Raw genomic sequence first — 136,375 nt, 5'->3', positions numbered from 1 at the left:
TGAGAGGACCAGGATGCAACGTGCATCCTCCTCGGGACTATTGGGTCTTTATCCTGAGGGCAGTAGGGAGCCACTGAAGGCTCAGGAGGACTGGCATGCTCGGACTTCCACCGACTTATGGACAGAGAGTGGATCGGGTGATTACCAGAGGGTGGGGAGGGAGTGGGGGACTCGCGTTTAACGGGGACAGAGTTTCAGTTTGGGAAGATGAAAAGGTGCTGGGGATGGATGGTGGGGACGGCTGCGTGACAAGGCGAATATACGCAAAGCCACTGAACTTTCACTTAAGAATGGTTCAAATGGTAAATCTTACGTGTCTTTTATGACAATTTTAAAAAGTAGGGGCGCCTGGGTGGCTGAGTCGGTGAAGCGTCCGACTTCGGCTCAGGTCACAATCTCGCAGTTCGTGGGTTCGAGCCCCGCGTCGGGCCCTGGGCTGACAGCGCGGAGCCTGGAGCCTGCTTCGGATTCCGTGTCTCCCTCTCGCTCTGCCCCTCCCCTGCTCGCGCTCTGTCTCTCTGTCTCTCAAAAATAAATAAACATTAAAAATAAATAAACTTTTAAAAAAAGAACAAAGTTTTTTTTTTCCCTCTGAATTTATTATCCAATTTGTCTTTTTTTTTTTTTTTAAACAGACAAAAAGGTTTAGTTTTATTTTAGTTTAGCTTTTTTAGGCACAAAGTTTTGCTACATCATACAACGTGGATGAATCTCAAAACCACGCTAACTGAAGGAAGCCAGGCACAAAGCGTGGTGGTGAACGTACTAAATGCCAGGCAATCATCCACTTTAAAATGGCTAATTTAGGGGCGCCTGGCTAACTCAGGCTGTGACAGCGTGAGACTCTTGATTGCAGGGTCGCGAGTTCAAGCCTCATGTTGGGCGTTGAGCTCACATACATACATACAGACACACAGGTTGATTTAATGTTACATGTGTTTTGCCAAAAGAAAGAAAAAGAAAGGAAAGAAGGAAGGAAAGGAAAGAAATGGAAGGGAAGGGAGGGAGTGGGGAGGGCAGGCAAACCCACTGGCCGCGGTCGTGTCTCTAGACCCAAGGCAGTGACAGCACCCAGCGAGGGAGGTGACAGCAGGTGAGGGCAGGGAAAGGCTGAGGAAAAGGGAAAACACTGGGACAGTAGAGGGGACGTGGCGGCTGGTTAGATGGGCCGTGGCTCTTGGGGTGGTTCTGTTGGGGCTGGAACCCTCACCGCGTGTCCCAGCTGTGCCCGCCCCCCTCCTGCCCCGTCCCGTTGTTCAATCCCACTCCACTTTGAAGGTCCAGATGTCCCCCCACCCCCTGAGGACCGTCCTAGCCTCCCCTTCCCGGCATGATTATCGGTCCCTGTGTGTCCCCGAGCCACTCCACGCAAACGCCACCCACCTGTGCACTGAGGAAACATCCCCGGAAGCCCTGAGTCAGAGGCGGGTTGACGCTCGGTTCTCAGGCCCTGTAGAGCAGGGGTCTGCAAACTTCTTGGGGGGGGGCGGGGGAAGGCCAGACAGGAAGTATTTTTTCTTTTCGGCTTCGAGGGGCCAGGCAGTCAGTCTCCGTTGCAATGATTCAACTCTGCCACTTCGAATAAAGGCCGCCACAGCCGACAGGGAAATGAACGGGCGCAGCTGTGTGTCGATAAAACTTTATCTGCGGACCCGGAGTTAGTCCACGGAAATACATTTGCCAGGGAACACCGTGTGAATTCGAGGAGTCCGAGATGTGAATCTGACGCATTTAGCTGTTGGAATACGATTGCCATCGGAGCGATAACTAGCACCCGTATCGCATCGTGGAATTATCACTTCCTGGTCGGAGTTGCAACGATCAAGGGTTCTGGTCTCTTAGCAAATCTGATGGTTATGATATTGTTGTATATATCCACTCTACCCTGCGTTAGCTCTTCAGGACTTATTTTCTACTCGTTGCCAGGTTGTACCCTTAAACAACATCTGTCCTATCCCTCCAACCCCCTTGGATACTGAAATCTGAACTGCATATAATTTTCACATCGTGGTGGGTTGGTTTTTTTTTTTTTCTTTCCCCAACCATTTAAAAACGAAAAGGCCATTCTCGACTCGCAGGCAGCAGGCTGCATTTAGCAAATGAGGGCTGCGGATGGTTCCAACACCACCTCTTGCCCCACATCTGCTCCTTCTAATACCATAGCAGGGAGTCTGGAAGGATGATCCAGGGTTTTAAAAAGATAGCATCATGAAGATAATAGAGGGGCGCCTGGGGTGGCTCAGTCGGCGAAGCATCCGACTTCGGCTCAGGTCATGATCTCGCGGTTCTGAGTTCGAGCCCCGCGACGGGCTCTGTGCTGACAGCTCGGAGCCTGGAGCCTGCTTCAGATACTGTGTCTCCCTCTCTCTCTGTTCCTCCCCCACTCGCACTCTGGCGCGCGCTCTCTCTCTGTCTCTCTCAAAAATAAATGAAGATTAAAATTTTTTTAAAAGATAACATAGACCCACATTGCTATAAGCAAAAGGTCCCGTGGTACAGAGTCCTTCTGTCTCCCATCCTGCACCCATAGCTTCATGGGGGTTCCTTAGGATCAGAGAACATTCAGGCTCCGGCTACAGATGGTTCGGCACGAGGCGCGGGCAGCCGCTGGAAGCAGGGAGCGGCAGTACCTCTGTCCCTTCCCAGGACACCCTGGAAGGACAGTTGCGAAGGGCAATCCTCCCAGCCTCCCGGCGGGCAGAGCTTCAAACAGCGCATTTGGCTGTTCATTTCCGTTGGAGGGAGAAATAGCCGATGTGCAATCATATGCTGGTTCGTGGGCTGTAGCCGGAAGGTCAATGACTTGAAAGGAAAATGATTGGAAAACTGGTGACGGGGTCGCCTGGGAAGGTGTGTGGACCGACCTCTCTGAGTGAACAAGGAGAGTGAAGGTACTTGCGCCCCCTGATGGTCTAAATAAGTATGTCCCCGCCCCCAGACTCACACCTGGAAATCCTAACCCCCAAAGTAATGACATTAGAATGGGGGTTGGGGGGCCCATGGGTGGCATGCTAAGCATCTGGCTTCAGCTCAGGTTGTGATTTCATGGTTGTTTTTTTTGTTGTTTTTTTTTTTACATTTATTTATTTTTGAGAGACAGAGACAGAGCATGAGCGGAGGAGGGGCAGAGAGAGAGGGAGACACAGAATCCGAGGCAGGCTCCAGGCTCTGAGCCATCAGTACAGAGCCCGACGCAGGGCTTGAACTCATTAAGTGCAACAGCATGACCTGAGCCAAAGTCCAGGTCATGCTCCACGGGCTGAACCAGCCAGCTGCCCCAACACTACTTTTTAAAAATTAATTAATTAATTAATTTTTTTTTTTTACATTTTTTAAATGTTTATTTTTGAGAGACAGAGAGAGCAAGCAGGGGAGGGGCAGAGAGAGACACAGAATCCGAAGCAGGCTCCAGGCTCTGAGCCATCAGCACAGAGCCCGATGCGGGACTCAAACTCACAAGCCGTGAGATCATGACCTGAGCCGAAGTCAGACGCTTCACCGACTGAGCCACCCGGGCACCCCATCCGCAGGGGAGGATTTTAATAAGCAAGTGAATAGGAGGACCCATTCTGTGGACACCAACAGGCCTCTTTCTCCAGACACCCCTGTCATCATTCCAGGCCCCCCCCCCCCGCCCTGCCCCATCTCCCCTCCCACCTGGGTGACCCCTGTTAGCCACCTGCTCTATGCTGTGGCTCCGCTCTCCCCACCATCCACCTACCTCGGTTTCTGAGGAGCTCCAAGGGGGCCGGCACCCGCGATGCACCCCCCCACACACACACACAGGCCGAAGGCCAGGCCACCTCCACTTGTGCAGACAGGTCTGGGAGGAGGGAAGCCCCAGGCTCCTGCAGGAGCAGGGCCTAGCACGGGGCAGGCTCCTTCCCCTCACTCCTGCGCAGCACTGCCTCCCACCACACACCCCTGTAGATCCTTTCATTTGAAGCCAGAGCAGAAGCGTGAAACACTTCCAGCTTCTGTTTTTTTAATTGTGATAAAATTCAGAGACCATAAAATTAACCCTTAGCCACTGTAAAGCGTATGACTCAGCGGCACGTGGGACTCTCACAATGTTGTGCAACCATTGCCACTATCTAGTTCTAGAATATGCCCACCGCCCCGCCTCTGAGCCCCCTGCCTCGCCAAGGAATAATCTGGAGCCGTTAAGCAGTCACTCCCCGGGGTGCCTGGGTGAGTCAGCCCATTGAGCACTGACTCTTGGTTTCTGCTCAGGTCCTGATCTCAGGGTTCTTGAGTTCGAGCCCCGCGTCCAGTTCTGCGCTGACAGCTCGGGGCCTACTTGGGATTCTCCCTCTCCCTCCCTCTCTCTCTGCCCTCCCCCACTGGCGCGGGTGCTCTCTCTCTCAAAATAAACAAAAAACTTAAAAAAAAAAAAAAAAAAGGCAGTCACTCCCCATTTCCCCCTCCCGGGCCCCTGGCAACCACTAATCCACTTTCTGTCTCTATTTGCCTGTATTGAATATTTCATGTAAATGACGTCACAATAGTGGCCTCTTGTGGTTGGCTTTGAACATAATGTGTTTGAACATAATGTGTTTGAACATAAAGGTTCATCCACGTGGGAGCATGTGTCAGAACTTCATTCCTTATGGCCAAATAATAGTCCATAGTATGGAGGGACCACATTTGTTTATCTATTCATTCTTTCTTTCTTTCTTTTTTTTTTTTTTAAAGATTTTATTTTAGGGCCACCTGGGCGGTTCAGTAGGTTAAGTGTCCGACTCGTGATTCCGGCTCAGGTCATGATCTCAAGGTTTGTTAGTTGGAGCCCCACATCCCACTCGCTGCTGTCACCGCAGAGCCCTCTTCAGATCCTCTGTCCCCCTCCCTCTGCCCCTCCCCTGCTTGTGCGCTCAAAAATAAATAAACATTAAAAACACAACAGTACAGCAAGGACATGACAACGGAGAGCTCAGCAAATGTGGGTGGAATAAATGAATGAATCAAGGTTTTGAGGAACCTTTCCTCCGCAGCACTGCCGTTTTGGGTGACTGAGAAGGTGTCTGGCTAAGGTGAGAGCCTCAAATGCCCCAGCTGGGGGGGTAGGGGGATGCAAAGGCAGAGGAGCCCCGCGAAACAGAGGGAGGGGTATGGACTCCTTCCTGAACTCCTAGTGGTTTTCTGGAAAGGTCCCAGAGGTAAAGCCCAGCTCTAAGGGACAGAGGAAGAGGCTGCCAGGGTTCTCCCAAGACAACCCAGGAGGTGAGGTCAGCCTGTAGAGCGGAGGCAGCACCCCCAGCAAGGATGGGCCCGCTGTCCCACGGGGCTCACCGCCCCCCTGGCCACCTGCTCCCAGCCCGCCGACAAGTGCCAGGGAGGGGAGGGCGGAGGAAGGAGAGGCACAGGAAACAGACAGGATCGGACAAGCCCCTCGACAAGACAAGCTCTTGGAAAGGATCAAGGAACCACGTATAGGCGCCCAGCCTGGCCCCGCATCTGCCAGCTCAGTGTGGCGGTAGGTCACCTCAGTCTCTGTCACCGGCCGGGGACGGCCTCCCTCTTGTCTTCCTCCCCTGTCCCGGCCCCCCACATCTGTCACCTTCCAAATCCCCAGGGCAAACTGCCCAGAGACGCCGTCCCGAACCCTCAGACACGTCACTCGGTCACGGCCACAGTCGGAAGCCACACACGCCACCACCCTCCTGAGCAGCAGCCACTGAGGGCCGGGCCTCCACCAGTGGAGACACACGGGAGTCCCTGAAGGCCCCTGTGGACTCCCAGGAACCCCCGCTGCCCGGGAGAAACAGGCTGCAAGAGACCAGATGAGGGCTGTTGACTGCAACAAACAGAGACCTCTCCCTTCCTGGCGGGGGGTGGGGAGCAGAACATTCTAATGTGCCCCTGCCACGGGCTCTCCCTGACCACCTTCCCAAATCAGCCACCAGTCTCCCCAGTCCCCTACAACTCTCTCCCTCTCTCACAACCCTATTGTATTTCTTCGGAGTGTTTATCTCTATCTGACTTCACAGTGTCTGTGGCCACTCAATCCCGCCTGGCCCCCACCCCGATAGGAAACAAGGTCTCCACAAACCATAAGAGACTCTCTAAATTAAAAAATAATTTAGTGTTTATTATTTATTTTTGAGAAAAAGAGAGAGAGAGAGACAAGGCATGAGTGGGAGAGGGGCAGAGAGAGAGAGGGAGAATCCAAAGCAGGGCCAGGCTCCGAGCTGTCAGCACAGAGCCCGACGTGGGGCTTGAACTCACAGGCTATGACATCATGACCTGAGCCGAAGCCAGACGCTCAATCGAATGAGCCACCCAGGGCCCCCCCCTCATAAGACACTCTTAGAACAACCTGAGGGGTGCTGGCAGGCTGTTGGGTAGGGGGATGGGTTAAATGGGCGATGGGCATTAAGGAAGGCACTTGCTGGGACGGGCACTGGGTGTTACATGTAAGTGATGAATCACTAAATCTTGAAATCATTATTACGCTATATGTCAACTGATTGGGACTTCAATAGAAATACATACGTGCATACAAGGTCTCCAAAGACGGGGACCCTCTGGACCCCCAGTCCAGGGATTTGCAAAGTTCTTTTTTTTTTTAAACATTTTTTTAAATTTTCTTTTTCTTTTTTTTTATTTATTTTTGAGACAGAGAGAGAACATTAGCAGGGAAGGGGCAGAGAGAGAGGGAGACATAGAATCTGAAGCAGGTTCCAGACTCTGGGCTGTCAGCACAGAGCCCGACGCGGGGCTCGAACTCACAGACTCTGAGATCGTGACCTGAGCCAAAGTCGGATGCTCAACCGACTGAGCCACCCAGGCGCCCCGGGATTGGCAAACTTCTGCAAAGAGCCAGATAGGAAACGTGCTCGGCTTTGCGGGTCTCTGTGGCAACAACCGTGCTCTTCCCTCCCACCCATGGGGGTGGCCACCATCAAAAAACCCCAAATGGGCGTCAGTGGGGAATGTGGAGAAATCGGAGCCCCTGCACACTGTTGCCACCAACATAAAACGGTGCGGGTACCCTGGAAAACAGCATGCTGGTTCCCCCCAAAATTAGAGTCACCATATGACCTGGCAATGGCGCTTCTGGGTCGGCGTCCCCAAAGAATTGAAAGCAGGGTCTTCAAGAGATATGTGTAGGGGCGCCTGGTGGCTCAGTCAGTTAAGCATCCGACTACGGCTCGGGTTCCTGAGTTCGAGCCCCACGTCGCGCTCTGTGCTGACAGCTCGGAGCCCGGAGCCTGCTTCGGATTCTGCGTCTCTCTGTGTCTCCCTCCGTCTCTCCCCGTCCCCGGCTCATGCTCTCTCTCTCTCTCAAAAATAAAAAGATTTTAAAAAAAGAAGAAGAAAAACAACCGCAGACAATATGGACGTGAATGGGCATGACTGCATCCACATAATTTACGCCTGCCGAAACTGTAATTTCCTATGATTCTGTGTCTCATGGAATACTCTTTTTCTCTTGCTTTCATCTGCTTAATAATGTAAAAACCATTCTGAACCAGAAGGCCGCGAGGAGGACGGGCGGATGTGGCCCGCGGGCTGTGGTTTCGAGACCCCGGCCCAGTCTGCCGGCCCTGCGTGTTGTGCCTCTGGACTGGCAGGGGCTGGGGTCGTGCACTTGCACGAACGAATGCGTGCATGCACGAATAATGGCACAGCTGGCCAGCAAGCAAACCCCAGAACCTTCGCTTCTGTCCTGAGCACCTTCGGGAAAGCCAATTAACCTCTCTGGGCCTTGGGTTTTCAGCTGTAAACGATCTAGGCTGGCACCCGTGCTGGGTGTGCCTCCACTTACCGGGCCTCCTCTGGTTCCTCCCACTCCTTCTCCGGCTCCGGGGCAGGGGTGGGGGAGGGCGGTTGGGAAACCAGGAAGCTCTAAGAGAGAAGATAGGAGCCTCCCGCGCGCTGGCTCAGAGCCGGGACCTCACTCCTCGTGTGCACCCCTCCCCAGCCCAGGCCGACGCCGAGGTCTGCTGGGTACCACACACACAGTCTCTCGTCCAGGCCTAAATATATTCCAACCTCAGGGACATTCCACACCCCACGCTCATTTCCGCCTTTCTGCCCAGCATAGTCTCAAGAACAAAAATCCAAGTGGAAGGTTGGGGGCCGTGGAGGAAGAGGAGGAGGGAGGGAGCCAGTGTGACCAGTCTGAGATGTGGCTTCAAGGGTCCTGGTCGTGATGGGGATGCTGGGAAAGCTGAGAATGAGGGGGCCTCCCCCCCTCCCTTCCAGCCTGCACAGTGCTTCCCTCCTCTGCTCGCAGCTTCGTGAGTCACCATCCCGGCATTCGCTGGCACAGAGCCAGGGCTGGGTGGGATGTCAGGGCGGCAGGCGGGCGGGCGGGGAGACCTACTTTAGCCTTGGTTTCTCCCCCACGCCCACAAGGGCCTTGGGTCTCAGAGCACACGCCCCAGCACCTACTCAGTACATCCAGAGGCCAGGTTGGGGCTTCCCACGTCTGCTGCCCTGGGAACCGGGAAGGAAGGGCTGCCTGTCGCCACCCACCTGGGGCACTGCCCAAGTCCAGCCACCAGGGGCTGGGGAGGCCAGCACCTCTGTCTCCAGGTAGAGCGGATGTGGCCTAGAAAGGTCGCCCTGCTGGCCCCTCCCCAAGATGCCAGAACCTGCCAATCACCTCCGTGCCCAGGACTCCAGCCAAGGCCCCAAGTTTGACTCCACATCTGTATTTGGGAAGACACACACACACACACACACACAGTGGGGAGAGGCAGGGCAGTGGAAGGCGGGCGGCGAGCCTACGCCTCACCCACTCCACCCCAACATTCAGCCACGCTGGGGGACGTTTCTCGGCTGCCGCAACTACACGAAGATGCACTGGTGGCACCTAGTGGGTGGAGGCCACCGCTGATGCTCGACACCCTCCGATGCACGAGGCAGCCCCACCACAGAGAGCCATCCGGCCACAAAAAGTCCAGAAACGCTAGCCATGTGCCCAGGTTCGAATCCAGGCGACAGCACTTTTCAGCTGTAAAGACTATATGCAGGAGGAAGGCTATCTAACCCCATGGTGCCTCAGTTTCCTCCACGGGAAACAAGGAGAATGCCATAATAAGTCAAGCAGTGAGGACTCTGGGAGTGGAGCACTTTAAGTAGTAAGCACTAGCTTCTATGGTTGTTGTCATTCTCCTTTTTTTCTTTTTCTCCTTTAAGTAATCTCTATCCCCCGCGCGGCGCTCGAACTCATGGCCCCGAGATCAAGAATCCTATGACGTACTGACTGAGCCAGCCAGGCAATCCCGCTGTCATTCTGAAGACCTCAGGCTTCAAGTCCCACAGACTTGAATTCGAATTTGACATTTGTCGTGGGGCACCTGGCTGGCTCAGTGGGGAGAGCATGAGCCTCTTGATCTCGGGGTCGTGAGTTCAAGTCCCATGTTGGGCATAGAGCTTACTAAAAAACAAACAAACCACACACACACACACACACAACCCCAAAAACCAAAAAATAACACACACACACACACACACACAAATAAAACAAAAAACCCCTGACACTTCTCAGCTGGATTTGGATAAGTGCTGTCACTGCCTGTCTCCGGAGTCACCAGGGGCAACAGATGAGCTACTGGGCACACAGCCTTAATGTGCGTTGGGGACACAGGGGTGCTGAGTAAACTCTTGCTGAGCTCAGGAGGGCCTGAGCCTGGAAGGGGCAGGAGGGGACATAAGACCATCTGGCTTCTGGGTTCCACGGATGCCATGGCAACGGGACAGGATGGGCTCAGGTGCAAGAGAGTTGGAGGCGAAGGTTTCAGGGAGGATTCACGCTGGCCACAAGCACCAAGCGGGAAGCATATGGCCCCGTGCGTGCGTGAGGCCAGGCCAACCTGGAGTGTGGCTGGCAGGAGCCTTCTAGCTGAGGAACTTTCCCCAGCTTTCTAGAACATACAGGCCAGCTGCAAGGAGGGGAAGTCACTGAGAGCAGGGAACAGGCACACTAGGGTAATCTAGGACAATCAGGGACAGAGAATTTCTCCGGAGCCGCGTGTGTGTGCGTGAGCGAGCGTGTGGGTAACCCACTGGGCCTAGACTCAGCTCACGGTGTTGAGGGGACTGAGCCCGCTCTCCCCAGCCGACCAGAAACCCGGGTCCAAGCTCTCGGGACATGGCCCTGGGGGAGGCTCCTCGCTCTGGCCTTCCCGGCCTTCAGGGATAGGGCTGGCTTGAGTCACAGCGGAACTGCTGGGAGACGGTGCATGTGTGTGCCCACACCCCTCCCATGATGAACAGACAGTCATGAGAGAGAGGGGCAAGCCTAAGGAGAGAGGAGGGAGGCACAGGGAAATACGAAGATGCCCGGAAGCAGCCATTGATGCACAGCGTCCCCAAGGGCCCTGCAAATGGCAGCCGGGGCTCCACAGAGGACAGGGACGCAAAGCAAAGCGGGAGAGGGGAAGACACCCCCCCCACCCCGCACCCCCCCATCCCGGCTGAAAGGAAAGCTTCGGTGGTCCCAGTGCGGGCCCCGTTCCCACGGCCCGCTTCTGTTTTCTTCAGAACCGGCCTCACACCCACCCCTCTCAGAAGAGAATGCCTTGTCCCAAACCACATGTGGCCCCTTTGAAAATTCCGGTGACTGTTTATAAGGCAGTGTCCGTGGGGATTTGGAGGGTAGCTGGGGAATACATGGAACTCAGTGTGGCAGACTCCAGCCGCTGCTCGGATTCAGAGCCTGAGCGGGAAAGGGTCTCTAGACTCCCCCCCCCTCCCCCCCCCCCCCGCCTCGCCTCTACCCACCCCTACCCCGAGGAGTCTGAAAGTTGCCGCCTGTGGGGACTCGGCAGTGGGTTAACTGCAGGCCTGCTTTGCCTTCCCCGGTGGGGTGGCGGTGGCTAGAAGCCAGGACAAGGTTCATTCCGGAAGGGCGGGCCACAGAAGGGAGGGGAGGAGAGGGGAAGGGGGCCTCAGGTGGATGCTGGTTGGCGGTAGGCTGGCCTGGGCCCGAACCCCAGCTGCTGGGCCTCTAACAGGCCCCCCCACCCCCCCCCCCCGCCTGCCCTCCGGTCTGAAAGGCAAAGCAGTGAGCCACTTCCTGTCCCAGACACCAGCAAGGGGGCCTGGCAGCAGCCTTTGCAGTCTAGAAGTTTGGTTTTGCTCAGTAAATAATGATTACCAAAAAAAAAAAAAAAAAAAAAAAGAACAAAACACCCCAACCCCCAAACCAACTTTATCCTCCTCAAGCCCTTGGGTTGAATGTGCACACATTGGCCCTTGGGGAGGTTTTTGCTGTCAGAAAGGGGAGGAAAAAATGGTATAGTCACCCAGCAAGTGGGTGTGAAAAAGCTGAAGAGGGCATTTGGTGGGCCAACCTGATGGGTGGTGGGCCAAGGATGCAAGGAGAGAGAGAAAAGGCCGCCCAGTGGTGGCAGGGAGACCTGGGGCCCCGTGGCCCTCGCCCCACCCCACCCCACCCCACCCCACCCCACCCCAGCTCTCTTTCCTTATCAGTGAATGGAAGATAAGCCACTGGGTATATACAAGCAAAAGTCCACTGGTGTGGACAAGGGCCTCTACGTGACCCCTGCCCCCCACCCCATCCCCCCCCAATCCAGGAGAGAAAGAAAAACAATGCACTTTGTTTTACTAGACACACTGTTTGCTCTAGGCCTTAATTCCCTCATCTGTAAAACGAGGCCAGTGAAAGTGTCTACTTTAATTTTTTTGTTTCTTTTGAGAGACAGCGAGCGAGACAGCAGAGAGCCCTGCGAGCACACAAGTGGGGGAGGGGCAGGGAGCAGGAGAGAGAGGATCCCAAGCAGGCTCCACACCATCAGGGCAGAGACTGACATGAGGCTCGAACCCACGAACTGCGAGATCGTGACCTGAGCGGAGATCAAGCGTCGGATGCTTCGCGGACCGCGCCGCCCGGGTGCCCCAGGCCTGCTTTAGTTCTGATTTAGGCTTGCAGTGATGGGTAACTGAGAATGTGGGAGGGCCAGGCACAGCACCTGACTGGGTGGGAGGCATCCCTGTGTGCAGTCTCTTCTTAGAACAGGGCATGTTATCTGGCCTGTAACTACCCAAAAGCCTCCGGGGCGGATGCTGGGGCTCCAGGGACCCTCAGAAGCTCCTGGAGCCCCACAGACTCTCCTGAGGGTGAACCTCTCTGGCTAGCTCTGTAAACAGAAGAGACTTCGCATGAATTCTCAAGGAACACAACAGCCAATTCCCCAGCGTATCTTCCCGGAGCTCCAAGAGACAGCAAAAGGTTTCCCAGACCCCCAGCTTGGGTCGCTCTGGCCCATTAGGATCGCGCTGTGCTCCTCTCAGGCCCTTGGAAGAACTTCCCAAGCAGGGAAACTGAGGCCCGGACCAGGGAGCCGACTGACTGGCTGGGGGGTCGTGACCTCCGGCTCATCTGGCAGGGCGGCAAGACCTTGGATTCACCTGGGTCCCTCGGCCGGGCCAAGCCCACCCCCCAGAGATCCTGGGATGTCTCAGCCCTCAGCACAGCGGATTCTCCCAGGCTAGCTATGCCCCGTCCCCCACCCCCGAGGGGGGGGTGGACACAACCCTCAGCTCACCAGAGAGCAGAGAACCAGGCTCTATCACTCCACTGAGGACCGCAAGGGGTGCATTCGCCTTGCCCTTTCTGATCATTTGTGAAAACAAGACCTGGGTCGGGAGAGAAAGAGCGGCCTGTTCGCTAGCTCGGTGGACAAATCCCCTCCGGGCCCCTTTCCACAGGCCAGGCCCCTGAGATGCTCCCCCAAGCTGCACCCCCGAGGGAAGGGTTAACAGGAAGCGCCTGGCCGTCCAGCAGCTACAGAAGCCCATTGTTCTGTCAATCCCCTCCCCCTCGTCCAGGATGACCCTCTGGGGAGCCCCTTCAAAAGGGCCGGACTGGTGTCTCCAGGCTGCTGGCCAGCCAGTCGGGAGAGTGAGCGCAGGAAAAGGAAACCCGCCGGGCGCGGGCTGGGGCACAGCTGTCACCGCCACATCCCCCGGGGGCTTTCCGAGGAAGGGGCGGGGGGTGCTCAGCCTTGCCTGCCCCCGAGTGGGCAGCCCTCCCCGCGGTCCCCATCTGGAAGCCAGAAAGCTTTGATCTCGAGCCTTTAGGTACAACTGAAGCTCCTGCCTCCCTCCACCCCGCTCCCCCCCCCCCCCCCCGCCTCCGCTCCTCCCCCCCCCATCTCTGGTTCAGAAAGTTTCACACCCCGCCCCTCCTCCATCGCATTTCAGATCTTCTCTTCTCCAGGTCCCGTCAGCTTTTTCTGATTAGCAGCCTCGGGTGGGGGGTGGAGGAAGCGGGTGCTTTGGTAGGGCGTCCTGGGTTTGAGGGGCGCTAGGAGGAGGAGGGCTGTTAGCAATTCCCTGGGAGACCCTGGGGGCGGGCAGGGCGAGGACGAGCAGCTGGCCACCAGATGTGGGTGGACAGACGGAGGAGGAAATTAATTGGTGCCAGTCGGTGGCGGGCGAGGAAAGGCAGGTCCCCAGGGGGCCAGGGGAGCCGCCCAGGTGCGGGAGGGAGCTGAAGGAGTGAGGGGGGCAGTGAATGTTTAGGTTATTATTATTTTTAATGTTTATTTAATTTTGAGAGCGAGAGAAACAGAGCACAAGCGGGAAGGGGCAGAGAGAGGGAGACACAGAATCGAAGCGGGCTCCAGGCTCCGAGTTGTCAGCTCAGAGCCCGACGCGGGGCTCGACCCCACGAACCGTGAGATCATGACCTGAGCCGAAGTGGGACGCTTGACCGACCGAGCCACCCTGGCGCCCCTGTTGAGGTTATTTCTTCACTGAGAGCCAAAAACGTGCTGGGGGAGAGGGGGTCGATCTAGGGACGGATTGGGTATGTAGGTGGAGGGCCTTAGGCCTTGGGCTCAGCTCTCCTGGACACAAATTTCGAGGTGGGCGGAATAAACCTCCAGGCTGAGCCTGGGGGAACAGAACAGGTTCCCTAGTGAGACCCTAGTGCCCTAGTGAGACCCATTGTGGACACAGGTGGGAAGGTGTGGACCCCCCTGAGCACACGTGTGTGGATCCGAGCGCCACGAGACACTGCTGCGGGGGCTCTGGTTCCCCGTGGACACCGGTGTGGGGTTCTGGGCTCCTCTGGACACGTGGGGAGCTTCAGCAGTCTTCACGACAGCGGTGGGTAGCATGAACCCCAAGCTCTCGCAGCCCCATTTCCCTCCCGCTCCTTCCGCGATTTACCTGATTCGGATCAGGCCCCCAGCCCCACACGCCCCGGCGCGGCCTCCGCCTTCCGGCCCGGCCCCTAAGTCCCACTCCCGCATCCGCGGGGCGTGCTTTGGGGGTGGGGGGGGCGCCCCGCGCGGAGAGCCTGGGCGGAATCCGTTCCGGAAGAGACCGGTTTGGGGGGCGAGGGGCGTGGCCCAAGTCACTGACTGCGCTGGGAGTTCTTGGAAGTCGCTCGGTGCGGCGCGCAGGGGCGGGACCCGGGGGGAAGAGCGCGAGACGAGGTGAACTCGTCTATCCCGCCCCCGTCTGTGATTGACACCCCGATCGCTCCGCCCCGCGTTGTGGTAGTTACTGACCTCGACCTCCCCGCCTAGGGCTCACATTTCCTGGCGGAGATCGAGGCCCCGCCCCGCCTGGCCTAGGCCTGCGCCTTCCCGGCTCGGACGCGCGGACCTCGCCCCAGGTTCCTGGAACCGGGCAAACCGGTCCGGGTGCTGCTTCTGTGGCTCAGCCCTTTCACAGGTTTGCGGAGGCTTTAGCGGGGCGCCTGTCCCTTAGGTCCTGCCGAGAGGAGAGTGGAGGGGATCTTGGGTGGCCGACACGACTAGAGCCGTCCCTTACTTGCTCTCCTGCAGGGCGATCCTCTCTGGCCTCAGTTTCCCATCCGTAAAAGGTGGAGTTAAAAGGACCAGTCTCAAAGGAGAGGTTGCAAATGAATCATTCATTCACAAAAACCACTTAGTAAGCACCTGCTAGACTCGTCTCTGGCCTCGAAAGGAGGCCCCAGGCCAGAAGAGGAGACAAACCCAGAAACGAGTATAAAATTGCTTTGTGATGTTACAGGGGAAAAAAAAAAAAGCTCCTAATCTGAGCGTCCGTAAACAAAGGTCTTGGACCAAAATGGGGGGCACTTGTAGCTTTGTCTCTCTTCCAGAGGCAGAATTTTTCTAACTCTAAAACGGTGGCCAAACTGATTCAATGCTATTTAAATAAGAGGACGAATCCCTTTGTTTCTCTCTTTTCAGCTTTTAGACTTTCCCTAGTCTTCTGACTGAAGATAGGCCCTTTCCTGTCTCCTGTGGTAATAATGTGTCGTAAACCGTGGCGAATCTCTGTGCCTAACTAAGAAAGCTGTCTGGACCCTCATACTGGCTACTGTTTCAGCAGAATCTTAAGACATTGTTTTGTTTTCACTGTAGCTTGTATTAAAGGTTACCTTCTAAGTATGGTCCGTGATTAACAAGTGGCTTACGTTCAGAAAAATTTTTAGGTAAATAATAGTAGAGTTGTTTTGCAGATATGACAAAAATCCTGGCCATCAACGGTCTGAAATTTGGTAAATTCTATGCTAAGAGTCATGGGCAGCCACTGATTAAATGCGACAATAACTACTAAGCACTTAGCACTTGCCTCCCCCAGACAACCTCATCGACTCTTCCAGGCCTGGGTTGGGCATTCCTGGGACGGACATTTGAACACAGATGCGAACTAGAACATTAATTTACCCTTCCAGACGGTGAGTAGTGTTTGAAGGAAGCCTGAGAAGAGGGGTAAAGGGGCTGGGAGGCAGAGTGGGGAGCGTCTTTAGATCAGATGGCCAAAGAAGGCCTCTCCCAGGAGGTGACATTCCGGCAGAGATCTGAACAAAGTGAGAATGGATGTCTGGGAGAGGAGCATTGCAAACAGAAGCAACACCAAGTGCAAAGGCCCTGGACTGGGACATGCCTGGCCTGTTCTCCAAGCAGAAAAGAGGCCACGGTGGATGAAGCAGAGGGGAGCTGGAGAGTGACATTATCCAACTTGCATTTTTAGAAGATCTGTGTGGCTGCGGGGTAGGATAGATTGTGGGGGCGAGAGCAGGGGGGAAGCCACTGCCCTGATCCATGTGAGAGGTAACAGCAGCCCACACCAACATCAGAGCCAGGAGGTGGAGAAAGTGGAGTGGGATGAGAGGTCAAGTTGACAGCACCTGTGACTGGGTGCCATGGGCAGGAAGGAGAAAAAGGGATCCAAGGAGGATTCCTCAGTTGGGAGGCCAGGGAGACATGGGAAGGGGCCTTGGACAGAAAGCCTGGGGGTGGGGGAGGGGGTCCAGGCTGGAGAGCAAAATTTGGGAGCCGGCATAGAGTGGCATTTAAGGCCCTGCGACTGAATGAGACTACCTACAAAGGGGTGAGTGTAGACAGCCAGAGAGAGGCCCAGGGCCTGAGGTGGGAGGAAACCAGAAGTGTGGAGGCCTGGGAGGAGGCAAGAGTCAACCCGGTCAAATCCCGAGGATGAAACCAAACTCTGGAGCTGAGCGGGGACGCTGACCCTCATGCACACGGAGCTGTTGGAGGCAGGAACTATTTCTCCAGCTCTCTGGGATGAGCACAGCATCTGTACCCACATTGCCACACCAAATGCCTGTATTGCTGTATGCGCCTTTAAATGGACGGCACTGTTATTCTGAGTTCTACCAATAATAAAATAACACCGCTTCCGGTGTGCCAGGCATCCCACCAGGCCCTTTATATGTATTATCTCACTTAATCTTCGCAACGGACCCCAAGAGGTAGGGGCTATGGTTGCCCACAGTGTACAGCCAGGGAAACGGAGGCCCAGAGACATGAAGTGACTCGCTCAAAGCTGCACAGCAAGCAAGTAGACCTGGTGGGCGGGCTCCAGAATCTGTGTTCCCACCCACGCAAGGTCTGCCGCCGGCCCTTGTCCCTCAGCGTCATGGTTCTGAGCCGTTGGTGTCACCAGAGAGTGTAGATCTGTCCCCGCTCAGGCCATTTATTCTCCGGGGAGGCATGGATAGTCCGAATTCTACCAGACCGGTTAGATGGGATGGGCGTGTAGGTTGTTTCCAATTTGTACTGTGGACAACACTGTAATGAACAGCCTTCTGTAGCCTCCTGCTGCAGGCCTGAGGTTCCCCCCGGGGACTCTACTGGTCAAGGGACTTGTGACACTTTTAGTTTTCACAACTATTGTCCCATGAATTACTCCCCCAGAGGGCCTAGCCCAGTGATCCGATGCCATGTAACGGTGTGAAAACCCAGGTTATTGTGACGAATATTCAATGTTGCCTATTCGGAAGGGTGGAATGGGGTCTTGGGAAGGGGGATATATTAAAGGGATGGGGGGGGGGGCTTCTCCTGTCTCCCACTTCATCATCTCCAGCCCCCAGCCCGGAAACCCCCAGGAGGTGGGGCGGAGATCAGCCCGACCGCTTCCCGGGGAGGAAGGAAGGGCCAGGAGGTTCCTGCGACAGGATGCGCACTGAGGGCCCCCTCCCCAGCCGCCGGGGACTTCCCGGGGCAGGCCAGGTTCTCAGGGGAGCTGCTCCCACGCGAACGCACTGAACTGCCGCTGGGGTGTGGGGCTCCAGTCTCCCCCCCCCCCCCCACGTCCCACTGGGGAGTTACGGGTCAGGACCCCGAGTGGGTGGCGCTTAAGTCTCCCGTGTTTCTCCAGGAAAGAACCAGGTGGCCGCGGAGGCGAGCTGGGCTAGATTCCCCTGGGGGAACCCAGAGGGAGGCGGGGAGCGGGGTGGGTGGACGAGGCTGGAGGGGAGCCGGAGGCGGGAGTTCTGGGGCGGATCCACCCTCCATCTCACCCTCCTCCTTCCACCCTACGGCCTCGGGGTCAGGTCCCCCGGGGTCGCGGGAAGCTGGCAGGGCCGGAGCCAGCCGTCTGGAGGCGGGGCGGCTGCTTTCCCGGCGCCTCCCGCCGCCCTCACTGCCCGCACCTGCGGCTCCTTTGTCCTCCTAACTGCCACCCCGCCACCCGCCCTGGGGCGACGCCTCGCAGCCCCTCTCCTAAATCAGCACTGGATACATTATGAGCGTTTTCTGCTCTGGGGTGACTAAAATGGAGCTGGGATAGAGCCAAAGCAAATAACTAGGGCTCTCAGGGGGGTGTTTCTAAATCTACAGCCGCCTTTCGGGGAAGCTGTTTAGAGGCCCACTTCACAGATGGGGAGACTGAGGCTGGGAAACTCCCCTCCCAGCCTGAGTCACAAAATGGTACCGCCAGAGATAAGAACAAGGGTATACAGGGCGCCCCAAAGCGCACTTCAGCTCCCCCGCAAGCTGAGGGACCCCCGCCAAAGCTGATTCAGTTGGTCAAGTGGGGTGGGGGGAGGTGAGATCTGACATCCTCCGAAAGCCTCCAAAGGAGGCGTGGCCTTCCCAATTCTGTTTGGGGCACTGGACCCATCGGTAATCCCCCTCGAAGGTCTGAACTCGTCAAGCCCTCTCCGCTCCCCCCCCCCCGCCCCCGCCTGCCCCGAGTTGCAGGATTTCGACGGAACCACCGAATGTGGGGGAGCTGAAGGAGTCAGAGGACCAGAGCACCCAGCACGGAAACGCTCTGGCAAAGAAAAGGGGGCCCAGCCCCATCCCGCCCACTCTACCCACGTGATAGCCGGTCAGACCGGTTTCTGGGGCCCCAGCAAGCCGCCGCCAGCTCCTGACCCCTTAACCCTGCCCCTCCCCCATCAGGGAAGAAAACCAGACGGGCAGCACAGACTTTATTCAAATGGTCTTTATTTTCCTATCTGGCGTTTCTAGCAAAAAGCCAGATAGATGAAATTAAACAGAATCCACCACAGTAAAGGTAAACAGACCTCAGCACGCCCTGGCAAGAATCTTCCCCTTCCCAAACTGGCCCAGTCTCACCAGCAACTGGTCCCAGCGCAGCCTTACAAGCGCTCTAAACACCCCCACCCAATTTTGTGATTCAGACCAGGATCGTCTGGGTTGTGTCTGTGTGTCTGAGGGACGGTCACGCCGGAGACTGGGAACGTATAACCACCTCTCACGCACCAGATGAGGAAAATTGTAACCTGAAATTAAATCGGGCCCCCACCTTGCCCCCGCTATACAGCCGAAGGCGCAGGGGCGCGGGGCACAAACCCGCAGCGCGCGGGGCGAGGTGACTCAGGACGCCCTCCTCCCATTCCCCAGGGCGGTCCACACCCCAGACCCTCCTCCCAGGCCCCACACCCACGCAAGGCAACAGGAAGCTCCCCACGTCTGCCCCATGACGCAACGATGACCGCTTGCACAAGTATGTCACTGGTGGGGGAAGGGAGCGCCTGCCTGGAATTCTGAGGTTGGAAATGCAAACACCAACTATTGAAAACCTTGAAAGGGCAGTACAGCTCCCAATAAAAAATAAAGTCCGACCCTGAGGAGTTTTAAAGAACCTAGCCTCCCTGCTCCCAGTCCCAGAAGGAGAGGGAAAGGTCCACGTCCCAGTCCGTTAAGACAGCACCTGTGGGCGCAGCAGGTCTCGGCGGAAGGCGCTCGCGCTCCCCGCTCAGGCTCCTCGGCGCCGCCGCTGCGCACAGGCGGCGACGGCTCCCCGGGGGCAGAGTCCCTCTTCAGGCCTCTCAGCAGCCCGGGCGGCAGCTCCTCTCCACGGTTTCAGCGGGCGCTCCCCCGGGGGCGGGCCTCGCCTCGGGTGTGCGCACTCCGGCCGACGGTTCGGCCCGCGCTCTGGGCTCCCGTAGCGCCGCTCGGGGACCCTCAGAAGGCCACCACGGCCCGCACGAGCACGTTCAGCATGCTGTCCGCAGGGCGGCAGGCAGGCTTTGCCTCGCATGCCGGCGGCGCCGTCGGGGGGGCGGCGGGGCTGCAGTTCAGGAGGCCAGAGAAGCGCCTCTGTAGGACGCGCGCCAGGTTGGGGAAGGCGCCCTCCGCTTGAGCGGGAGGTGGCTGCAGGCGATCAGGGACCTCCGAAGAGGCCCCTGCCTCCTCCTCCTCTTCTTCTAGACGGGCTTTCTTGCTTGGGACCAGTCCGACGTCCCCGCCGTCACTCAGGCTGCTGCTCCGCCGCTTGCGGCTGACTTTGGTGGGGCGCGGGGCACAGGGAGCTGGGGTCTCCGCGGCTCCCGGCGCCTCCCGCGTGTCCATGGGCTCCGGGGAAGGCTGCTCACCGTCGGGGGGCGCTGCCTCGGCTACAGCTTCCGCTTCCCGCAACTGGTGCAGGCGAGGATCAGGGGAGCGGACGGGCGGCAAGGGCACCTCGGGCTCGTGGGCTTCCACCTTGGCCGAGAGGTAGAGCTCTCGCGCGCTGCGCATGACCAGCGACAGTTGCAGACTCCGGTGCAGCCGCAGGCCACCGCGCTGCATGCGCGAATGGTACATCTTCCACACCGACAGGGTCATGATGCGTTGAGCCTCCTTCTGCACCTCCATGGCGGCTAGACGGCGGGGGCGAGGACGGCGGGGGCTCCCTGACTGGGCAGGACAGGTAGCAGGTGCACTCCGGGCTACGCGCTCGTTCACGCTTCTCCCCTCGCGCCAACCCACGCCGTGACACTGCTAGGACGCTCTGCCCCGGCGCCCGCCACCCGGGCCCTTTTGTACCCGGGGTGAAGTCACGGAGACGCCCCGCCCAATCCGAGAGCCGCATCCGGGCTTCCCAACGCACCACGGCGAGAGACTCCTTAAAGCGACAGGGTAGAATTTACCGAGGCGGGAGAAGGGAGGGAGTCGGGGCGTGGGGGAGCATTCCCCAGTCCACGCAGAGCTCTCGGGGTGGTCTCCTTTCCCAGGGCCCTCAATGAGCAGGCGCGCGGGCCCAGAAGAGCAGGGCGGCGGATGGGGGATCAGAGTCCACCCACGTGCTTGCGTTTGAAGCCCCAGTGGCTTGTAGGCAGCGAGTTTCCCTTCGCACCGGGGAAGACCGGGGTTCGAACCGGTATATCCCCCGTGGGCACAGTTCCTAGCAGCTACTAGGTGTCTAGTTAATATTTTTTGAATCAGTAACCGATACGTATTTTTTGAATCAGTAACCGTGCTAACACTTACGAAAGCACTTACTACCCGTCAGGCGCTGTTAAGGGTTTTCCTTTACTAAATGCCTCACCTCCACTCCGCGGAGGGTACTGCTGTACCTGATTTCTTCCGCTGGGGAAATCGAGACAGAGTGACCCGTCCAATGTTTGCTAAACGAATAAACGGCCACTGCAGTGAAAGGGGACACTGGGGCCTCCAGCTCTTGCGTCTTTCTAGCGTAAGCCAGCCCTCCTCACTCCTTCTCTGTAGGCAGTAAGCAGGCGGGCAGCGGGGGCTGGCTCCTAGGCGTAGCTGCCCACTCCACGGGCATTGGATGTCTGCAGACACGAACGCAGCCCTGGGTGTCATTCCTGCGCTCCACACCGAACACCCCCCGCCCCTTTCCTCTACTCGAGCTCCACGGGTGGGCTGGGTGCTCGCAGGACGCAGGACCCGGGCTACAGGACAGTCCGGGTGAACACGTGGCTGCGCCCCTTAGACAACACGGCCCTGCTCCGCCCCTGCGCCCCAGGAAGCGTGCTTGGGGTAGGAGCTGTAAACTGAGCAAGGCAGAGATAGAGCGGATAGATAGAAAACATCGGCCCCACCCTCCGCTACGCCCTATTGCTCCAGTTCCTCCAAAACAAGATGCAAAATTGTTCCTATAGCTCCATTCATTCGTGGCAAGGGCCCTTTAAGGGAAGGCTCGTCTCCCTCCCCCGCTTGCCGCGCCGAAGGGAGAGCGGAGTCTTCCGGCCACTGGAAGCGCCAGACTTCCACGACTAAATTTGGGTATAATGACGTAGGGCAGGCGCGCGAGCCGCTTCCGGCTGCCCATATAAGGACAGGGGCCGGGATCTCCGCTCTGAGCCGAGGCAGCCTCCTTCCGGGCGGGCGGGGGCGGTGCCTGGCCTCCGAACACGCCCCCTCCCCTTCCCTCCCCCGCTCCCAGCCGCTAAGGAAGGCTGTAGTCCCGGGCTTCCGGACCAGAGTTTAGCGGGGCGGGCGGGAAAGGAGGGGAAGGCTTCGCTTCCTTCCCTCCGGCGGCCGAGAAGGCGTGACGCCTCTCCGGGAAGCCCCCCGCCAGCAGGTAGGGGCGATCTCTGGGCTTCCACTGACGCCATCTCCCAGAGACCCTCCCCAAAGACCTTGCTAACACGAGGGGCGATTCGCTGAGGACCCATTCGTCCCTGTTCCCCCATAGAGACCCACACAATTATTTCTCCCTACAAGGTTCTCTCCCAGGTGTTTCTTCTCCACCCCCCCCCAAATCATGCACCCTTGGAGAACCCCACGCCCCGCCTTCCCACCCCCTGCACCTAAGGACTCAACAATTTTATCTTCTTGACCCCTCCAAAAACTGTCCCTAGTCATCGATCCTGCCACACACTACGGCGACCCGCTGAGGACGCCCCCATCTCCCCCAGGACCCCCACGGCGAATCCACAATGATATTCCCAGCCCAGGCTCTGTCTCTGAGAGACTCCGAAACACAGGCTCTCCAAGAACTTCAGACATCCTGCCCAGACTTCCCCAGAGACAGACTAGGACCCCACTCAAGTGATGGCTCCCCCCGCCCCTCCAAAAAAGAGTGCTTTTCCGGAGACCTTGTCACACAGATCGCCTCTGTCACACAGGGATCCACTCTATGAGTCTCCAGACATTCCTGGTCCCTCCCCAGACGGAGACCCCACACACCGAGAACTTTCTTGTATACAGAAGCCACCACCACGCCCCCTTTTTTCGACTCCTGCCTCGCACGCAGAAAGATCCCACACCCCAGAAGCATCTCTGGGGCTCCCACTCACAACCACCCCACCCCAGGGCGATCTTGGGGCGCCCTCCTCCGTAGAACAAAAGAGGAGGGGCAGTCCAGCAAGACTCTCCACCGGAGAATGCCCGCACCTCACTCCACCTCCTGCGGTAAAGTGGGGAGGACTACCTCTCCCCCCACCCCTTCCCAACTCTGGGCTGGGACGATCTCCGAGTACAGGATCAAGGTGCAGGCTCAGGAAGTCTGTTAAGAGCGTCTTCAAATTGGGGGCGCCCCAAATTGGGGGTCGTGCTGGGGTCACGACCTGGGGTTCGTGGGCTCGAGACCCGCATTGGGCTGTCTGCTGTCAGCGTGGAGCCCGCTTGGGATCCTCTGTCCCCGCCATCTCTCTCTGCTCCTCCCCGGCGCTTGCTCTCTGTCTCAAGAATAAACAAACATTAAAAAAAAAGAGAGGTTCTACCAATCGAATGATCCCCTTCCCTAGTCATAATCTCTGATTTGAAGAAGGTTATTATTATTCACATTGCCCAAAAGGGAAACTGAGGTTGCTGCGGCAACAATGCCAAGGGCTAGCCCTCCAACCGAGAGATTTGGAGCTCCGACCCCCAACCCAGCCAGACTTAACTGGGACTCTGCTGGGGGCGGGCGCGACGAGCTACGGGGACGCGAAGCTGTTTCTGCCCATAATAAAGATGGCCGCGAGGAGGGCGGAAGCGCGGGCCTCCGAGGCCTCGGCCTCTCTGTCTACCCTGGCGTCCAGGTTCTCGATGGTGATGCGGGTCACGTGACGGGGGCGGGGGAGGCGGCGCTTTCCCTTCTTGCTGGGAGGGAACCCGCTACCAAAGCCGAGAGGGGAGGGGGGCTTGGCCTCGGGCGGGGTTTGTGTGACATGTCTCTTGAGGACCCGTTTTTTGTTGTCCGAGGGTGAGTGACAGCAACGGGGGAGAGAAGAGGGTGCTCGGTCCCCCCGCCAACCAATGCCCGCGTGTCCGGCAGAGCGTGCTAGGCAGTTTGGGCACGGCCGTCGGGGTGCGCGGGTCAGGGAAGACCCGTGGCCGAGTGGGCTGGGTGCGCAGGGGGTTATCAGGATATCCTGAGCCCTGACTCGTTTGGGGGCGCAGTGGCCGGCGGGAGGACCGCCTGCCCCCAGCCGTGACCGCTGTGTGTGCCCCTGCCCGGCAGCGAGGTGCAGAAGGCGGTGAACACGGCCCGCGGGCTGTACCAGCGCTGGTGCGAGCTCCTGCAAGAGGACGCGGCGGTCGGACGCGAGGAGCTGGACTGGACGACCAATGAACTGCGGAATGGCCTGCGCAGCATCGAGTGGGACCTCGAGGACCTGGAGGAGACCATCGATATCCTGGGGGGTTGCAAGGCGTCCTGGGAGAGCCCACTGTTGTGGCAGGGGGCAACCGGACACCTGGGTGGAGTTGAGGGCTTGAGGCAGAGGAGGGGGTCATGTCTGGCTTTGGCCTTGACCCTTGACTCGCGACTTACGCATAGTGGAAGCCAACCCGGGAAAGTTCAAGCTCCCAGCCGGAGACCTGCAGGAGAGAAAGGTGTTCGTGGAGCGGATGCGGGAGGCAGTCCAGGTGAGGAGAGTTTTCGGTGGCGCGAGTGTGGGGAGGTTGGAGTATCTTTACTCTCTGATGGCGTCCTCACCCCCCAGGATATGAAGGACCATATGGTCAGCCCGGCAGCCATAGCCTTTATGGAGAGGAATAAGAGAGAGGTAAGGCATCCGGACCCAGCATCCTCACCCACCCGAGCCCAAGCCTGAGCCCTCTGTGTGTGTTCACTCGTCTCCCTTGCACGTACAACAGTCGGTCTCTTCTGTGTCAGTGCCCATCTTCTCTGAGCAGTTGGTTCCTGGGTGTCTACCTGCCCGCTGTTTCTGGGTGTAGAATCCTTTCTGCCTCCTAGTGCGGGTCTGTATCCCACCCCCTCTCTCTTTTTTCTTTTCTTTTTGCTTGTTGCGTCACTGTTTCCAGGATGTATGCCTACCTTTTTTTTCTGTGTCTGTACCTGGCACTTCTGAGCCTGTGAACTTGGCCTCTGAGTAGATCCCCATCTGCAGTCGCTTGCGTACCATTTCCCTCCGTGGGTGTGCCTGCCCTGTATGTGCCTGCGTATGCCTTTTGTGCGCACTCCCCCAGCTGCCTCTGTTGGTACTTTTTTCTTCTGTGTGTCCATCCAGCCTGTCTCCAACCCGTCATGGGATGCCCATGTGGGATCTGGGAGGGTGTAGGGCCGAGACCTGCACGGGCTTGGGGTCCTATAGCAGTGCCCACGGGCTTTCCAGGTGTGCTGCCTTGAGGGTCAAAGTCCAAATTCTTAAATACATCTGTTTATATGATGAGTCCACCATGGATTGGGGCAATCCGCATTCCAGCCCCAGGAACTTCCCCGTTTTACAGAGGAGGAAACTGAGGCATAGGGAGGTCAATTGATAGGACCTTGGGGTCACCTTGATAGCAAGCGGTGGGCTTGGGGAACCCAGGCTATCCCATTCCTAAGACCACCTTCCTGAGCAACAGCCATCTAGATTTGCCACCAGTCTGTGTCTGGCTTTGCTGTGAGTGGCCCTCTCTCCCTGAACCTGTGGTCTGTGCCCCCATAGATGCTGACAGGCAAGCCAGCCGCCCCAAAGTCATCCAGCGACCTGCTGGACGCCAGCATGGCCGCAGCCACCTCTCGTTACATTGAGGAGCAGCAGGCCACACAGCAGGTTCGTGCGGGTAGTCGGGGATCCTGGGCCGGAGGGGCCTCCGGACAGCTCAGGGCCCCCCGCTGACGGCAGTTCCCACTCCTCCAATCTGCAGCTGATCATGGACCAACAGAATCAACAGCTGGAAATGGTGTCCGGGAGCATCCGGGTTCTGAAGCACATGTCTGGCCGTGTTGGGGAGGAGCTGGATGAGCAGGGCGTGTGAGGCCAGGATCCTGGGGGTGGGCTGGGTGCCCTCAGCTGGCCGCGCTGGTGTGCCAGAACTTTTGGAGGCTAACGCCATCTCGGTATCAACAGCATGCTGGATGCCTTTGCTCACGAGATGGACCACACCCAGTCCCGGATGGATGGGGTCCTCCGGAAGATGGCCAAAGTATCCCACATGACGAACGGTAAGCCCCGTTGGGGAGGCAGCTCAGGGGTGGTGGGTGGGGGGCGAAGGTGGTACCTCGTCCCCCCACCCCCCCGTGACCTCTGACCCTTTTCCCCCAGATCGCCGACAGTGGTGTGCCATCGTCGTGCTGCTGGGGGTGCTTCTTCTGGTTCTCATCCTGCTCTTCTCCCTCTGACGCCGGCCCTCCCCAGGGCGCCGGTCCCTCTAGCTGTGGGAGCTGGCAGGGTCCTGCCCCCTGGGAGAAGGGGCTTCTTCCTGGTCTCGAGGTTCTCATCCGGAGCCAGTGGGACCCTCGGGGCCCTGGGCCAGAGCCCCTGCCACTGGTCCTGTCTCAAGTGTGCTTAGGAGGTGGCAGAGGTAGGGGAACCTCAGACCCGCCCCTCCCCGTTTCTACTCTGGTGCCCCAAAGCCGTTTGCTCCTGTGCCTTCCGCGCGTGCCAACTTGGAAATAAAAATCCCAGCCTTTTTTTTTTTTTTTTTTTTTTAAATACACGTCTATACCTTACTGTGTGTTGTGGCTCGTTAACTCGTGCCTGTCCCCTAAATGGGACTCCTGTTGCGAGCCCCTTGCTTGCACATGCTGGGTCCCGGGTGTGTACCTACGTGCACAGGCACGCGCCTAGTAAGGGTATCAGTGGTCAGGATTTGGTGCAGAAAAGACTAGTCCAGTTTATTTCTTGGTTTCACGGCGGATGAGGCTGAAAAACCCCAAGCCTGATTCTTCCTTGAGCGTTTGAAGTTTAGTCTAAACGTCTTCTGCTCGTTCTCGGCCCACTGGAGGCAACCGCCTCAGCAGTGGAGCTGAGCAAGTCACTTCTGAGGCGCCCGAGTACCGCCGGGCTCTAATGTACACCTGGTCACTGACAAGGCAGTGTTTGTAAATTCCAGGGCTTTGCCAGAGCTTGCCCGAGTGATTCCTACGAGCCAGGAAAACTCGTAAGTGCCGCGAACCTTAGATTGCCATCTCAGATGTTTCCGTTCCGCACGTGACGCAGTCCCGCATCAGAACCACGCGTCTTAGTGGCTCATTTACACATCGCAAAGTGCTGCCTGTTACAAGGGTGTTGTTCCGTTAGGCTGACTTGTCAAACCTTAAAAAGAACCCGTGTTCAATGTGCCGATTCCCTTTTTCATGCAAACCCACTAGAGGTTTGGGTTCTCTTGATCTCTCTGTACTCTGTTCCAAGTCTTCCTGAGGTTAAAGGGCGCACTTCTGGGAGGGGATGGTGTTCGCACGTACCTGGGTTTGCCCGCATGTTAAGGCAGACAAGACTTCCTGCTACCCAAGGTGACTGGATCAGTCACCTCTGGATTTTTGGTGGTGGTGTTGCTGGCTGTCAGAACCCTTTGTGGCAGCCGAGGCTGGGGCTGGTGTTCCTCAAGTACAACCGAGCCTCCCTGGGGACCGAGATCCCACCTGATCACCTCCCCAGGACGTCTGTCTGGATGCTCTTGCTAGTGACTAGAGCGGCCAGACCTGCCCCGGGCAGGGATGAAACTTCCTTTTCCACCCCAAGGCAAACGCTTTCTGATTCGATGGGCTCCCTAACCTCAGTGAATAACCTTCCTACACTACTAGAGACATTTCTGAATCGGGGAGACCTTAGCACACATCTGCATCTTTCCCATCTGGCTCGAGAGAACATCTTGGCTTCGTAGCCTCAGAACCTGTGGCTCTTCAAGGGATCTTAAAGGATGCCCACCGAACGGGACTTACCGTCTCAACTTCTGATGCGTGCGTGGGCCCAACGGCTCAGATGCCGTGAAGGGTGTGGGTGTGTTCAGGATGTGTATCTGGGGCTGGGGGTGGCAAACAGACCACAGAAGGGAGGGAGCCAGCGGCTCTGTCATGCAGCCAACTCAACAGAGGCCCTTCTTGGAGGCGATCCTGTAGGACACTGAGGTAGGACCTAGGGCTCATGCGTGTGTAGGAACAGCCCTGGGGGGATGTACATATATCCCAGTGTCTACACTAGGGTAGCCAGAAGGGGGTTTTAAGCGGAAGCTACTTCTTAAGAATGCTCCATACCCACTGTGGGGCTCGAACTCAGGACCTTGAGGTCCAGAGTCCCACGCTCTACCGACTGAGCCAGGCCAGGCACCCCGCCGTAAGCGGAAGCTGTTGGCCGCTTGGCTTGGAGCCTGTTTCCCAGTGGCAGGGGCTGTGGCCCAGGGCCCCCCCCTCACAGTGGCGTTCTGAGGTGTGATGTTTGCACTGGCTGTCCCGAGCACACGGTGCCCTAGTGTGCAGCGACCGTCCCTTCCTGGGCCCGGCGCCCCCAGAGAGCAGCATGCGGCAGGGCTGTTACAAAGGCGTTTAGTTTATTTTCCTCAGTGTCACTGATATTCTCATGGTTCACATTTCCCAGTGCGGCTCCTCTCCTTACAGTAGTTAATGTGCAATCTCACTTACGGGCCCGGGGAGTGGGGGGTCGGCCCAGGGCGGGGAGGGCGTTGGCACTTCACACGGACAGGGCGGGCGGTCTGTCCTGCGTGAAAGAGGCGGGTGAGTGGGCGGCCGGGGGAGGCGGAGGGGGGGGCCCACAGTCTTTTTTTTTTTTTTTTTTTTTTTGCGTTGGTTGGTGATTCTCCATTCGTGCTCCTCCCTGGGCTGCCCGGGGTGGGGGGGACCATGCAGCTCAGAGCAGGGCGGGGGCAGGGGAGGGAGAGAAGGGAAAGCAGCAGGCCGCCCAGGAGGTGGGGAGGGCAGGGCGGGAGGGGCGCAGGGGTGGCTCCTGGGGTAAGGCACAACCCTGTCTTTGGCTCTCCTGGTGAGGAGTTTCCTCCCCGGCACCCCTGCCCAGCCCCTCCCCCCCCCCCCAACACAGTCCCGGGAGCCAGGGGCACCTCCTGGGGTCCCTGAAACGAGGGGCTCTGCCACCCAACCCAGTGCTGCAGGGGCTTGGAGGAGGGACAGGGGCAAGCCCCACCCGAGGACAAGGCAGGGAGGGGCTGGGCAGGGGCCTGTCCAGGACAAAGGGGTGGGGAGGGAGAAGACCCCAGTCCCAGAGAGCTGGCCCCTGCTAAGGCCTGGAAGGAGGGGAGCGCCTGGGGACTCCTTCCTTGTGGGGTCTGGCTGGAGCCCCAGCCCGCCCCTCGGCCTCGGCCGGCCCGGCAGCTTGCCAAGTGACCAGGATATTGTGCTTTGGGATAGATGCTGGGGTGGGATGTCAAAGCCAGGACAAGGGCGTGGGGGAGGTGCGACTAAGGTGCTTGTGCTTTAGCTGGGGCGTCGACTCCCCCCATACACTGGGCCGGCTGAGGGCTAAGGTGCAGGGGCCAGGCCAGGAAAGTGGGATGCCAGGACCCCAGCCAGACCAGACGCCCCCCCACTCCCACAAAAAGATGTCAGGAGGGGACCCCTTCACAGACTGGTGGGGGCTGCTGGAGGGGGTGGGGGAGACCTCTGAGTCAGATTCCAAGGGTTGGGGCTGACCCCCACCCCACCTCCCACAATCCCCCTGCCTCTGGAGAGGCTGCCGGAAGCAATGGGCTGGTCAGATTGGGGAGAAGGTGGCGAGAGGCAGTGGGGACAGGGCTAGAGGGAAAGGTGAAATTGTAAAGGACACCCAGTGTGGGGGGACAGGGAGTAAAAAAAAGAACCCTCCACAGAGTTCACATGTAAAACTCAAAAAAACACAACCCCCTCGCGCTGGGCGAGGACAGAAAGAGGAATGGTTAGAGAAAATTCTGCAAACTGCTAACAATGGAAATGGGCCCTGCCTTGTCCCCAGAAGCTGGGCTCAGCCAAGAGGCCAAGGCCAGGCCCCCCCCCCCTTCAAATGGAGCCCCGCTGGGGAACAGAGGAGCAAGGGAGGAGCTGGTCAGACCCACAGGAGCCTGAGCAGAGGCCTGGCCGGGTCCCCACCTCAGAAATGCGCACCCACACTCCACACTCACGCACGCACGCATTCAGCCTGCCCCCGTCCCCCACCCCGTCCTGCCTGCCGCGTCCCCCGGGGACTGAAGGGGACATCAGACAGTCCCGTTGGTTTGAAAAATAAAAGGAATCTTATACTTCAATATTTCATTAGCTAAAAAAATGCTTTAAAAAGTATGTACAGGGGGTGGGGGCAGCGTGGGATGTGGGGGTGGGGGGGGAGGGCAGCAGCCCCCCAGCCTGCTCCCCTGGCTGCTAGCCCTGGCCCTACTGCCTCGCATATCCATTTGTTTAAAAGCAAAACTTCTACACACACACACACACACACACACACACACACACACACACACACACTTCTGTGAGCCCAGGAAACCTCTCGTTCTATTCGCAGAGACCCTCAGTCTTTCCCCAAGAGCCTCCCACTCAGGACCTGCCCCACTCAGGCCCCAGGGGAAAAGTGGGGGCAACAGAGGTGGGCACAGGGTGGGGAGAGAGAGGGGCGCCGGGCCCGCCACTGCCCACCACCTTAGATCAGTTGTGAAGTTTCTCTGAGCCTCAGTTTCCTCAGCTGTGAAATGGGCAGTCCCCTCAGCCTCGCCTACCCCAGCCCCCAGGCGCAGGGACAGACGAGGGAGACAGGAAGGCGCTTTTGGAAACATGGAAGCACTGGGAGGTGGTGGCAGGAGGGGTCCTGAGAACCCTGGGGCCCCTGCAAGTCCCAAGAGGTTGCAGCAAGGGGCCCAGGGCCTGGGGAGGGAGCCTTCCTGAGCCCCCCAGGCCGGCCCCTCCCCGCCTGGCCTGGTGAGTGGGGAGACCACCGCTAGGGGTTAGGAGAGGGGGAGCAGGAGCCCCCCTGACGGCGCCCGAGTGTGCTAGGGAAGGCAGTGCAGAGCTCGCACCGGCCGCTGCCCTCTCCCAGCCCGCTCGGATTGGGGTCAGAGAGTGGGATGGGGAGGCAGAGGGGCTGGGAGCATGCAGTGCCCCCCGCGGGTCCTGGGGAGGGACAGACAGTAGCTCGTGACCAAGATGGTAGGTGGGCGTGATCGGGTGGGTGGGGGGGGGGGAGGGGAGTGTGACGGCCCCGCGGGGAGGGTCCGGTGGTAGTTACTGGAGGGCCTCGGCCGAGGGGCCGGCCTCGCCGTCGTGGCTGGCCGTCTCGAAGCTGTGCTCCACGCCCATCATGTCCGGCTCGATCTTGCCCGTGTCGCTGATGAAGGTGGTGTAGGCATCGCCCTCCGCCATGAGCACCTTGAGCTTGGGGATCCAGCTTTTCCGCACGACGCGGCGGGCGTTGGTGCACATGTCAGCTGCGATGGCGTTCATCTCACTCTCCTTGAAGTTGGGAGCAAAGTTCTGGCAGTAGTCTGCGAGGGCACAGACACAGCGGGGCTCAGGCAGAGTGTGGCCCCGGCCGCTCACACTGCCGGCAGCCACGCGGTCACGCTGCTCCTTGATTCCCAAACACACACCCAGGGCAGCCCCGAACCCCCCTCAGAGGTGGCGGAACGGAGGAACCCGCGAGCCACGACGTCAGTTGACCCCATGCCTGACCGGGCTCGGCCGTGTGTGGGGTTTGAGAGGATGGCCCAGGGCTCTTGAAAAGTCTGGGTCATTTGCCAGAATTTAGGAACTGCGAGATTCCACACGAAAACCCAGACTTCTCTCCCGACAGCTGGCTGGGGCCTGGCTGCTTCACCACTCCCGTGACTCCCCGAGGACCCCTCCCCCCGCACTCCCACCCCCACAGCTGACACAGGCTGACCTTCAGTGCCCCCCCGCCCCTCACTACGGGGAAATCTCTATCCAGTCACAGCCTTCTTCCCCACAGGCCTAGATTGAGCCTCAGAATCTTGACCCCAAACCCCACCCATCTATCAGGGCCAACGCGGAAGAGGACCATCCGCCTGCCCCGGGCCCCGCCCCTCCAGAGACTCACACTTGACAGCGTGAAGGACGCGACTGTCCAGCGGTTTGCGGCTGGGGTTGTTGGAGGAAGAGCGGATGCCGGTGCCACAGCTGTTGGCCAGCGTGTTCCTGGGGTGGAGGACACGGAGGAGGGGAGTCAGGCCGCCCGTGGCAGGGGGTATGGGGCGGCCCCCCTCCCCTCCAGCCGGGCTCTGCGAGGGCCTCACCGGTCAAAGAAGGAGGCCAGGAGGCGCCGCAGCAGGACCTTGTGCCGCGTGCCCGCGCTGACGTGGCAGTTCATGAGCTGTGCCCTCGTGATGTACACATTGGTGCCTGGAGTGGGGAGCAGGAGGGTGGCCGGGGGGCCCCAAACTGCCACGTTCCCCACTTGGCCGGGCCCCGGCCTGGGCCCGGCCAAGACGCTCCCTGACAACTCGCCCCGGCGTGGCCTCGTCAGCGGTCAGGCGAGGACAGATGGTGGTGCCGCTGTGCACGGGGCACCTAGAACATGCCGGGCCCTGCTTGCACACGGGGGGCTTTTGCCCACACAACCACCTGGGCATCAAAAAGAACAGGCAGTGGAAGCTCACGCCAAGGCACCCTGCCTCCAAGAGCCGAGATTCTTAGCCACCGTATCAGGTAACCCCCAAACCACCCTAAGAGGCCGCTCATCTACCCGCGTGGCCAACAGTGCCGACCCACAATTATACCAGCCTCTGGGGCAGAAGCCTGGAGGCCGGCCTTCGGGACGAATCAACACCAAGGGGTGTCAGCTGCCCCAAGACACGGCCAGCGGTGGCAGCGGGGCTGGAGTCAGATCCCAAGTGTGGCTCCTAAACACCGGGCCAGGGGCGCTGGCTCAGAGGGCAGACGTGGGGGAGGAAAGGGGGGTTCTGGGGAGGAAGTGACGCTGGCCCACCTGTCACCAGCTCCAGCTTCTCGGAGGGGTCCCCCTCGTCGTAGAGCTTGGGGTGGCAGCGGTTGCCGATCTGGTTGATGAGCTCGGCCGGGAGAGACGCCAGGTCTTGCCGCACCCGGATGCGATTCCGGGACTCGGGGGCCACCTGCTCAGGGAGGGCCTCCACCTTCTCGGCTTCGGGGGCAGAGAGCAGCACGTGTCGGGGACCAGGGCGGGGGCCGGGGGGCGGGGACTGGGGCGGGAGGGCAGGGCAGGCACCTCACCTGTCTGGCCGACGTTCATCATGCTGTACATGGTGTACATGTTGCAGATCTGCCGGTACTGCTCGTCCGTGCCCTCCTCGCCTGCATCCTCCTCCTCATCCTCCTCGTTGTGGTAGGAGCCGGGGCTGTCGCTGGTATAGGCACTCGAGGTGCCTGGGCTGGTCCGCTCTGATGTGCTGGGCCCGCTCACCACGCCCCCTGCCGCCACCGCCGCCGCCGCTGCCGCCCCCCCAGCCGGTTGCCCAGTGCCGGCCCCCGCCGCTGCCGCCGCCGCCGCCGCCGCCACGGCCACCCCGGCGGGCTGTGCCGCCGCCACCACCGGGGCCTGCTGGGGCGGCCGGTTGGCAGCCAGGTCTGGCGTGGAGAACTTGGCCATCTTGCGGCTGCCGTTGCCACCGCCACTGCCGCCGCTGTCCCACAGCCGCTTGGCCACGGGCGTGCACTGCACGGAGTCCGACTCCTGCTGCTCCGTCTTGACGCGGGACACGAGGGGCAGCGGGGGTGCCACAGGCCGGCCAGCTCGACGTCTGGGCCACGGGGCTCTGGGGCTCGGACGATGGGGCCTCCTCAGCGTGCAGGCCCTGGGAGTCGCAGCTGGGGGAGCTCACCTTGAGGAAGAACTCGGTGCCCTTCTCCATGATCTCCTGGATCTGCAGGAAGCCGGCCGTGTACATGAGCAGGAACTGGTCCCCCACGTTCATGCTCAGCCGGCCTGTGTAGCAGAAGCTGAGGATCCGCTGGAAGGACTGGGGCTGCACGGCAGCCGGCAGCTCCACCACCGCGCTCCGGCTGCTGTTGAACAGGTCCCGGAAGTAGGAGCTGCTGGCGGCCAGCACGGCCCGGTGGGCCTTAAAGGCGTGGCCCTTGACCACCACGGACACGTCACAGTACAGGCCCTGCAGCCGCTGCTCGTTCAGACACTCCAGAATGCTGTTGCCGAAGTTCGGGATCTCCATCTGCAGGGTCTGGGCCATGGCGGCAGCTGCGCGGGGGGGGGGGGGGGGGGGGGGGGGACAGGGAGAGACAGACGGAGGGACGGGGTCAGGCAGCAGACTCAGCCCTCCTCTCGTGAACCTCACCTGCTGCAGGGAGGCACGTGGGAGCAGCATCCACAGGGTGGACTCGGCCGCGGTTGTGAGAATCACCGGGAGCCACCCACGCCTTCAGTCCTGGCACAGACTTGCCTCCATGACAGACTGTCAGATCAGTTATGTCAGCCACGGGCCCGGGGTGGGGGGTGGGGGGTGGGGGGTGGGGCGTGCTGGCCGTCCCCTGCAGACAGGAGGGCAAACGCACACTTACACGTACGTGCCTGAATTTGAAATGAGCGAACACAGTGAGCGTCTGTGAGCATTAAGCATCACCAGCACGACACGCACAGATAGGGCAACCCCTAGCGAAGGGCACTGGCGTCAAAACACCAAGAGGCCAGGGTTGTCTGGTTTTTCACACTGCGTCCACAGGGCTGAGCACGTGACCCCCAATCACTGTTTGATGAATGAATGAATAACCTACTCAAGAAACCCCGAAAGCGCACGAGAACATCCCTAGTCGTCAGGGTAACTACGCGAGCCCAAACCACAGCGAAACACCATTTCATACCAACGGGGCTGGATGGAATAAAAAAGACAGACAAGTGTTGGCAAGGATGAGATCGGAATCCTCCTACGCTGCTGGTGGGGATGCAAAATGGTGCAGTTGCTATGGAAAAAGTCTGGCAGCTCCTCAAATGATTAAACACGGAGTTACCGTATGACCCAGCAATTCCATTCCTTAGAATTATACCCAAGAGAAACAAACACCTAGATCCACAGAAAATCCTGTGCACCGTTCACAATCGCCAAAAAGGTGGAAACCCAAATGCCCATCAACTGACGAGTGGATACATAAAATATGGTCCAGTCATACAACGGAATATTATTCAGCCACATAAAGGAACAAACACGGATACAGGCTAGGATATGGGTGAACCTTGAAAACATTATGCTGAATGCAAGAAGGCAGACAAAAGACCTGTGTATTATAGGATTTTATGTATGGATGGGTTCTTTCACTTACTTATTTAGCTAAAAGATCAGAAGTAATCTCTACACCCAACGTGGGGCTCGAATCCACAAAACTGAGATCAAGAGTCACGGGCTCTGCTGACTGAGCCAGCCAGGCACTCTTATATGATCCCATGTATCCAGATCTCCAAAACAGGCAAATTCAGAGCTGGCAAGGTGGGGGGTTGGTGAGCAGAAGAATGCAGTGTTTCTTCTTGCCGTAATGTAAAATGGGCTAAAACTGTGGTGATGTGTGCACAACTCTGAATAAGCAATTGTGGTCTTTGAATAACATAGGTCTGAACTGTGTGGGTCCACTTATACACAGAATTTCTTCAATACGGTTCAGTACCGTAACTGTTATTTTCTCTGCCTTATGATTTTAAGTAATCACTACACCCAAGTAGTGGGGCTCAGACTCATGACCCAGAGATCAAGAGTCGCATGCTCCTCTGACAGAGCCAGCCAGGTGCCCCTTCCTTATGATTTTCTTGGTTAACATTTTTTTCTCTAGCTTACTTTATCCTAAGAACACAGTAGGGGCGCCTAGGTGGCCTAGTCAGTTAAGCGTCCAACTTCAGCTCAGGTCATGATCTCCCGTTCATGGGTTTGAGCCCCCGCATCTGGTTCTGTGCTGACAGCTCAGAGCCTGGAGCCTGCTTTGGATTCTGTGTCTCCCTCTCTGCACCTCCCAGACTCACTCTGTCTCTCTCTCAAAAATAAAATAAACACTAAGAAAAAAAAAAGAACATAGTATAGAATACTTACACAAAGTATGTGTTAATTGACTGTTTTCATTATCGGTAAGGCTCCCGGCCAACAGTAGGCTGTTAAGTTTTTGGGGAGTCAAAGATTTTGCATGGGCTTTCGACTTTGCACGCCCCCCCATCTCAACTCGTTCAAGGGTCACCTGTAGTGAAAACCATGGAGTTGTACACTTTAAATGAACTTCATGGTATGTGTATCTCAATAAAGCTCAAATAAAGAAATAAGAATCCACAGGACCGGTTTCTTCTGGGCAGAAGACATGAGAAACTTGCCACGAACACTCCTGAGTCTTGAATTTTGAACCTGGTGATCGTATTACACCTACTTACCAAAATAGGTAATATTTTAAAAGACGTAAAATGTGTGAAATCGTAGCATACACATCTAATTTGTGAAAATTAACCCCAAAGTGCTAGAGGGGGATAGAAATGCCAATTTAAGAAACTGTGGCCCTTCTCAGGGAAGCCCAGGCACCTCTCAAATGGGAACTTCTGCATCACAGCCGATTCCATCAGTGCACATTCCAACCCAGAACTGGTGGGGTGGGATGGGCATGTCCAGTACTCTAAGGGCACTCATAAAAGGGCACTGAAGGACAAGGCGGCTTTATAACTGTACCCATGGTAAAAGCGAGTCCCCTGCAATTCTATGGAATATAGAAGGCAGTGGTCCTGAATGGGCTGGGTGAGTATGAGAAGAGTCCAGCTGGTGAGAAGGAAGAAAGTCGGTGTGCAAAGGCCCTGGGGCAGGTACCAACTAGAGCCCCCAGCTGTTTCCCCTCATTCTCAGATTAGCTCACCTGCTTCTTTCACATTTTTAATTCACTAGCGAGTCCATTCTGAGCTGCTTCCACAGGCTGAACCCTGGGACACGGTGCAACTGTGGTAACACCAGGTACCAAGAGGACAACAGAAGCAGCCATGTGCCCATGGGTAAGTCCTGGCTCCAGAACCAACTTGTTCCTGAAGGCAGGAACTCCGAATCTCTGCTTCTCCATTTGGAAACGATTGTGCAAATCCAGTGTGCATTCACTAAGCTGCTACATGTGATGGACCCTGAGGGAGACACTGGCAGGCCCTGCCCCTCCCAGCACCCGGGCCACCCAAGAGCTGATAGTTGGTGACCTACAGGAGTTCTCTGAATCCTCTTAGCAAACCCACGGGGCTGATTTCATACTCCCAATTTTCAGACAGGAAAACTGAGGCCATGGGGGGATGTTAAAAACAGTCTCAGGGGCGCCTGGGTGGCGCAGTCGGTTAAGCGTCCGACTTCAGCCAGGTCACGATCTCGCGGTCCGTGAGTTCGAGCCCCGCGTCAGGCTCTGGGCTGATGGCTCGGAGCCTGGAGCCTGTTTCCGATTCTGTGTCTCCCTCTCTCTCTGCCCCTCGCCCGTTCATGCTCTGTCTCTCTCTGTCCCAAAAATAAATAAACGTTGAAAAAAAAAATTAAAAAAAAAAAAAAGTCTCAAGGTCATCGCTGAGGGAACAGTAGGGACAAGATTCAAATCAGGGTCTCTGTGGGCACTGAAACTTGTGATTTCCCTTAGCTATGCCCTCTGCTTCCTTGTCCTCATCAAGTCACTGTCACCCCCAGGAAAAACAATTTAAGGCAATCCCGGGGGGAGACAGGGACAGGGACTCCACCGTCAGAAGGCAGTACCTTCCTTCAGGAGTTCAAACTCAATACCAGATGGGCTAGGAGCTGGCCCTCTGTGTGTGGATAAGAGAAACTGAGGCACCAAGTGGAAGCAAAGGACGCAGCCCAGAGAGCCCGCTCCAGGGGCCTGGCACCCCCAACCCAATTCCCAAGGCTGCCAAAATGAAGCTACCCCAGGTACTGGGGCCCAAGTGACCAGAGCCAAGGGGGTCAAGGGTGAGGCCAGCTCCCTCAACAGGATCACTAGACCCCCAGTTGGGAAGGCTCTCACGGTAAGGGGAAGGACCAAGGCAGGAGAGGCCTGCAGTGGAGTCCAACCCCAGACCTGGGTTCCACTGCCAGGCCCTCCCCTCTGTGCCTTGGTTTGTTCATCTGCAAAATGGAGACTCACTCATCCAACCTACCCTGATAAACTGCAAGGCGCGAGGGACACAGCCCTAAAGGAGACTGGCTATTTCCACGTGCAGTTGTCTAGCGGGAAGACACCGGGAGTGACACATTTACCACCGGGGTGAGTGTGTCAGAGGGGCTGGGCTGACTCTGGGAGTGAGGTGAAGACAGGGGGACAGAGGGCCACCAAGTCTCGGGCAGGAAGGAGTGAGGTGCAGTCAGAAGACCCCAGGAGGCCAGCGGCGGCTTGAGGCGAGTGCAGGGGCAACAGGGCTGCTGGGAAAGGGGTGGGACGGGGGGCCCTGGTCTGGTGAGGGGAAGTGTTTCCGCGGGAGCAGTGGGAAGCTTGGAGCAAGGGAGACACAGGCCCAGACCGCCTTCGGGAGAACTCCCAACCAAAACAGGGGAGACACTGAGGGCTGGGCCAGTGGTGGGGCAGGTGGCAGTGGGGCAGCCACAGAGAGAGGATGGTCAGACTCAGGAGTGAGTGGCTAGGAGGAGGGAGCACCAAAGCGAGAATAAATGCCTCCAGTCTGGGATGTGGCAGCTGCTGGGGGAGGTGCTGCATCCCGGGGCTGCAGAAGAAATTCTGGGGGGTTCTCCTAACGGTGGTGTGCCAGTTGCTGCTAAGGGCACAAGGACCGCCCCGCTTCACAGGTGAGGACTGAAGCGCGGCCCTGCCCCCTCACCGGGAACCGGCACCGGATGGCAGCTCAGCTCGGGGAAAGCTCAGCAACGAGAGTGTGAGGTCCCTGGGGTGACAGCGGGAACACACACAGGGAGGCGCTCCCAAAGGCGAGAACCAACCTGACATTCAGGCTGGGGTCCCCCAGGCCTTGTGAACCCCAGCCTCACAGCCCAGCGCCCAGGGCTTTGACGCCTTAACCATTTGGCGGGGGGAGGCAATCAGTGCCAACGGCTCAACCAGTCAATGCACAGGAACCCCCTCCACGGTGCAGGGGAGTGGGGTGGCAGGGCTTGAGATGCAGAGACCCTGTGTGGCCTTGCTGTCCCTGCAAGGGCAGCGAAAGGCGAGGGCTTGGCTGGTTTTAGAAGCATAGGACAGGTCACCCCCAGGCTCCCCTCCTTCCCTCCCTGGGCAAATGCCCCAATCCAGTCCTCTGGACTCAGAAAGAACGGCTGTCCTGGCTCTCCCTGAAGCCCCTTAGCCACACTAGCCCTGTGAGGGGAGGGACCGTGGAGCACGACGGGCTCCCAGAAAACAGGTCTATAGTACCTGCTGCCTAGGCAGTGGTGATGGAGTCAAGAGTCGGGGGTTTCTAAACCATCCAGCAGTCCTGTCCCCGCCAAGCACACTGCATGGCTCTCCCACCCGCGCCAGGCGTCTGTCCCGGCTGTGCACCCTGCCAGGAGAACCCTGCCCACATCTTCCTCTCCCACTGTTACCCCCTGGCTCTGAGAATTCTCCAGACTGGAGAAGATGCCCTTCCTCTGCACACTCTCCCCGGCTCCCACACGCAGAGCCCTAATGCTTACCTCTGAGAAAACTAAATCCCACTCGACTAGAGAATCCTTAAGGGCAGAAGACCTCACAATGTGGCATATTAGCCTGCCCATCTTCTGGGGTCCCCAGACTCCCCTCGAAGGAAGGGGCGGCTCCCAGCCCTATGCAGGGCCAAAGGGATCCTCCCAGCATCGCTAGTGTCGTGGCCCCAAACACGAGCAGGTCTCCCAGTGAGATGCAAGGGCCCAGCACTCCGTTTCCATGACCTCCCAAGTCACTCAACAAATATTTGCCAAGCGCCTGCCTGGGGCATGAAGTGCCTGGGAGCCCGGGGGCAGGCCATGATGGAGACAAGGCCTGCCTCCAGGGCTCATGGTCCAACAGGGAATGTGGTCTTACATCCAGAGTTTCACAGATCAACGCGCCGCATGTGTGGGCCTCTAACATTACAGCTGACTTTTTGGAGCGGGGACGGGGGGTGGGGGGGCAGATAGAACGAGGCGGCGGTGGAATGGGAGCATAGCCCTCAACGTACAAGGGTGACCGTGCAGAGTCCTGAGAGAGAAGCAGGCACAGTCCTTCCAGAAAGTGAAGGTAAATGAAGGCTGGTGCTGGGCCCAATCCTTGGTTAGTTTCTCTCTTCCCACGGATTGAACCCAGACCGAGGGCTCTGCTCTGGACCCAACTGTGCCTCCTCGCCCCAATTCATGGGTTGAACTCTTACCCCCCAACACGTCTGTATTTGGAGATGCAGTCTTTAGGAGGTAATTAAGATTAAACAAGGGCCTAAGAGTGGGAGCCCTGATCTGCTAGGACCGGTGAGTCTTAGAGAAGGGAGAGATTTCTCTCTCTGTAAGCACACACACCAAGGCCGTGTGGGCACATCTGGTCTTGGACTTCCAGGCTCCAGAAGTGGGAGCCATGTCTGTTGTTTCGGCCACCCCGTCTCTGGCGTGTTGTTATGGCTAGCTGGCTCAAGACAGGCTTGAAGTATCATCCTCTCGCCTACAACTCCCCCGTGGAGCCCCTGTCCTGGGCTTCCTATGGGTGCCAGACATGTATATGTCCCAAATACTAACTCGACGTGCCTGCGGCCAAACCCCTCCCCACACCTCCAAGCCCGCCGGCCAAAGCTCTCACCACCAGCTCCAGCCTTCCTTGCTCAGGCCAACACCCTGATCTGACCCCCAAACTCTTTCAAAACCTGTTCTCACCACCTGCTCTTGGGACTTCCTAGAATGCTGTCCCCGAGATGGCCACAGCTCGTCACACCTGCCCAGTCACTTATCTCAAACTCCCAAAGACAGAACCTCTCCCAACCCCAATTCCTTCGCTTCTCCTGCTTGATTTTTCCTCCTTGGTGCTTCCTACCATCTAGCTAGCTAGACGCGTCCTTGGCTTTGTGTCAGTTCCACCAGGGCAAGGTGCCTGCCTATCCGGTTTATACTGCAGTGTTCGCTGCCCCCTAGGACCAGACAGGTACACAGTGGGTGCTCAATAGTTGTTTGTGGAATGAAAAATTATTTCCGTTACTTCCAACCTAACTCCCCTTTTTGTTCCACACGAATGTGACCCAAACAGGGTGGGAGCCCCCAGGGCCAGTGTGGAGGGTGCCGCGCAGACCGGTGCCCCCCTCGGGCAGCCGCACCAGGCGGGTGGCCTGCAGTCAGGGTCCCACTCTGAGCTCAGTGTCACTGCGTTTCGGATTCCCACCAACTGTTCACACCACTGTCTGATCGTGCCGGGGTGCGGCAGGCTTGAACTGCAAGCGCTTGGGTGGCAGGGCGACTCCTGGGAGTGGAAACTGGCAGGGATTTGGAAAGGGAGCTCCAAACTCCCCAGGCAGCACGAGCTAGGGGTGCAGATGTGCGCCATCACCAGGGACGGACTGTCTGTCTTCCCGGCTGACTTTCCAGGGAAGCTGTGAGCTGCCCGATGTGGTGCGAGCCAGTTCAGGGAAACCACCAACCCCAAGTGAAAGGACCAGAGGCCCTTGGAAAGCCCCACAGGACTTCAAGCAGCTCAGCAGGAGGTCAGAGTAAGGTGGGGGGAGGGGATATACCCCCAGGCTACCAGAGCAGCCTTCCTGGCCCAGAGCCATTCTGACCCTCAGTAGGCGCCAACTGCAAAGCAGCTGAGGCAAACATTTGCTAATGAAGAACAAAGTGCTACCTGACTGTACAGATCTCTACTGCTGGCATTTAAAAAAAAAAAAAAAAAAAAAGGACTTTATTATTATTTTTTTTAGTAATCCCTACACCCAACACGGGGCTTGAACACACAACCCCAAGATGAAGAGTCGCAGGCTTTTCCGACTGAGCCAGCGAGGCACCCCCCTACTGTTGGCATCCCCCCCCCCACAAAAAAAGTGGCCATGATATCCACAGTGGGTGACAGGATTGTGACAGGGCATTAGCTGGCAAGTAGCATTTACATTGCCCCTACTGTGCACCTGCACAGGGCAAGGGCTCTGTTACACTTCTCTCTCTGGTTTCTGAGGAAGAAACAACTCTTCCCGCCATTTTCCGGGCGTAGAGAGCAAGGCCCAGAATTGCGCCCAGGCCCTCTGGCTCCTGTCCCAGAATCGGAGGTAACAGTGGCTGAGGCTTCCTCACCACGGCTGGCCCATGCCAAGCTCGTCCCCCACGTGGTCCCATCGCTCCCCGAGGCACGCAGGCCACCGTGACTAGACCCATCCCATGGATGGGAAAACTGGGGCTCAGAGAGGCCAGAGCTGGGGCTCTTTATCTTCACTGGGTATGTCTTCTCCATTAATGGGATCTCGGGTGCCCTCTGAGGGCCAGGCTGCGTGCCGTTCCTGCCTCCCCTACAGGAGGCCTTCTCCTTTGCCCAGCCTCCCCCAGCTACTCCCTCCCCTTCCCCCCTGCCACCTCTGGGAAATGAGCAGTCCAGTCCCCCGCTTGCCCCAGGGTCTCCCTCTCTCCTCCCACTCTCCCTTCCTCCGCCCACAGCAGCAGCTCCTACAAGGAGACGGGCAGCAGCCCTACCCCCCACCCCAAGCCCACCTTTCGGAGTTACACCCTAATCCCTGTGTGCCTTCAAACTTGAAGGAGGAGGTGGTGGCAGGCACACAAAGGGTCGTGGAGGGAGTGTCACATGCTAAGGCCCTGAGGTGATGCTGGTGTAGCTAAGGCAGGAGGCCTGGAGGGCTGGAGGGCAGGTGGTTCCTGGGAAGGGGCCTGTCGAAAAGGGCTTGAAAAGGGCTTGGAAGGCGACGCAGGACCTTGGCAGGGCTTAAGAATACGAATCTTGTTATTTTACACAAAGCGCAAAGCTTCCTGCTTAGAATTGTGCTTCCTTTCCTCTACACCGCCAGAAAACATCTCCCTGTAGCGGCGCTGACAGCCTGACATCAGTCTTCCCAACTCGAAAAGGGGCTAACAGCAGCAGCCACCTCCTGCGGCCATTCCAAGGACTGAACCAGCAAGCAATGCAGGCAGACTGGTGCTTACCCTGAGTCCGGGACCCGGTAACACCAGCTGTTATTAGCCACGTCCCCTCTGTTCCTCCCCCTAAGCCCCTCGCAGGGCTGTAAGGTCCCTGACAGCAGCGGCCACATCCTACACCCCCAGAACCTTATGCCATTTCATGATTAATCGAGCAGTACTTGCTGAGGGCTCCCTCCCTGCCCCAGTGCCTTCCCAGCATCATCAAACACCCCAGACACCAATCTCTGTGCCCCTCATGGTAACAACACAGCGAGGATGCCCCGACCTTGTGGCCACTGGGACCAGATCACTCTTTGGCGGGTGGGGGGGGGGGTGGGGGGACGGACGGACCATCCTATACATTACGTACGACGTTGAGCAGCATCCCGGACCTCTACGCTCACTAGAGGCCAGTACCAGCCCCAGCTGTGACCACCAAACACGTCTCCAGACATTTCCCAAACACCCCTTAAGAGGAGGCAGAATCATTTCTCATTGAGAACCACTGCTGCACAGGCATGCCTGCTTGTCCCCACCCATCAGGGGAGGACACAGGAGGTGCCCGAGGTCGCCACCTTTGCCCAGGGTCTCATGGCTGAGGAGGATGGCGCTGATGGAATCAGACTCTCCACTAGACCGTGGTTGCTCACCCTCAGCCACCCTCCGCCTAATTCAGAAAAGAGTCACAGTCCCCACAGAGGGCCCTTGGGTCTCGAAGGATGCTGAGACCTTCACCAAAGGAGGCAGCACAGGAGAGATGGGACGATGACCACAGGCAGGCACTGGGCACAACCTCTAACAGCCGGCCACCAGACCGGATTCACTTCACTGCAGCTGCAGCTCAGAGGGCTCTCCAGGGGGGACCCAGAGAGCAGAGGCAGGGGGACGGGCCTCCCCCGCACACCCCTGCTAGGCACAAGGGGCGCCGAGGGCCTGGGGAAGGAGGAAAGGGATCGGGGTGATGAGGAGCCGGGAGGACCCCAAGAGGGAGCACAGGCGGTTCAAGCAGCGCCGCCTCGTCTTCAAGCCTGGGGGGGCTCGTCATCGCCTCAAACACAGGCTCCCTTCTCCATCAACCTGCTCTGGCACCGACACTGATGAACTCCGAGTCCACCTGGCTGGACCAACCCCCAACCCTCTTCAAACCCGCGCCTGCAGGCTGACCCCAACGACAGATCCTGCAAGACTGACAAAAACTCAGCTGTCCTCACAGCTCTGGCTGGCCAGACTTTAAAAGGCCTGGAGGCAGGCCAAGGGGTCTGGACTTTCATCTGGGGGCAGCGGGGAGATCCAGGAGACCCTGCGACCCGGGTGCTTTTCTGTAAGTGGCACTAAGGGTCTTCATTTCCACACTGGGGTCACCCCCCTCACTCCTTCCCTCACGAGGACAAGATATTTAGAGTACTTAGCAGGAGGCTGGCACATGCTCAATAAAGGCTTTCAATGTGCTGTCCCCTCTGCCCAGAACATTCGCTCCTCCCCTGCCCCAGCTTCCCTCACCAGGCCGATTTCTTCTTATTCAGGGCTCAGCTCTCCCACAAGCCGTGCCTGACCACCCAATTTGAAATTCTCCACTGTCCCCCACCCCCCCCCACCGGATCTGTTATTCAAGGCTGTTCCCCCACCCCCACCCCTAGCAGGCAGTCGACACCCTAGTGAAATAAAACTGTCCCAAGGGTCCCCTTACTTGTTGTACTTGCTAGTGTGGCCTCCTCTGGCACCCCAGGTCTGTGTGCCCCGAAGTCCGCACAGAAAGGCAGCCTTTGAGCACCTTCTCCTCTAGCTCCAGAGGCAGCTCAGAGCCACTGCCCTCCTCTGCCATCCACACACCACGGCCAGCCCCCACCAGTCGCTGGCCCCATTCCAGCCATGTGACCAGAGGTAGCCACCCCCGGCCTCAGTACCCAGCCCTGAGCCCCAGTCTGGGCCACAGCAGCCAGCCTCGGCCCAACCAGACAGGGAAAAGGCACCTTTAAGTGGGGCTGCCGGCCCAGTTCCTCCCGCTCCCAGAACCAGGAGGCTAGCCAGGGAGAGGAGGGCAGGGCCCAGGTGGGATGGGTTCGAGGAACTACAGGCCGACTGGGGGAAGGCAGGGAAGGAGGGTGACAACCCATCATTAAGCCCAGGCCCAGCTGATAACCACTCGACCCAGCAGTTTGTGGCTCTTGCCTCAGGTGTGGAAGATCCCAGAACACACTGGTAACAATTAGCCCAGAGAGAGCAACGAACGCTGTGGACGTCTGACCCGGCACCAAAGAGGGGGAAAAAGACAAACCAGGCAAGCAGAGCTCCATGCAGCTCTGGAGCCAGCCCACAGTTCCGTGACCCCTGACCTCTGGGCTCCCAGAAGGGAGCCGGGGGATGAGGTGTGACCAGGCCCCTGAGAAAGACGCTTCCACTGTTCCCGCCCCTGGAACAGCAGGAAAACTCTGTCCGCAAGGGCACGGATCCATTCCTTGCGAGGGCCGAGAGGAAACGCCCGGGCACAGAAGCCCCACCAGGGAATCCCAACAGCCGAGCTCCTCCAGCCATGCCCCTCAAAAGCCAGCTGGGGAGACTGTGGGTTTGAGCCGAGGGCCGGTCAGTCCCAATCTGCCACTGTCTAGCTGTGTGGCCTGGAGCAAGCCACCCGAACGAAGCCTGAGCTTCCTCCCATCATGGAGAAGGCGGAAGCGGATCCAGTCGTGGGCCGGCAACCAACGAGCTCATCCCAGGGCCTGGCTCCAGAGGGCACCTCACAGGCAGAGCCCGGGGGCCAAGAGACCCAAAGGCCTGGGCCAGGGTGTAGACACCAGACTTGGTATCATCAGGAGCCTCCAAGACCCGATGAACAGAGCTTTATACGCTCCCCTCCCAGTCCTTCACCCCTGGGGAGCTGGTGCCTGGGAGGCCATGGTATAAGATGGTGGGTGGCTGCGAGGTCCCATCGCCTGGGCTGGAGCCCCGAGGCTCTGCTCACAAAAAGTGGGGAAAGAATCTAGCACCCCAGGATACTCAGGTAAGGGCAGCTGGGCGGCCTCCCGGCAGATATACATGCCCAGCTAGGTTTGCGGACTTTCCCAAGCTCTCCACACGAACACCCACCCGGTGGGCCAGCGCTTTGGAAGAGCCAGCAGAGGCTTGCTCCAAGGGTAGGTCGGGGACCCAGAGCCCGAGAGGGATGAGGAAAAGAGGACACAGCCCAGGTCTGGCCCGGAGCGAACACCTGGTGGGGGAAGGGGTGGCATGTGCCTTTGGATCGCACTAGTTTCTCGGGACGCCCCGTGTCTCCACTAGCCGAGCCCAAAGGCGCTGTTTCCCTCCCCCCCCCCTCCCGATCTCCTACAGTAGTTCCTCAACCTACCTGATGGCCCCCGGATCTGGCCTTCCCCCCGCCCCGCGCATCTCTCCAAGCCCTAACCTCATATGACCCCTGCAAACATCTCTGGGATCTCCTATCCGCCCCCACCCGAACTAACTCCGCCCACACCCACCCTGCCCCACTTCCTGGGCTTCTCCTCAGCCGCCCCCAGGCCTGTAACCTGACCCACCCACCTCCTCCGGCGCCCGGACACTACCTGCAGGTCGGCCCCTCCCCGCCCCCCCCCCCCTCCGGGCCCTTTCCCTCCGGCCGCGCCGCTCTCCCTCCTCCCCCCACTCGGCCGGCCCAAAGCCCGACTCCTCCCCCCTCCCCCCCCCCCACCCGCCCCGGCCTCCCCGGACGCCTCCTCACTTTTCTTCCTCCGGCCTTCCAACTTCCCGGGCCTCCGGCACCTGCCCGGGCACAGCTCCGAGCCCCCCCAGTCGCCGAGAGTGAGGGGGGGGGGTTGGTCTGGGCCCGATCCCGCCACCCCCAAACCCCACGGCCCGGCCCGGGACTGGACACTCAAGGCCGCTCGTGAGGGCCGGGCCTCTCCGCACTCGCCGGCCCGGGCAGAGTGCAGGCTGCGGACCCGGTTCCTTTTCTGTCGGAGGAGGCCCCCCCGGCCCTCCCCGCTCAGCCCTCAGCCGGCCCTCGGATGCCCTCGGGCCGCCCCGGAGAGAGGAGGCCGGAACCGGGCCTGGGGCGGGCCGCCTCACCTGCGCCGTGGCCGCGCTCCGGGGGCTCCCAGCGGGCTCCGCAGCGGCGGCTGGGGCCGGGCCTGGGCCCGGGGCGCGCCCCCCCTGCGCCGGGGCCTCGGCCTCCGCCTCCGCGGCCTCCGCGGCCTCCGCCTCAGCAGCAGCGGCAGCCGCGGCGGCCATTCATTGTGGGCCAGGCCGCCCCAGCCGAGCGCCGAGCGAGCGCAAGCCGCGCCGCCGCCGCAACCCGGCCGGGGAGGAGCGGCCGCGGCCCCGCCCCCTGCCCGCCTCCGGCCCCGCCCCCGAGACGAGGCCAGCTGAGCGCCGAGCGCGCCCCTTCTCACCTCGGTTTTCTCCCTTCGCCCCTCAGGGTCCCCCGCCTGTTCCTTGATCGGCCGGAGAATTCGACTCCCGACCCTGCCACTTCCTAGTTCCGCGACCTTGGACAAGTCTCTTCGCCTTTTCGATCATTCGTTTCCTGTAAAACGAAAACAACAATGACTTCTATTTATTGTGCCTGGCACTGTTTTAGGCACTTAATGGGCATTATCTCTTTAAACGCCACAGTAACATTTTTAAGTAGAAATGACTACACACTTATACACCCTTCATAGAAAGAGAGGCACGCAGAAATGAAAAATACCTACTGAAGATTACCAGCAAGTACGTGATGGAGGGTGCCAGGATTCAAACCCCGAATCAAGAATCGACGATGAAATTAATGCTTTCATGTTTATGCCACACCTGATTCTGTTCTAAGCATTTAACCTGCACTAAGTCGTTTAAAACTCACCACAACACAATAACGAACGTTACAAAGTTATGTCCATTTTGCAAATGGGCAAACTTAAGCATAGATGGAGACAAGAACAAGTAGCAAGGCTAGCTGGGACTGGAATCCAGGCAGTGCAGGCCACTATGCTCCCCTCCCGTCCTACACGGTTAGAACCTCCTGAGAACTTACTACGTAAGAGGGGATGCTTTGCACACTTTCCAGGCATTCTGTCCCTTAATTTTTGCTCTATTTTGCTCTATATTGGAAGTTAGCATTCCTATTTAACAGGTAAGGAAAGTGAAGCCCAGAGAGTTTAAGTAACTTGCCAAGACCATGTGATAGGACTGGGATCCAAACTCAATAAATCTGATTTCAGAGCCTTAATTATTCCTGCAGAGTGCCCTGAAATAATGTGCTTACAGCACTCAGTGCACAGAAGCCGATCAGTAGATGTTGAATTTCTCCGCTTACCGCCCCTTTTCTGAGCCTCACCTTCCTCATCCGTGAAATGGGGCGAGTGATGCTTCCCCTCCCAGGGGAGCCGACGTGATTAAGGCTATCCACACTACACTTTCCGAGCTTTCCGCCGTACATTTTGATCCCGGCCACCCACTGTAGGTAGCATCACTGACTGGCTAAATTCTATCATGTGACCTGCCCTCCCACTGTGCCAACATGGCGACGCCCAGGACCTAATCCGGGAAACGTGCACCCAGGCTAATACGGTCCTGGACGCCGGGAGCGAAGGTGAGAAGGACGTGGGCGACGCGGGGAGGGATCCAGGCCAGTGTCGGGCCCGCTAGAGGGCTTCTGGCCTCTGGCTTCTCAGGGGCCGGTACTCCGAAGATGGGGTGTAGTGTCAGCTTACCGAGGCCGCAGGGTCTTAATCTTTACTGATGTATAGGCCACCTGGCCCGGGGACGCAGCTCCCTGATGCTCTTCCTGTGCCCTCCCCCGCCCCCCAAACCAGGCTTGGCAGGGAGAGGCTCCCGCGGATGCCCCGTGCGAGAATCGGTCTGTGGCTAAGTCTAACTCTCCGCTCCACGCGCAGTCTCTGTAGAGCCGGGTTTATGGAGGGGCAGCCGCAAGGGCCGCCGAATCCAGCCGGCATGGAGAACGGCACCGAGCCCTGCGGAGAAGAGCGAGCATCCGAGGCTCAGGAGACGACGGTCACCGAGGGGGCCGCCAAGATAGCCTTCCCCAGCGCCAACGAAGTCTTCTACAACCCGGTGCAAGAGTTCAACCGGGACCTGACGTGAGCAGGGGTGTGGGGCCAGCTTGGCAGGGGGCAGTGCATCTGCAAGGTTGAGGGAGTGTGAGCTAACCAATCCCCCCCCCCCCCCCCCGTCTCTCCCGCAGATGTGCCGTGATCACCGAGTTTGCTCGCATTCAGCTTGGGGCCAAAGGAATCCAGAGTGAGTTGAGGTCCAGTCTCCCTGTGGGCCGGGGTCACGCAGAGCTCTCTCCCTGCCCTGCCCCGCCCCCTTTCCCTTAAAGTTCTAAAAGGCTCCAGGCACCTTGCAGGCCCTGGGTTCATTTCCTTCAGGCTTTCCCCAGGGGCTTTGAGGAAGATTTTCTCCCATGAATCTTCTGTATACTGAGGAATAGGGGGAGGTCTCTCAGAGGGAGCTTTGAGACCCCTGACTTGTGCTTCTGGGTGGCTGCAGTCAAGGTGCCAGGTGAGAAGGACGTGCAAAAGGTGGTCGTGGACTTGTCAGAGCAAGAGGAGGAAAAGGCTGAACTGAAAAAGGGTGCAAACCTGGCCCCGGGAGACCAACCTCGAACGGCTGCCGTTGGGGAGATCTGCGAGGTGGGGCCTGGACAGAGGAGGTGGCGGCCCCCGAGTCCTCCAGTAATGGAGGAAGGAAGGCTCCTGAGGCCGGAGAGCTATAGGAAGTGGGTGGTGGGGGCTCCTTGGGGCCCAGCAGAGGATAGAGGTATCCACGTGAGTGGGGCTCCCTGATTACTCCAACAGGAAGGCCTTCGAGTGCTAGAGGGTCTGGCAGCCTCGGGCCTACGTTCCATTCGCTTTGCACGAGAGGTGCCTGGACTCCAGTCTGTAGTTGCCAACGATGCCTCTGCCCGAGCCGTGGATCTCATGTGCCGTAATGTGCAGCTCAACGCTGTGGCCCACCTGGTACATCCCAGGCAGGCCGATGCCAGGTAGGTTTGGGGCAGCCGAGCCTGATGGCTGGAACGTGCATGCCAGAGCAAGGCTGCCTGGGCTCAAGTCCTAAGTCCGTCCTATTCTTGCTCTTTGGCCTTGGGAGAGTGCCTTAGCCTCTCTGAGCCCCTGTTTTCTTGTCTATAAAATGAGAATGTTAGTATTACAGGAGTTGCTCTGTTGATTAAGTGAGAGATGATGCTTAGCCAGAAATAAGTCCCATTATGGTTTCCATTTTATTTTCATTTGTATTTATTTTCTTATTCTAGAAACAGTGCATGAGCAGGGGAGGGGGACAGAGGGAAGGAGAGAGAGAATCTCAAGCAGGCTCCATGCTAAGGGTGGAGTAGGGCTCCACCTGGACCTCCAGGACCATGGCCCAAGCTGGTCACAGGTCACTGAGTGGTCCACCAGCTGAGCCACCCAGATTCCCCTATGGTTTCCATTTTACTTTTATTTTTTTAAATTAATTAATTTTTTAATTCACATCCAAGTTAGTTAGCATATAGTGCAATAATGTTTGCAGGAATAGATTTTGTGATTTATCCCGTGTGTATAACACCCAGTGCTCATCCCAACAAGTGTCCTCCTTAATGTCCCTTACCCATTTAGCCCACCCCCCCCCACAACCCCTCCAGCCACCCTCAGTTTGTTCCTTGTATTTAAGAGTCTCTTGTGTTTTGTCCCCCCTCCTTGCTTTTATATCATCTTTGCTTCCTTTCCCCTCTGTTCATCTGTTTTATATATTAAAGTCCTCATATGAGTGAAGTCATAGATTTGTCTTTCTCTGGTTGACCAATTTCGCTTAGCATAATACCCTCTAGTTCCATCCATGTAGTTGCAAATGGTAAGATTTCATTCTTGATTGCCGAGTAATACACTATTATATATGTATATATATATATATATACACACACACACATACATACATATACATATGTATATGTATATGTATATGTATATGCCACATCTTCTTTATCCATTCACCCATCCAGAGACATTTGGGCTCTTTCCATACTTTGGCTATTGTCCTTAGCACTGCTATAAACATGGGGGTGCATGTGCTCCTTTGAAACGTCACACCTGTATCCTTGGATAAATGCCTAGTAGTGCAATTGCTGGGTCGTAGGGTCGTTCTATTTTTAATTTTTTGAGGAACCTCCATACTGTTTTCCAGAGTGGCTGCACAGTTTGCATTCCCTCCAGCAGGGCAAAAGAGATCCTCTTTCTCTGCATCCTCATCAACATCTGTTGTTGCCAGAGTTGTTAATGTGAGCCATTCTGACAGATGTGAGGTGCTATCTCATTGGGGTTTCGATTTGTATTTCCCTGATGGTGAGTGATGTTGAGCATTTCTTCGTGTGTCTGTTAGCCAGGATGTCTTCTTCGGAAAAGTGTCTATTCATGTGTTTTGCCCATTTCTTCACTGGATTATTTGTTTTTCGGGTGTTGAGTTTGATAAGTTCTTTCTAGATTTTGGACACTAACCCTTTGTCTGATACGTCGTTTGCAAATGTCTTCTCCCATTCTGTTGGGTGCCTTTTAGTTTTGCTGATTCCTTCGCTGTGCAGAGGCTTTTTATTTTGATGAGGTCCCAATAGTTCATTTTTGCTTTTGTTTCCCTTGCCTCCGGAGACCTGTTGAGTAAGAAGTTGCTGTGGCCAAGGCCAGAGAGGTTTTTGCCTGCTTTCTCCTCGAGGATTTTGATGGTTTCCTGTCTTACATCTAGGTGTTTCATCCATTTTGAGTTTCTTTTTGTGTATGATGTAGGAAAGTGTAGGAAAGTGGTCCAGGTTCAGTTTTCTGCCTGTTGCTGTCCAGTTTTCCCAGCACTATTCGCTGAAGAGACTGTCTTTATTCCATTGGATATTCTTTGCTGCTTTGTCGAAGATTATTTGGCCATATGTTTGTGGGTCCATTTCTAGTTTTCTCTATTCTGTCCCATTGATCTGAGTGTCTGTTTTTGAGCCAATACCATACTGTCTTGATGATTACAGCTTTGTAATACAGCTTGAAGTCCGGGATTGTGATGCCTCCTGCTTAGGTTTTCTTTTTCAGGATTGCTTTGCCTATTCAGGGTCTTTTCTGATTCAGATTTTAGGGTTTTTTTGTTCTAGCTCTGTGAAGAATGCTGGTGTTATTTTGATAGGCATTGCATTGAATATGTAGATTCCTTTGGGGAGTATCGACATTTTAACAATAGTTGTTCTTCCAACCCAGGAGCATGGAATCTTTTTCCATTTTTTTGTGTCTTCAGTTTCTTTCATAAGTTTTCTTTAGCTTTCAGCATATAGATTTTTCACCTCTTTGGTTAGGTTCATTCCTAGATACTCTGTGGTTTTTGGTGCAGTTGTAAATGGGATCAATTCCTTGATTTCTCTCTCTGTTGCTTCACTATTGGTGTATAGAAATGCAACTGATTTCTGTGCATTGATTTTATATCCTGCGACTTTGCTGAATTCGTGGATCAGTCCAGCAGTTTTTTTGTGGAATCTTTTGCGTGTTCCATATAGAGTATCATGTCATCCTGCAAAGAATGAAAGTTTGACTTCTCCTTGCCGATTTGGATGCATTTTATTCCTTTGTGTTGTCTGATTACTGAGGCTAAGACCTCCAATACTACGTTAAATAGCAGTGGCGAGAGTGGACATCCCTGTCGTGGTCCTGACCTTAGGGGGAAAGCTCTCAGTTTTTCCCCGTGGAGGATAATACTAGCATTGGGTCGTTCATATATGGCTTTTATGATCTCGAGGTATGATCCTTCTATCCCTACTTTCTTGAGGGTTTTTATCAAGAAACGATGCTGGATTTTGTCAAATGCTTTCTCTGCATCTATTGAGAGGATCACGTGGTTCTTGTCCTTTCTTTAATTGATGTGATAAATCACACTGATTGTTTTGCTATGGTTTCCGTTGTAGACTTAACTTCTCAACTTCTGGTACTTTTATTCATTCAAATGAGCCAGCACAAAGCCAGTATCCACAATGTGCCAGGCATCAGTAAACAAAATAGGCAAAATCCCTGACCTTGGGGCATTCACATTCTAATGCTGGGGTCCAGCAAACAACCGCCTGGGAGGCCCCCTGGGAGGCCAGAGCCTGGGTTGTTGTTTTTTTTTTTTTTGGCCCACCAGCTAAGAATGTTTTTTGCATTTTCTTTTCTTGAGAGAGCGCTCGCACTTGCTGGAGAGTGGGGAGAGGGGCAGAGGGAGAGAGAGAATCCCAAACAGGCTGCCTGCTCAGCGCAGAGCCCAGTGTGGGGGTTCCATCCCACGACCTTGGGATCATGACCTGAGCCGAAATCAAGAGTTGGACCCTCAACCGGCTGAGGCAGGCATCCCATGTTTTTTGCATTTTTAAAGGGTTTAAAAAAAAAAAAAAAAAGGCACCATTTGTGGCCCACAAAACCTAAAATATTTACTATCTTTTTACAGAGCACAAATAAAGAAAAAGTATTTGTTTTCTGGACTGTATTAGAATCTGATAGGAAACAAAGACAGTGACAGCCAGATCAATGAGCAAACTATAGTAAAAGTGGTGAAAAAGTAAAAAGAAAAGTAAAAAAAAAAAAAAGAAAAGTAAAAGGTGAAAAGTGCTCTGGGAAAAAACTGGAGGTTGGAGGGGATGGAGGAAGGTGGTGGATGGGTTGTAATTTTATATATTTTATTTTATTTCATTTCATTTCATTTTATTTTATTTTTTATTAAAAGTGTTTTTCAATGTTTATTTTTGAGAGAGAGACAGACAGAGCATGAGCGGGGGAGGGGCAGAGAGAGACAGGGAGAGAGAGAATCCCAAGCAGAGCCCGATTCGGGGCTCGAACTCATGGACTGTGAGATCGTGACCTGAGCCAAAATCAAGAGTCGGATGTTCAACCCACTGAGCCACCCAGGCGCCCCAGGTTGCAATTTTAAGTAACAGTTAGGGTTGGCAACTTGGAGAAGACAGCATTTGCATTTCCTCACCTACAAAGGAAACGATAATGATTCCAAATCCGTAAGATTTGCCTGGAAGGTTATTTGATTAAATGAGTTAATCTATAAACGGTTTGAAACAGTTGTCAGGCATAGGTATGTCACATCACCATTGGCTATTATTATTGCTGCTGTTAGACACGAGTACACTGAGGCCCAAGGAAGAAAAGTCACGTGGTTGGTTAGCACATGGCCAGCCCAGGGTCCGAACCTAGCCAGCTGGCCTCCAAATGCAGGCCGAAACCATCACACCCAATGAGAGGACACGTGTAGGGGACAGAGCAGGTCCCTAATGCAGGGGGCTGAGGACCGGGGCCTTCTCGCTCCCAGGATGCTGATGTACCAGCACCAGAGGGCATCGGAGCGGTTTGACGTCATCGACCTGGACCCGTATGGCAGCCCCGCCCCCTTCTTGGATGCAGCCGTGCAGGCTGTGAGCGAAGGAGGTGAGGCCACACTGACCTGGGCACAGAGCAGGGCTCGGGGTTTCCGGAGGATCCTCACTGCTCAGGCCTTCCTTGCAGGTCTGCTGTGCGTCACCTGCACCGACATGGCAGTGCTGGCGGGGAACAGCGGGGAGACCTGTTACAGCAAGTACGGGGCCATGGCCCTCAAGAGCCGGGCCTGCCATGAGATGGTGAGCCGCCCTCCCCCACCCCTTCCCACCCCGCAGACCTGCTTCGCTTCCTCCAGGCAGCAGGGGCCAGATCCGTCCCAAGATGTTAAAGACAAGCAGGTCTATAACCAGAATAGTTCTAGAGCCCGGACTTCCAGTTCTGGTCACTCGGACGGCAGTGGTTTTGCCCAGGGCGGGAGCCAGTGGCCGCATTATTTTTCCTAGTGCCCTCGGTTTTAACAACTCGTTCAAAATTGTTATTTAAGACAGTTTTCAGGAGTGGGTTTGGCTTTGGGTTCAAATCCTAGCTTTGCTGGTGCCTTTGGGTGATTCATTTCACCCTTCTGGGCCTCGCTTTTGGCCTCTGTGAAATGCCCACGATGGTGAATTGCCCTGGGGATTCGAGAGGGCGGGAGCCGGAAAGGAGGATGGCCTGGCTTTGTTCCGTAAGGGCCCTGTCACCAGGTCAGTCTGGAAAACCGGAACACAGGTCCTTGGAGCACATCGCATAGCGCGGGGCCCACGGATGTTGCCGCCCTGGATGGTGGGCCTGTGCGTTCCGTAACCACGTAGCACCCCCAGGGGGCCCATAAAGAGACATAGACTGTTGTGATCCCGTCGATGGGGGAACTGAGGCATTCACTTGGCAGGGGTCACACAGCCAGGACGCTTGGGCCTGGGCTTGCAACACCCGGGAGCCGCCCCTGAGGCCGTGCTTATGAGCACCTGGTGTGGCCCCAGGGTAGCTGGGAGGCGTCCGTGGAGGCAGGGCTGCTGGCTAATGCCCGCCTCCCACCCTCAGGCCCTGAGGATCGTCCTGCACAGCCTGGACCTCCGAGCCAACTGCTACCAGCGCTTTGTGGTGCCACTGCTCAGCGTCAGCGCTGACTTCTACGTGAGAGTTTTTGTCCGTGTCTTCACCGGCCAGGCCAAAGTCAAGGCCTCAGCCAGGTTAGTCTGGGGCAAGCAAGGGGGGCAACGAACAGAGGGGGGCAACAGGGCCTTTTGGGGCCTACTCCTAACGGGGAGGAGCTGGGGTGCGGCGGTCAGGCTGGGGAGCTTATGAGCCCTGCCCCCCCCCCCCCCCCCCCCCCGCCCCAGCAGCAAGCAGGCACTGGTGTTCCAGTGTGTGGGCTGCGGGACCTTTCACCTCCAGCGCCTTGGCAAAGCGTCCGGAGCCTCTGGAGGCCGGTGAGCACGGGTGAGCCGGGGGAGGAAGATGAAGGAGGCGTCCTAGGGTCGCCACCCCCTAACCACCCCTCTCTCCGCAGGGTCAAGTTCTCTGCGGCCTGTGGTCCCCCGATCAGCCCTGAGTGTGAGCACTGTGGGCAGCGACACCAGGTGAGGCAGGGCTGGGGAAACCAGGGGGACGCTGGGGTTCCGGCTCTCTTGACACCTGGCCCTTCCCCCCCCCCACCCTGCCACGTGTCTGTAGCTTGGCGGTCCCCTGTGGGCGGAGCCCATCCACGACCTGGACTTCGTGGGGCGCGTGCTGCAGGCTGTGAGCGCCAATCCTGGCCGCTTCCACACCTCGGAGCGAATCCAGGGGGTCCTGAGCGTCATCACTGAGGTGGGGGCCCGGGGTGACGGGGAGGGGGCCCCGCCTGTGCCCAGCCATCCTTCCCCCACCCACCCCGCGCCCGTCCTGTCCCCACGGCAGGAGCTCCCGGACGTGCCTCTCTACTACACGCTGGACCAGCTGAGCAGCACTATCCGCTGCAGCACGCCCAGCCTCCTGCAGCTGCGGTGAGTGCCCAGTCCCGGGCGGAAGGAGTCTGCGCCCCTCGCCCGCCCTCCGGGTGCCCTGGGGCAAGGCCGGCCCCCCTCAAGGCCAGAGTCTTGGGTAAAACAGCTTTCCAACAGGCCTACGTGCAGGTGCTTAGAAGAGAGCGCGGAGGCCTTGAGCCTTGGGGAGGGGGATAGTCTCCCCATCACGATCACTGGCATTACCCGGGCCGCGTAGTCACCGTGAGACGTTCAGCTGCGTCACACCCGCACGGATCAGCACTGGCTTTGGGGTCCGGCCCCCCGCCCCCCACCCACGGCCCCTCTTGGTCCCCAGGTCAGCCCTCCTCCATGCCGGCTTCCGGGTCTCACTCTCCCACGCCTGTAAGAATGCCGTGAAGACGGATGCCCCCTCCTCAGCCCTCTGGGACATCATGCGCTGCTGGGTGAGGGCTGGCCTGACCAGATGGGGGTGCGAGGCCGGGACATGGTCAGGCCCAGCGTCCCCTGACCTTTGAACTTTACCTCCCAGGAAAAGGAGTGTCCGGTGAAGCGGGAAAGGCTGTCAGAGACCAGCCCTGCGTTCCGTATTCTCAGCGTGGAGCCCAGGTACGGGCACTGGTGTGGCTGCCCACGGGCGTGGGGGGCTCACGTGTGGGCAGGGGACAACGCAGATCCTTCCCTCCACAGACACATGCTCATTCAAGTGAGATCCAGAATCTTCCCGCTTCCCCTCCCCTTCTGCCCCTGCCCTGGTCTGGCCCCATCACTGCTCAGGTGGACCAGTGCTGCTGGCTCCGCCCTGGTCCCCCCCCCACCCCCCCCCACCCCCGCCTCCGGCCCCAGCCTCTCCCCACAGCAGCCACAGTACATCGGTGCGGACCAGAGTCAGACCTGTCCACCCTCTGTTTAGAACCCTCTGTGACTCCCACCTCACTCACTAGAAACCCAAGTTCTGCCTGCAAGCTGTGCACCATCTCCCTGTCCCCTCCCTCCCCCTTCATCCCCACTCTCCCTACCTCCCTCCATACTGGGCCTCCGCACTCACACTCCTCAGACGCAGCGCCCCCTTACGGCCTTTATAAGTAAGGGCTGTTCTCTGTGCCTGGAGTGCCCATCCCGGGTCCCCTGAAGGCTCTTCCCTCCCTCCTTCAGGTGTCTCTGACCGCTCTGTCCTGTCCTCCGCCCCTTCCCCCGCCTCCCCATTCCCTTTGTCCTGCTCTGTTTTTCTTAAAACTCTCATCCGTGCCCTAACACGATGCACTTCACTCACCTCTGATCTGTCCCATCGTCGGCCTTACCAATGGCAGGTCTTAGGCTCGTGGTGGGCACTGGATACATGTTCATGAACTGGATGAGAATCCCGACCCGGGCGGACACGGCCTTCCCAAGGCACGTGGAGCTGCACGGGGGTTGGCAGGTGGTCCGTGCACACCTGCGGGGCACCTGCCCCTCAGCCCCCACTCCCACGTCCCCAGGCTGCAGGCCAACTTCGCCGTCCGGGATGACGCCAACCCCAGCTCCCGCCAGCGAGGACTCAAGCGCTTCCAGGCTAATCCTGAGGCCAACTGGGGACCCCGGCCCCGTGCCCGGCCAGGGTGAGTGAGAGCGCGGGTGGCGGTGGGGCTTGCCCGGGGCAGGATGGGGTCCCAGCTACGCCTCTGCCTGCACAGGGGCAAGGCCGCAGGTGAAGCTATGGAGGAGAGACGCAGGCTGCACCAGAATAAGAGAAAGGAGCCGGCTGAGGACCCGGTCCAGCGGGCTGCCCGGCTCAAGACCTTTCCCTGTAAAAGATTCAAGGAGGTGAGGCACCCCCACCACCCCGCACAGCAGCACCCAGGGACCGCCCTCCCTGCAGCAGGGCTGGGAAAACCGGGGGCGGGCAGGGCGTGCGAGCGAGCTCCCCGTCTAGGAAGGGGACCCAGCAGAGGCTGCTGAGCACTGAGCCAGGGTTCACACCCACCGTTCTCCCACCAGGGCACCTGTCAACGCGGGGACCAGTGCTGCTACTCCCACAGCCCCCCAACACCCGAGGACCCCGCTGCAGCCGCCTCCCCTGACCATCCCAAGGCCTCTCACCAGAACCCGCCTGGGTCTGGCGTTGCCGCTGGTCCGGGTGTAGACTGAGCCAATAAAGATATGTCACCTTTCCGACTGCCATTCGTCTGAGTCGGGAGGCTGCCTGCGGGTCTGTCTGTCCATCTGCCTTAGGGGCTCTGTCCGTCTCTCCAGCTGCGTGTCTGGAGCGTGCGTTCCTCTGTGCATCTTTTTTTGTTTCACTCCCCGGGGAAGCGCTATGCATCTGGAGGTTTGTTTGTCCCTGCCCGACCGAAGTGCTGTCAGTATTGCCATCTGGAGTGTTCTGTCTGTATGGGGGTGTGGGAGCTGACCGGCGGCCAGCGGGATGGTCTGTCCCGCAGCACGAGGCGCTCAGCCCGCCGCCCCTTTGCTGGCGCCTGCAGTTCCCCAGCCGGCCACGGGGCGGCAGCCGTGCGCTCGAGTTCGTGGGGCCTCCGCCCCCCCCGTTGGCGTGCACCCAGACACAGGCGGGCCCTCCAGTCACCCAGCCCCTACCCTGCCTAGCGTCGCCGCCCGGTTTCTCTGGCCGAGCTCCCCACAGGGCCGCGGTGGCGGAAGCCGGACCGGAACCAGGCGCCTTGTGCATCCGCTCCAGGCCAGGTGCTTCCTGCTCCGCGGCCCCTCAGTCGAGCACACTGAGGCACTAGCCGGCCTGCCGCTTCCCCTCCCCTCCGGGACGGAGGGTTAGCAACGTTAACGGAGAGGCTTAGGGCAGAATCCCCACCCCCACGTGGTAGCCGTGGGGCCCCCCCGCAAACACCTTTCCCTTGGCTTCCTCCCCGCCTGTAAAAGGAACCTAATCCCAGAACCTAGTTTGTTGGGGTGATCCGTTAACTTGGGGGCTCAGAGCTGACCTCGCGCTTCCCTGGGGCAGTGGGATGGTTGGAGGCCGGCTGGCTCGGGGCTTCACCAGACTCCTGGGAGGGTGGTGGTAGTATCCGTGCTGGGCTGCTCCTGCAGGCCCCCAGATACACTGGAGGCAAAGTGTGATGGACGCGGGTGAGGGGGGTCTGGAGAAAAGTATAGTCTTGTCCCTGCTCCCTAGCTATTCCCAGGGCCCTGCCTTTCGCCTTTCTAGCAGGCTCCAGCCGGGTGTTGAGCTTCCCACCACTGCAAGATGCTTGCCCAACGCCTCTTTATCACCGTCCCCAAAGCGGCCTGTGATGTGGGAGGAGGGCCAGAGACCATCAAGTTGGGGCTGTGTGACCCGGTGGCCTAGAGGATCCACGTGGCCACAGGGCGGGCTGGGGGCACCTATTGTAAGGTTCTGCCAGCCCTGGCTCCCTAGGAAGTCCCTCCCAGCCATGGTGCTTCCTCTCACCCTCCTGGGCCTGAAAAGGTGGTGTGGAGAGCAGGCCCTGGGGGCCCAGGACACTTGGGCCGGGCAGGACACGCGAGGGCAGACTGTCAGAACTGCCTTCCCTCCAGTGCCCCAGTCTGGGGTGGGGGTGGCGCGAAGCCCGGCAGGCGGTCTGTAAAAAGAGGAACAAAGCAGGGTGAGGAGAGGAGGAGCAGGAGGGGGCCCTGGGTCACGAGGCCGCAGACTGCCGGAAAGGGCTCTCCTCCACCCCCATCAGCGCGGACACTTGGGCTGGGGGTGTTCAAAGCCGGAGGTGAAACCCAAGCGCGATACTGGAGGCTGCTGCTTCCCTGCCTCAGTTTCCCCCTCTGCGTGCATCCGGGTACCTCACTCCCAGCGGCGCGCTGGGTCGGGGTCCTCAGAGACCCTGGGCCACTCCAGTGCCTGGGAGGACGTAAGGTGAGGCCCTGAGGGGTGACGGCCCTGTCCGTCGCCGGCCGGGGGCGGGGCCGTGAGGCCCCGGCTCGGAGCTCCCCGCCCGCCGGTTTCCTCCGGGGTCAGCCCGGCTCCTTATCAGGCGCGGCCAGTCGGCCAGGGCCTTATCTGTGCCGGCCCGGCATCCTCCGGCGCGGCCCGGGGGTGAGAGGGAGGAAACTGGGCCGCCGGGGGCGGGGAGAGGGCGGGCCGGCCAGGAGCAGCTCACTTTCCCTCGAGGGATCCACGCCGCCGTCGCCGGGGCCCTAGCGAGCCCGGGAAGAGGCGCGGCCCGACGTCGCTGCCGGGAGGGGGCGGCAAGCTCCCAGCGGCCCAGAGCGCAGAGGCCGGACCGGATCAGGGCCACGGAGCCTGGCCTGCAGCCGAACCCGAATCCTGGCCCTGCAGGACAGAGCCGGGGCTCTCACCAGGCAGCAGGACCAGCGCCGGGGTAAGAGCGGAGTCTGCCTGAAGGTGGGGTATCCTGGGACCGCCTGTATTCATTCATTCCATCCATCCTTCATTCATTCATTCAACGGGGGGGGGGGGGGCGGGGGGTTGTGCTCACTAAGTGAGAGCCCAGGGCCTAGGTAGGGAAGACAGGACAGAGGGGCCAGGAGTCCCAGAAGTTGCTGGGACACTCCAAGCCGTGGGGCCAGGAGTGAACAGGGACGGCTACCCAGGTTGCAAAGGAGTGGATGCTGATGGGGTGGGGAGGGTGGGGGAAGCTGCTGATAGGGCCAGAGAAGGATTGGGACATGACCCTGTGTATTGGGCAGTGGAGTCAGTGTTTGGGATCCTGGGTCAGCATTTTTTATCATCATGTCAGCAGTGGGGTTACAGGGTTAGTAAGGGGGACATTTTCAGTGGGGGCGGGCGTCAATGGAGCGATTATAGAGGACTCTCAGGGTGTGACAGGGAGGCGTTGGCAAGAGCCTCTCGGGGTCATAGCTGAGGGCCACATGGTCAGCTGGGGGAGGGGTGGGGGGAGTCGGTGAAGGGCCAGAGTCAATTACAGAGGGATTCTAAGGTCACACACTACCGGTGAGGGGTCTTGGGATCAGATCTGAAGGTTACGGGGTCATCCTGGGGGCCGCAGGATCCGTCACGGGTTCCTGGCCTCGCCCCTCGCTCCCGCCTCCAGGTGAGAAGGGATTCTGGAATAAGGGAAATTTGCTCAGGAGCTGGGCGGCTGAGGCCCTCGTGGGTCACAAACAGCTCAGAGATAGCACTGCCCAGCTCAGCGCTGCCCAGGGGGTCACTGGGTACCTCCTGCCCTTGCGTCAGGTCCCCTCCCGTGTCCTGGTGGTTTCGGAGCCCGCCTGCTTTTGCCCACCGGACCCCCACCCACACCCCCACCCCCACCTTTTCCCTCTCATTTGAGGGCTCTGCTGGGCTAAGGGATGTGCGTGGCATCTGAGTCTTCCCTCCCCACCGGCTTCCTTGTCTCCCGCAGGTGAGCACCCCTTCGGGGTCCATGTGCCCTCCCCAGGCCCAGACAGAGGTGGGCCCCACCATGACTGAGAAGGCGGAAATGGTGTGTGCCCCCAGCCCAGCGCCCGCTCCGCCCCCCAAGCCTGCCTCACCTGGGCCCCCAAAGGTGAAGGAGGTTGGCCACCGAGGCTCCTCGCCCCCCAGGCTGCCCCCTGGCGTGCCAGTGATCAGCCTGGGCCACACCAGGCCTCCCGGGGCAACCATGGCCACCACGGAGCTGAGCACCCTGCGGCCCCCGCTGCTGCAACTCTCTACCCTGGGAACTGTCCCGCCCCCCCTGGCCCTGCATTACCACCCTCACCCCTTTCTCAACAGGTCAGTGGGGGGGCTGGGACCTGGGGGGAATTCGGGGCCAGGGTCCTTGCCCACAAGGCGTTAGTGACCCACGACCCCTTACAGCCTCTACATTGGGCCGGCAGGACCTTTTGGCATCTTCCCCAGCAGCCGGCTGAAGCGGAGACCTAGCCACTGTGAGCTGGAGCTGGCCGAGGGTGAGTGCGGGTTCGTGCGTGCGTCGCCATCTCTGCGGGGGCTCGCGTCTTCCACGGGGAGAGCTGTTGCAGGTGCGCCCAGGCACACACAGGATAGCCCACACGGGGGCTCAGTGCTCAGGTTACACTCCTGTGCAAAAACCACAGGCCCCGGGGCCGGTCCCACACGACCACAGCCACCCAACAAGCCACGGAGGGTCATGGCAAAAACGTACCGTGGCATGGGGGCCGCGAAATGACAGCTCCAGTCGAATGCACGGCCACGCAGGGAACAGCCACAGGACGACCACCACAGCAGGGACAGCCACACAACCACAGCCACTCAGGACCATGGCCCCACAAGAGTCAGCCACAGAACCACAGCCACACGACCACAAGCACCCGGCAACGATCATAGGCAACCACAGCCATTTAGATATCCCAGGAGTTCAGCCAGCCACCCGAGACGCGCAGGCCCACGTTCACACCCAGAGAACCTCCCAGACCCGGGTGCACATCCAGCCACGTGCAGGGCCACACTCAGAATGGGGACCGCAAGGACAGCTCTCCAGACTGACAGCCACAGGAAACATGTCCCTAGGGAGTCTCGGCCATTGACATAGAAGTGTGGACAGTCGGGTTCGGAAGGCCTCGGCTGCCTGCAGCCTGGGCCGGTGACGGTCCTTGTCTAGGCCGCTGGGGTGAGTAGGGTCCCAGCAGGGGAGCTACCCATGGATCCTACTTGTGGAGCCCTTGCGTGGAAAAAGCCCCAGTCCGCGCCGCCTGTGTGGAAGTCCCCTCGGAGATTCTGGGCGCTGAAGTGAGGGCCCCAGGGGGCGCCCCCTGGGCCTCCGCGCCAAACCTGCCCCTCGTGTTCCCCAGGGCACCAGCCCCAGAAGGTGGCCCGGCGTGTGTTCACCAACAGCCGGGAGCGCTGGCGGCAGCAGAACGTGAACGGCGCCTTCGCAGAGCTCAGGAAGCTGCTGCCAACGCACCCGCCCGACCGGAAGCTGAGCAAGAACGAGGTGCTCCGCCTGGCCATGAAATACATCGGCTTCCTGGTGCGGCTGCTGCGCGACCAGGCGGCCGCTCTGGCCGCAGGCCCCGCCCCGCCCGGGCCCCGCAGACGGCCAGGGCCAGCGCACCGAGGCCCGAACGACAGCGCCCGCCGCGGGCCGTGTCGCAGGGCCGAATCAGTGATGCGCTCGCAGCCCGCGCCCCCGGCCGGCCCCGACGGCAGCCCCGACGGGGCGGCCCGGCCCATCAAGACGGAACGAGCGGCCGTGAGCCCTGAGGTGCGGTGACCTCCGCGGGCGTGGCCTCGGAGCCGAGGGGCACCGGGAACTCAGCCCGGGGCGGTCGAGAAAGGGGCGGCCGATGCTCTGCACCTGCTCTGGAGCGAACTCCCCGGAAGAGGGACCAGTGAGGACGTTCCCAACGGGGGAATAGGGCCCGGGGATCTGGAGGGGCGACTGTCGCCCGCGGGGGCCCTGTAGGCCTTTCTATCACCCACCGCCCTCTGGAAATGACCTTTCCCGCGTCTTCCTCCGGGGGACGAGGTCCGGGAACCAACATGGCAGACAGGTCATCGGACTAAAGTGGTGCCTTTTTTTCCGGGCTGGGGTCACCGAGAGAGGTGGGGAGGGACGGGGTAGGGGGCTGGACTTTGCCCTTCTCGCCGGCGCCCCCTCCTGGAGACTCATGGATACGCGCTCCCGGACCGCGTCTGCGGCGCGCCAGGTGCGCCGAGGGAGGCGCAGAATCGACGCCGGGACCCTCCCCCCACCGATCCCGAACCGGTCCCGCACGACGGCGTTAGCAAAGGCTCGGGCGCTCTTACTTTTGTTTTTCTTTATTTCTTTATTTCACATACACATTAGCCATTCAATGGAGAAGCCGGAGAGAGTCAGGCAAAGATGGTATAACAGAAGCGCAGTGACGGGGGCGGGGCGGGGCGGGGCGGGGCGGGGCAGAGAGGGAACATACGGGCTGGCTGCCTACTTGCATTCCGCTAGGACACTGAAAACCCAGAAAACAAAACAGACAGTAAACTACCCTTGTTTCTTATGTATCTCAGTGCAGAGACGGGGGTGGAGGGCAGAGAGAGGGGGAGACCAGGCTGAAGGAAGAGGAGCGGAGGGACGGGGGACGCTAAGGGGGAAGCACACCAAATCCATTAGTACTATATATAGAGATACTCGTATATACTGCGTTTCTTAGCCTAAGAAGAAACTTGTTTGACGGGACGGGCGGCCTTTGCGGTCCGCGATGCTGGTGCTGGTCGGGCGCACGGATCTCCCGGGAGGGGCCGAAGCGGGGCTGGCCCAGGCTGGCTTGGGGGGGAGGGGGGCGCCCCGAGGGTGGGGGGGTGGGGGGGAGCAGAGGCGGGGCTGGGGTGCCCCTCGGGCTCTCGATTGGGGGACGAAATTTCTCGTGACTTTATTGCTCCTTTATTTTCTCTCATGTGGGGGGGGGGGTCCGTTCAGCACGGTCGGGGTGAGGAAATGGTGGGTCGTCTGAGCCACCCGGCCCCTCTGGGACCCAGAGCGCGGCGTCCGCTCCGCCAGCACGGGGGTGAGAACAAGGCACTAGGTCGGCCGGCCAGCGCGGGGGCGGGTGTGTAAGGCAGTCGACGGGGCTGGTTGCAGGGTGGGGTGGGGCTGTGTGCGGGGCCGTGTGCGTGCGTGCGTGCGGGCGCGGGCCTGGGCGAATCGACCTGTCAGCTTGGCTGGTCCTGTCCTGGAGCTTCGAGCCTTCCTCGTGCTCCCCGGTGGGTGACGGGGCTAGGGGTAGGGGTTGGAGGAATGATGTTGAGTTGGGGGCGCCGGGGAAAAGGGAGGGTAACTACCAACTTGCTGAGCGCGCTCCTGATAATGCTGGTGAGGGTCAAGTTGGCGTCTGGCTCAAAGAAGGGCGCTCGGGGCGGAGAGGGAGAGGGAGAGGGAGGGAGGGAGGGGACGTTTGTTCGTTGGCATTGACCTCTGCGGGGGAGGGGCTGGGGACCCCCCCGCCGCGCCCCCGTACCCGGACGGGGATGGGGCGAGGAGGGGGGCGCTGGGCCCTGGGGAGGGGGCGCCCGGGGAGACCCGCGACCAGAGCAGCCCAGCCGCCGGGCGTATGCCGCTGTCCCGTTCCGTTAAACTCAACAAAGAAGGGATATGCGTGTTCCTAACAAGTGCAGGATATTTAATTGATTCATAAACTTATGTATAATAGTTTGTGGGTTTTTTTTAAAACGTACTTTATAATGTAAGAAGCACCAGGGTTTTTATGTTGAATTATCTTAAAAATAATTTTCTCTCGTCCTTTTCCTTTTTGATCTTGTTTTTTTTTTTTTTTTTTAGTGTCGAGGTGTTTTTTTTTTTAAACTCTAAAATGTGAACGTTTCCTTCAGCCCTCCCACCGAAACCGAGAACGAACGACGAAACAAATAAAAACCCCAGATCATCCTCGTCAACGCAGGAAAACGACTTAAAAAAAAAAAAAAAAACTTAAAACGAACAAAAAAAAAAAAAAAAAGGAAAAAACACTCAGCTTTCGTTATCCCCGCGCAGGGCGGGGCGGGCCCAGTTCTTTTAGCGTCCCCAGAGCCGCGAGGACATTACAACAAAAATAGAATTTTTCTTAACAATCTCTTAACATACAAAGATAGGAAAACTCTCTGATGCATTGCACTTGGTTCAATGAAAAAAAAAAAGTTCATTTCCCCCATATATATTTTTTGTGGGTTTTTTTCTCTTCTAACACGTCCCCACATCTCCTGTCGCCCTCGTAGCCCCTCGCCTGCCCCTCACAACGACACTTGGGAAAGGAGCGGCCCCCCACCCCCACCCCACCCCCGCCCGCCCGGGCAGCCCCGCCGGGCGCGCTCCCGCCCCGGCCCAGCTGGCCTGCAGCTTCCGACCTCGCCCGGGCGGGCGCCCCGCCGACCCCGGCTCCCGCGGGCCCACCGCGCCCGCGGCCCCGATTGTCTTCGAGGGAAGGGGCGCGTGCGGCCGGGCAGGGGGTCCCTTCCGCTCCCCTCTCAGCTCTGACCCTGTTTAGCCAACCAAACTGAAAAATCATTGCACTTTGACCGCGCGTCACGCCCGGCCCACCCGGCCCCCCCACCCCCCCGCCCTACTCCCCACGCCCCCCACCCCAGGCTCCCGTGGGATCCCCTGTCCCCTGCTTCTCAGTCCCGGTCTTCCCCGAGGGCTGCACGCGGATGGGGGGAGGGCCTTCGCTCAACTTCCAACAAAAGCCACTCCTGGGGCCAGCCGCCTTGTGGCTTCCAGGCGAGGACCGCACCGCGCCGCGCGCTGGCCCCTTCTGCCCCAGGTAAGGGCCCTCCTTGCCTCCCCAGCCAGCTCCCTCCCCTCCTTCCCTCCCTCCCTGCTGGGGCCACAGCCTCGCAAACTAGATTCACAATAAATAAAGCCCACAACCCGCCCCTGCGGTGCAATGTTGGGTTGACTGACTTTCAGAGGATCCTGACCTGTGCTTTGTGTTTTCATACAGTTAAGAAAGAGAGAGAGGCACGAGGACTCGAGAAGGGGGCCTAGGAAGGGAGATGCAGGGAGGAGGGAGTAAGGCACAGAAAGACAAGCCAGAGGGGCCAAGTCACACCCTGGAGGGGGGGGGGCTGGGCATGCTCTTGCTTCCCTCCCTCCCAGGGGGCTTCTGAAGACCCTCTGGACAGGCCCCCGTCCATCCCTTGGGAGGAGGAAGGGGCTGCAGGGAGGGGGAGAGGAGAGCTACTTCCTGTCGTGTGTTACCAAATTGTTCCCAAGTTGCTCAAATGGAGGAGTTCCCAATTGCAACAGCAAAAGACCCAAACGATGAATGCCCCACCCCTAAATAAAGAGTAAAGACATTACAGCTGAAATCCAGAGAGAAGTGGCCAGGAGGCCCATGTGGTGGAGAAAGTGGGGCTGGGGGGGGGGGCGGACAGAGAAAGCTCCAAAACACTTTTGAAAAAGGACAACACCCAACACCCTCCAAAGGAACTGAAAGTCGGCGAGCAGGACGCCTACCTAGCGCAGGTGGCGGCTTAGCCAATGGCAGTGGCGGCTGCCTCGTCCTCCTCGCTCGGCTCCGGGGTCCCCTTTCTGCTCCACTCTCCGGCCCCGGCCACAGCAGGGCTGTCTGTGTGAGGGGCAGGGGCAGGGACCGGTGGGGCGGAGCGAGGGCACCTGCATGCGGGGCTGGGGTGTGGGGGCGACCTAGGGCCCGCCTCCCCTCACTTGTGGCGTGGCAAGAGTGATTTTCCTGGCCTGCAGAGAGGAGGGAAGAGGGGGCCTGTCCCAGGCTGGGACGGGCTGTTGTAGCATTCCGACTTTTTCCTGTGGACTGTACAGAGAAGTCTGGGGCCCCGAAACTACCCCCGAAGCTCAGGGTGGAGTGGCAGAACGCCCTCCATTCCAGGAGCAAGAAGCTAGCTCCAGAGGACGCTTCCTGGCCGCCCCGGCGGGAGGGGGGGGCCTTCTAGCCCAAAGGTAGGGCAGGGAAACCTGGAAGCCACCGTGCCTCACCTAGTCCAAAGCAGCTGGGGGAGGGGGGGGCGGAGGGGGGCGGGGAGAAGCCAGAGGCCAAGGCAGTGGGGGTGGGGAGGGGGTTGGGAGAGAGGGAGACAGGCAGGGAGGAGGCAGAGTCCGGAGGGAGAACCCTCTGGATCTGCACCCCGTCATTTGTACAAGCTTGTCCTCTGAGCTCCCTAGTGAAGCTCCCGGACTGAGTTGGGGGTGGGGTTCCCCTAGGAAGGGTGACGGTGGAGGAGAGGCCCTTTAGAACCGTGCTGGTTGCTTTGCTGGGTTGATTTTGTTCCTTCCCCGGAAGGTTGGGGCGGGGTAGGGAGGGGAGAAAGGCAGTTCTGCCGCATCCTTTCTTTCTTTCTGTCCTCTACTTAACAGAGTCCGTGTTGCATGTTTCTTTCTGCTTGGCTGCTGGTGCACAGCTCCACCGAGACCTCTTCCGAGGGCTCTCCGAGAACTGGGCTGCTTCTGGGGGCCTGCAGGGGTCCCCGGGCTGGAGGAGAGAAGGGCTGAGTGGCTGACGACGTCTAATTTTTGCTTTTTCGGTGGGGCTGGGCTGGGGGATTTTTCCACGTCTCAAAATTTCTTCTCCCCCCGTTTGAGGAACCTCTTCTTTACATTTTGTCATTTCTTCTGTCGATCTTATCAGAGGAACCAGGACTGAAACGGGACAAAAAAAAAAAAAAAAAAAGAGGACATTGAAAAGAGCGGGGGGCACCGCTCTTCTTGCCCCCACCTGGCCAGCTGACTGCAGGCCAGTGTCCAAGGTCCCTGGAGGGCCCGGTCCCAGCAGAGCCAAGGACACCGGCACCCCACGAAGAGGTACCTCCCCATTCTGTCGGTACCTCCGATGGGAATCCTGCCGCCCCCAAGAGACCCTGCCCCCAGTGCCAGAGTCCAGCTGGCCTTCCCGTGGGCACGGTGCCCAGCGGGTGGGACCCCCGTGGCTGAAGCTGGCACAGGCACAGACCTGGGATCTGGCCATGTTTCCAATTGTTTAGGTTTTTGTGTGGGTCCTGGAGGGTGGGGAGGATGCCAGGCTGGAGCTTTTGTCCCCAGAGGGGTTTTGGGAGTGGGGTGGGGGGCGGCACAGCTTCTTGCTGAGTTTTCTTTCTGTGTCTTTGGATTAAAAGCAGAAATTCCCGTCTGTACTCCCCAGCCAAGGTCCCACAGGCTGAAAGGCTGGGGAGGGGGCGGGGGATGCCACATGGCTTTAGTCCCTAGCGGGACCAGGCCTGGGGGAGGGGCTCTGTAGCCCACTGTGCCTGATCCTCTATCCTCAGGGCACCTGGTGCTGGGGAAGGACCGCAGTCTCCCTGGGGCAGGAGTGGCTTCCCTAAGGGTGCCAGCAGGGGGAGCCACCTTCCCACAAACGAGCCTCGGTGGCTACTGCTCACCAAACACACCTGACCGGGAGGCCGGGCCGCCTGGCAATGCCCTCCACCAGAGGCTCTGGCCCCACCTTGTGGCCAAGGGGCAGCGGGGGAGGGCTGGAAGGGGGACGTGTTCTCTCTGGCCTACAGCACCTGGGTAATACCCTTGGGGCCAAAAAGGGGTCCCTGAAAATGTATTTCAGGGCTCCTCTGGGGCTCCGGGCCGCAGACTCAGATCGGCAGGGGCCAAGCCGGGCTAACAGAGCCTGCACTGGGTAGTGACCCATTCCCGCCCTGCTCCAACCACACACAGAAGCCAGATGAAGAGAGAGCGGCTGATCTGCCTGAGGCTACACCGCCCACCCGCGTGGCCCAGCCAGGACTCAAATGCAGGGAACAGTTCAGAGTCGATGCTCCTGACTGCTTCATGTGGCATGCTCCCAGGGAGCCCAGGGCCAAGGCTGCCACATTGGAGTGAGGGCCTGGGGGGGGGGGGGTGGGGGCCCGATCGGCCAACTCTTCAAAAGAAGCCAAAAGGCCAGACGGATTTTCATGTGAAAGTTGTCAATGTTTAACAACACTTGTTTCAGACACACAGATCATGCCTGCAGGCCGGGCCTGCCCCGCCGGCTCTGGTTGGGGACCGCAGGTTGTCATCTACTGTGAGATAAACACATGGAGTTTTAGTGTCAGCAGGGGCCTGGAAGATCACCGAGAACCTTCTGTGACGACGGAAACATTCCCGGTTTGCTCTATCCGATCTGGTAGCCAGTAGCCACGCAGTGGCTTCTAAGCAACTGAAATGGGGCCAGTGTGGCTGAGGGACTAAAAGTCTTCTCTAGTTAGTTATTTCATTTAAACTTCAACAGCCACACGTGGCCAGTGGCTGCCCGGGTGGATGGTGCAGATGGAAGGCATTGGGAAACATGGGGCTCTGGGGGTGCCCCAATGACTGGGGTGCTGCTGGCATTTGCCAGACGGGCAGAGATGCTCACTGCCTGCGATGTGCTGGACGGCACGCACGGAGGAGACCGGCCGTCCTGCGGCGGGGCTCCCGGGGGACCTGCCCGAAGTCCAGCCCCATCCGCTGACTGAAGGCGAAAGGGAGGCTCGTGGGACACGTGGCCATGCGTGGGGGAAACCCAGGCACCAGGCACCCCCTGAGCTGTTGGCGGGGCCTGAGTCGGCAGCTAGCCCCTGGGCTTCCGGTCCCGGCCTGAGAAGGTAGGGGAGCTGTCTGCAGTGAGCCCCTGTCACTGCGGTCTCGGGCCTCGGTGTTCTTTGGAGCCCCCTTCCCAAGGGGAGACCACACCGGAACCCTCACGCCACGGCTGTGCGAGCCTGGTCCTCACCCTCCCTGTGACGGAGGGGGCGGGGGACAACCGGGACACGGAGGGCCTGCTTGGCCCCTGTCTTTGTCGGACCAGGCCCAGACCCCAGGCTGGTCCCCTTGGGGTCCCCTGAGCTGCACAGCAGGGGGACAACCACCAGTGCTCGGGACGGGGGAGCACCCCTCCCTCAGAGGAAGACGACTCCAGTTCAAGGCCTGGAGTTAGGGACAAAGGTGTTTCCAGGAAAGCTCCCCAGTGCCTCCTCACGGATCCCAGGAAAGGGGGGGGGGCATCGGCTGCCAAGCACAAAGTGGTTTTTCCTGCTCACCCTCTCTACTTCCTGAGCCAGGTCCAAAATTGATTAAAACTAAGTAAAAAGCGCTGCCCAGGGAATGACAAAATTGCTAAAATTCTCTTTTCTTCCCTCATTCTATTGTTCTCTCTCCATCTGGTGCTCCAGAGATCAGCTAAAGTCACTGGTTACTGTGGAAACCGCCCCCCACCGTACCCCCTGCGCCCGCTGCAGTCGCCTGCCTGCCCCCAGGCCCAAGGGCTCTCTCAGCGGCTGGGCCCTGCCCGGCTGCCCAGTCTCCCCCACCGGCACCCCCAGACACACCTGCCTGCCGGGGCCCGGGGCCCAGGCCCCTTGCAAAACAAGAGGGAGGAAGACCGTTTCCCAAACTTGCCTCGAACTCTGACTTGGCCCCAAAGTCTAAGCAAAGTGCGCAGAGAAAGTGAAGAAGGGAAAGCACACGGAGGCGGAAACAGGGTGAGTGGGGGAGGCCGGGGCCGTGGTCCCCGAGAGTGAGCAAGTAACACAGTCAGAGCTATAGGCGGCTGGGGCGGAGGGAGGGAGGGAGGGAGGGCGGGCGGGCGAGAGGGCGACGCAGCCCTGCTGCCTGGTGCCGGCCCACAGCCAGGAGGGGAGGCCCGCCTGCTGTCCCTTCCTCTGGCACCCCCTCCCGCCCTCTGCCAGCAGGGCTCTCTCTGCCTCCCTGGCACAGAGCAGCGGAGGGGGCTGGCTCCAGCCCCTGCTCGGAGCCATTGTTTTTCTTCTCAACACCCCCAAGTTCAAGTTCATCTGGGTGTTACATCATGTCTGGTTGCTCCTGGAAACCAGACGGGTCAGACGTGACTCTGGGGAAAGGGGGTGGGAAGCTGGAGGGGGTTGAAGTTCCCCTCCCCTCCCCTCCTTGCCACTAGGGAGCTCTGAAGTTTGAAGTTTGACAAAGTTTTTTGGCTTTTTTTTTTTTTTTTTTTTTTTGAGGGAGGGAAAGGAAAAGGGAAAAAAAAAAAAAAAAACAAAACCTCAAACCACACACACAAAACTTCCATCCACCAACTTTCTCTGGACTCAGGCCTCAGAGCAGTAAAGGAGCAGGAGCCGAAAAAGGGGGCCCTGGGGCCCTGGGCTGAGGTGGATTTCCTGGGGCTGAGAATGCCTCCAAGGCCTTGGGCTCACAGGGTGATGTTTTTGTAAACCGTGAAAAAGAGAAAGATATTTGCATGTTCTTTTCCGAGAAGCCCCGCGCTGTAAAAGCTGCCTCTGCCCGGCTCCTGAGGTGGGTCCTCCCTGCACCCCGGGGCCCTGGGCTCCGTGGGCTATTCCCAGCCTCTTGGGGACAGGCACAGGGAGGAGGGGGCCCACATGCGTGTGTGTGCACAGATGCGCGTACAAAGCCGGATCCAGGAGATTCCAGCAGGAGGGCTGGAGGTTTCCTTGTGAGGACTGGGGACAGACGGGGGGAGCTGGACTGGAGGCTCCGGCAGCCCAGCCTCCCCTCTAACGGGATTCATGGGGACTCGAGGGAGGGGCCTCCAGGGTGGCAACAGGCCCTGCCCTACCCTGGGTGCCAGAGTCTCTGGGCACGCAGCCCACCGGGACGGCTCTGTCCCTCCTCCACCCCTCGCCCAGCCCACCCAAACCCAAGGAAGAAAGGAGGGCTGGGGGCCAGGGCTTCCAGCTGGAGCGGGAGGAGAGCAACAGGCAGACGCTGTCCTCTTCCTGACGGGGCCTCGGGCTCCCACCAGGCCTGGCCCAGAGCGCCTCTAGCCTCAGGTCTTTGGCCGCCTTCCCCAGGGCCGGGGCTGTCAGAGCTAATTATCCAATTAGCTGATTAGCCAGAGGACCTGGGGGCTGCCTGGGGAGGCAGGCTCAGCTGGGCGCGCAGAAGCCCGGGCCCTCCAGCCCTGCCCTGGCCCTTCCTCCCGGATTGGCCCCAAGGAACCGGCCTCTTCCCCAGATGCCCCCGCCGCTGCCTGTGCGGCGCGCCCCCCTCCCCTGCCCCTTGCCCACATCCACAGCGTGGGTGGGGCCTCCTACCTGAGACTGCTGTGGGATGTTCAGAAAGTTGCCGTCCCGGGGTCCGATGCTGACAAACCGGTTGGCAGAGGAGGCGCCTGTCGTTGCGAATGCTGTGGGGAGCAGGGAAGAGAGGGAGAGACCCCGTGAGGCCTTGGGGCCTGCCCGGGCACTGCCCTTCGGGGCTGCTGAGAGAGGGAGAGACTGGATTAGACCATGCTGCCAGGGCTTAGGCTGGCAGTGGGAAGGACAGGCCGGAGGGGTCCCATCATCCTCTCACTGACCAGGAGCACACTCCGTCCCCCACCCCTAGCACCCCGCCTCAGCCAGGCGTCCTCTTTCCTGGCCCAGGGTGAGGGAGGGGCCCTGGAGGCTTCAGCCGACCCTGTTCTGTTCCCTAGCCAGGCACCGAGCAGGACTGAGGACAGCCTTCACGGACGCAAGGCACCCTTGCTTTCCCACTGACCCTCCCGGGTCCGGAAAGAGGGAGCCTGGGAGGGCGGGAGGGTGGGAGCTCTGGCGGGCCGGCCCCACCCTGCTCAGGGAAGGGCGGCTCAGCCAGGCCACCTCTCCAACCAGGTCAGCTAGGTGGGTGCTGCACCGCTCAACCCCACCGGGCAGTCCCAAGGATGGGGCCGATGGCTCAGGGAATTTGAAGGGGCCCAACAGAGGGCTGCGCGGGGTGGGACAGGGTCAGAGAGAGGAGCCGGCTGCCAGCTCGGGCCCAAAGGTGGCAAGGCTCAGGCCCAGCAGGCGCTCTCGTCCTCTGATGGATGAGCCAGGTCCTGTGGTTCCCAGGGCCTGAGGTGGGCCAAGGCACCAGAGGAGGAGGACGCTGGAGGGCCTGGCAGAACCCTCGGGCTTCGGTGCCCAGGGGTGGTTGTTCTGGAGCCTGAGGGGGCAAATGGGCAGCCAAACGGCCCCGAGCTCTTCTCAGGTTTTCTGGCTGGAGCCCCATGGGAGGGAATGGGTCCTGCACCCCCGGTAGAGAAGATGTCCCCAGAAGGGACAAGGAGTGTCACAGGCTGCCGGGGATCCCCCCCCCCGCCCCCACACACCCTCCCCACCAGACACACTCCAGGGACTGCGTGCTCACCAGATTCTGTCCAGGGTGCCCCCCCCACCGCCACCCTGCAGCCGGGCGCCTCCTCCCCCCACCCTGCCCACCTCCAATGACCATGACCATGACTTCGTGTCTTATGGCGGATGCAGATGGGAAGATGGCATGAAGAGGATGGAAAGGGGAAAAGAACTCAAACCATGAGAAAGAAGGCAACAGAGAGCGCGAGACGGAGAAAAGTGAGATGGGCCGCCCCTCCCACTGCTGACCAGGAAGTCCTGCCAGCCCCCAGGGCGCCCAAAGTGCTGCCCACCCCGCTGCCCGAAGACGGCACGCTGCCCACCCTCCACCTCTCCTGTCCTTCACGCGTCGGGTCTACCTGGGGCCTCTCAACTCAGATTTTCTTTTCCCTTTGACAAAATTTGTCATTGGTTAAAAGAGAGAGACAGAGAGAGAGAGATGAAGGAAGCCAAGGCCCAGAGCCCGCCCTTGTCCTTGGAACATTCAACCTGGGGAAGGGACAGGGATGGGAAGGGGGGAGGAAAAAAAGGAGGAACAACGAGAAACCAAATGTGAGATTGAAGGGGAGGAGGTCAGGGGCTGGCCTGCTGTACCGTCAGAGGCCCACGGGCCCCCCGAATGGAGGTGAGGGCGCAAGGCCAAAAGGGGATGGTGGTGGCGTCGCCTTGTGGTCACATTTAATTTTTTTTTTTTTTTTTTTTTTTTTGGTGTAGCGGGGCACAACGAAACAACAAAAATCAAAAAACAAAAAAAACGAAAAATGAAAAAAAAACAGCAATCAGGCATGAAGATGGCATGGCTGCGCCTCCCACCCCCCTCCCACCCTGGCCAGCACCCCTGGCCTGCGTGCCCCACTGTGCTCCCCCTCCCGCCCCCGGGAGGGGCCTGGGCCGGGGGGAGGGGGGGGGCGCCCCGGCTGGGAGCCGCGGGTGGGCAGGGGGGGGCTTGTGGGGTGCTGGCTGGTGCAACTGAGGCCCAGGAGGCCGTGACTGGGGGGCTCAGCTCTGCTCTTGTCCGGGTGGGAGGCTCCATGGCGCTCTGGGTTGGGGTGCTTTGGCGGTGGGCGGGGCAGGGGTTTTTCTTTTTGCAGTGGAGACTGTTTGGATGGGCCAGGGATGCTGGGCGTTGTGGTTTCGGTTTCATCGTCCACTTACAAGGTGATGGAGGAGTCAAGGCGGCGCCGTCTGGGGCAGTGCTGGTGGATTTGGAATCAGGCATAGGAAGGGGCACAGGTCTGGCCACTGGAGGCGGCGGCGGTAGCAAAAATGACCCCGGGACTTTGCCCTGGCCGCTACCGTTGGGCTGCGAACAACATAAATAGAGTGACGCATGAAGGCACATCACACACAGACACACGCTCCCCTGCGCGGCCACGCCAGCTCGCTCCTGAGAGCGGGCGCTCCCGGTAGAAGATGCAGGATGGGGTCCTCTCCTCCGGGGCACAGGGTGGGTGAGGGTGTGAGGCTTCTATTTGGTCTCTCAGGTGTTTCTCTCTTTTTTTTTTTTTTTTGTGGTCCTCTTTTGAAGTTGAGGGAGGGACGAAAGGGGGCGTCCGACGAGTGGTCTGTTATTTCTCAGGGAACATGTTTTAGGTACTAAAACATGTCACCTAGCCATATAAGCAGCTGCGCCTAGAACTCTCACGCTCTTGAAGACCTTCTCCCTCAGCAGGTAAGATGCGCCAGCTCGCCCCCACCCCACACACACTGTCCCCGGAAAACACACGCATGCCTCCCTCTGTGGGCCCCCGGGGTGGGGCCGGCTGACCCAGCCAAGAACTACAGGCCCTCCAGCGTCCATCCCACATCGCGGCCTGGGGAGATGCTGGGCGCTGGGGGGCTCGCCCTTGGCTCCGGCAGCCTGAGGATCCCGGGGTGCCGGCCTCTTCTCTACAGAACGGCCCGAGAGGAAAATCCATCGCTGCTCCGGTTCCCACGAGGCTCTTTGAGAGGACTTCCGTGTCCAGTGCCCTCGGAAGCCTGGGCTGCCCGGTCACCAGGTCCACTCCTTGTCTTTCTTCCCTCTCTGGCGCCTCAGATTCAAGTTTCCTCCCCAGACCCGGACGTGGCCTTGGGTGCGTCAGCCTCTGGGATTCAGGGGGCGAAGGCACCACAGGGAGGGGCGGAGCACAGCTTCCCTGGAGAGGCCTCCCTGGAGCTCCGGACACGCATCTCCCACCGCTCCGGGCGGCGCTCTCAACCACCACCTACTGCCTGGGCTGGGCCAGACCTCTGGGTCCTGAACGGGCCCCTGTCCCGAGGGGCGATGTTCTGCCACCCAGCCACCCAGGTGTGAGACCTTGGGAGCTTCCTGCGCTCCTTCTTCTGCTGGTGGGCGGACCCTGTGGAGTCCACTCCCTTGATGTCTCCAGCCAGCCCAACTACTATCCTCCCTGGTTTCACCCGGACTAGGACAATGAGACTCCCAAGGGGTCTCCCCTATGCCAACGGTGTACTCGTCAGCCCAGGGTCTCGGCCTAGCTCTGTACGAGGCACTTGACTCACGTTCCGTCCAATCCTCAGACCCAGTAAGGCAGCACTTTTTGCTTGGGGCAGGGACGGTGCGGTGGATTCTGCCCCGGCAGGGGACACTGGCAATGTCTGGAGACATTCTGGGTAGCAAAACTTGGGGAGGGGGGTGCTGCTGGCATCTGGGGGCCGGGGCTGCTCCTACACACCCTGCAGCCCACGAGATGGCCCCCAGGATAAAGGCGCAACGATCCAATCGTTAATAGTGTCACGGGTGGGAATCCCTGATGCAAGGGGAGTTCCATTCTCCCCCCCTTTCACAACTGGGGAAACTGAGGCTCTGTGCAGCTAAGCGGTTTCTCCAAAGTCACCCAGCTGTAACTGGTGAGGCCTGAAACTCACAACCGTGTCTGTCTGATTCTAGGGATCCTATAGATTCTTTCCGGCAGGCTCATCCCAACCCTCTTCTCCAAATCCAAAGGTTCTCAGGCTTCTCCCCTTCCTTTCCACAGCTCTGACCGCGTGTAACACAAAATACAAGCTCCCCAGTTGGGCATTCAAGGCCCATGTGGTGGAGCCCAAACGGGGGGTCTCCACCATTCATGCCCCTACACTCCCTTCCCGCCAAGTACGTCCCACTGCCGACCACCTGGGGTTTCCGGAACACAGCCTGAGCAGGAGTTGCACACGCGCTCCCTGCAGAACGTCCTGTCTACAACACCCCTTCCCACACCCTTCAAGGCCTGCCCAGAAAACACCGTCCCCGACGTGGGGCCAGCCAGATACCCTAAGCCACCATCCATCTCTCTCTGCCTCTGTTTTCTTTTTTTTTTTTTTTTTTTCCAACGTTTATTTTTATTTTTGGGACAGAGAGAGACAGAGCATGAACGGGGGAGGGGCAGAGAGAGAGGGAGACACAGAATCGGAAACAGGCTCCAGGCTCCGAGCCATCAGCCCGGAGCCCGACGCGGGGCTCGAACTCACGGAGCGCGAGATCGTGACCTGGCTGAAGTCGGACGCTTAACCGACTGAGCCACCCAGGCGCCCCTGCCCCCCTGTTTTCGAAGATGCTCTTGACCTCCACCGGAGCCTTTGAAGTAGGCTGCCTCCCAGGCTCCCCAACAAGCCTGCGGACTACCACCTCTGCGTGGCCCATGCGGCACCTGTCAAGTCCCACTGACTGAGTTGAATCCACTCGTCCATCCGGCCGCACTTTAAACCGTCGAGCCCCATGGCTGACTCGTGCAGGCCACGCCCTTCTGAACTCTGGCTGTTCTACCCACTACCCTTCACCTCTGATGACCGACACCAAGGTCTAACACCATCCCTCCAGATGGTTCCCTTGACTTCATCTTTCCTGCGCGCTCAGAGGCCCCTGACCAAAGCAAGCCGGGGCTGCTGGTCCCTGTTTGTGTCCTGGGCTGGAGACCCTTTGTGCCAGGTGTCATTTCAGAAACAGGCAAAAGCACAGGCCAGAGGGCAGGGGTCTCCAGCCCTACAGGGGTGAGGCTGAAATGCACACGGCATCTGCCTCTCCCCATTTCTACAGCCTCTCTTGTGCCTATCCTCCATCAGGGCAGGAAACAGACAATCCCAACAGATCACAGCCTCACTCCTTCAGGCCAGGCCATCCTGAGCTTGGGCCCCCAAGGAGCTGGGACACGTGGCCTTCCGGGCAGCCCTTGCTCCCATAGGGTGGCCCGTGCCTCCTCCTAGTCCTCAGACCCTGTCTCCCCTCAGGAGGATCTAAATCGTTAATCGCACTTGATAAAGCCAATCCCAGCCCCATACGGCCGGACGTTGAAAACCGCTGATGTACGACATTTAGTTTCTGGAAGCTACTTCCAACCAGGCTAGGATGTCTCAGCTCTGATTGGGGTACAAGTTGAGGTAGCTACTTCCAACCAGGCTAGGATGTCTCAGCTCTGATTGGGGTACAAGTTGAGGTTTTAAAATCGCAAGGTCTTGTGATTTTGTGGTGCCTGAAAACCTCAGGAGTTAAAAGCTAGAAGGAACCTGGAGGCTGGGATAGCTCTTCATTCTCCTCTGACAGGTGAAGACGCAGGCCTGGCTGCTCTGGGCGCTGCTGGATGAGGCCGAGCTACGACCGGTCTTCCCGCCTCCCAGACTCACGCCATCCCATCAGGCCCTGTGACCTCTCCATCGCGTTCGCTTCGTCGTCTCTTCTCTGCCAGAAAATACAGCGAACCAGGCATCCTCCTTCTGCCCTTTGCGTCTCCTCCGAGCGGTGTCGCCACTTGGCCTTGGCCGTCGGTGACTTGGCGCCTCTCAATTAGGGGCTCGCGCTGTGGTCCGAGGATGAACACAGGGGTGCCCGGAACCCTTCTGCAAACTGTTAACATTTCTGGGCGCGTGTATTTTTCTGCAAAGATGGTCTGTAACTCCAGATTCTCAAAGAGGTGAGGAACTTACTCCTTCAGGCTTTAGGTCAGTGAGTCTCAAAGCGGGGTCGCCCGACCAGAAGCAGCATCCCTGGGGAACTTGGGAGAAGTGCGGATTCTCGGCCCCACCCTAGACCTGCTGAATCAGGATCAGGCGAGGCCCAGGCAGCTGTGTGTTAGTGGGCCCTAGAGGTGAGTCTCTTGCATGCTAAGACAGAACTATTGCTCTGGAGGTAGCCACGGAACAAGTGCAGCCTGCTACTGCCACTCCCTGTCACCAGGTCAGCTGCGGAGTCTGGGGCCTCTGGCTCTGTCCTCCTCCATAGCCTGGTGACGTCTCTAGCCTCCTCTCAGAAGCTGAGCCCCATGGAGCAGGCTCACTGAAGACAACCCTCCTCCCTACCGCCCCCCCCGCCAACCCCGGCTCTTGGCACAACGGGCCACAGGAGGAAACCCAGAGAGACTCCCCAGCCGGGCTAGCCTCTCTGTTTAACCAGGGTGACTGTTGGCCCTCCTGTCTGCAGTGTTTTATCCACGGAGCAAGCATCTGCCTTGAGAGGAAAACTTCTGGACCCAGTGAGCGCTTAATCTTGAATGGTCAAGTCAAGGGAGAGGCTCAGGACCCAGCCAGGATGGGGATGCTTAAAGATGACTGACCCATATTCTCGAAGGTCCTGTGGGTTTAGGTTTGGCTCTCTGGGCTAAAATGGTCCTTCAGGTCAGTCTCATTTTGATTCCAAACCCCGGCTGCCTCTGTGGGCGAGAAGGCAGGCAAGGTGGAGCTTCTGGCCTCTCTGGTCCATAATCCAGACCCCAGGCCTCTTGGACACTGGGACACGGGCTGGCGGCTCCCGCAGACTCGGCTGACATCTCTGAAGGAGGTGTCGTAGCTGTCGGGGGTCATGGCCACCTCTCCCTCCATGCCCCTGAAAGTGGACGGAGCTTGTCCAGAGACGTGGGTAAGGCTCCGAATGCGCTAAGGAGCTACAGAGCCAGCAAGAGAAGACCTCACAGGGAAAAGGGGAAAAGGGAACAAGGAAAGCAGAAGGAGGGAGAACAGGAGACGGAAGAGGACTGGCTTCCGTTCTGGACAGCGAGAGCGAGGAGGCCGAGCTGTAGCCCTGCCCCAAATCAATACACCAGCACTTAGAAAATGCCCACTCTGCACAGGGCGCCCCGAGGCAGTACTGGGCTGAGTCGCCAAGAGCCGCCCACGGCTCTCCCCGGGCTGCCTCTGGCACGGGCTTCCGAACGCCTTTCCCCACCACGGCCCTTTGAGCATCCCCCCCCCCACCCCACCCCACCTGACCTCTCACAGCAGGTTTCCAGCCTGGACCAGCGGCAGGGAGAGGAACTGGGCCTTCTCACAGCGCAGTGTGCTGCTGGGGCTCTAGAACCTTCGCAGAGGTCTAGAGACCACCCGTGTCCCAACCCAGAGTGGTCTCCCAGGGACTAAGGCAGAACCACTGTCCCACTGAAGGGTCACCTGTGGCCCAGCACTGTCTGGAATAAGCCCTTTGCTGAGTGGCCTTTGTTTCTGCTGGTCAGCGACTGGGCCCTGGGGCTTGCCGACACGGACAAGGGCAGTGGGGCGGCAGAGCTCCATGGGGGAACCAGTGTCTCTTCTAGGCTGAGGAGCGCAAGGGCTTTGCTCCAGAACAGTGACTGGCCTGGGAAACTCTTGTTAAGAGTTCTGCCAACAGGAGACTCCGAACAGCTCCCGTGGCAGGGGGCCTTTCCTCTACTCAGGCCTTCTCACCAGGAAACAACGATGCCCCTGGGGCCCACTGAAGTCTGGAGACATCCTGGTCATCGGGGCTGGGAGGGGGTGATGCTGCTGGCATTGAGTGGGTAGGGGCCACAGAGGACACAGCTCCACAGAACAGAGAATGAACAGCCCCAAATGCTAACAGTGCCAAGGCCGGGAAACGTTTGGTCTAGAACCTACCAAATCCCTGTAGCCCTGAGGTTTTGAGAGGGGTGTTAGGAGGCAAGGAGCCCAGGTCGGGTCGGATAGATCACGGATACACTCCTACCGGGGGAACAGAGACCAAGGGCGGGGCAAGGAGCCCGAGCAAGGTGGGCCCGGCCACTGCCCCGCCCTTCTCTAGACCGTGAGACAGACAGACCCCGGCATCATACACAGACCCCTACCCCCAGATCCAGGAGATCGAGGCGTCTGGCGTTACTGGCTATCTGCTGCTCCAGCCCCAGGAGGGCTCCTGGCTTCTGGACCCTCTCCCTGTGAGCCCCGAGACAGACGGACAGATGCAGAGATGAGCTGTGGCGGGGCTCCTGGGGCCCTCGGGACTCACCTGTCCGGTAGCCTGGCCCGAGCCGTCCGAGCACACAAACTGCACAAACTCCTTCAGCGAGTCCTGCCCGTGGTGGTGGTGGTAGCGGATGGTCGGGTGCGTGAAATACGGGCTCGACTGCTGGATGATGGACGTGGAGGGGAAGTGCAGCGCTGATGCCGTGGCCCGAGGGCTCCCTGCGTGTACATGAGCGGGAAGAAAAGGGCATCAGGGCCTAGGAGGCGGGTGGGGGGCCACGATGGGCGGCAGTGGGGGGCGGGGGCCGCTGGTCAGACAGAGAGCACTGAGGAGCCTGAGGCAAGGGGAGGATGGGGTAGGAGCAGGGCCAGGACCAGGGTGAGGAGAGTGAGAGACTTAAGGCAGCGCCTACTAACTCAGCAACCGGGGTGAGGAACGTTTTTTTCAACGTCCTCCGTCTTCTTTATTTACGTAATCTCTGCACCCAACGTGGGGCTTGAACCCATGACCCCAGGATCGAGAGTCGCAGCTCTACTGACTGAGCCAGCCAGGTGCCCCGAGGTAAGTAACGTTTCCTTTTTAACTGGAGAGAGAGCGTGCCTGCTTTTGCAAGCACGACTGAGGGAGGTGCAGAGGGAGAGAGAGAATCCTAAGCAGGCCCCAGGCTCAGCGCAGAGCCCGACGCGGGGCTCGATCCCACGACCCTGGGATCACGACCTGAGCGGGAATCACGAGTCGGGAGGCTCAACCGACCGGGCCACCCAGGCGCCCGTGAGGTAACTAACATTTCAGTGCAATATTTTTAAAAAGTCAAATTGGCAAACTAGGGCTAGTCAGCCAGCTGCCTGTCTTCGTAAATATTGATTCGAACCAGGGCTGGAGTTAGAGCGACACGAACAAAGCAGGACCGTGCAAGTACAAGGCCAGCCCCGTCTTTTGTTGAAAACGTTGATATCTGTTCGTCGCGTGTTTTTCGCACTGGTTCTAATTTTTAAAAATATGACGCTACGTTATCATGTGTCTCGACGGCTAGGGTTTTGGCTCCTCGTGACGTCCTGCATCCTGGTGAATGCCTCACTGGCTTCACCCCGGCCCAGGGCCCAGGTGGGAGCCTGGATGAGGGACAGAGGAGGCCAACAGCTCCTGGTCTCTGGGTAGAGACGGGGCCCCCTGCCTGTGTAGGATGAGCCCTGGACACGCATAACACCCCCCCCACCCCCGCTCCTGCATACAAATGACCGTGCATCTGGCCGAGGCGCCCAGGCCACGTTCTGGAGCGCTCAGCCCCACCGTCCTCGCACACGCGTCCTCCCTACATACAACTCCCACCCCAGCGCAGGCCCCGGCTCTTCCCTGAGCCGAGTCCTCCCCCCCCAGTCTGTTTCCAATCAGCTCGCTCTTGCTCTCGGTTTCATTAGGGGGCTGAGGAAACTTGGCTTCTCTCTGGAGTTCATAAAAGCGGAGCCGAGCTGGGCCTGCCGCCCTCCCGCTGCCTGTACAGAGGGCCTGGGGTCCCCGCCCCCACCTTGCGGCCACCACACCCTGCCCCAGTGCAGGCTGCCTCTGGGCTCTCAGCCAGGAGGCCCTGAGGAGGAAGCCGGGAGGGTAAACCTCACTCTTCTCTGCGTCCTACAGAAGGGCCCACAAGACGGCGGGCGGGTGGGCGGGCGGACACGGGGCAGGGTCCTCTGGGGGCGAATGAGGGAGTGGCCAGGATGAGGACTCAGCTCCCACAACTCCCTGCCTGATTCCATCCCCTCGGGAACGCTGAGGTGTTCCCCCCGCCCCCACCGAGCGCCCTCTCCCAAGACGGAAGCGAGACAGCCCCCCACAGCAGTGGGCCTGTTCCTCTCCCTGGAAGACAACCCAGGAGCCAGCATTCATCCCCTGTGGCCCAGCCCTTGGCTTTCGGAAAAGGGCAGGGAGGGCCTCAGAAGGGAGCCTGGCTTCCCGCGAGTGCTCCTGTCGATCTGTGCCCCCACACCGCCCCGGGCTGGTGCCGGGGACACCGGACCCCGACCCCCCGGGCTCTGCCAGCGGGCCGGGAGAGAAGAGGCAAAAAAAGGGGGACCGAGGGAGGAGTCTGTGCTTCCCCACCCGCCGCTGGCCGGAGGAAAGAACTGGGCAGGCGCAGGCCCGAGGCCTCGCGAGTCACACGGCAAGTCGCAGAGGGCCTCAGGACGGGCCCGTGCGGCACAGCACACACGTGCGCACACACCCAGGCACACACGCAAGCACACACGCGTGTGAGAAGCTGGGGAACAAGGTGAGGAGGTGCCGCCTGGGACGCAGGGCCCGTTCCCGTGCCCTCTGCCTACTCAGAGGGCCTGGGGCTGTCACTCGGGGTGGCCCTAGCTCCCTCACCTGGCCAGCTGGCCCACCGCCTCCCCCGCTGCCCCCCCCTCGGGGCCCGCAGTTCTCACCTGGTCTGACTCCAGCAAGCACAGGCAGCGGGTGGTGAGTGAAAGCCATGCGCGGGGAGCTGCCCTGAGAGGAGAGGGCACTGCAGAAGTCCAGCTTTCCTGACTTCTTTAGAGAAGCCGGGCCTGGGGGGAGGAATCGGCAACACAGGGCAGGTTTAGCTGGGCTGGGGTGAGAGCAAGGGAGGGCGGGAAGCCAGCAGCTAGCTCCTTCTCTTCTCAGGCCCCCTCCCGGCTGCCCCTGCCCCACCACACCCCTTCCTGCCTCCTTTGCCCACTTCCAGCTCCGACTGGCCAGCTACTTCTGAAGGGAGAGGAAAAGGAGAGCCCTTGGGTGTGCTGGGGAGGGGACAAACCCGAGGGCCCATCTTGCTCTCTGCCGAGCGGCTAAGTTCAGAGGGCACAGAATGAAGGGTGGGATGCGGTGGGTGGGGGGGCAGGGGAGAAAGGTGTGCAGGAGGAGCCCTAGAGAGCTAGGTTGAGGGTGAAGGAGACCTCGAGGAAGCACGTGCCGGGGTCTGCTCTGTGGGGCCCTGCAAGGGGGGAGGCTCTGGTAGGAAGAAGCCACCAGTCCTCAGGCGGGACCGAGGGGGTGATACCACACCCGACAAGAGAGTGGGGAAGGGGCTGGAGGGCCTGGGTGGGCCCTGGGGACAGAGCTGGACAGGAAAGGGCCCCCTGCCAGGGGGATCCCAGGGAGGGACATTCCAAGGCTTTGCTCTGCTCCCGCTGCCAGAGATGGGATGGCATTCAGTGGGAACCGGGGCACAGAGCACACCCCATCAGAGCTCCCCGCCTGTAGGATCCTGATGATGCCAACCAAGTTCATCTCTGAGCCCAGGGGGCACGATGTCCAAATGGTGCTATGACCCAGCAGGGCCCCTGGGCCAGGTCCTCCAGGGGAGTCTGTCTCCGGTCCTGGGCTGAGCCTTGAGGCCGTGCCCAGGGCTGGGGGGGCGGGGGGGCGGGTAAGATGGTGTGGAGACCTCCAGAGCTGCCACCTTTGAGGCAGAGAATCGGTTTGAATGGGGGGTGAGGGGGCTGCAGTCTTCACTGCAGGAAGGGTGGGGGGAAGGGCGAACTCCCAGCCGCCAGCAGAGGCGTTATCTGGCAGCAGCTGTGTGCCACCTGATAGCTGGCACAGTGAGGGGGTGGGGAGCACCCCCACCAGCTGTGCACAGCTGTCCCCGTGGCCGCACAGCGCCTCCCCAGCTGTTCCCTGTCCTGCAGCTGGGCTGCTTAATTGGCGATTTGTCGCAGCACGGGGAAACAACACAGCGGGGGGGGGGGGGCGGGCATGGAGGAAAAGAGGGGAAAGCGAGGAGCCAGGGGTGCTGCAGGAGGATGTTGGGGGCCGTGCGCGGCAGGACAGCTAGAAGGAGCAGAAACGTCAGGCACCAGAGCAGACGGCTGAGAAAAGAGAGCGGGAGCCAGGGAGGGGACATCTCCTCGGGAACCAGGTCTGGGCAGAGGGACTTGGGGGCTGAACCCCAGGAAACAGCTGTGGATGTGGCTCTCGAGGCGCTTGAGTCCTTGAGGGGGCAGTCCCTTAACTGAGGCCCTGGCTGGGGAGTCTTCAGGGCCTTTTCAACCCCTTCTCTCTCCCCCGGGGAAGTATCTGGGCTGTGTCGGCCCAGGCACCTGCTTGCCACGAGGGAACCCTGGGGGAGGCACCCAAAGGCCTGCCAGGGAGCTGTCCCACAGGGATGAGCTTCGCAGTGGTTACAGCCCGTACCCTCAGACCCTCCTCCCCTCCTCCCAGGGAGCTGAGAGCGGGAGCCTGTGTCTGGGCCGCGGGAAAGCAGGAGCGCCTCCCCGCCCTTCTGCCTCGCTTTCCCCCAGTTCCTACCCCTGCCCATCCACGTGGCCCATCTCTGTAGACGCACTTCTGGAAAACGCCAGGCAAAGGGGACATCGGGTCAGACCCTTCTCTTCCGGCTTCGAGAGCAAAGCCCCAGGCCTGACCACAGCAGACACGCCCCACGTACAACGCCCACACATGGGTCGCACTCTCTGGCCCCGAGAAACCCACACCTCGAGGACACACACAGGTTGTACCACCCGTGCGTCAGGCAGAAATAGCCTGCAGCCAGTCTCCTCGTACATTTATATGTGCATGCACACACACACACACACACACACACGGGCACGCGCGCGGGAATACACATGCACACACTCTCCCTCCTTTCCATCTGGGCTCTCTGGGTCTGCTTATACCTCCCGTCAAGACTAGACGTGAAGGTGGGTGGGTTCACCAAGAAAGGGGTGGTTGGAGGCTGTTGGGAGGACTGAGCTAGCTTCCTTTAGACCTCTGCCCTTCCCTACCTTCCCTGCTTGATTGGAAAATGATTCTGGTCATTCTTTCCTAGGCTCTGCTCCTCTCTGTGATGCTGGGCCCGTCAGACCAGTGGTTCTCAACTCGGGATGATTCTGGTCTCCTCTCCCCCTATGCCAGAGGACGTTCAGCAATGTCCAGACGTTTCTGGTCATTATACTTTGGGGAGGACGGGAGAGTTGCTACTGGCTGGCGGCTGGAGGCCAGAGCTCTGCTCAGTGCCCTGCAGTGCATAGGATGGCCCCACCACGGAGAACGACGTGGCCCCAAATGTCAACAGTGCCCGGATTGAGAAACCGCTTTAAACCATGAGGACCGTAGGAGCTAGGGCAACCCCTCCAGAGAAACAGCAGGAGACGGAGACCAAGGGGGCTCGAAGTCTGGGGCCTCTGCCTTCCTTCCACCGCACCTGCGGGCTCTGCGGCCGAGTTAGCGGCAGCCCAGCTCCTCACCTCCACTCCCTCCTTTGGCCCGGTCCGCCCTCCTCTGGGAGATCAGGAGGTAGCGCCTCCCACAGCAGGGGAAGCAGAGGGAGGCGCGCCAGGCAAACCGAGAGGGAAAAAGAGGCGCCAGCCGCCCCGCTCGGGCTTGGCCCTGCAGCACCCATACCTGCATCCACGTCGTTGGGCCACCCACTGGACTGGCTGCTGCCAGCTGCTGGGGAGCGGCCTGTGCCAGGATAGAAGACGTCATCGACAGGGCTCTCCATCTCGCTGTCATCGATGGACTTGGGGCGCTTGGTGGTGCTGGGGAAGAGGATCAGGTGGGACAAGGGAGGATTGACGTCCCGGCCCCCGAACTGCTCCCCGGTTCGCTCCGGCGACCCGCCGGGTGGGCAACAGGCGCCTGATGACAGCAGCGTTCCCAAGCACTCGCTACGTGCCTTCCCCTGAGACCAGACGGGCCCTAGAGTCCCTCGGGACCCCGCAGGTCTGCTCCTCCTCCTCGAACCCCTTCTCGGCCCGTGATACCTTCATCCGCAAAACCCCCCTCAACTGCTTCTGTGGTCCCACCTTCTATTTCCCATCAGCCCCCAGGGCCAGGGCAAGTCGAGAGGCACTCGCCAGGGACAAAAATGCCAAGGGGTGCTACGGAATTCAGACATCAGGATACTGTGTTCTTTTATGTTAAAATATCACTAACACGAGAACGTTATGACATCACAGTGCGATACTTAAACCAATAAAAATAAATTCCCAAAACCTCACGATGAACCAGACGTTCAAGCTTTTTAAAAAAAAGCACAGGGTCCCTTCCTGCCCCCGAACAACTGGCCCTGACAAGGGCCGAATGTGCCCACCTCCCCAAAACCTCTCAGCTCCGTCCGGTCCTCTCATGCCACTCCCCCGCCCAACTGAGGCCCTCCCCTACTCCAGCCTGCTGGGAGGGCCTCTAACTGGCTGTCAGCCCCGCCCACACGTGCTGCTGCTAGGGGTACTTTCTAGAACACAAATCCCCAGCATCTCCTGCTTAAAACCTAAAACCCTGCAGTGGGTTTTACGTCTAAACACCTTCCGCTGGCCTCCAAAGCCCTCTTTGGGGGTCCCACCCGGACGTCCATCCTTGCCTGGGACAGAGGCTGCTCTACCTGGAGCACCCACCCCGTGCCTGTACCAGCCCCCGTACGTCTGGGCTCGTGTCACTTGCCCAAGAGAGAGGCCTTCTCAGATCCCCACGGGGAGTGCCTTGTAGGCAGAGCTGTGCCCCGCTGGGGCTTATGTCCCCAGCACCAAATGCCCAGCGACAGCACAAAGCAGGAAGCTCAGGGGGCTGGCGGCACGCTGGGCCCGGGCTGCGCTGGAGTCAACACCCTCAACAAGGGGTGACAGCTGCCTGCAGCCCCCGAGACGGCCTGGGGATCGGAGGGGAGGGCCAGGGTCCTGGGCTCACCTGGTGGAAGGAGGGGAGGTGATGGACCGCCGCCCCAGGGTCACCTGGTTTATGTTGTAGTAGCTGGGACTCTCCAGGTCCGCCAGTGAGAAGTTGGGCCCTGATGCTGTGGCAACAGGAGCTGGGAAAAGGCGAGAAGGTGATGAGGTTTGGACGGTGTGGAAGGCTCGGTGGGGCCTGTTTTGTTGTCACGAGCGGCTCCCCAGAAGCCTCCTCCTGGCTGGGGGCGGGGGGTCTTTGGGAAAGAGCCCTTGGTTATGATTTTGTTTTCCTCCAAAACAGTGGAGATTAGAGATAGGGCTCTCTGGGCACCTCTGCTCCACCTCGCCCAGTACCAATGGGCAGAGTGTCCCAGGAAATCCTGTCTGCCCCCTACTAGGACCCCACCAGCTGGAGGGGGGACACGTGGGGTCCGAATCCCCCCTCCTCACACCCCGGTCTGCTGAGCTCAGCCACGGCTGGAAGAAAGAACTCACTTACTCTGTGATACTCTCACCAGCTCCGTCACATTCCAGACCCCGGAAGTCACAAAACAGTCCTGGAAACTTAAGTGCCCTGAAGAGTGGAAAGGACAAGTGAGTGAGTCAGGCAAGGCTCGGAGGGGCCACCCGCCTGTCTCCCCAAAGCTCTCCCCACTCTTGCTTCGACTCGCTTCCTCCCAAGCCTCGTGTTCTCCAGACACAGGCCGGCCCTCAGGGCCCTCACGTCTACACGGAGGACCGAGCAGGCTTCAGGAGAGCCCCCACCCCCTTGGCCATCAGCGGAAGTTCAGCTGAGGAACAGCTGAGTCGAGGGGAAGAAATGGGGGCAGACAGGAGGCCAGGTTGGCCAGGGTGTTGGAGGGCAGAGGAGGGCGAGGGGGGCAGGGCAGGCCCAAGAGGCCAGGCGTGGGCCAGCGGGAGTTGTGGAGGGGCACTGACCGTTGGGCAGTGGTTTGATGTCCGCATCTCCTTGCTGGTTTGAACTATCTGATTGTCCGGATTCTGCGGGAGACACAAAGGGGAGAAGAGGTCAGGATCGAAGCGCCCCACCAACGCCAGCCAAGGAGCTGCGCCTTCAGCCCTGCAAACACCTTCACAGCACCCTCTCCTCGGGGGGGGAACAGCCTGGGGGGACCTGGAGAGAGGAGGAAGAAAGTGCTACTGACAGTGGAGCCAGACCCTTCTCCGCGGCGGGGCATCCTGGGCACCGCAGGGTGTGTCTGGCAGGAGCCCTGGCCTCCACGTTCTAGATTCTAGTAGCACCCCAGTGTGCCAACCAGAACTGCCTCCATGCACACTGCCCCGTGCGCCCCGGGGGGCGAAGTCGCCCTCAAGTGGGCAGCAGTGGCTGAGAACCAGGGCAAGGAGGGTGCCCGTGAAAGAAGCCAGTGGGACGAACCCAGCACAGCTGGGACGAACCCCAGGGTCCCCCCGTCCTCCGCTCAGCCCAAGCCCCCAGAGGAGCAGCCCCGTCCTTCTCTCACTTCATTAATTACGGCCATTCCTGTCAGCCTGAACCACCCCCACCTCACCTTTATGCTTACAGGCGGTGCCTGGCAACACAGAGGGGGGAGGCCTGCCCTAACGCTGTCGCCCGCTCTGTGCCAGCCTGTCTGGGCTGTCTCATGCCCCGGTGCCACAGCTGCTCAGAGGGAGCCCCGAGACAAGGGCCCATTGTGCGGTGGGAGCTCACAGAGGGCTGGGGCAGGGTGGAGTGTGTGTGTGAATATTTTGCTGAGCTTGGGAAAGCCCCCCCCCACCCCCGCCCCCCCCCCCAGGTCCTCAAAGCTTTGTGTGCCAGGGGCACAATGGGGACCTCCAGAATGCCTGCCCAGGCACGACAGCTGGCGAGAGGGTGGCAGAGGGGGGCCAGGGCAGGTTGTGGGGCAGGAGGAAGGCAGGCATTTGGTAAAGAAAGGGCTGGTCACAGGAAGACAACGTGGGGGTGGCATCAGAAAACCGTGCCCTGGTATTGGCCGGGGCTTTGCCCAACTCTGGCCCTGCCTCCTGGGTCTCATCCACCGCCCCGAGGTCAGCCTGCTGGCCGGAGAGTCCACCCCTCGCTGGCCTCACAGCCAAGCTGTTCACACTGGGGACTGACCAGCACGGAAGTTCCCAAAGGGCAAGGTGTGGGCCCAAGAGATTGCGGCAGGGGGCCCTGCGGCCACTCGGGAGGGATAGAGAGTGATGGCCACAGGGGCTGGTAAGAACAGCTTCCCTATGGGAGCGGAGGCCCAGCCTTGGCTCAGGCCGAGTTCTCGGCCACCTGCCTCAAGGTGACCAGTGGGAAAGGACAGGCTGCCTAACAGGACAGGTTTAGGCCCCACTCCCCCCGATTCTTTACCTGCTCAATTTTTTTTTTCCCTCTAATTCCAAAAAAGAACAGTAAACCTTGTCACAAATCAAACACCCAGAGAGGTTCACAAGGGAAGTGCTAATGGCGGTCCTTCGCCCCCCCCCCCGGCCCGCCCAGTTTGGGGTGCAGCCTTCCACGGTTCCCTTTGTGCTCACCCCCGTGGTGTGCGGAGGGGTGGCGAATCCTATCCCAGGCCGCCGCCTCTTTGCCCGTGGTGCTCTCCGCTCTGGAGAGAGAATCCACAGGACCTCCCCCCACGCTCCCAGGAGGGCAACCTCTCTGTGCCACGGTGCCTCGTGGGTATGAATTCCGTCCTTCTCTCACCTTGGCCCCTTCCCGGCTATCTAGGTCTGATTCCACCCCCAGCTTGCCCAGGAAGGAGCAGGTGAGGGGCTAAAGTCGCGGACACCCCACGCTAGGCCCTCCCTGGACCCTGAGCCTGCTTCCTCTCTCCTCCATTCGAAACCTCAGGCAGGGCACAGCCAGGCGACCAGCACGTGGAGCCCACTGAGGGGCACACACTCCAGGCTCTGCTGCCCTGGGGGTGCCCGCTACCGACCCCACCCCTCCTGGGACCAACTCGTTCCCCATCGGCCTTCCGGGGCCGGGTCGGCGGAGCTGGGGGAGACAGAGGAGTCCCCCCACGGGTGCCGTCCCGGGCCCCCTGAAAATGGCCACGTGGAGACAGAAAGCTGCGCGCATGCGCACACCCGGCCCAAGGACAGAAAGGCTAGAGAGAACCCGACAAAGAGATGGAGATGGGCCAGCGACTAAGGCAGAGACAAATGGGGCTCCAGGAGAGCGCGATAGGCAGGAAATCCTTCTAAACCAGGACACTGCCCCGAAACGTTATTGCTGTTATTACTATTAGCTTGATGCAAAGGAGCAAGCGGGAGCGAGGAGCCAGCGCGGGCGAGGCCCGCTGCCACGCGCCTCCAGGCGCTGCTGGCAGCCATTTTAGCCCTTGGCAGCCATCTTACGGCTGGCGGCCCAGCCAGCGTCCCCACAATGCCACCCCCGCCGGCCCCCGGCATGCTCAGCTCGGCTCCAGGACAAAAGGCAGAAACACTGGAAATCTGGACCCAGGCTCGGAGGCTCAGGAGGCAGCCCTGCAGCAGGGGCAGCTTCAGCCAGGGCCCCACCGTCCTGCTCCAGCGTGCGGCACCCCCTTCACCCTCGGGGGGCCAGCACCCCGCAGAAGGAGAAGGGAGGGTTGAGGCAGGGGCCCTGGGGACGCCACGTGCTACTCCAAGGCAGCCGAAGCCCCCCACGGGCCATCCCCGGGCCCAGGGGCTCAACTAGGACCCCTGCCCCGGCAGGACAGGGAGGGACACGAGGGGGGGCCGGCCCTCGTCCACCCAGTGGGCTTAGGGGTGCGCCTTGGACGGACGGGGGCAGGGGACTGGCAGGAACCCATACAGCAGCCGTGGGGCCCAAACCGGCCACCGGGCCCTGGTGGACGGGCTTCTAGGGAGGGTAAGGAGAACCAACCCCCCCACCCCGCCCCAGGAGTGGGGGCCAGCTGGGCCGGCCTTTGTGGGCTCTTTGGGGAGCCGCGCCTGGAGGTCGGGGCTTGCTCTAGACAACCCTCCGGGATCAGAAGCCCTCTGGGATCAGCCTAGCCCACCGGGGGGGGGGCACGCCAACCCAGCATCGTGACTCCCTTCCCTGTTGGGCTCCCTGGGGGAGGGGATAACCCCAGGCCTCAGGACAGACAGGAGGAAGGTCCCTTTATGACACCCCTCCCCACGCCCCGCCTCATGGCTGCTCAGCTTTTATCTGGCAGAATGGGGCTTATCAGAGCCACCAGCTGAACAAACATACAAATCCACGGTTAGTGAGAAAAAACCCTCTGCCTGAACTCTTTATCTCCTGTTCACAGGCCCCACGCACTGCCCCCTGCCAACAGCACAGGAGGAGACCTGACTGCTGCGCGGCGGGGGCTCCTGTCTCCGCTGCCCCCCCCCCTTCTCCCCTCGCCCCCGACCCAGAACAGGGTGGCTCTCCCCTGGCAGTCCCTGCCGGGCGGGTTTGCATGGGAGCCCCCCTCCAGTGTCTGCTTTCTCGCCAGGGATAATGGGCCAGCTGGTGGCCTGTGGGCCAGTGGAGGGGCAGGGACAGTGTTGGCTGGCACAAGGCAGACAGGTGCCCAGCTCCATCTTTTATCCTCCCTCCCCCAACCACCCGGCCCACGCCCCCCCCCTCCCCGCCCCCAGAGGCTGTTACTCTGGTTCCCCGGGCTTCCCGGGCCACATCCCCTGGAAGCCTCTGTGGCCTCGGCTCTCCCCAGCCTGGCTGCCAGAGCCGTGGGGACCCTAGGTACACACCCCCCAGTTCAGGGCCACCCTGACCAAGGTCAGCAAAGCAACCCTAACCCCGCTGCCTACCCCTCTCTTCAGAGACAACTGCTGCCTTCGCATCCTAGAGACCGGAGAGGGGACGCAGCAGCCGGGGGGGGGGGGGGGGTGGCACCACTACGCGCTCTTGGCCTTGACGCAGCTCAACCTTTCCCTCTTTCCTGGCGCTGAGGACCAAAGCACCTTCCCTGGTTTGAAGCTTTCTCACGTGAGGCCTATCAAATATAGCCTCCTAGGAACAGTCCAGCCACTGTGTCTGATGCCCTGGGATGCACGCCCTGGGCAGGCAGGCATCAGGGTCCCTGAGCCCGGGGCCAGGTTTGGGGACGGAGAGAATCTCAGAGCCCACAGCTTATTCTTCGTGCTGCCGAGGGTCACGCCAGCTCATGTCACCCCCAGGAGCATGCTCTGCTGACTGCCCTCTGCTTGGGACCTGGGCTTCTCATGTGATCCACACCTTTGAGGGAGAGGCCACCTGCCAGTAGTGCCTTAGGGCTCTGGCCGCTGTGGAGGCTTCCAGAAGGGAGGATTATGCAGAGGCAGGTGACAGATCTGGACTCTTGTCTCAGCATGGCTCCCGGGTCTGGGGCTACTCCCCATTCGTCTGCACACCTGTCATCGGTCACCCCCCTGCATCAATGGCTTGTGGCCTTCTGCAAATACCCGGACCTGGGCCAAGCTCGGCCAACAGTTGGCAGGCAGTGTGGACCCCTCTCTTCCTAAGGTCCCTTCACATCCCCTGGAACAGCCACGAAGCTCCCCCTCCAGCACTGCCTCTCTGGACCCTCCACCAGCCCTTCTCAGCCCTTGAAGCCCCACTACTTTCTTTATGGATCTCTTCGCCTTTCCCTTTGGAATCCCATTTCTGATCTCCTTTTTCTCTGTCTTGGCTCCGCACTCCTCTCTGTCCTTCCTTCTCCTTCATTTTCCCTCTCTCCCGCTCTCTTTCCTCTCCTGACCTTGCCGTTTCTCTGTGTGTGTGTGTGTGTGTGTGTGTGTGTGTGTGTATCCAAAAGGGACACTTCACTGGAGCTCTGGAGGGGAAGCTCCAGCAGCCAGGAAGAGCCCAGTGTCGCATCCGAACCCCAGTTGACAGCATGTTATATATATGTATATATATTTCCACTCACAGACGGGGAGATATTTACGGCTCCCGCTAGGTGAAGGACGAATTCCTGCTCGCTGCAGGGAACGCTCTGCCTCAGCTCCCACCCGAAACAAACTCTCTCCGCGAAAGGGGCCACATGCAACTTGCTGGCCGGCTGCCTCCACGCACATCACTGACAGAGTGAGCTCTTAGGTGGCCAAGAGGGGCGGAAAGACGCAGCTCAACCACACCCACAACGTGCGTACACTGAGGCAAGCGCAGTCAAACGCGCACGCGCTTGGACACACAACAAGCGATTTCCTGCTGCCCCGTAGGGGTAGGAGCAGACGATGCACGCAGAGCCGTGGTCCCACCGGGCACGGCATGTTCAGTGCTAAGCACTGGGCCAGACAGGAGGCCACCTCTAGCTCGGCCGGACCTCTGACCTTTGGGGGCTAGCGAGCACAACCCCCGGAGTTTGCAGTTTGCTTGCCCCTCCCCAGGCTTTCTCCAGGTCTGGGGTTCGGGAAGCAGGCGGGAGCGTGCGCTGTTCTGGGGGTCCTCTGAAGGGCCGATGCAATTCAGGAGCTGATCCTGGCCCTCCCCAGTGTGACACTCCCCTCCCCCTACCTGGCTCCCCCTCTTCTGTGATTCCGGAGCATCCAGGGCACTGGAAACCCTATCTCAAGGGGAGCCAGAGGCCTGGCCTGCGGCAATCAGAGCCGGAGAATGTAACTATTGTGCCTCTTGAAACCTAAGTCTGAGAATCTGAGACACCCTGAGGAGGGGAGCCGCGGACGGATGGGGGGCTAGGGAGACGGGTCACAGAGGGGTTCTCCCCATTCTCTGCAAACAGGAGACCCAGGGACCGAGGAAGTCCTTGAGAGTGCAGGGCAGCCAGAGGGCAAAGAGGGGAGGGGCTCTGCCTGGGCCCGGCCCAGGGGGCTTCTAGGATCTTTCCTTCCTTCTTTCCACCCTGTGCTCCGCCCCCAGCTTCATGCCTACACACGGGCCCTGGAGCCATCCTGAGGTTTATCCCTCTTCTGTCACCCCTAGAGCCCCACGTGGTGGGGACAGGAGCATGACCAGGAAGCACAGCCCCGACGATCTGGGCAGGGGTGTGGCCAGGGGCAGGATAGGCACACACGTCACCCCCTCATTACCTTCCTCTCTCCTTTCCTCACTCCCCCTCTACTCATGGATCTGAAGGGGCTTGAGCCTTTGACCTGAGTCACCTGTGCGGGGGGGGGGGGGGGGGGGGAGGTGGCGTGCCGGTCACACCTGCGTAGGCTAGACCTGCTCTGGCTGCCCCTGAGGCCTGAGCTCAAGAAGGCCATGAAGGGAGGATGGGGCAGGGACAACAGATCAGGCCGCAGGGAACATCTGGATGGGACACGGCAGTCGCAGGCCCTGGCCCTGGAGGCGAGCACGACCGGTCCCACCTCCACCCACCCTGCCTCCGCCAGTGCCGTCTGTGGTCCTCCCCTGGTGTGAGCTGCTCAGCGTTCTCTGCCCCGCACCCGACGGGAGAACCTTCCTTGGCATTGCCCCCAGCCCAGGGAGAACTAGAGACGCGACCCGGTCACTGAAGCCCAAGGGAACTGGGTGCCTGACTGCTTATTCCCATGAGAGGACAGACAGTGGCCCATAAAGGAGACAGGAGGAAGGATACACCTTGGTGCAGAGCACAACACCCAGCAGGTGGATGGAGGGGCAAAGGCCAGGTCCATCCGCGAGTTGGGGGCCTCTCCACGCCCAGCCCGGCAGGCAGCCCTGGGGGATGCGGGCAGACCCACGGGCTCCTCCCGGGTCCCCCCTTTGCAGGGGACTCAGCACCGACCTGCGAGACCTCAGACGTCAGTGCTCCGTGGCTCTCTCTGAACAAGCAGACCCAGTGCCTTGCAGTAACACCATCTGGGGTGTTCCAGAGGTGCCCAGGAGCCAGCAAATCCCATCAGATCAGAATTCCTGTCAGACAGGGATTGGGGGTGAAGTGGCCACTACTGAAGAAGCCAAAGGAAGGGGTCTTTGGGGAGGAGGGAGGCGGGAGGCGGGAGCACCCCCGCCCCGGGCCCTGGCCCACCTTTGCCCAGAGCCTGCCTTGGCCTATCCAGGGGAGATGTCCTTGGTCTGGACCCCGTGTCTGCTCTAAGGGCGGGGGGGCTCACCCCAGCACAGGGAGGGCAGAGGGGGATAGAGATGGATAACCAGCGACAGTGGAAAGGGGCTCCTCTTGAGTTCACATCCATGCTCTAGAATCTACCAGCGCAGTGACCTTGGCCAAGCTCTGAGCTGTTTCTTCCTCTGTTAAATGCAGGTGCTACCCACCACCTAGGGTTCCTGGGCGAGGAAAACGAGAAAACAGGTAAAAGGTGCTTCACCTCCATGAGCTGAAACTGCTCCTCCTTCTCCCACTCTGCTCACAGGCTGCTTCGTGGGGGAGTGTGGCTGGCCCTCAGCTCCCTGCCCTCAGGCGTGCATACTCTTTATGACACCCCTGAGCATGCCCTGGATTACTGTTTTTCGGTGTCTTGCCCCAGGGAACACAGCCAGTAAGCTGAGGGGCTCCCTCAGGGCCTGGCCCATGACGATCTGCAAAGAGGGGCAGAGAGGTGTGTCTGGAAATGAAAGAGTGGGATGCCTTCTACAGGCGTGTCCCTCCCCAAAGTCAGTGGTCACGGTAAATGGTCTCTGGACGGCCACCACGCTGGAAATCCCCTTACCCGGGGGATGCGTAAGGGCAACAGGGAAGGGGGAGAAAATGCTTGTGCCCCGGATTCTGAGGACGCTGGGCCCTAGGCCCTGCCTAGCCTAGCCCAGCGGTAAGGGTATAGAGAGCTGAGGACACCAGAAGCATAGGTGCTGCCCCAGCGGGTGCCCAGCTGCCTCTCCTGGGAGCGCCGGCTGGTGCCACGGCTCAACCAGCAGCTGGAAGCCAACATTTGCAAGAGGGCCTGGGGCCAGGAGTCATGTAATAGTGGGGTCCAGAAGAGTGGCCCCCAGCCCCTAAAGCTTCTGTCCCCTCCTCAGCCTGACAGACAGAAACTGACAGTGGGCCCAGCACACCAAGAAAAGGTGGGCCCTGTGGAGGGTGTCCCCCCATCCAGGCTAGGGGCACGCGGAGCTGCTCCCCCCCACCCCCACCCGCTCTATTTCCAGCGTTGCCCTTTCTGGCCCTGTAAGCTGCCCAGGCCCGGCCAGACAACTGCCCCCACCTCCAGCTGCTCTTAGGACTATTAATAGTGTCCCCACCTCCCAGGGTCAGGCATCACCCTCCCCCCATCCCCCAAATACACTTGTCCTTGGTCTAATTATTTGTTAAGGCACAGAGTCCTCTGGGCGCTAATGCCAACCAGGGATGAGAAGTGAGAGGGGGGGCGCAGAAGCTCTGGAGGGACACACCTGACACAAGTGGGAGCTTGGGGAAAGGAGGGAAGCAATCACTGAGCCCCCGAGCAAGAGAATGACAAGAAGGCAACATGAAAACTAAAAGAGAGAGAGAGAGGCCAAGACAGCACATCAGAACCAAAGCAAAGTGGTTCGAAACAAGGCTGTCATAGAAAGAAATCAGAGAAGGGGAAGGTTCCAAGAGGGAGGAAAGAGGGAAGAAAGCAGAGAGAGAAAGAGAAAGGAAAGGAGGAAATGACTCCTTTAAAAAAAAACAAAAACAAAACAACCACAAAAACAGAAGGGGAGAAAACTTTCCTGAAAATACTCAGGAGTGGCTTCCTAAGCACAGCTGTGCTGCAGCCAGCCGTTGGCTGCAGAGGGCATTCGTCAGGGTGAGGGCCTGGAGAGCCCCCAGGCCAAGGAGCCTCTACCCACACACCCTTGCAATGTGCTGGGGAAGGGAGGGGAAGCAAAGAATGAGAAGAAGGGGCAGAAAAGGAACAACTGACCAGGAAAAGAAGGTGGCAGAAGTGAGTCCCCACAGAGAGGAAAGGTACCCTCAGCCCTGGGCAGGGGAAGCCTCCCACATGTGGAGCTTCCTTACCTATGGAAAGACGGACAGACTGGCCAGGAGACGGCGAGGATGGGGCAACACGAGGGCTCCCTGGCCTCCTTGTGTTCCACGCTACCTCTCCCGTTGTGGCCATGAGCACGGTCTTACCCCACCTGCCCCCCTTTCCTAAGGAGAATCCAGGGGGCCTGGGAAGGAGAACCCACCTAAGCGACAGCAGGCCGAGGCCACCTGCCTCCTACCCTCAGGCACTCTAACTTCCTCAGCCCCCTAAGGGGCAGCACCTGACATTCAGGCTCAAGGAGCTCCTTTACCAAGGACTTGCCTTCTGCGGGGAGACAGACTTGGGCTCACCGAAGGGCAACAAACACAAACATGTGCCACAATCAAAGGTCTAAGTGGAGGACTGCTGCCTGGAGTCTGGAGGCCAAGTAGCCCTTCCTTCAAATCCCATCCACACTGGGAGCCTCTGGCTGGGCCAGGGCTGGAAGAGTGGAAAACTCTGGCTTTGGAGGGCTCAAGAGCCCTAAGGACTTGGCCACCAGGCCTCCCAGATCCAGGGGTTCCTGCCTGGGAGCACCCCACCAGACCATCATCCCTTTGGGGTCAAGGCCTATCAGTGTTTTGTTCACGACTATATCCACCACACCTGGACGTGCAGTTGGGAGCGGTTGACAAGACTCTAAATAGATCCTTCTAGATCCTTCTAGATCCTTCTTCCAACTGTGGCTACACTGACCACCCGGGGGACAGAAGCACCAGGTGTTTGGCACCTTCCGCGTCCCGAGAACACTTTTTCCTGCAGGTCCATCCTTGACGCTCAATACCCGAGGAATTGATGTGGAAACCCCAGTAGCACTAATTTTCCTGCAAAGCCCAGGTGGGCCCGGAGTGCAGGCCTGGCCACACAGACCCCCGCGCCCGAGGGCTGCACTAACCGGAGGAAGGATGCAGTGTCTCCCTGTGGAGGGCAGGGCAGGGAGACGCTCTCGCCAGCTTGCTCTGCTCCCCACTCCCCAGCCCCAGACGCCTTCAGGCAGCCACCGTCCAGAGCTGTCCAGATAAGACGTGAAGAATCTGGGCCTCTGACTCAAAATCTCCAACTTTCAGCCCTGAAAGCCCAGGCTGGGTTGAATAAGTGGGTAGGCAGGTGGCCTCCTGAGGGGACGAGACGGCTCTGGGTGCCAGAACGAGCCCTGGGCCTGGAATCCAAATCCTAGACCTGCTGTTATGAGGCACCCGGTGGTCTCCCAGGCCTCCTTTCCCTCTCGGTCCAACCCCTGCCAGGCTTGCCTTGGACGGCACAGTGAGCTGTGAGTAGGGATTTTTACAGAGGAGACCCGATGGTTTTATACTCTATAAAGCGTGAGGCACACATAAAGACAGCACAGATGGGGCAAGGAGGTCAGCTTCCAGGGCCCTGTGTCTCAGCTTTGCTGTGATCCTGAACAGCAGCTTGAGGGGCACCTCCCAGAAGCTTGGACCTGCACACAGTACTGAGGCTGGCCACCTGTCAAAGGGCAGCTACACAGAGTCACAGGGCTGGGATGGTCCGGGCTGCTAGATATCGACCCTCCAGGTTGGCAGGTGCCGAGCTCTCCATTGACAATGCCCCGAAGGGCCGGATGGGGCTTTCCGGAGAGTGGGGCAGCTGGGCCCAGGGGCCGCACCCCGGGGGAACGGCGCGCTGCATTCCCGGACGCCGTAGCTAGGTGGCGCAGCGAGTTAACACTAGCTGCCCTCCGCCGGCAGCGCCAGGGACCCGGCCGGGGGCGGGGGCGGCGAACCTGCGCGCCGCCCGCGGGAGGCTTCGGGGGCCCGGGTTCCCTCTGCAACACCCACGAGGCCTGAGCAGGAAGGAGGACCCGGCCAGACCTAGGCCGCTCGAACCCAGGGCTGTGCTGCCCGAGGCAGCGGCTCCCGTTGCTGCCGTTGCCGCTGCCAAGCACATCCCGTGATGTAATGTGAGGGCCGAGCTTCCCGTTCTCATTGATTAGGAACAGCTTGCGGTGCGGGGGCCGGATGGAAGGGGGCCGGGGAACGGGCGAGCGAGGAGGAGCGGGAAGGGGGGAGCTGCCAGGTGCACGGCTGTGGGGGTAAACCAGCGAGCCCGGGCCCACCCTGCACGGCGCCAGCGCGCCGCTCGGTCCCTACCTGCCTTCCCCGGAGCGGGGCTGCTCTGGATGTGGGCGAGTCTGCGGCCGCGTGACCCCAGGACTGTTCCCAACACTCCCACGACGCCCCCACCTTGGGGCAGCACAGACCTGCCCCTGTACTTGATAAACGCTTGTACTCGATAAACGCTTGAAGAGGAAGATTTCCGCCTTCCCCCCCCCCCGCCCCCGCCTCTCAAAAAGTTAAAAATGGAGACTAAAAGTCAGAGATCAGGCACCAAAAAGAGGGAGAGAAATGGAGAAAAGTCAAGAAGAAGAAGAAGAAGAAGAAGAGGAAGAAAAAAACAACAGCGCTCTCTGCAGTGGCGGCAGCCGTCGGGCAGGCACACCCTCCCAGGCGGGTGTGGAGAAAGGCCCCTTTGTTCGGCAGGGAGGTTAGCCGAGGTGAGGCCCGCTCCCCCCACCCCCCTGACCCTGGGCAGTGCAGATCGCTGCTCAGGGCTCCGGACTGGGTCTGGCCGCTTCCCTGACCCCCCAATCCTTCTCCCACTCCTCCTGTCAGCCAGTGGAGCAGCCTAGCAGGGGCGGGTAGTGGGGGGAGCCCTGCTCCGTACCCCCTGCCTTGTCCAAGCACCTAGGGTCACACATGCGGGGCTGGGCTGGGCTGGATCCTCCAATGGGCCTTCTGGACGCCTGCACTACCGGCCATTAGCAGTTTTTTTTTTGGGGGGGGCAGATCTGCATGCAGCAGCCCCCCCCCCACAAAAGCATGGCCAGGGAGGGTGGCACATGCTAGAAGATGGAGCCCCAGGAGGCACAGGCTGGCTGACTACACCCCTCCCGCCCACAGTGAGGCCCAGGGCGTCCCCTGTACCTATTCTAGACGTGGGACCTTTCTAACACCCTTGGGCTCTGGGCTATAGACGTGGCTCCTGCAGGGCTTCCTCAGAGTGAGGGCTGGGTTCTGGTGCTGGAGTCATCCTCAGATGAGAGACAGGGACTGAGGTCACTCCTGCTTCCCAAGAAGGGGCCAGAGTGGGGTTGTAAAGGGAGACTTGAGAACAGGCCCACCTCCACAGTCTGCCAAAGCACAGGCTGACAGAGGGAGCCTGGCAGCAGTGGGAGGGAAGAGACGTAGAAAAGCATCCCCTTCGCCTTGCACACCCTATGCCCTACCCCACCCCATGGGCTCAGGTTGGGGAAAGGACCTGAGGCACGGTAGTCCTCCCACCCCAGCACCGTGTGCCCTCTGCTGGCAATCCCGCTCTGCCCACTAGGGCGGGCGGGCGGGCTCCCCGGAGCCCTCGGGCCTGGCAGACAGAGCTGGATGGCTGTACATCGGGCCAAGAAGTGCGTCCCATTTCCAACCAGTGACACCCTGTAGCTCCGGACCCTGGCATGGGGCAGCAGGAGACCTGGAACGAGGGACCGGACTGGACCGGTCTGCTCCAGTCCCCTGGCCTCATGCTAGGGGGTACCTGCTTCTCAGGAGGCCCGACCCCCTGCCAGCAGTATCTAAACGCAAGGCAGGGAGCGGAGAGAAGAGGAGTAGGGTGTCGCTGACCTGGCCCTTCCCAGGCTCCTGGCTTGAAAAGTGGGGGAAGGCGAGGGGAGAGGAACAGCAGCAGCTGGAATCGCAGGGAGCCTGGACCATCCTGTCCGGAGCTGAAACGGCTGCGAGAAGCTGCAGCTCAGATACACAATGTCCTGCCAAACCCCAGTCCTTTAATTCAATTAAGCGCGGGACAGACTTCCCAGATTTTTCTGTGTGTGTGAGTGCATGTGAAAGTCCTGATGTGTGTGAATCCGGGAGCTGGGAGCGTGTGGATGTGTGAATCCTGATGGGGGCAGAGGAAGACAAAAAGGATGCAAATACTGGGGGAGGAGAGGGGTGGGTGGGGCAGGATGGCTTTTGGAGAGGGTGGGTATCTAAATCTTGCCGGAGGGCCAAACTCCAGGGTTCTCCAAAACCCCACCCCGTGGCCCATTCCCTGTGGTGGGGCAAGATTTGAGCATCTCTGGCCTCCACCCACTAGATGCCAGTAGCATCACACCCCCTCAAGTAGTGACAACCAGAAGTGTCTCCGCCATTGGCGAATGTCGCCTCGGGGAAGAATCGGCCTGGTGGGACCCGCCACTCTGGGGCACAAGATGAAAACTGAGACTCTCGTATTTACTACCAGGGCCTTGCCCTACCTCTCCCCCTTTGGGCTTAAATCCCAGTGGCTTGACTTCCCAGTGTCTCAGGTCTGGCTCTTTTTTTCTGAAATATTCTCCCCACCTTACCCATCTGGCCAGAGGAGTCTGAGGGCAACTCCAGCTCAGCAATGGTCTGATAAGCAGCACGGAGCTAGGAAGTGACTTGCCCCCACCTCCACAGAGGAAGGGAAAGCTGTCATGGTTAAAGTCAGAAGCCAAAGTCATGCCCTGAACCAGACCTGAAGCCTGACCTCTGTATCGCTGGAGTGGGGGGCGGGGGGGGGGACAGCGGAGTCCACAGGAGAGGTGGGGACTTGCCTGGGGACAGACCCCTGGAAAGGTACGCTACCCTGCTCAGTCCCTGGAGGTGGGTGGAAGGAAATCAAGGCACCACCCTCTCAGCATCCTAACCACCCCTCCTGCTTGGGGGCTCCAGAAATGCTGGAGCTGGGTGTCCCCAGCTCAGCCCTAGCAGAGGCCAACTCGCCTCCCCTGTTCCCGGGGTCACCTGTGGCTGTCCTGGCAGGGATGGGGGGAGGGGAGACTTAGTTCCAGCAGCCCTTCTCCCCGGGCCCAGGGAGCTCGCTTCTCTCCCTAAGCCCTCCTGGAGCCTCGAACAGCCCCCTTCTGGGAGCAGAGCCAAAAAGATGGGAGAAGGATGTTTATAAGCTGCTAAAAGGGAAAAGGAAAAAAGTGGGAGGTGGGGCAGAGAGGCCCAAGCCTCCAGGTAGTGAAGACTGGAGACTCAGGTAGGGAGAGAAGCAGGGAGGCCACCTTCCCCAGTGAGCCAACATCTGGCTAAACTGACAGGTGGTGCCCCCCCCCCACCCGCCGCCCTGCCCTGCTGGACCACAACCAGGCCTAACCATGTACACACGCAGGGGTCTCTCACCCCAAGCTGACCTGCCAAGTGACTCTCATCCCACCCCAGAGGACGCTGAGACACTACTGGTTTTAGCTTGTTTCCTCCGCTCAGCCTGAGAAGGACAGAACCAGGGAAGGGTGCAGGGCCCTGGGGAGCCCAGGCTGGGGGTGTTGTGACAGGAGCCAGGCTTGGCGGGAGCGAAAGCCGAGTCCCCAGCTCTGGGGCTCGGCACACAGCTAATGGGAGGCTGGCAGCGCAAATTGTTGTTTACTTTTAATTAAGTAAACAATGTCGGCTTTCCGCCTCCTCCCCTGCCATCCCAGCCAGTAATTTGGGGGATGACAATGGGGTTGTTTCCTTCCTCCTGCCTCCTTCCCTCCCTCGAGCACTCCTGCTCACTCCCTGCTCTGCTCAGCCTTTACAACTTGCCAGTGCTGGGTGAGGCCCCACCCAGGGGGTCGGGGGGGGCGGGGACAGGAAGGTCCAGGCTGACGGGCAGGCTCTCTGGGGAGCAATCTCATGGTCAGGTTCATCTCAGGTGCCAAGGGCAGCTAAGCACTTGGATGCGGCCCATTCTCTTTCTGCCCCCTCCCCCCGCCCCACAACCCTCGTCCCTAACCACCAGCTCGAAAATCTAAAAAACAGGTGATCCAGCGTCTGAGCAAAGCAGCAGCGGAGACCAGAGCCCCAGGTGAGGAAAAGTATTTTCCCAGGAGTGGGATAGGTCTTCCCCGCAGGTAACCAGAAGGTGGACCTTCTGGTTCACTGGGGCAGGGCAAGGGCACGCCCGAGGCTGGTTCATCTGTGGGGCTGGAGTTCACGGAGCCAACTGGCAGCTTTCCTCAGAAGCAGGGCTGGCTTCGGGGCCTCGGTTTCTGCTCTTCCTGTAGGTGGTTCTCCTGAAAGGCTGGAGCAACCGAAGAAAGCAAGCTAAGCTGGCTTTTCACTGAGTGGGTCCCCTAGCCTGGGGGGGGGGTGTGCAGACACAGGGCTCCCCCCGAGTGCAGGGGCAGCAGGCAGGAGGGGCTGAACCCTAAGTCTTTGGGAGAGGCTGAATTTCAAATTACTCCTGGCGGGATCGACTTGCGCCCAGGATCTCTGTGGAGACAAAGCGCTCTTCGCACCCTTTCTCAGTAAACCTGTAAATGGGTCCACCTCTCTGAGGACCTCCGCCCGCAGTGGGGGCTCTACGAATGTGGTGGAACTGAGAGGAAGGGAGAGGAGGAGAATCTCTCCGTCCCCTCTCCCGCCTCTGCCTCCCAAGGATCAAGCTGTAGGGTCCTGAGCCAAGCCTGGCCCTGGAGCTCACTTGAGTCCCCTCCTCCCCCGAGAGGCCGGAAGACTCTCTCCAAGGTGTTGGGGGTGGGGGGGGGCAGGGAGGAGGGGGTCTGAGTCTTGTGCAAGCCCCGCTCCTCCCCCTGCCCAGGGCTGCTCCCCCACCTCCTTCCGAAGGGCGGGACTGCGGCAGCAGAGTTGGCTCGGGCTGGATGCAATTTCAGCCGCAGAGCAGGGCTCCCTGGCTGGAAGCAATTTTCTCATTAGGACCCCAGGCCTGCCTGCCCGTTGGTTCTCAGCCCTCACTCCCCTTCTGCGAAACCGCACCCCACAGGCCTCCCCACAGACCACTCACACGCACAGGGAGCCACACGTGTACGAGTCAGAGGGGGCGATCACGGGGTCACCACAGTGGAGCCGGGCGCGGGAGAGAGGTGCTGGCACAAAGCCGTGGCCGGGGAGGCCCTAGGCGGAGGCCGGAGCTCCCCCTCCACCTCCTAGGCGCCCACTTCGGGCTCCCAGACCCAGACAGCTGGCTCCTCCCCGCTGCCCCAGGGAGAGAGGATCGCGGACCCCAGAACCGGCAAGGGAGGCCGGCGGACCTCGAGCCCCGCGGAGCCTCAGGGCCGGCCTCCTCGCACAGCACTCCCGGGAGCCCCGAGCGCTCAGCCGCCTCCACGGCCCTCCTCGCCCAGCTGGGCCGGCGGCAAGCAGATGGGCTCTCGGGAGGCAGACCCCCTCCCCCAGCCCCGAGGCTGCTCGGAGTGGAGGGTGGTCTCCGGCGAGGGAGGGGAGCCGAGGCCCTGCGAGGGGCGGCTCCTTGCTCCGCAGACACATGTGGTTGGACTTAAAAAGCTATTAGGGAGCGAGGCGCTGGCGGGAGTGCGGCCGGCCCTCGCACCAGAGAGGGGGAGGGCAGATGCCGAGGCGGTGAGCTCAGCACCTCTCGCCTCCTCCCCGGAGGGGCCCCAGGACTCCTGGAGGACTCGGGGGACCCTCACTCAGCAGGGGAGTGGGGCAAGCCCTGGGGGAGGGCGGGCACGGCTGGGGCCCGGGGCGGATTCTGGGAAGGGCTGCTCTCTGAGGACTCTAGGCCCAGGTCAGAGATCTCTGGGGGCGAGGGAGGTGGTGCTGGGGCTTGGCTGGGGCCCAAGGCGGGGGTGGGGGGGGCACAGACAGGTCCCCAACCTTCCTTCAGCTTTCTGGGGGTGACAGCCGGCTATAGGTCGCCTAAAGCGTGTGTGTGTGTTTTTAGTGGGGCTGGGGGAGGGGGATTATTAGGAGAGCTCGAGAGAAGGAAGGGAAAAGTGGGCCCCACCCATCACGAGGCCAGAAAGAACCCGACGGAAAGTTCCCTAGAGCCGCCAGCTTGTAAAAAGCTTCTTTTCTTTCCAAATTATGAACATTTTTTTTAACAAGGGGGGGGGGACCCCAGAGCAGCAATCTAGGACTTCATTAGGACCGTGTGTGACCATGAGTAACTGGTGACTGGAGGTGACAGGGGGTGTATCTGCCGACTTTCCAAAGTGCTCTATTGCTAAAAGCAGAGCCGTCTCTCCATTGGGCTCCCTGCCTTCACCCTTCCCAGGTCCCCTTATTCAGAGATCTAGCCCCTGCCCTGGCCCACGTCTAACCCAAAGAGGGCTGCCCAACGCTGTTACAGACTGAGGTAGGTGCCAGGAAGGGCAGGGGGCACAGGGAACAGGACCACGCCTGGTATTGGTGGGCCACTGTTAAGGACCTAGCTCTATCCCACAGGAGGGCAAGGGCTCCCCTAGAGTAAGCCTTGGGTTCTGGGTCTCCCATGGGACTGTAGGAAGTGTCCCACTCGAGGCTCTGGAGACCCTCTGAGCTCCTTAGCCATCCACCGAAGTTACCACCAGCTCCCCAAGCCCCCGGCGTGCAGTGCCGATGCGGGGAGCTTGAGTTACTTGGTACAGCCACTGTGTGGCAGGCAGGAGCTGGGTGCTTGGGAGACATTTGACCGGTCTGATAGTTCCACGGGGTAGTTATTTCCCCCATTCGCACAGAAGGGAACATTAAGGCTCAGCGGAACGGACTGAGATCAATCAGAGCCAGGATGGCTGGAATCTCTGCTTGCCCCTGATAGCTCTGTGGGCCCAGAGGCTGAGCTCCTAGGGCTCTCCCTTCTCGACCCACATCTGTTGACAGGAGGGATGGGAGCTGTGGGAGGACCCTGGGCAGGGCAGCAGAGAGGGGACTGCTCTGAGCCCAGAGGAGTTGGGCCAATGGGGGAGGAGCTGACCACTGAGCTGGGATCTGTGCTCAGGAAACACGCAAAGAATGTGGCTGGCAGCGGGCCAGTGGGCCAGGACCACAAAGAGGCCTTTGTTTTAGGAGGTGTCCAGGGAGTGGATGGACAGAACGGCAGAGGTGGGGGCAGCACCCCTTATGGGTGCGACCAGGGGAGGACAGTGGTGCCTGCACGGTCCCCCCGCACCACCCCCTCATGTCTGTCCCCGGCACCCCTCGTTCCAGCAGTGGTGGGTTCTCTTATCAGGCCCCAGAATATGGGGGAGGGAGCCCTTGGGGCCAGGTTACCTCTCTTCTCAGCTCCTGACCTCACTCAGCTTGGGGGGTTGGTGCTCTGTCCCAAATTCAATCCTACTGAACCCCAGAAGTCACTTCCTTTGCAATGTGATACTGCAGTCCCTAGGAGCCCTGTGGACATTATCCTCTGCTTCTGCCTCACCACACTGGGTGGGGGGGGGGGTTTAAGTGAGGCTGGGCACATGTTGGGGATGGCAAAGTGGCCCTCTGACCTCCAGGTGGGCTGAGGTTCCAAAGTCACCCTGTTCCCCTCGTTTCCCTCCTTTCCACCGAGCGGGGGGGAGGCCTTGGAACGTGTTCCCCACCCCACCCACCCACCCCCCCGCAGTTGCAGGGTTTCTCTGGCCTCTTCTTGGCATCTGGAAAAGTTTGGGAAACTTAAAAAAAAATTTTTTTGAAGAGTTTGTCTATTTCTCTCCAGCCTTGCCAGGGAGCCACAGCCAAGAGGAAGAAGGGAAGGAGGGGTCTGGGGGAGTGGGGGGACAGAATAGAAAGTCACAAGAGAGTAAGAGCACCCAGGGAAGGCGGGGAGCACCCAGGGGTGCCCCACTGGCCAGCTTGACCCCCAGCTGGGATTCCTGGGCCCACCGGCACATCCACAGGCAGTAAGAAAGACCCCTGCAAAATGTCGTCAAGCCCACCCAAGCACACAAGGCCTGTGGTGGCCTCTCCCTGCTAGAGCCCCACCAGCGCTCTGTTCAGCACGTTCCCAGGGGCCATCGCCGGCCGACAAGTGTGTATCTAGTCGAGACGCGTGGGGCAGCTCCCACAGAAGGAGAGAATGTGTTACGATGGGCGAGCGGGGCAGTAACAGAAGCTCAAAATGGGGGTAAAGAAGGCAGGCGGACTCCTGGCCTGTGGGGTCTCTTCTACCTGGGTGTCCTTCTTGCTGTGAGCAGGACGAGGCCAACGTGGGAATACAGACTCCTGGGTGTCAGGGGCCATACGGAACAATGCCAGAGGTCAACGTCCGTGTGCCCAGCATTCTCCCTCCCGTGGTGTGTGGGTGTGTTACACGCACGTCGCACGTGGGGGTGGGGGAGGCCCCCTGCAGCACGCAGCAGCTGATGCTATGCGGAGGTGGCCTACGGTTCCATCAGTGGGTAGAGTTAAGGGCACATTCCAAGAAAGGGGACACCGGTGGGGCACCTGGGTGGCTTAGTGGGATAAGCGTCCAACTCTTGATTTCAGCTCGGGTCATGATCTCACAGTTCGTGGGTTGGAGCCCCGCATCAGGCTCCGCGCTGACAGTGCAGGCCTGCTCGGGATTCTTTCTTTCTCTCTTTCTCTCAAAATAAATAAGCTTAAGAAGAAAGAAAGGGGACACATGTGACACACAACTCTTGAGAGGACCCAGATTGTCTTGTCTAAGTCAGGAGGGTGGCCCCTCATGCTGACATGGCCCCGAGCAGAGTCAGGGCCAGGGGGTTCTCCCTTGCATGACTCCCAACAATACAGGATGGGTCCCACCCAGAAGACCCTGCGCTATCTTTTTCTTTCTTTCCTTTCCTTTCCTTTTTTCTTTTCTTGTAAACTCTACCCCTAACGTGGGGCTCAAAGTCATGACCCCAAGATCAAGAGTCTCATGCTGTACTGACCGAGCCAGCCGGACGCCTCAACCCCTGCATTATCACCCTTCAGGTGACCCACTCCTGTGCTCTGGGAATACAGTGATTGCTGGAGGGGAGGGTCCGTCCCCCACAGGGATGACTCCCGTCTGAGCTTCCCACCAAGGTGGCCAGCAGTTTGCCTCCTCAGCCTCCCAAGTGTGGCCTCACCCCTGGGGACAAAGGTGCAGACGGGGGTGGGGGGAGTGGGCAGCTGGCAGAGGCTGGGGTGGGGAGGGGGCAGCCCGGAGGGCCAGCAGCACCTGGCAACTAGTTGGAAATGCAGATGCCCTCAGGGCAGGCCCAGGGATCGGCGTCTAACAAGCCCCCCAGGGGATGCTGATGTAGACTCCTGTGTGAGAACCACAGGCAAAGTGGGAGAATCCTGACCAGGATTGAAAATGAGAGGAGGAGGAGGAGGAGGAGGAGGAGGAGGAGGAGGAGGAGGAGGAGGAGGAGGGAGAGACAGAGAGAGGGAGAGGGAGAGAAGGAGTGCAGATGGGGGAACAGCACAAGGGCAGCACGACCTGGACACAAGGGGGCATTTGGTCCTGATTTCTACAAGGCAGAGTGGAGAGCAAAGGAAAAGACCGGAGGAAGTGGTGGCAGAGAGGAGGGGACCGTGGGCTGGAGGGGGTCTGCAGAGTAAAAGAGAATCCCAGAGAGCAGGAAAGGGGGAGCAGGAGGGCGGGGTGAAGTGGGGAGGGGGCGGTGCTAAGGAAGCTCCTTTCTGCCAGCCGCACTCCCAGGAGCCACCCTGCCCCCTCCAGGCACCTGCTAAGGAGGCAGCTCAGCGGTTGTGTTTCTTTAACCCCTGGGGCCTGTTGACACAGATTAGTATCGCTGGTCAGGGGTCAATAGGGAAGGCTCTTGAGGTCAAGACCTGAACAACTGGAGTTGTAATGAGCCACGTGGGGAAGAGGCCCAGGGAGAGGAGAGGGCTGCTGAGGGAGGCGGAGGAGGAGGAGGGCCAGGCAGCGCCTAGGAAGGCGGCGAGTTGCCAGGAGCGGGGCCACTGGGCCTCCAGCTTGTCTGGGGAACCTGCCTGTGTGTGGCTGGCTGACTACAGCTAGACCCCCAGCTAGGAAAGGACAGGGTAGGATTCGGTGGCAGTGGGGGGGGTGGGTAGGCCATAGGGAGAAGAGGGTGGCCTCCCCTGCCTGCTGATTGGTGCAGACCCCCCTCAGGTGCAGACTGCATTTCCCCTTCTCTTTCCATCCCCCCTACCCTGAGTGAGTGCGCCCCTGCTTCTCCCTCGGCCTGCAGTGGGGTGGCCGGCATGCCCCCTTGAGCCACCCACCCCACCCGGGCCACCCGGCAGAGCCTGAGTGGGGTTGGTGCAGGGGGGGGGCAAGCAGGGTCCTTTACACCTTGTGGGACAGCCTCAGCCCTACCCTCTGTGACGGGATCTGGGATCCAGGCACAGCATCCATCCAAGCCTGGGGCAGCTGCCTCCTGGCTCCTCTGCTCGCCCCCTGCCCTGGCCTCGGGAAGGTCCCCAGGGTGCACAGGGCCCTTCAGGCGAGCCCGTGCTCATAGCCAACAACACTGGGCCACGGAGGCCACTCTGGGGCCACCTCCAGACCGGCTGGGTCTGGATGGGAGGAAAGAACAACCCTTCTGTGCTTAGAGGAGCAGCGAAGAACAGCGAGAAAACGGGTCACAGGTGAGCTGCTGTTCACCTATTTGGGTTAAAGGGGGCTGGGTTCCCTCAGAATCACCTCTGGGGCTCCTGGAATCCTGTCCCATACGCCTCCTTTCATTGCTCCCATGGGGCCACGGAGAAGCGAATGGGAGGACGCTAACACCCTGGGGCCCAGAAGGTGATGGGAGGCATACTGCATGAGTATATTCATTTGTGCGTCTGCAGGGGCACCCAGGTGGTTCACCCAGAGACCTGCCCCTTGCAAGGAAGGCACATACGATGCCTTAACGTTAATCCAACAGGTTTGTTAAGCACCTATTACCTGCCAGATGCCCCTGAATACAGGACCAGAGAAGCTGCCCTGGGAAAATCCCCCCACAGTTCGAAGCTGGGGGGCATAATGGCTAAACTGCAGGGCCTCCCAAAGGAGGGCTCACTCCTCTGGGGGCGAGGAGTGAGGTGGGAGAAGTCTGCACCAAGGGTAGGTGACAGCTGGGCTGGGGTGTAAAAGAGAGAGGTGTTTGGACAAAGGGGTAAAGAGGAAGGTAGATGGAGAGAACCGTGAGCAGAAGCCGAGAGGGGAGGACCAGCACAGCATCCTTGAAGCCTGCAAGGAGCTCTGTTTGCAGGAACACAGTGCCAGGGACAGTGAGGGGAGATGATGCTGGAACCACCAGCAGAGGCTAGACTGTGAGAGATCCTGGGTTCCCACCTAAGAAGACGGCAGCTGGTGCGACCAGAATGGTATGGCCACCTGCCCAGTCGAAGGTGGTCACAAAACTCTAGAGGAGAGAGCAATTCCCCTCCTCGGTATATACTCGAGAGAATTTAAAAAAATATATATGTCCACGTAAATTACTTGTAACACACATGTTCACAGCGGCCCTGTCCACAATCGCCCCCAAGTGGAAACACCCCAAATGATCATCAATGGGAGAATGGATTTAAAAGATGCGGTACGGGGCGCCTGGGTGGCGCAGTCGGTTAAGCGTCCGACTTCAGCTCAGGTCACGATCTCGCGGTCCGTGAGTTCGAGCCCCGCGTCAGGCTCTGGGCTGATGGCTCGGAGCCTGGAGCCTGTTTCCGATTCTGTGTCTCCCTCTCTCTCTGCCCCTCCCCCGTTCACGCTCTGTCTCTCTCTGTCCCAAAAATAAATAAACGTTGAAAAAAAAATAAATAAATGAAAGATGTGGTACACCCACAGCGGAATATTACTCGGCCAGAAAAAGGAAGGCAGTCCTGATCCACGCCGCCGCGTGGATGAATGACAACAGGGTGTTCGGTGAAAGAAGTCAGGCGGGAAAGGCCACAAAGCGTACGATTCCATGGATGTGAACGGGCACACGCATAGAGACGTGGTTGTGCCTGCACCATATTGTGAATGCACTAAATGCCACTGAATCATACACGTTATTTCTCTTTTTCAAAGGTTTTATTTTTAAGTAAGCTCTACACTCAGAGGCTCACACAACCCCGAGAGCAAGAGTCGCATGGCCTTCCAACGGAGCCAGCCAGGCCTCCCTAAATCACATACTTGAAAGAGTAGCACGTGGGGGCGCCTGGGTGGCTCCGTCGGCTGAGCGTCCGACTTCAGCTCAGGTCATGGTCTCGTGGTCTGTGGGTTCGAGCCCCGCGTCGGGCTCTGTGCTGACAGCTCGGAGCCTGGAGCCTGCTTCGAATTCTGTGTCTCCCTCTCTCTCTGCCTGCCCTCCCCTGCTCGTGCTCTGTCTCTCTCTCTCTCAATCTCTCTCTCTCAAAAATAAGTAAACGCTGGAAAAAAAATAAACCCAATGGACTCCTCTTAAAAAAAAAAATAGTGGCATGTGGGGCACCTGGGTGGCTCAGTCGGTTAAGCGTCCGACTCTTGGTTTCGACTCAGGTCATGATCTCACGGTTCCGTGATTTGAAGCCCTGCGTCGGGCTCTGTGCTGGCAGTGCAGAGCCTACTTGGGATTCTCTCTCTCTCTCTCTCTCTCTCTCTCTCTCTCTCCCTCTCTTCTCCTTCCCGACTCACGTTTTCTCTGTGTCTCTCAAAGTAAATAAATAAAACTTAAAAAAAATAATAAAACAGTGGCTTGTGTTATGCGGATTATTTCCCAATAAAAAACAAATCTGGAAGAGGGAAGCTGAATTTGGAAAACGACGGTGATGGTGAAGAGGCACCATAGGGCCACATTAATTTGGTTGCAAGGGCTCACAAGCTTGGGTAGTTGGTGACAACCCAAAGGAGACAGGCACGGAATGGATACAAAAGCGAGGAGCAGGGAGTGTTGTGAGGTCACTATGGATACTGTTTCAACTGGCTGTTGGCCGGGGGGAGCTCAAAAGAAGAGTTTGGAGACATCAGTCCTGAGATGAGCCAGGGAGATCAGAGGTTGGGGGCAGATGTGCATGGAGGGGACAGGCCCCAGGCTGAAGGTTCTTCTGTCCACAGGGTTTCCAGGCATGACTCGGGGTAATCCTTACAACAGTGGGAGGGGACTGTCGTGGGCTTAGGTGAGATGGGGCTCAGTGACACTGACAGCATCATCAATTACAGGAAGAGGAGAAGAGAGTGGGAGGACCCTGGGGAAATCAACCTTTAGAAGGCAGACGGAGCAAGAGAACCTGGGCGAGGTACCTGGAAAGAAAGGAGCCTGGATGCCACAGGGCAGGTGGGGGCGGGTGTGTGTGTGTGTGTGTGTGTGTGTGTGTGTGTGTGTGTGTGTATCTGTCTGTCTGTCTACCCGGGGTCAAGGGACTAACGGGACCACAGGCAGTCGCAGATGGAAAGCCAGGCCTGGGAGAACAGGCCAAGCGGCAAGTTCTCGGATCCTTGACCAAGGCACGTGGAATGGGCGGCAAGCAAGGCTCTCGTCCCCAGAGCCTCCGGAGGCCGAGCTTCCACCCTTCTCGCCCGGAGCAACGCCCTGCCCGTGGTGCTGGGCCCCGGAGCTCAACACGGGGCACCACTCAATGGTTTCTGGCACCGGAGAGGAATTTATTTCCTGGACGAAGCAGCCAAAATCGTTCTGCACCTTTGTTGGCAAGACGGTGTGGTTGGAGCCGACATTTTCTAACAGGGCCGGGGAAGAGCAGCGCAAAATGGATTCAGGGAGGGTGTCAGCTGAGGAGCAGCTGAAAGGGAGGGTATTCCGCGGTCTGGAAGGCTGATGGCGGGGAAAACGGATGTGGCTGAGCTAGTAAAGTCAGGTGCACCGGGGTTTTTAGTGAGTTTACTATGAGCCCAAATCCTGGGATAGGTGAGCCAGCTGAAGCTTAAACAGGGGGCCAATCTAAGGCAACAAGAAGCCTTACTCTATTTATTTTTTTATTTTCGAGTAGGCTCCGAGCCCAACGTGGGACTTGAACTCAGCCCTGAGATCACGAGTTGCGGGCATTACCGACTGAGCCAGCCAGGCTCCCCAAGAAGTCTTACTTTATTATTTTTTTTAATGTTTTTATTTATTTTTGAGACAGAGAGAGACAGAGCATGAGCAGGGGAGGGGCAGAGAGAGAGGGAGACACAGAATCTGAAGCAGGCTCCGGGCTCTGAGCTGTCAGCACAGAGCCCGACGCGGGGCTCGAACTCACGGACCGTGAGCTCATGACCTGAGCCGAAGTCAGACGCTTAACTGACTGAGCCACCCAGGCGCCCCAAGAAGTCTTACTTTAAAACAAAACAAAACAAGGGGTGCCTGACTGACTCAGTCGGTAGAGCATGCGACTCTTGGTCTTGGGGTCATAAGTTCGAGCCTCACGCTAGGGGTAGAGGTTACTTTTTAAAAGAAAACAATCAATTAATTTCAGAAACATTAAAAGCACAGGGAGTGGCTTTGTATCGCCTAGGAGACAGCCTCGTGTCCAGGGAAAAACGGGCCCCCGTCCATGGGTAGAAGACCAACACTGCTCCCGAGAATCTGAGGTGACCCGCTGATGCTGGGCGGGAGGAATAGTTCCCTCCATGACCCATCTCTCAGGGCCTCAGAATCCTAGATACCCAGAGTCACAGGCCCACCGTCCCATTCCAACCTTCTGAACCGCCAGCCCAGAAACGCCATAGTACACAACGGCTTCTTTCCTGACATTCTCCTTGGCCCTCGAAGGGTTTGGGCCTTGGGCCCTCTCCTGATCGGGGCCTGTGATTTAGGCCAAGACAATGTCCCAGAAGGAAGGGAACCAGGACCCTCAGCCGCGATCCCTCTCCTCTCTCCTCCTTCTCTTCTCTTTCTCTCTGCTCCTGACATTCACACGCACGGAGACGTGCACAGACACAAAAAGACGCTCTAGTGCACAGGGATCCGTGTAGAATTAATGCCTCACAGCCTATTTACAGACACTTTACCAAACAAAACATCAACTCCCAATGTTTGACAGGAAGCCCCACCCCTCTTGTCAGGAGCGATTCCTCCTAAAGGGGGTTCCCAGAGACGAGCCGCAAAAACCCCAGGAAGGGGAGAGGGAAGGAAAGGAGCAACCACGAGACGGGAGAAGGTAAAATTATAAGGTTGGACCTGTCAAGGCAGAAAAAGGGGGGGGGGGCAGGCAAAGTGACTCCACTATTAAGGACTCGGTGTGAAACACAGAATTCACAACAGCTGAAAAGCTCAGCGCTTTGTCTGCGGAATAACAGAGACTCGGCTGCCTGAGGGCGGAGAGGGCACCAGAAGCCGCTCCGCACACAGGCCGCTCGCAAGGAGTGCACGCACCCTAAGAGGGAGGACCGAGGAGTGCCCACATCCACCTTGCCCAGCACCACGGGCCACTTCCTAGTGTGCCTCCTATTCGACCACCCCGTCCTCTCTCCCAAGGAGCACCTTGCGGCGGCGGGGAGGGTCGGGGGGGGGCAAAGTTGGGAGCAAAAAGTGGAAACAGAAGTGGAAAGGGGGCAGCAGTGTCTCTTTTGTGGACAACAGCGAATAGTGGAGGAAGGCTTCCCGCGCCCATCCAGAGAAGGGCAAACTTGGGTTCACTGGTGAGGCCGCTGCCCTGCTCTGCTCCATGCCTCAGAGCAGAAGCCGGGCCAGATGTGCATTCCGGAGAAGCCAGGGTGTGGCTGGTGTCCTCGCAGGATGGCAGCAGGAGGGCGCAAGCCCTTCCCACCCGGAGGGGCCTGGGAGGCTCCAACTGAGGGCGAATATCTGAGCCCCTCCCTTCCAGATGCCTCAGTGGGCGATGAGGACGTGGGCCGGGGGCAGCGCGAAAGGGTGAGAACCCCAATCTGGGTCTAGCTCTTGCTGCCAGAAAAGGGAGGGAAATGGCTAGGAACGCCCATAGCCTGTGGTCCCCCGACATGGGGTCAGGACACTGGGTTGCTGGCCTGGGCTGCCACCAGGGACAGACTTGCTCAGGTCTCCAGGAAGTCCTCAGGGCCTTCCTCTAGTCTGACTTGCCCGCTGCCATTCCTTTCCTCTGCTGTGTTGAGGGTTCCCCACCGTGACACCTGTGACGTTGGGGAAGGATCATTCTCTGCTGTGGGGGGCTATACTGTCCACTGTAGGACAGTTGGTAGCATCCCTGGCCTCAGCCCACTGTCACCAGTAGTGACAACCAAAAATGTCCCCAGACATTGCCCGAAGTCCCCTGGGGATAGAATCTCTCCCTTTCTTTCTCTCTCTCTCTCTCTCTCTTTTTCACACACACACACACACACACACACACACACACACACACACACACGCTGAGAACCTTATGATCACCCAGGTCCTTTTCTAGGAGCATGTCACACACAACTCTGGGCTGGCACACACCAGGTGCTCCTGCGTGTCCACACAAACCAGTGGGGGGCTGGTGGCTGCGGAGCCCCTTCAGAAAGAGCCACTGTCCCATCCTGACAAGTGCCACCATGTCTCCTCCATTCTCGGCCTGCAAAGGCTTGTTCCTTCAGCATGGGGCCCGTGAGGTCAGAGTGGCCAGGGGCCCTCGTCCTGCCCTCCCCGTCCTTAGCCCCGTTGACCTCCTGTGTCATGCCAGAGCCCACAGTGGGAACCCAGCCCACCCCCTCCCCCTGAGCCCCCCCCCCCCGCCCCGGGAAGGGCTGTTGTCCCTGTGCCATATCAAAACATGGGGCTTTTAATAGCAGCTTCCTGTGGGGCTGGACTCCCCCCACCCCTCGCCTCTCACTCAGCCCTGCTCCTGACGGTGGAGCCATAGCGCCCTGTAATTATGGCAATTGTAATCTCTTTTACTAACAGGTAGATTAATAGCGAGGCAGGTTCACAAAGAGCCCCAGAAAGGAGCTGCTCAGGCGCCGAGCAGGCAGGGCAGGGCCTGACACTTTGTGGCAAGTGCACACGCTTGCCTCCGTGGACGCTCGCTCCAGGCCAAAGGGGCTCAGGGCCTGGAGTCCTCCGGCTGTGCCCCTGGGTGACCTGGGTGCCACTCACTGGGTGGCGGGGGTGGGAGGGGCAGGTAACCGCACTCTCCTTGGGCTTCTGCGTCCTCATGGGAGCAAGCACAGGGCGAACCGGGTGACCCTCCAAGTGGCCTCTTACGTCCCCAGGGTGTGATTCGCGCTGACATTTACGCACACCCTCCAGCCCACACTCACACACAGACGCCCACCTTCTGACACTCAGACACACAAGCACCGCACAGGCACTCACAGGGTAACACTTGCCGAACCCTCGCGGAGGAAAAGAACGGACTAAGTTTCATAAACACGCGTGCCACCCGCGGTGGCGTGGCCACGGGCCCTGGAGACAGGGATGCCACACCACAGCTGCTGCGGCGAGGAGGGAAGAAAGGCCTCCCTGTCCGCGGCTCCCTCCGCCGCTGCACCTCACAGGCCTCCCGCTGGGCCGCAGGGGTCACGAGGAGGCTCCGACCTCGCCCTGCCTGGGGACGGTCCAGTTCCGGGCGAGACGGCGCACCGAGCAGAAGGGTGGGGGACGAGAGTCGCCAGGGGTCTGAGACCCTGCAGCCTCAACGGGCCAGAGAGGGAGAGAGTGACACAAGGCCCGGGTTCAAGGCGAACGAACACCCGCGTGTGCACACGCAGAGGCAGGGGCACGGGGCAGGTGCCGGTGGGGACGGAGCCTGAGGAGAGCAGCTCACGCACGCGTGCCTAGACACCTGGGAGAGGAGACAGTCCTGGCTCCGGGGTAGGGCACGGGGGCTGTGTGGCCCTGGGGGATGCCATCTCTGGGGCATCTCTGTGTGTGTGTGTTAGCGAAGACAGCGTCCACGGCCCAGAGTGAGGGATTCGCCCTCCCTTAGCCTCCCCTCCAGGCACAGGAGGAATGCACCTCCCCAGGCAGGCCCAGGGTGCTGGCGGCAGACGGCCGGGCTGGCCTCGGGGGTCAGCAGCAGCTGCTTCCTCGGGAGCTCTCGAGGCGCTTGCCGGTGGCCACCGTGGGCCCGCGCCTCCGCCGTGGCGCTGGGGGGCTGCTGCCTTTCAGATGCTGTGTCCAGCACCTGCTCACTGCCAGGCGGTCCCGGGGCTCCCCTGCCAGCTCCCGGCCCGAGGGAACGGACACTGCCATGCCAGGGCCCCGAGGACCTCTCCCCTGCCAGCAGTGCTAACCCAGAGGTGTCCAGGGGTGATGTCCAAGATTAGCTCTTACAGCGGATGACAGCGCCATGTCTCCTGGGGACACGTGAGCCGACGCAACAGACAGACGTCTATGACAGGGACGGGAGGGTGGGCTCATACAAAGCGCATCCTGGGGGCACCCGGACACGGTAGAGGACACGACTCTTGATCTTGGGGTTGTGAGTTCGAGCCCCACACTATGGGGTGGAGTGTATCAATTAAAAAAAAAAAAGACACCCTCATGTAACATATACAGGATGGGCGTGTCATGTGTGTAAACGATGGTGGTGTCTTTCTGGGGCTCTGGGTGGCATGAACAAAGTCCTCACGTGTCGTCTGTGGGAACCAAACTGCCAGACAGCAATGTAACAATCCACACGAAGAAGAGTCTGTACCCCTTGCCTGGTAATTCAACTGCTAGGAAGTCTTGTCTGAAGTTCACACACGGAGCTGCAAAGTTTGCCACACCAGGATGTCCACCCCAGCAGGATGTACCCCGTAAAGGCTTCCACCGATGAGGGATTACATCAACTCTGGCCCGCTCAAGTCTCACGCAGCAGTTTAAAAAGCATGTTTGTATTTTTTTAAGTTATCTGTACACCCCACGCGGGGCTTGAACCCACGACCCCAACATCAAAAGTCACATGCTCTTCTGACTGAGGCAACCAGGCGCCCCTGTATTTTTTTTTTAAACAAGCACCAATAATAGGGCACCTGGGTGGCTCAGTCGGTTAAGCATCTGGTTCTTTAAAAAAAAAAAAATTATGTTTTTATTATTTTTTTAATTTTTTTTTAACATTTATTTATTTTTGAGACAGAGAGAGACAGAGCATGAACGGGGGAGGGGCAGAGAGAGGGAGACACACAATCTGAAGCAGGCTCCAGGCTCTGAGCCGTCAGCCCAGAGCCCGACGCGGGGCTCGAACCCACGGACCGCGAGATCGTGACCTGAGCTGAAGTCCGACGCTTAACCGACTGAGCCACCCAGGCGCCCCTGTTTTTATTTATTTTTGAGGGGGGGGGGGCAGGCAGAGCATGAGCAGGGGAGGGGCAGAGAGAGAGAGGGAGACAAAATCTGAAGCAGGCTCCAGGCTCCGAGCTGTGAGCACAGAGCCTGATGCAGGGCCCGAACTCATGAACCGTGAGATCATGACCTGAGCCGAAGTCGGACGCTTAACTGACTGAGCCACCCAGGCACCCCAGCATCCAACTCTTGATCTTGGCTCAGGTCATGATTTTACAGTTCATGAGTTCGAGCCCCACATCGGGCTCTGCACTGACAGCGCAGAGCCTGCTTAGAATTCTGTCTCTCCCTTTCTCTGCCCCTCCCCTGCACACACCTGCTCGCTCTCTCTCTCTCTCTCTCTCTCTCTCAAAATAAATAATTTTTAAAAACCCAAGCACCTCTTACATTAATAATAAAAGGTAATTTCTCATTTCCAAAATGAAAAGAGGATAGAATTCATTAGAAATGTTGAAAGTGAGGGGAAATGCAGCTAAGAAAAGACGCTAAACCACCAAAAATTCGTTTTTGAAAAATTGTGATACGGCCGAATACACAGAGGTGTTAAAATTGTAAAAGTAGCACCCAAAAGTGTTAGTATCATAAACTCGAGAATTTTTTAAAAATAAAACATGTGCACAAATAGGTACAAAAAATACAACAAAAGCTTACCAGTGGCTATTTAAGTGGCAGAATGGTGATAAAAACGATTAAAAAAATTAAAATTATTTTATTTTTTGAGAGACGGAGACAGACAGAGTGCTAGTTGGGGAGGGGCAGAGAGGGAGGGAGACACAAAATCGGAAGCAGGCTCCAGGCTCTGAGCCGTCAGCACAGAGCCCGACGCGGGGCTCGGACCCACGACCCGCGAGATCGTGACCTGAGCCGAAGGCGGACGCTTGACCGACCGAGCCACCCAGGCGCCCCAGAATGTTGATAATTGTTGACCCCTCTAGACTTTGTGCTTATGTGGTGTTTTTATGATGAATGTGCACGAGTCTTAGAATCGGGAAAATATCTTTTTTTTAAAGCAGCGGATGGATGAGAGACTGTATGTAGGTGACCGCCCCCCACATCGAAGAACATAACGAGGCAAAGGGAAACCACAGCACTGCGGGTCCGTCGGTGTTCACATGAAACTTTCATGCTCACGTGGACACCAGGCCAAACGACACAGAGCAAGGAGGAGCGTGACACCCCCAAACCGCTGCCACCCCGCAGCACGCCGTACTCCCACCTGCCCCACCCCCGAGACCGGGCAGGGGGCCACTCCTCTAACTAGACAAGGGGGACTCTGGAGGGGAAAGGGGCCTCCTAGAATGTATCGGGCAGGCGCGTGGGGCCTGAGGAAAGAGGCTCAGGGAAAGGAGGAAGCAGCTGGCTGGAGAGTCTTCAGGCGGAGAGGGAAGAGCTGGGAATTACCTCGAAAACGAACGGGACCCACTCTGAGGTCTGAGGCCAGCAAAGGGGCAGCAGCGGCGGAAGAGACGTTGGGATTGGCCCAGAAAGGTGACTGTGCGTGTGCCACTGTGCGAGAGACTGTTCACATTCCTTTAATAATTTATTGTTAAGAACCAAATCCAGCCACCAGAGCCGGGAGCACAGGTACCAGCTGGGGGACGGCGGTCATCTTCGGCCGGGGAGGCCAAGGCCAGAGGGGTCTTCCCGAAGACAGGGCTGGAACAGCAGCCACGAGTCTGCCTCCACACAGGGGCCTGGAGGCCAGGGCTTCTGAAGCAAGAGGAGGGGGGGCGAGGGGAGAGCAAAAGGCAAACACTTCGGATGCCTGAGCTCCACGCCAGCGGGAGCGGATGCTCCGGGCCCGCAGCCTCCCAGCCTACGCTGCAGGGCATCTACGAGGTTAGCAGGGGGGGGGAGAGGATCTGACGCGGGAGGAGATCCTGTCACGGGTGAGCTCGGCAGCCCCGCAGGCTGCCTCTGCAGAGGCCACGGGCTCAGGGGACCATGTGCTTGCCGCAAGGCCAGGAGGGGGGTCGCCCCTTCTGGTCCCGCAGGGCCAACCAGAGAGACAGAGGGAAGGCCAGAGAGCGCGGGCCAGAGAGCGCGGGCCGGCCGAACCGGGGCCGGTGGCCCACCCAGAGGGGCCCCTCTAACAAAGGGCCAGGGGAAGGAGGGGGCCAGGAAGAGAGCTGCTCTTTCCCTATCTTCTTGGTATGTCAATGGCCATAAAGCAAAAAAAACATATACATTTTTTGAGAAACCGAACCCCTGTCAACCCACTAACCCACAGCTTCTCACTTGCCTGCCGCTGTCCTTCCAGAAGCTTCTACCACTCCTCATCTGTCAGAATTCTCCCCGCGTGATGGCTGCTTAGCACACCGGCCACTCTCCCCTGCCTTCAGTCCCTTCCTTCATCAGCCCCTTCTCTGATTTGTATGCCATTCGGTGCCTTTGTGTCATCTCAAGGATAGGCAGTCGGCTACTTCCCATCTGAAGGGAATTCAATATTCAAAATGGGTTTGGGGATTGTACAAAGCTACACACTGGGCAAGGGACCGATGCAAAGGCAGATACAACACAGTCCTAGTTCCAAGATTCTAGCCTACGAGAAAAACCTACGAAATGAGCGCAAAGTGTCCCAGGGGAGCAAAATTACCCGGCCACCCGCCGAGCCCGGGTCAACCTTGCATCCAAATGGGGCCTCGCCCAGCTGACTGTTCACTTCTGCCGGCAGACTCTCCAGAGGTGCCTGTCTCCTAATGAGACACATCAAGGCAGGACTTGCCACCATGGGATCGCCCAGCCTCTCCCAGAGAGGGTGTGCCAAGGAGGCCAACACATGCCTCTGCCCACAGTCCGCGAACCAGTGAGTGGGGCTCTGGCACACCAGGGGCATCCCTGCAGCCAGAGCGCTTTGTCGGAGAGGAACACAATTCAAGAGACCTTGCCAAGCCAGGCTGGCATCTGAGTAATTATATTAATGAATCTCTGAGTTACAAAATCTAATATTAAATGGTGGCTTCAGAATCATCATCCTCAGTTACTGACCCACGTGGCCGAATACTCCTGGGCAGCAGCATGGCGTGAACAGACCGGGTGTGTGTGCGCGTGCGTGCGTGCGTGCGTGCGTGCGTGTGTGTGTGTGTGAGAGAGAGAGAGAGAGAGACAGAGACAGAGACAGAGACAGAGAGACAGAGAGACTGCATGTGTTGTTTAATTTAAAAGAAATGTTTGTATTTGAAACTGTGCCCAGAGATCCGTGTGCCGGGCCCGCTTCATAAACCACAATACCATAAAGAAGTGAGAGAAATCTGGCCCATCCTCGGGGCAGGGGCCTCTCATTTGGCCATATTCTCGGGCTGGCAATACCCTGAAGATTACTCCTCCGTGGAGCAGCGGCCTTTGTGCTTGGAGCCAGCACCGCTCCCCACAGAGTTCCCCGTGGCGCAGCAGGCAGGGCCTTGCTTACAGCCTTGTGGGCCCTGCCTCCCCAGCCCGTGCTCATTAGCTATCTCGATCCCAAGTCCAAACTCAAAAGTTGAGCTCAACACACATAAGGGGCAGCCTGCAGCCCAGCTGATCCTCCTGCTCTGGCCAGCTACCCGGTGCAGACGAGACCACGGAACCACCATATTGGCCATCGTCCGTGGGCCCCCTCCCGGCAGAAACAATGACCTAATTGGCCACACTATGCATGTGATCAGGGCCAGAGGGCGCCAGGCAGGCCACAGCCGGGCAGTAAACGAAACAGGCACGAAACACAGGTGAGAGAGAAAGTGCTACATACTCTCGTGATTACATTTCACGCATGAAGGCAAAATGTTCAATCTGCCACCAATGACATCAGGTAAGCCAGATTTCTGTGAACCCCACATGCTAGAATAGGATTCAGAGCTTCCTCATCTGTCCCATTTGCAAAGGGTCCCATTTGAGTGGCAGAGTCCTGCCCCCGTTGCCGGGTCTGGGAGTGGGCTTTTGGGGAAACAAGCTCTTGCCCTGGGACTGGCACACTCAGGGGACCCCTAGGGCCGGCAGCCACGGTGGCCTGCTCAGGCCTACACGGGAAGAGCTTGCCTGAAAGGCGAGGGAAGCAGGCAGGTTTTGCCTCTCGGGAACTCTTTGGTAGGCAAGCAGGGATGGCTATTTAATGGCTTTTCCATTTTTATTATTTTTTAGTAACAAGCAAAAGATCCACACCAGTGCCACGCTGCCTAGCAGGCCTCGTGCTCAGCACGGTCTTAGCTGCAAAAGCCTCTGAGCTTTGAGAGGGGGAAGGACCCTCTCAGAAGCCCCAGGATTCCCTAGAAAAAAGTCTCCGGGCCCCAGAACCCTGCACATAACCAATCAAAGCACAAAAAAATAGAGCTGCAAGAAATGCAGGGAGGAGGCGGGGTAAGTAAGGGGCTCTCTGCTAGGCAAGGGAGGTCTTGAGGAGACCCAGAAGCTCTGCTTAACACACCCCCCGCAACACAGGGCTTCTCCGTCTCACCACTAGTGACGTTTGGAGCCAGACGATTCCTTGTTGAGGGACTATCGACTACCCTGTGCCCTGGCCTCGACTCACTAGATGCCAACATCATCCTCCCCTGGCTGTGACAACCCAAAGTGTCCACGGACATTGCCAAAGGATCCCTGGAGGGCAAACTCACCCCTGGTTGAAAACCATTGTTCTAGGATGACCAGCCGTCCTGGTTTGCAAGGGACAAAAGGATTTCCTGGGACAAGGGACCTTTAGTGCTGAAATCAGAAAACTACCGGTCATACTGTGACAAGTTGGTCACTCATCCTTCCTTCCTCCCAGCTAACCTCAATGCCACCACCTGCCAGCAAACGGATCTCTTCCTCTACCCTCAGGAACTCGAAGAGTAGCTCTTCGCCACCCAGTACGCAACTACGACGTCTCAGACACATAAATAGATTGCATCCCACCCCCTAGCTTCTTCTGGGGCCAAACACTTTCCGTGTCTCCTCTTTCTTCCCGGGCGCCATCTCCCAGTGCCATGACTTCCACAAGGCTCGCTGAGATGCGCTCCAAATTGTTCACATATTTCTTATATTACTAAGGCCAAAATTGGCCTAAAACCTCTGGTAGGGGAAGCAGTCCCGCCCCGTGGAGGATATGACTGGGGTGCAGAGCCCTGGTTTGCCCCTGTTCAACTCCCCTTCGGCGAGTGGCCCCAGAGCCACGAAGAGGTCACCTGGGAGAGGGAAGGATGGAGAGACCATGTGGCTCCCCCGGCTCTCTCTCTCGCTAACAGGCAGCAGAGTCAGCACAACCAGCCACACAAGGAGGCGCCCTGAAACCCTCTGAAGAAGAGACGAAAGAAAATGGAGTTTCCTGCCCCGGCGTTTCCTATACCTGCGGGGAGATGGCCTGTCTTACTCCGGCAGCCCTCTGCCCAGGGGATCCCACCCTGGTCAGCCCCAGGCAACGCACCCCCACCCAGCTTCCTATCCATTTGCCTCCTCCCTTTAAAGGCCTCTCTTTGCTTGGTCCCCCAGGGAGCGTTCTTATTACTATGGAAACAATGATGTCATGTGGCCGGGTGGGGCTGAAAGTCCCTCCCACCACCTCCTAACTAGGTATCATGTCTGCCTACGTCACCACTCAGAAATTTATAGCCCACTGCTGGGTATTTATAAGGTGCCTCTGGTGTGACCACAGATTCAGTGCAGGGCTGGCAGCTATTTATAGCCAGAGAATATACACTTATTACACACACACACACACACAACACACACACACACACACACACACACACACACCCCGTATTCTGGGCCACGTGTTATATAACTGCCATTATGCAATAACACCCATTATATAATAATTATGCGCTAATGGGGATATAATAAGGACACACTCCTCAAAGGCTGCACTCCTGCACTCCGGGGATCTCCTGATCTCTCTGCACACTCTGCCCAGTCCAGAAGAGTCACCAGGTGTCACCCTACTCCCGGCTGTCATCTGCAGCTTCCCCTAGACCGGCTGACCCAGCCGCAAAGCTCTCTCCAGATTCCTTCCAGCCTTGTCCCTGCCCCTGGCCTGGAGAGGACACTCTCCTCTCTGCCATATCTTTAAGCCCAACACGAAGAATTCTGATGGGATATATCCTGGAAGGCTGAGGGACATTTCACCCCCTTTCCTTTAAGAAAGGAAAAAGGCAGCAGCCACCACCAACCCTGGAAGGAGACTGGAGGGTCTAGAAAAGCCTCTAGGATGCCAGGCTACTTGAAGAGTCTACCCCACACAGAGGATCACTCTGGCCCTCTAGGAAGGAGCTGGGAAGCTGGCTCCAGAGAGGAGAGGCCGGGGCCAAGCGGGGCACAGCCAAGCAGGCCACTTCTCATCCGCCCCTCCTTCCCTCAGTGCCCCTGCCACACCCCAACCCCCATGGTGGCTGAGCCTTTGGCGGGGCGGGGGGGCAGGCCCTGACTGCCACCATCGGTGGCTGCTCAGATACCAACGTACATCCTGCTGGTCATCATGCTCCCGGAAGGATAAGCAGAAACTGTCACCTGGCGGGGGAGGGGTCAAAGAGGACAGACACCGGCTCTGCACCTGGGGTGATGGGGGACACATTGCTGGAACGGGCAGGGAATGGGAAAAGTTAAGACCACAGTGGCACTCCCTGGACCCGGTTCAATTAGCCCAAACATACCATCTGCTCTTAAAATAGATATCTCCATATTTAAAAGTTATTTGATACAGGAATTAATGAAAAGAAACGAGAAGAACTTACACAGACCTGAGAAGTGAGTTTCTCTCTGGCTCAGGAGGGTTATTTGGGGAGCTTGTCTGTCTCTCTCATTTCTCTATTGTTTGAATTTTTTAGAAAGAGCGTGTTTTACTACTGTAATAAAAAAAAATCAAATACATCATTTAAAAAGAGTAGTGCTGAGGCTCAGGCGACACTTCTGGTCTCTGCATCCCACGCTGCAGAAACAAATGTCTGCTGCTCTCTGGGGTCTGGGATGGGCCTGACGGAGCCGCTGGCTCGCCACATAGGCCTGGGTCAGCTGGAGAGCAGACCCCCTCTTCTAGTCCCCAGATCAGTGGCCTCAGCACGTGGAGAGACCATGACGCGAGATATGAGGAGGGATATTCGGTAGGAGACTCTCAGATGGGCTCATGATTCCCAGGAGGAAGAGGAGCCCCCAGATGGCTTCAGCCCAGGGTCCTGCTGCCCAGAAAGGGAAAATGGCACAGGACATACAGGGGAACAGCCAGGGCTCAGAGGTTCTGTTGCCATGCGACTGAGGGGAGAGGCAAGAGGTGAAGGCGGGCAATGTTCTGCCTGAATCCCTCTGTTTCTTCTACGCCAGAGGCTCTCAGCTGGGGCAATTCTCTCCCCATGGAAATGTCCTGAGGTATCTCAGTTGTCACACCCGGGGTGGAGCGTCGCAACTGACATCTAGCAGGTCGAGGCCAGAGATGTTGTTAACCACCCCGCAATGCACCGGACGGTCTCCACAACACAGAATGATCTGGCCCCAGGGCCGAGAGAGCCGTGGTTGGAAAACTCTGCTCTACAGGAGCTGTTATCAGTGGTTAAGAGGTTATGTCCCTCTCTTACCAGCCACGGAAACAGGAAAATCTCTAGCATGGGCTAGCCTCTCCTATAACCCAACCCCTCCACGTGCTGGGAGAGTTTTTACGCACGCAGATCCAAAGTTTTCAAACTTTAAGAAAGGGGTGAGCGTGAGAGTTTATGTGAAGGAGCATAAAAGACAACGTAGGGCAGATTACTGCAAAACTTCCAGCCATCATCTGGTTAATTGGGACAACTGCATTCATTTTTCTTATTTCAAACTTCAGTTCCAAGCAGACTCCCAGGAAAAGGGCGTGACACAGCAAGGATCAGGGATCCCAAGATCCAGCCGAGCGGCCTGGCCCCAGGCCTGGACTTCCTGCCCACTCTACCTGCCCTTCCCCACACTCCGGGGAGAGGTGCCAGGAAGCCGGGCTGGCCACAGCAGGGTGGAGGCATCCAGTGGGCCCAACCCGTATCATGCTGCCTCTTGGGTCAGAGGCAGGGGGCCAGCTGGTGGGGAGGCCAGTGTCAAGGACAGGCCAGGTGCCCGATCACTGTCTCCACCCCACGTGCTCAGCAGCTGGGGGAGCCCTTGAGCTGAGCCACAGGCTGGGCTCCAGCCTCACCGGCTCAGCTCCTAGAGAGCAACGGAGACCGTGGGGACCCGCACAGCTTTCTCCTCTGAGACTCTGCCAAGGCCAGCAATCCCCGTGAAGTTCGAGGAGTAGCAAGGCCCACAGGTGGCAGCTGAGGTGCTCCATGACCTGGATCTTGGGGTCCTTCTGCTGGAAACTCGTCCTGTGACCTCAGTGCCGTGACATCTCTGTACTTGGGTTCCCTTCTCTGTACAGTGGGGATAATAATACCTGCCCTGCCTCTATCACTCCACCATTGTGAGAAAGGGGATCAGCTTCGGGCGGCTGAAAAGGCTCAGCCGGCTGACGAAAACGAGCTAATTCCTCACTGTCCTTTCAAGATGGGGTTCAAACAGGTTATCTTCCAGGAAGACTCCCAGGCCTCCCCCCCCCGGGTCTGATCCACTGATCCCCCACTGCACCGATCCCCCCCGCTGTGTGTCACCTGAGCACAAACACACACACACGCAGCCAGGAGCACAGATTCAAACTCGGAATCGGTGTGAGAATTTGGGTGGTTAACACACAGACAGGACTCGGCACGATGCCTTAGCCACACGGGGCCTTCGGTGGAAAAAATGGAATTAAAGAAGGGGATGGAGAGCAGGGGTGTGCCCCCCCCCTCCCTGCATCGACGGGGAACAAGAAGTTGTCGGGAGCCTGAACGAATGGGTACCCCTTCAGTTAGCAACCCCAAAATATTTTTGTACTCCCCAGAGGACCAGAAAATCAGTTATGAGATAGCCATCCGGACAGAGGCAAAAACACAGGCACCCGGGGGCGGGGGGGGGGCGAGGCAGAGTCCAGCCAGACCTCCCTGCCGCAGCCCCTCCGCCTGCTGGGACCCTCTTCTAACGCCAGCCACCCCTCGGCTCAAACATGCTTAAAATGGCGACGGCGGCCTGCGGGGCCGGCGTTTGTCGTGCTGTTTTCCACGGTGCCCTTGGTGCCAAGAAAAACCTATCATCAGAAATGCCATCAGCTATATTTATCTATCTCTCAGCCCCCCAGCCTCCTCCTCCCGTCTGCCAACCAGGCCCTGCGGAGCCCCCTCACCCAGTGGGCACTCTTCCCTGTTGCTGACGCCCGTGACCACCTGCCCAACACTCACTCTCGGCGCTCCCTTCTGAGCCGCGGCAGTCGGGCCTCCACACAGGCATGACAACCCATGGGCCGCCCCTCTTCTTACTGTATGTTGGGACGCACCCACGTGTGCTTGAAGTAGGCACCCCGACGGGCATCGGTCTGGGTGCCTCTGGTCCCAGACTGCTGGCGAGGGAGGCCCTCTGGCTCCTTTCGGCCTCAGCCCCCTGTCCTCAAAGTCCTCCGCGAGCCATGGGCCTTGTGCCCTGGGAGGGGCACCCGCGCCGCAGCGGTCTCACAAACCATCACGGAGAGAGGCAAGAGGTAAGGGGAGGGCCGGGGGGGGGGGAGGTGAGAGAGCAAGCCTGCGAAGACAGGGGCTTGTCCCAGGCCTCGCCCCACAGGACACCAGGCTGCTGGGTAGACCGGTCACCCCTCTACTTCACGCCCTGACAGACAGTGGGGAGGCCAGTCTGTATGTAAAGGATGTCCAAGGAGTCCGCATGCTAGAAGGGCCCCCGCTCCCTTCCCATCCAACCGAGAGGGAAACAGCAGAATCTGGGACGATAGAGGGAAAACGGCAAAGTCAAGGTTCAGGACCACTCCAATCCTACAGCTGTGACAAAGGCCTCTACAGGGGACGTGGCTACCAGGGGAATGTACTTCGGTCCCCGGCACGTCGGACCTTTCCCTACCCAAGCAGTAGGTTCTGACCTGCCCCTTCCGACCCTCTGGCCTAGCACAGGCCCGAGGTGAACCAACGACTCCATCCTGAGCCCCCACGCTTCCCCCTCTTGCTTGGTGGGGGCAGCCCCCACTTCCTGCGTCAGCCCAGAAGACCGCCCATCCCCTCGAGCCCCCAACTCAGAAAGGAGTTCCAGGGACCCGACCCCTCTGAGAATGAAGCAACCCAAATAAAAATTTTAAAACCCAGAGGCTCTTTCTCTCCAGCCCCCTCCCCCTCCACTGGCAAATGAAAACAAACAAGAAATCAAAGAGGCCTTTTGTGCGAGCACCGCGCTGACACGGCTGGGGCCTTTGAAAGGACTTCTGAATCGGACACTGAAGGATAAGATAACTGAAGCGTGGCAGCTCCTGAGACAGGGGTGGGGGGTGGGACTGATGGGGCAAAGAGAAAAAGGGGTGGGGAGGGAGCCACCCTCTCCCTTGGGCAGAAAAGGGGATGCTCAGCTGTGTCCTCTCCACACAGCTGCTGCGGACACCAGAACAGAGGGGGACCATGGCACGGCCCTCTGGCCAACCCTTCCTCGGCACCCCCGGTCTCTGCAGCACTAGAAAGCGGCAGAGATGGGCCCTGCCTCCCTCTTCACGGCCCCTGGTGAAGCCCCAACGGGTCTTCCCTCCCTCCCCGCACGGATCACTGCACACTCAACGCCCACGGGACCGCATCTTCTAGAAGTCACTACGAGGCCCTCACCCAAACCCTGCCAGCCGAATGCGGGAGTCTCTCATTCTTAGAACGGCCTCGCTCACAGTAGGTTCACCCAGCGCGTGTTTCGTGAAGAAAGGAAATTCGACCACCCTCCAGCAATGCCAAGAAGTAAACCGAATCCTCAGGAAGTCCTTCCGCGCGTCTGGACCCCGGCCCTCCTGCTGCAGAGCGGCCCCGTTTCCTCTGGGTGGGTGGTGGAGCACAGCTGGTCCCCATGCTCAGGGCGTCCAGGTCCCCTCTGGCTTGTTCACAGCCCACAGCGCTGGTTCAAGCTCAGACGAGGGTGATTCTTTTTTTCCCTTGAGCTATAGCTTCCAACTCAGCCAGCAGAGTGAGCACTCCACCGAGAACCCCTGTGCATCGCAACCAGCGTGGACCCGACTGGTTGAGCAGACAGGCTATGGACAAAGGTGACACGAGCAGATGGTCAGGGGAGTCCTAGAAGGAGACCAAGCCAAAGGACTGTCCCAGGCCTGTAGGCAACAGCTCGCCTGACTGGGCATTTCTCCTCTCCTCTTGGGGGTCACATCCCCTTCTTGAGGCTAGCCTGAGCCCCGTCACCCTTCCACCCCACCAAGCAAGGCATCCCATGTCACATTAACAGAGCACAGGCGGCCCGGGCCGGCTTCACAGGTATGCAACCTGGACAGTCACACGCACCCCGTGCTTGGTCTTAACGCTCTCACTGTCGTCCCGTCGCAATCCCTCATCACTCTGAACCAGGAGCCCCGCACTTTTCGTTTTGCACCGGGCCCCACACATTACGTAGCCGGAAGGCCCTGCAAATCCCGCAGCGACCACGGGACCTGATCGCGCCTGGAGTTGCTGTGTTCCATACCAAATGCTCCAGTTTAAGAGGGCCTCCAGGAAGTGGTGACCAAAATGGCAAGGGCTCGAGGAGCTGCATCCACTGCGGGAGGCGTGAGGGACTGGCAACGTTTGGCCTGGAGAGAGGACAGCTTCCTGGGGAGAAGGGTGGAAAGGAACCATGAGAGCAGGCTTCAGCATCCGAGAGGCTGCCGTGTCACAGAAAACTCAGCGCTCACCTGAGTTGTCCCCTGACAGAAGTGAGACTGACAGGTAAAGGCGACAGGGAGGCAGCCTTGGGCTCATGAGATCCTAACAACAGCAAGGACAGCCAGCAGCGGTGATCCGTCACCTGCCTGCTATGTGCTGGTGTCTTTACAGGCTAGCTGCAACCCTCTAACCATTCTCTGGGTTGGACGAACGGAAGAATTTTACAGTGGCCAAAGCTGACCTTTGAACAACAGTGACACCTCCTCCAGGACGTTCTAAAGGGGACCTTACGTTGGGTTAAAAGATGATCCGCGCCTCTCGCGAGTCTTACGAATCTGGTTCCTGGGCCCTGCAGTCTACGCCAGCCCTGGTACCAGATGGTGCTGCCTCAACGACGCAGACCAGTGGCATTTCTGGGCCTTGAAGAAAGAGGCAGTGGATGAGGTGGCCCAGAGGCCGCGCTAGGGGCCAGTCCCCCAGGAAGGCGGCTGGCGCTCCTGTGGTCTCTCCCATGCACTGCCACCAGAGCCACCAGATGGGCCGAGGGTCCAGCAAAGGCTTAGGGGCATCGCTGGCATCGCCTGTATCTTGGCAGGGCTAACATGGCCGAACGATGCCCTGTACCACCATGGAAGGGCCCAGAGGAAGAGTCCTCCCTCGGACCTGAAAACCAGCACTCACTGCAAAGCCCCGAGGTCTGAAGCAGAGAGCAAAACCAGGGAACTCTTACACCTGAGAAGGGTGACTGTGCACTTGAAAAAGTTCACTTAGACAAATCCTTAGGTGCCAATCCATTTCCTGTGACGGGTAAGGTCCGGCCGTCCCAGGACCCGGAGGCGAGGAGGGAGGCAGAATCTCCTTTCAGAGTGTTGCACAAACAACCCAGGGGAGCACAGTCTGCAGAGCCCAGATGGAGAAACCCTACAGGGCAAATGACCCACTTCCTTCAACAGCAACAACCCAAAAACTGGCAGAAAAGAAACCAAGGTGGAGGAGGACCGCCTAGAGATCGTGAGTCTGAAAGACATATCGACCCGTCGCAATGCGTGCACCTGATTTTCTTCCTTCCTTCCTTCCTTTCTTTTTTTTCTTTTAAGTAAGCTCTACGCCCAGCATGGGGCTTGAACTCACGACCTGGAGATCAAGAGCCCCATGCTCCACCAGCGGAGCCAGCAAGGCGCCCCTGTGTGCACCTGATTCTGATTCTGATCCTGATCCTGACCCAGACAAACAAAACTGGGAGATGATTAGGGAAATGTGAACGCTGACTAGCCTGACCAGGCTGAAGAAACGGTTGATTACTTTTAGGAATAGTGATAGTGTGGTTGCGTTCTTCAAGACTCCTCATCTTTAGAGACACGCACAGATATATTTACAGATGAAAAGCTACAATGCCTGGGTTTGCTTCTAAACAACCCAGCGTGGGTGGGCAGTGGGGGGTATGGATGAGTGAGTGGAACCTGACCGTAAGTCAGTCAGCAACTACCAGCATTGGTGATGGGGGCTCCTTCTACATGTGAATTTCTCCATCGTGACCCAGCCGAGATAAAGAAAAGAATCACCACCCGAGTATCTGGACTTCACGGGCTTCCACTGGGGCCTGTCAGAGGAATCCGACAGGGAGAAGCTGACATTTCCATTCGGTGAAGCTTTTCATTACTTTCAGACTCTTTTTTAACTTTTAAGGAACCTCTACACTCGTTGTGGGCTCAAATTCACAACCCCAAGATCAAGAGTCACATGCTCTACAGGCTGAGTCAGACGGGCGCCCCAGATTTTTCCATTTTCTAGGACCGAAGCCTAGGTTAGGGCAGGTCCGAAGATCCCAGATCACCTTCAGAGCCCTGCAGAAGCAGCTCTGGAGATAGCCCAGCAGCACTTCTGGACCAGCTCAGCCATCCTTCCTCACACACAAGCAGAGGCCTCCTAGACCCACGCTCCCCTATATCTCCAACCACCTGCCTTCGGGCAACCTCTTTGGATGGAAGGACATCACCAGGAACGCACCACTACTCCCCATGGCCGGGTTCTCTGACCCCACTCTGCCTCAACCTCCCCTCCCGAATGGGACAAACGCATGGCAAGATTCCTTCCCAGCAGGAAGGCCACGCTCAAGAGGCCGTAACACACCCTGGGCGGTCTTTTGGACCCCACGCTCTGGGAGTGGAGCTCCCGACATCACACACACACACACACACACACACACGCACGCACACGCGCGCACGCACACACGTCCTTTATTTCCTCCCCAGCCATGCCACCTCTCGAAGCTTCAAGTGGGGCAAAACAAAAACACAAGAGGGCCACGGATGATGTGGCACTTGGAGGTAAAGCAACGTCCCCATGCTTACCACCGTGTCAAGTTCACTTGTCACCAAACCCGGCACCGCCTGCTCGGCCCAGACTGCGTCCTTCAACCCAGTCTTCGGGGAAGAAACGTACTTTAAGAATCCAAAGCAACTCTCATCTGAGACCTTGCCACCCTAGCCCCTACTCCTGGTTTATACCAGGAGGAAGGAGCAAGGGGCACCCTGCTGAGCATGTCCAGGGGTGGGGTGGCGGGGGGGGGGGAGCATGGGCAGGAGAAGGCTGTGCTGTCAGATCCATGCTGTTTGGGGGCTCGGCCAGAAGAAGACGTTTTCTAGCCAACTGGGGTGGCTTGGGGAGAAAAAGGCTGTGGCTGCACCTCACTATCTTGAGACCATCTACCCAAGGCCCATGCTGCACCGATTCACCCCTACTCCTTCAGTAAGGCACATGTGAATTAAAGCAATTCCAGCAAGAAATCCTACCTTCGTCGAAACTATCTGGAGTCCAGGGAGCTAGAGTATAGACGAATTCTTTTGAAATATCCCCAGTTCTCCACTCAGCTTTTATCAAGGAACTGGACCTCAGCCGGGACAGAAATGGCCCCGGCCGCATTCGATGGGGCAATGAATTCACTCATATTCCTGGGCAAATGATCTCATTATAGCTGGGGGGCGGGCGGGGATGCCTCCTTTCTCACGACAGACACCTGCCTGGTTAGTCCAGGAGCCAGGAGGCTGGCCAGAAACGGTCTCCTTCCTCACGCACACTTCATCCTACCTTAGCCTCATGCTGGCAGCCGTCAAGAATTTGGCCTAAAATAGGGGCGCCTGGGTGGCTCAGTCGGTTAAGCGGCCGACTTCGGCTCAGGTCATGCTCTCGCAGTCCGTGGGTTCGAGCCCCGCATCGGGCTCTGTGCTGACAGCTCAGAGCCTGGAGCCTGTTTCAGATTCTGTGTCTCCCTCTTTCTCTGACCCTCCCCTGTTCATGCTCTCTCTCTCTCTCTCTCTCTCTCTGTCTCAAAAATAAATAAATGTTAAAAAAATTAAAAAAAAAAAAGAATTTGGCCTAAAATAAAAGAGTCCAGGGAAACAGCTTGGCTACAGGGATCTAGCTAGAGAGCAGGGTAGGAGGAAGCCAGAGAGAGGTGAGTATTGATTTCCATCTCAGCGGCCCTAGTTCTAAAATCAGAAGGTACAGAATGCCCTTGCAGAGGATCTATCTGACAGACACAAACTCAAGGCTCCAAGCCTCCCCCAAGCTCCCTTCAGCACTACCAGGCACACACCCTCCCCACTCCGACTTGCTGTAGAGACAGAGAATGAGAGGATAACTTTAAATTTTGTTTCTTCAGTCTCATTTCCAGAAAGAAAAAGGGCGAACAGAGGAGAGGACTGGCAGTTGGTCATTCTTCATGAGGGGTCACGATAGTCACACCGGGCCAAGTGCAAGCCTAGAAAGATCCACGGAGGGAGGAATGGCTGTGGGGGCGGTGGGAGGGGGATGTCCACTGCCTCCAACAAACTATCAAAGCCACCTCTCAGAATGAGAGAGAGTGTGAGTAAGGAGAGAGGCCTCAAATACCACCTTTTCATCCCCAGAGTTCGCCAACATAGAAACCCTCAGTGCTAATCCTAGTGGAAGTTACTTTCCCGACGCAATGCTAAAAGTTCCCCAAAATTTCATTTCTGGATTAAGTCATACGACTCCTCCCAACTTCCCAAACAGGCAAGGGAGTGACCACAGCAGAAAAGTGAGTTGCTTTTCTTTTTTATGAATGAACAGGAAGGAAGACACACACACACACACACACACACAAACACACACACACACACTTGCGGGAAAGAACACTCACTAGAGTTGAAGTTAAGCCACATTCTGTTACATTTGCATAAAGACAGAAAGAAGGGAAACAAGGGAGAAAAAATACCGGAATAGTGGAAAGGGAAAACACACACACACACACACACACACACACACACAGAAAAAGGTTTGGTAGCCCTCTCATTACAAGTTGGTTGGGCATAATGTAAACACACTTCTGCCTTGCTTAATCACAGAGTGCCGCCCGTTTAGGTTTCAAAGGCGGCAGTAAATTGGGCGTAGCTGAGTGGAGGCTAAAAATTAACCAGCCATCTCTGTTTCAATTTGTAAGAAAACAAAAGCGGAAAGAAATTATAAAAAGGGAAAGGGTGGGGGGAAGGAACGGAGGAAGAGAACTGAACCACCCCGACCCAAAATGCTGGGCAAAACTGGAAAAGCAAAGCGGAGAAGTGGAACTGCTTGGAACACAAAAGGAAAAGGGAAATTTACAGAGTTTTTGGATTGTTTGTTCCTTTCAGACCACTGCTGCAACTACGCCACTCCCCGACATGCCTGTGCTGGGGACTGCCTCTCCGGCTTCCCAGCAGAGGGGTGGGGGCCTCGGGCATCCATCCTGGGGTCTCCCCACTTCAGCCGGCACGCCTCGGAGGGGAGAGCGGAAGGAATCTCATGCGCCTTTTCACTCTCTGTGAAGTCAAATGACTTTCCTACTCTCCGACAGTCAAATCTCAACAATCCCAGCCCAAACGGCCCCGGCTCCGGCTCCGGACTGGGCATCTGGGCCCCAGAATCTGCCCACCTCTGCCTTGTCTCCTCTTTTCTATTCATTCTGGCTCATAACCCGGGCTTTTACACGCCCCTCTCTCCACCGAACCGCTGCCCACCCGGCTTGTGCCAAATCCCGCTTTTCCCCAGGACTTGCGGGGAAGCCGCAGGCAAGCCAGCACCTGGCTCCCGGTGCCTCTTCTGACTCATTTTAAATCTGAGCAACGAGTGATTTTTGTCTGTGTGCAGTAGTGTTCATCGCCAACTCTCACCCTGGTGGATAATTCTGGGGCAGCCTGGCCCCAGTCCTGAGACCTGCAGCGCCTCTGGGGTAAGATGAGTCCTCCAAAGGCGGAGACGGCCGACAACCCCGCAGGTAACGTGGCAAGGGAGCAAAAGAGGGAGCATGGAGAGCGTGGAGGGAAACGGAAGAAGGCAACAGGGAACATCAGACACGCGGCAGCCCTGGGCAGGACAGGCGCACTCGTGAGGCCTACTGCCTGCATCCCTCGGAAAGAAGAGGAACCGTACACAAAACAAATGCCAGCGAGGGAAATAAAATGGGGGGGGGGGAGGGGGGTTGGAAGTGACCTACCTGGAGTGTGGACAAAGTAAGCCAGATAAAGATCCAGTTCTTTGATTGTGACTCCAATGTGATGTGGCTGGACGCAGAGGCCGGGGTTCGAGCACTGGGGCGACTTGTAGAGCCGCTCCCCATCAGTACTTTCCAGGGGGATCCCCTTAAACAAAATCACCATGACCAGGTCCAGCCGCCACACCTTGTCGGCCTGGCGCAGGCAGTCAATCCGCCGGATTTTGCCCTTCTGGTCGGGGTTGGAAAGCACGCAGCAGGGGGGCTTCTTGCCCGTGATGGTCAGCACAAAGTCCTCTCGGAACTCGGGCCGGATGTCTTTGCGCAGCTTGGCCAGCAGCCGGGATGCCCACTTCTGCTTGATCTCGGGCTTCTCGCCCAGCAGCTCGTCCTTCACCGCCCGCTCCTCGTCCTTCGACATCCGCTTCTCGTGCTTCTTGAAGTACTTGCGCTTCCGCGCCTGCAGGTTGAACCAGGTGTAGGAGAAGGCGCGGACGTGAGGCAGCAGCGCCTCGATGAACGGGTGGAACTCATCCTGCAGGCGGCAAGCCGGGAGCATGCGGGGCGAGGGAGGACGGGAGGAGGGGAAGACGGGGTGAGGGGGAAAGAGAAAAGGAGAAAAGAAGCGTTAGAAGGGGGGCACACGAAAAAAAAATCGCCGCCGCCTCCTCCTCCTCCTCCCCCCCTCCCACGACAATTTTCTCTCGTGATTGTTCTACGAAAGTGTGGTCTGGAGCCACCACCAGCCGAGCCAGCCGCTCGCTCCCATCTCAGCCTCAGCAGCCAGACAGAGGCACCCAGAGCCTGAGCACACACCTATTCTCTCTCTCTCTCTCTCTCTCTCTCTCTCTCCCTCACTCACTCACACACACGCGCGCACAGACAACGTTGCCGTCCACACACACACGCTGCTGGTATCCCCGCCAGGCTCTGTCGCGCCCATGACATCTCCATGGTCTATCGCAGCCGCAAACTCCCGGTGGCGCGGCGTCCGGGTCTGCACGGACTCCCGGGGACGCACAGACGAGGCGCGCGGGGGCCGCCTCGTGTCCCGACACCGGTCGGTTTTTGGCCACCCCCAAAAAGAGAGAACATGACATCCAGGAGCCAGCGAGGAACCGGATTTGGCTGTCCCCTCCCCACGCTGTTTTCATTCCCTTTTCTCCTGCTCCAATTGGAACATCCACCCCAGCATTTTTTTTTTTAATCAGATCTAAATCCTAAATATGTGATTTCAGCTTTGTTACCGACACCGATACTAATGTTAATCACGGTAATAAGGAACAAAACACTTCTTGTTAGCACAAATAAGGTGGTTGCCTCGGCCACATTAGGGTTAAAAGCCTCGTGGGGCGTCCTGCAGCCCCTTCCCCACTGACCCCTTCACCCTCTTTCCCACTCAGGTGACAGAGGGCTGGGCTCTCGCTTTTTGGTTTTTTTTTTTTTTTGGTTTTTTTTTTTTTTGCTTGTTTGCTTGTTTGAAGTTTAAATAATAATTGATTTCTGTTTACAAAAATAAAACTGGAAAAAATTAAATAATTACCATTGATCTGAAGCACCCGGCAAAGCCCAACGCCCGATTCTGAGCTTCTGGACTCAACAGAGTTGTGAGTTGGGGGCGGGTGGGG

General features: G+C 58.8%; 6 protein-coding genes and 1 long non-coding RNA gene across 14 annotated transcripts; 3 read left to right on the top strand and 4 right to left on the bottom strand.

The window, feature by feature from the left end:
- Window positions 1-18,660: 18,660 nt before the first annotated feature.
- On the bottom strand, window positions 18,661-20,547 carry IER2 (immediate early response 2). The gene has a single exon (XM_047096506.1). It carries the CDS (start codon window positions 20,331-20,333, stop codon window positions 19,662-19,664), a length of 672 nt encoding a protein of 223 aa, XP_046952462.1. The 5' UTR covers window positions 20,334-20,547; the 3' UTR covers window positions 18,661-19,661.
- Window positions 20,548-23,522: 2,975 nt separating this feature from the next.
- STX10 (syntaxin 10) lies at window positions 23,523-26,291 on the top strand. Of its 2 annotated transcripts, XM_047095783.1 has the most exons (8): window positions 23,523-23,613; window positions 23,872-24,041; window positions 24,184-24,278; window positions 24,356-24,418; window positions 25,307-25,414; window positions 25,509-25,615; window positions 25,712-25,806; window positions 25,907-26,291. In XM_047095783.1, the coding sequence occupies exons 1-8, from the start codon at window positions 23,579-23,581 to the stop codon at window positions 25,981-25,983; spliced, it is 750 nt and encodes a 249-aa protein (XP_046951739.1). In that variant the 5' UTR covers window positions 23,523-23,578; the 3' UTR covers window positions 25,984-26,291. The 2 variants fall into 2 exon arrangements, with proteins under 2 accessions (XP_046951739.1, XP_046951740.1); XM_047095784.1 differs by lacking the exon at window positions 25,907-26,291 and having other exon boundaries at window positions 25,509-25,611; window positions 25,712-25,800.
- Window positions 26,292-28,109: 1,818 nt separating this feature from the next.
- NACC1 (nucleus accumbens associated 1) lies at window positions 28,110-47,941 on the bottom strand. Its single transcript, XM_047097595.1, is given in 8 exon segments — window positions 28,110-31,052; window positions 31,625-31,722; window positions 31,821-31,926; window positions 32,513-32,686; window positions 32,776-33,274; window positions 33,276-33,757; window positions 46,931-47,064; window positions 47,854-47,941. Coding segments are annotated over 6 exon segments (1,611 nt in total). The 5' UTR covers window positions 33,750-33,757; window positions 46,931-47,064; window positions 47,854-47,941; the 3' UTR covers window positions 28,110-30,792.
- Window positions 47,942-48,020: 79 nt separating this feature from the next.
- On the top strand, window positions 48,021-57,990 carry TRMT1 (tRNA methyltransferase 1). Of its 5 annotated transcripts, none has more exons than XM_047097591.1 (17): window positions 48,021-48,108; window positions 48,413-48,616; window positions 48,721-48,776; window positions 49,029-49,171; window positions 49,337-49,524; window positions 53,829-53,944; window positions 54,023-54,135; window positions 54,917-55,065; window positions 55,219-55,305; window positions 55,386-55,455; window positions 55,550-55,684; window positions 55,775-55,860; window positions 56,177-56,285; window positions 56,372-56,448; window positions 57,318-57,437; window positions 57,513-57,642; window positions 57,817-57,990. In XM_047097591.1, exons 2-17 carry the CDS (start codon window positions 48,432-48,434, stop codon window positions 57,964-57,966), a joined length of 1,914 nt encoding a protein of 637 aa, XP_046953547.1. In that variant the 5' UTR covers window positions 48,021-48,108; window positions 48,413-48,431; the 3' UTR covers window positions 57,967-57,990. The 5 variants fall into 5 exon arrangements, with proteins under 5 accessions (XP_046953547.1, XP_046953546.1, XP_046953549.1 ...); XM_047097590.1 differs by having other exon boundaries at window positions 48,032-48,108; window positions 48,332-48,616; XM_047097593.1 differs by lacking the exons at window positions 57,513-57,642; window positions 57,817-57,990 and having other exon boundaries at window positions 48,032-48,108; window positions 48,332-48,616; window positions 57,318-57,441.
- Window positions 52,012-59,693, bottom strand: LOC124525115 (uncharacterized). The gene is made up of 6 exons (XR_006965384.1): window positions 59,605-59,693; window positions 59,240-59,390; window positions 57,113-58,891; window positions 54,174-54,585; window positions 53,961-54,057; window positions 52,012-52,052 (listed from the first exon to the last, which is right to left on the bottom strand). It is a non-coding gene; the product is annotated as an uncharacterized LOC124525115 (long non-coding RNA).
- On the top strand, window positions 59,453-65,369 carry LYL1 (LYL1 basic helix-loop-helix family member). 2 transcript variants are annotated; one of them, XM_047097598.1, is made up of 5 exons: window positions 59,453-60,143; window positions 61,149-61,501; window positions 61,586-61,677; window positions 62,539-62,951; window positions 65,001-65,369. In XM_047097598.1, exons 2-5 carry the CDS (start codon window positions 61,170-61,172, stop codon window positions 65,028-65,030), a joined length of 867 nt encoding a protein of 288 aa, XP_046953554.1. In that variant the 5' UTR covers window positions 59,453-60,143; window positions 61,149-61,169; the 3' UTR covers window positions 65,031-65,369. The 2 variants fall into 2 exon arrangements, with proteins under 2 accessions (XP_046953554.1, XP_046953555.1); XM_047097599.1 differs by lacking the exon at window positions 65,001-65,369 and having other exon boundaries at window positions 59,454-60,143; window positions 62,539-63,249.
- Window positions 65,370-67,746: 2,377 nt separating this feature from the next.
- NFIX (nuclear factor I X) lies at window positions 67,747-135,306 on the bottom strand. Of its 2 annotated transcripts, none has more exons than XM_047097596.1 (9): window positions 134,751-135,306; window positions 87,965-88,027; window positions 87,525-87,599; window positions 87,045-87,165; window positions 85,764-85,900; window positions 82,823-82,945; window positions 80,442-80,617; window positions 72,197-72,288; window positions 67,747-67,829 (listed from the first exon to the last, which is right to left on the bottom strand). In XM_047097596.1, exons 1-8 carry the CDS (start codon window positions 135,304-135,306, stop codon window positions 72,217-72,219), a joined length of 1,323 nt encoding a protein of 440 aa, XP_046953552.1. In that variant the 3' UTR covers window positions 67,747-67,829; window positions 72,197-72,216. The 2 variants fall into 2 exon arrangements, with proteins under 2 accessions (XP_046953552.1, XP_046953553.1); XM_047097597.1 differs by lacking the exon at window positions 67,747-67,829 and adding an exon at window positions 69,123-69,202.
- Between the last annotated feature and the right edge of the window lie 1,069 nt (window positions 135,307-136,375).

This window comes from Lynx rufus, unplaced genomic scaffold (genome assembly GCF_022079265.1).
Source record: "Lynx rufus isolate CCGP_SWC_20201006 ecotype Redwood Valley unplaced genomic scaffold, mLynRuf1.p SCAF_4, whole genome shotgun sequence".
NCBI classification, from domain to species: Eukaryota; Metazoa; Chordata; class Mammalia; order Carnivora; family Felidae; genus Lynx; species Lynx rufus.
The sequence above is the reverse complement of the archived record's forward strand: the minus strand, read 5'-3'. Positions and strand labels throughout refer to the sequence as shown.

Excerpts from the sequence above, each read along its gene's own strand:
- TRMT1 (XM_047097590.1), top strand. The coding sequence starts at position 48,357 with ATGCCCCGTGCGAGAATCGGTCTGTGGCTAAGTCTAACTCTCCGCTCC. Across the intron at positions 48,617-48,720 it reads GAGTTCAACCGGGACCTGAC|ATGTGCCGTGATCACCGAGT; the intron begins GTGAGCAGGGGT and ends TCTCTCCCGCAG. Across the intron at positions 56,286-56,371 it reads GGGACATCATGCGCTGCTGG|GAAAAGGAGTGTCCGGTGAA; the intron begins GTGAGGGCTGGC and ends TTTACCTCCCAG.
- STX10 (XM_047095783.1), top strand. The coding sequence starts at position 23,579 with ATGTCTCTTGAGGACCCGTTTTTTGTTGTCCGAGG. Across the intron at positions 24,042-24,183 it reads GGACCTGGAGGAGACCATCG|GCATAGTGGAAGCCAACCCG; the intron begins ATATCCTGGGGG and ends CTCGCGACTTAC. Across the intron at positions 24,279-24,355 it reads GGATGCGGGAGGCAGTCCAG|GATATGAAGGACCATATGGT; the intron begins GTGAGGAGAGTT and ends CTCACCCCCCAG.
- IER2 (XM_047096506.1), bottom strand. The coding sequence starts at position 20,333 with ATGGAGGTGCAGAAGGAGGCTCAACGCATCATGACCCTGTCGGTGTGG.
- NFIX (XM_047097596.1), bottom strand. The coding sequence starts at position 135,306 with ATGCTCCCGGCTTGCCGCCTGCAGGATGAGTTCCACCCGTTCATCGAG. Across the intron at positions 87,600-87,964 it reads CATCAAACCACTGCCCAACG|GGCACTTAAGTTTCCAGGAC; the intron begins GTCAGTGCCCCT and ends TCCACTCTTCAG. Across the intron at positions 80,618-82,822 it reads GCTTGCTGGAGTCAGACCAG|GGAGCCCTCGGGCCACGGCA; the intron begins GTGAGAACTGCG and ends ATGTACACGCAG.
- LYL1 (XM_047097598.1), top strand. The coding sequence starts at position 61,170 with ATGTGCCCTCCCCAGGCCCAGACAGAGGTGGGCCCCACCATGACTGAG. Across the intron at positions 61,502-61,585 it reads CCTCACCCCTTTCTCAACAG|CCTCTACATTGGGCCGGCAG; the intron begins GTCAGTGGGGGG and ends GACCCCTTACAG. Across the intron at positions 62,952-65,000 it reads GAGCGGCCGTGAGCCCTGAG|TGTCGAGGTGTTTTTTTTTT; the intron begins GTGCGGTGACCT and ends TTTTTTTTTTAG.